This window comes from Thunnus albacares, chromosome 19, assembly GCF_914725855.1.
Source record: "Thunnus albacares chromosome 19, fThuAlb1.1, whole genome shotgun sequence".
Lineage (NCBI taxonomy): Eukaryota > Metazoa > Chordata > Actinopteri > Scombriformes > Scombridae > Thunnus > Thunnus albacares.
In genome coordinates, this window is record NC_058124.1 from 13,897,930 (window position 1) to 14,019,825 (window position 121,896).

The window sequence follows — 121,896 nt, forward strand, 5'->3', positions numbered from 1 at the left end:
TGGAATGAAACTTTATTTATTTGAATAGATTTTTGTGTCTTGGAGTCGGTACGCAAGTCTTACTTTTTTAATTAATAATGCCGCTTTTTAAATAGCTTTGCACCAACTTGATATGCATATAATTACACCACTTCTATCAAGAAGAAAAACAAACAAAACATAGAGCCATTGTGAAATGTGAAAAAATTAACGGAAAAATATACATGATACAGCGGTAATTATCTTATCTTGCATATAATATGCAGATGAGAAAATTGACTGCTCACTAAACCATAACACATATGCAGTTAACAATGACAACAGTAGCAGATTACCATCAAAACTCAGTCATTTGTGAAACAATGGGTCTTTGAATTGTTACAGAAGCCAACCAAAGCAAGCTTCTCATTTCTAGCCAATAACCGTGGATTTTGTTGGCTGAAATGACCACTGCCTATCAATATAGTAAGTTAATGACATGCCCCTTGCCTTAGGAGATAACATACAGTTTTATCCATTCTTTACACTTATGCTTTTGGAAAGAAGACATCACCCTCCAAACTCTTTCGATAGAGTGTAATACTCTTATTAGAGCCCCATGCGCACCACTTGAGCCCTCGGAGAAATCCAAATCTTGACAGGCCTCCTGTGCTTAGTTATGCTTGCTAAACTGATTGCACAATTGTTGCTCAGGGGCCGGGTTTGGTAAACGGTCAATAGTTGAAACTTAACAGAGATTTATAGACCTGCTCAACTGCTACAATTCTTTTCAACATCAACATGTACTGTATTTGATATATACTACAATATTTGGTCATATCCAGTATTGTATAGGAAACCACAATGCCAATATAACTATGTAGGAAACAGATTAAAATTGTGGAAATCCATGATTTCTGTTTTGTAACAGGTACCAGCAAAGAAATTTTTATTTTATTTTACTGTACTACAAGCTCACAATCAAACAATCTGTACTTTCTGTTTTGATACTTGTTTGCTTTGTTTGGAAATCTGTATCCTCAAGGTCTCTTTTCTGCAGCAGAATCCTGAAGGATACTCAAAGACAGAACAATATAAGAACTTAAGCAAGCACCCACCTGTGCTGTTTTTCTCATGTGTGGGATTTCTCCATGTAAGTCTACATAGAGAAATCACGTTTACATGCAAAAATTTCATCACAACCCAATACAACCATAGCCATCTGGTAAGAATCAATACTTAATTGGAGCAAAATCTGAATAATTGCACCAAGTAGGAGTATGAAATGTTGATATGAAGGAGAACAGCCAGAAAATTACATCAGGCTGTGTAAAGTGTTGTAATATTGTTGTATTATAGCCCTGTATTTTCTTAAAGCGGCACGTTGCCTTTTTCCTCTGGTTTGCTTGTGTAGGTCTGGAGCCACACATACACACAGTAACATACGCAGTCCTGATGATATTGCATTGGGCTTATGGGCACTCCTATTCGTCATTTCTGTTTCCCCTGCTGCACCAGTGCTGTAGACACTTTCTGTCACCAATTATCTACCTGCACTGGGCTACACGCCATCCCCCCAATCCCTCCCCGCTCCTGCCTGCCACACTCAAAAGGCATCACTGTCCTTCTGTACAGCAACGACAATGCCGTGTCTCAGAGGAACATTAGCCCTTGTAAGGCGGCCTAGAGTGCCTGCTGAGAGGCTTCCCTGAGTGCGCCTTTCATTGAAGTCATCACTGATTTCCTGTCAAGAGGACAAGAGAAAAGTGAGAGTGTCCCTCCCACCACCCACACCACTTACTGTACATTCCCTTAGATGTGTGTTTCATGGTTCTTCCTTGCTCATTTGTCATTGGGTTCACCTATAAATGGCGTCTGATTAAGACTGAGGGAACATGAGTTTTTATCTCAAGCTATTGTTCTGCGAAGCATAACGAGACAGGTAGGTTGTATTAGCTAAAATTAGCCACATGTGATTGAGCACTCGAGAGAAGGAGGGGGAAAGGTATGTGATTTGTGTGTCACACAAATTGGCCGTTAAAGTGAAGCTACGAGAGGAGTAAACATCTAAAAGTATCACAGTTTGTCTGAATGAAAAGAAACATCAGAAGAAAAAATAATCTATATTATTTGTCATTCGTTTGTTCCTATGCCATATATACTCCAAATATACTGTGTGTGGATGCTCAAATTCTGTGGCAACTTTACCAAAACCTGATCTTGTCATAAATGAGAAAAGCTATTTCAAGACGTTGCATTAAATGCCTTCCTGCCAACTGTAACTGCAACAGAGTGGTGCAGGGTGAAAAAATAGACAATGTAGTGCTGTAGGATGATATGCTAGCTAATTGGTGGTCACCACGGATACATAATTCACACTACTCATAAGATGCAGTAAGCAGAAAAGAAAGGAGGGTAGACAACCCTTACTTAAGGCTAAGTAATCTACCAGAAATGTGCAATTGATGTGCAATGCATGATTGGCTAATGCAGCACCTTGCCTTATGACATCACATTGCGTTGCAGCAAACATTAAGTCCAGTTTGAGTTTTTTGCCAGATGACCCAGCATTGTTTTCCTAGAGCCATCTACGTTGGCATTCCTGCTGCCCCGATTCAAATAAATGAAAGGGCTGTGTCTTTTCACTCAGGTGTCTACTCATCTCTAATCAGTAAATCACAAGCGATACGGACTTCTTAATGATGCCTTGAAAAATGAAACTGTAAGGTTTTCAAGGAGCAAAGAAGTTGATAAATACCTGTAATTCCATTTACATCTTTTATCTATATATTTGCAATAAAATTGAGACAATACTGTAAAAAGCTACTGTACACTTGTATGGGGGAAAAAGACAACAAGCGAGTGTATGAATGTGTGAAGAGTAAAACTAACATACCTGTGGAATTAAGCATGTGTGTGTACGTTTGTGTCCATGGGGACTAGCCGTCCTGCTTATGCACCACATGCAGAGTGATGGGGTTATTTGGACAGACAGCCCACCGTCCAGTGCTCTCTTGGAGCCCTGGGAAAATTCGGCAAACATACTGACAGCGTGTCCGACAGTTCTCCATGCTTTGCTGTGTCTATCTGGCATGGCGGCCAAATAGTCAGTGACCACATGGTGCGGATCGCTGGCATCTGCCAGAATGCATAGTAGTGGAACTGGAGGGCTGATGCCAGACACATGGGAGATATTTAGGCCTTGTCCTTTGGATCATGTCAGGGGAGGAGAAGGGAGGTAAAATCTCAGGTGTCAACAGGGAGCATAGACATACCTGCAGAAAAAGGTTATTACTTATTATTTCTTACTTCTTAAATCAATAATTTCTAATTTGCCATTTGGGTGTCTTTATCTGTTTGGACAATTTTCCCTAATGTGTTCAGCAGGCAACAGCAATCATTACTTGACCACTTGCACTTCCATGTAAGAACACTATAGCTTTACCTCTCCTGAGGGCAGCTTGGTGCAGTCAATTATAACAGGTTTAATAATGGTATTTAAAAAGAGAGTGTCAACAGTGGTCCCCTGATGGCCATCTGACATGACAAAAGCACTCCAGCAGAGATGATGGTACAGCTCAACAACCAGCCTGGACTACTGCTGATGTGCCATGAATAAGCCACCCTATTACGATTTTAAATTACCATGTGTGGCCTATTCCTGCTCTCAGAAGACACAGCCCCATGCTATCTTTGAAGACTTAATTTTCCTCTCTGATGTCTTTTTTCCCCTTGTCTCTGTTTTCCACCTTTGCTGTTAAACAGTGGTTCACTGAAATTGCCTGATAGCCATTCTTTTCAAAAAAGAAGGAAAAATGGTAGAAATTGAGGGGTTGGAAGGAGGCGGCGGTAGAAAGAAGACCGAAGTGTCCCTGACATCTGCGTTACATATTTTTGAATTGATGAGATGGAAGAGGATATGGAGAGGAAGTGAGGAAGAAAACACTAAATAGCAAGGAGAAAAAGGGGGGAAAAAAAGAGTTTTCCAGCATCATTGGTAGAGGAGGTGACAAAAGGAGAAGTGGCTTGTCATGTTATGTCTGTCTCTCATTTGTTGAAGCTGCTGGGTTTTACACGATGGCTGACAGCTAAGGGCAGGGGTTAAAGTTGCCGTAATGATCCAGAATGGTGTTCCAGCGCCTTCAATTAATAAGTAAATAAATCTGATTGGGAGTTTAGTACATAATAATGTCAAGTGAGTTCATCTTTCGCGAAAAAGTTGCAAAGACAAAGGTCCGGCTTGCCCTCGGGTGTAATATTCCCTCCAACCACAATGTGGGTTGCAATGGCAATCGCATTTCTGCTCGTTGACTCCACGGTAAGCGAAGACTGCAGAAGCAGCAATTCAAAGACTAACTGTGCTGAAAACTTTAGCCAAAATATGAGATATTCGTGTTTTGTTATGTTTGTGGTGAATGAAAGTCACAAGACTTTTCTTTGTTTGAACTGATATTCATCTGCTGGCCTTCACCAAGTTTGTTCCTGACATTTATTCAACTGTTTCTCTGCTGTGGAACTGGATGAACAGTAAGAGACAATGTTATTTTGTCTCTGAATTTGTCATATTTATAACGTAACATTATTGATAATCTCTCCACACGATAACATTGGTAATATTAATTGGTAATAACAACAACAAATGAACATACTACTGTCTCCTGACTGACAGTGAACCACTGTAGCATTATTGTCTCTGATGTAGTCAGACAGATAAACTGATTCAGGTAAACAAAGCCACGTTAGGCTTTGTCTGATAAACAGCAAACATGGGTGTGCATGATGTAACTCAGTAATATTTGAAGTGTGAGTTATATAAATGACTTGTGTGGGAATTCTGCACCTTTTTGTCTGAGCTGTCACAAACTGATCTGGAATCTTTCCAGACTGATACTGACACAAGACAGAAGAGTTAGTTTGTTTTTCATCTTTTGGAATACACTTGCACGCTCAGATTTCACTAAGTTATTGATCTTTTACACTGAAATGTGTTATTTTCATTTCATTTCTCTCATGCTTACTCTCTACCCCCTAATCTTGTCTGTCTTTTGTGTTCTGATAACAGGCTGCAGGTTCAGTAAATCCAGATTTCTTTAGTTCTGCCTTTCTCTGTCTGAAATCAGTGCAGTTCAGGTCCATTCAGCTGCTGAAGAACTATGAGGCAGCATGTGGAGCAGCAGGACTGATTGATATGTTTGTGACTAATGTATTTTATATCTGTGATTATATGTTTTCTTGGTAAAAGCAGAATCACAGACAGCAGGCTGAAGTAGCTGCAGCTGGAGTAACAGAAACAGCAGATACCTGCTCAGCCTTCTCATCATCACCTCTGACCCTTAGCAGTGGCCTTCATTAGGACCTCTAATCCTCCAGGTCTGATTGGCTCTAGGATCCAGGAGCACACTGGATGAGTACATAGTTTCAGTTCAGCATCATGCTTTTTCCACAGCTGATATATACTGATGAGTACCAGTAATCTCACTGGGTTTTGCATATTTTCTTTACAGTCACCAGAAACCCAGCCTGATCTGAACTGAAAGGTTCTCTGTGATCACAGCGAATGGATACGCCTATAACTGTGACATCATCAGGAGATCTAGATAAATGGACTTGATGCTGCCTGTCAAGTAAATATGTACTTGTGTTTTTTTCATAGTGCAATGTTATTTTGTGTAAGTTGTTTTTAATTAAGTAATGTTTATTATGCTTGTCTGTGTTTTGTCTTGTTTGTTAGCAGTGCTGAATGTGAAAGATGATTCTCTGAAATGAACAATATAATAACGTAACAATGGACACAACTACAAATCAACAAGGTCTCAGCACTGATGTTCACTTCTTTGGTTGGGCCTCCTTTGGACCAGTGGGATCCAGAAAAATATGAAAATGGGTCCTTAAAAGAAGGTCAGCTGATCACATAGCCTGTCCACAAAGAAAAAAAAGTCCACTGGAGCTCACAGCGCAAATCAATTTGGGAGTTATTTTGAGGTGAGTCATTTTTCCCTGCTGCACCGCTACACCGGATCTTAGGGTTCTCCCACCTGCCAAATCCCACTTTAACCCCTGGTTAAGGGATATCTGCAGGCTAAATCATCCTTTTCTTTTGTCTCAATATGAAAACACATGCAACTATTGTGCTGCTCTATGAGACCCCAGCCCTTATAGCCTGGAAATATCAACAAGACAGAGAAATTTCTCAACATGCTATCACATCCCTGAGAAAGATTTTCTTTTAGAGAAATAAAAAGGAAAGAACTCAGGAAAGAGGCCATCTGGCTCGAAAATGACAAAAAGTGAGTCTTGTTAACGCCAGGAAATATTAAACCTAGGATAATCTGTGCGTTTTTGGGCAATTTTGCAAGCAACACAAGAACAATATAGAAAGAAGCCAGTCATCTCATCCAGACAAGTATTTTGTTTCCATCTATCTGGTGAAAAAACAACTTCAAGACTTCCAAAACCCTCTCATGAGGGTTACTTGTATGCAGGGATACCACATCTAAGATAGCTAGTAAGGCATCAGAATCCTCTTGATTAATGTTCACCTTGGACAACTGATCAAAGAAATCACCAGTGTCTTTCAAATAAAATTTCAAATTGGATACAAAAGGCCACAATATATGATTATGAAATGGGCTCAGTCAGCCATTATTGGGTAGTGTCACCTCTTCTTGGGTTAGGACCATACACAACACAACACAACACAACACAACACAACACAACACAACACAACACAACACAACACAACACAACACAACACAACACAACACATCTTGGTTTTCCCCTTGTTTATTCAACCTCATTCCTGAACTTGTGCTCCAGCTTCCTCTATATGTTCTATTCTTCTTGTTTTGCAGTGGCTTTGATGACTGTCTCGTCACTGATAAAATTATGTTCTCACTCTCCAGATTTGACAAATCTTAATCACAGTTGATTAGGTAATCTACACTGACCTGGATATGGTCGAATCTCTATGACCCTACAGATCTCAGAGCAAAAAAATGTGTATTATAAACAATTAGCAGCATTGTGTTCCATGGTATTTGCTATTTTCTTACACATAAGCAGGTTTAATTGAAGCACATTTATTTCTAAAGCCTGTTTCACACACATTTTGAAAGTCAGATTGTGTTACTTTCTGTTTTCCATACAGTAAACAAACTAAATTATCTTCGTCTTATGTTTTCTTACTGCGCCTCGGCCTGCAAAACCCATTACCTCATATATGAAACTCTCCACCAGACTTTCAGATATACCAGCCAGAAAAAGCACCACAAGCAGAGGCCCCGAGTTGTCAGAAGAGAAAAAGAGTAAGATGTTTTTGTTCATCATGGAATACATATACGAATATAAATGCTAAGTAGTCTGATATTATATAGTATGTTGTTTTAATGTGCAGTGCATGGTGTAATTTGGGATGCCTTTACGTCAACAGTTACTGGAAGCCAGGAGAACAATGCTGAGGAGCCGAAGAAGAAGCCAAGAAACACTTTGCTCAAAATTTTTCCTCCCATTATTTGACGTATAAATAATGACAATCTTGATATGTGTGTGTCGTGACATAGTCCATTTCTTAATGAAGACGGTAGCTCATGTAGTAGTAAATATGCATGAAATAATATGGAAATACTATGTTAAAATATGACATTTGATTCTGTCTCAAATAAATGTGCATCAAGTGTAATAATAATAATAGTAATAACAGAACCAAATACAAATTTAATACATTAACCCTTTCACGCATGAATTATTAAATCACAGAGTAAAACATTTGTTTATTGTTTATTTTTACTCTTAAACAAGTGAAAAATCATGTCAGTAACTTTTTTTTTTAATATATTGAATTTTGAAATGCATCAACGGAGTAAAAAGTGATTTATGGAAATCAATATAGGCAAAATTTAAATTTATTATTCAATATCACAAAATCACAGAGAGAGTAAAAAATGACATCCAGATGGAATTGTAGACAACACTTTGGGGGTTCACCACCAGGTAGTTGGGACATGGTACTACAACTTAAATGGTTCAAGATGGCTTCCAAATATCTGTCTACTGTAGTGGACACCATGCATGAAAGGGTTAAATTAAATGTATTTTTTTTAATGAACAATAAAGGCATACATATGCAAATAGAGAAATTACTAAGATTTAGGGCCCACAATGTGTGGTTGGTTTTCTGGAAGGGAGGGGTTTCCCCTCAAGCTGTATCCAATCAACTAGGGAAAAGATCCAATTTAAGAAAAATCAGCACATCTATCTGCCAGTCAAGAGTGACAGTGCACCTTCTGCACACAAACCCATTTCTTGGACTTTCTGGGACAGATGATTTATAGAGTCATGCAGGATACTGTATACGTTTTTCATGACAGTGTTCCAAGATGTCCTGAATGTTTTATAATTTTCATCTTCTGGAGTGTGTCACTTTCTTCATCGCATCTTCTTCAGCTGTAATTGTTGCCATCTCTATTAGGGAACTAATTTTCTCTACTTTGTTCACCCATTTCAATCCTTGTACGGGCTCCTGGTGAGGGTATTCATTGATCAAGACCATTAGATCAAGGGAAACTTTATAAAACATCTAACACAATTTGGTTCAAAAATCTTACTTGGAGCTAGGGGGCGCCTTTTGTGTCTAATGAGACTACTACTAAGGCTATGAGGAAAAAAGAACTTCCCTTTGATTTGCGTCGGTCATAGCTGCTCACAATTATCCAGCTTCGCCAATGGTGACCTTTTGGTTTTGTTCCACAAAAGAAAAACAATGACAAAAAGACACATGATGAGCTGTGATCTTCAAGCAACCACAGCTGGCATGCTAAAGGGGACCAAACTTATGATTGATACCAACCATATTGCCTTAGTTAGGCCTTTGAGATGTAAGAAGAAACAAAATACCGCAGGATTAGATTGGCATTAAACTTTGACAAAACAGCTTCTGACATGACATCAAAGGGGCAGTTTTTTAAGCATGGAATTCACTTTCCATCAGTGATGTTGCCTCAGATGCTACTTGGTTGTATCTGAGTGTACTACTTGTACTGTACACTAGTTCTAATTCAGTGAATCTGGTTTAAAAGGTATACTATTATTATTATTTAGGTATATTATTTTGCTTGTATTCGGGAGGCTTCTGGGCGTCAACGTTTGGGCAGTTGGTGTGTAGCCCCCAGCCAATAACAGCACATAGGGTGTGAGGTCAAGACTCACACCCTAAGACTAGTGTAGTGACCAGGTTACATCACTGTCTCCGTCTCTCCCCTCTGCTCCACTCTGCTCTCTGTCTCTGTGTCATGGACGCATAAAGAGCTGTACGTCTGTGTGTCTGCTTGACCGAGGGCGGGGCTGAGCTACACACACGCAGAGCAGAGAGGCCACAGCGGACAGGATGAAGCTCTGCATTAGCACAAAATCCAGCAATGTGGCAGCTTTCCCCAGGGTTGTGCAGAGGTATGGGTGTGTTTATTTGTGCTTTACAATAAAACCGCCATGAAACAATCAGAAAATAACATTTTATTTAACTGATTCATGGCTTTGTTCTCACCAGCGTTGCTCACTCTCTTCATTCACTCTCTAGCTCTCTCTCTCTCAATGAATACCCCTCCCACTCCCCTTACAAGCATGTAGGAGAACCTACAGCCACAAAAGCCACGAAAGGCCCCCTCTAGAGCCAGTGTTTGGTTTGTCTGTTCTGAGCTACTGTAGAAACTTGTCAGTGCAACATGGTGGGCTCTGTGGTAGAGGACCGGCTCCCTATGTAGATGTAAAGGGCTCATTCTAAGGTAACCAAAACAGAACGATTCTTATTTTCAGGTGATTATACAATAATTAAAAACATACTTATTAATATTATACAATAATTAAAACATACTTAGTAATATTATATTCCATTTATGCCAAGTCCATTCTGTTAGATGCCGCTAAATTGTACACACTGCACCTTTAAGTGTGACATTAGCTTGTTTCTATATGAGAACAATAAAAATGATTTGTGTTGTGGTAAAATTGCCCACAAAAGATAGAGTTATGAGTTTTGTTAAAAGAAACAAACAAGTCAAGGTCCAATCCCAGCTGTCAAAAAGTGTCATGAACTAATTTTTTTTTTTTGTCACTTAATACAGTGATTATGTTTTTGATGTATCTTTAAATCACTTAAGTCTACAAAATGCAAAATTAATGGCAAAGTTGCTTGAGCCCTGAGGGTTTATGTTATGCTATGACATAAACAAGCTTTTTTTTAAATAACCAGCCAATGTCAAACTATCTCACAACAGCAAGTATTGTTGCTTGATTTAACACTTACCAAAATTACAGTTGAACACTTTTCTGTTGATCACAAATTGATTAACCATAGGATAAATGGAGACTCACCAATCTGTTTTCGGTACTGATCAACTGGTAATTTGGTCGCGCTGGCATCCTTCTTCCCCATTCTCCTTACTCAGCCTGACAAGAAACGAGTAGAAAAACAACCTTGTGAATGAACGAATTTCACAGCTGGGTCTCAATGTTACACCTGATCATTTAGTTTAATCAAATACGGATATAGCTCCATTCCTGTTACTGTAGCCTGAGATAACTTGTGAAATCTGCAGGAAGGATTCAAGTTAATACACAATCATATATAGAGAAGAGTAGTCAGTTTTGATCAGGCAGATGGTTTATCTCTCACATACATCTGCTAGACATAATTAAATTAATTCACACCACCTTCCATGTGTGTTACGTTCACAGTATGTGCATTTCCTATCCATCTCATTTAGTCTAACACCATTTCCCTTCACACCATGAGCTCTCCTTGATTACCCTGACAGCTCACAGGGAAGATATAAAGAGAAAGAGCTAGAAATAATAAAAAAACAGTATCTGTAGGCTCCACATGTAACTATGCTTGTGTAAAAGAATATATGTCAGTCTGTGGGTGCATTTATGTCAACACAAGTGCATGTGCAGCACAGTCAACAGAAATAATTACACCTATATAATACTTTTCTTTACAAAGTGCAAAAAAAATCAGTGTGTGTTTCTTGCATCCACCCAACATACTTGTTTCTCAGTGAGCTCTCTGCTCTAAATTCCAGACAGGCTCCCTCACAACACACTGCATCAATCAATATTGTAGCCTTTTGTTTAAAATAGTGGAAAAAGCAAATATGAGACGACGGGCAGGCCAGTGCTGTCTGATGATACTGGAATCCCTTTGACCTGTTCTCTGTCTGAAAGATTTGCGCATGATTAGATAAATAATACTCGATATCCACCAAGTCCTGCTCAGCTAATGATAATTGATTATCATGAAAAGAGACCATGTTTAACTGTGACAGAAAGATAAATGTGTAAGCAGGTGTGCACAAGGGAGAACAGAAAAATATGAAAAGAAAAAAAAGTATCTATGTGCATCCAAGAAGAACAAGAGTGGTGGAGACTCTAGAGGTGCGGCCGGGGAATAGAGGAAAGAGACTGAATTAGCATGCTCAAGGAGCGTGGCTGGCTGCCTGTGCTGACTGATACCTTCTCATGGGAGACCGCTGCCTTGGGAGACCTGGATTTTACCTTGCACTAAAAACACTGTTTTCAGCTACATTTCAAACACTGTTAGTGCCAGCAGAGAAGGAGGATGTATACACAGCTATTGTTCTCCAGCGGTTGGAAACCAGAGTCAGCAAATTAAAGGATGTGAGAGGAGGACAAAAGGAAGAGAGGAAATTGTCCAAATGTAATGTTTACAGTTGGACACAGTAGGCTCTCGGATTTGTTGGCTGTGTTGTACTGTGCGGCGATATCTAAATTGCAAAAGAAACACATTTGTAGCCTCGGTCATCATCCATGGTCATTCCAATCTGAAGTTGCCAGAGATGTGTTAAGCATATTTTGCGTTTGCAACAGAGGGGTATAAAGACACATAATTTTACACCTTAGATGCAAAGGTGATAAGGTTGGTATAATATTTTGGTCATTAACAGTACTTAGCATAATCTCAACCTAATTGATAATATAATTATACCTAGTAAGTCAGTCTTGCATTTTATTTCATGATGACTTTTAACTTAAATGCCTGGGTTCCATCCCTAGTACAGTAAAACCTGCCAAGGTAACCTTGTACAAGGTGTACTGTGCCATCCCCGTTAATCTAAGGGTGAATGTCTCCCCTTGAGTAACGTGTATCGACTCACAAATGAGTTTGCACATGGCTGCACAACTAAATTTTATTCCAGGAAATACTGTAGGTATTATGTCACCCTCTAGAAAACTGCATTGAAGAACAGGAACAAAGTATGTGATATACAGTTTTAAAGGTATACAGACTTGAATCCAGAGGGTAAGCAGATAAAACAAAGACATCTTACTAGTTTAATACAACAGCCCTGAAATGAAGATAATAATTTTTGAAAATTTTGTTGAAACAGTTTAGAGAGTTGTTAATTCAACTTTGTGGTCATTTTGGAGGCTGTAGTTTGTGGTGCTGCTGAATTACACTGTATTATAATGAGATATGTGTCCAATATTTACTGAATTATATTAGTGGACCAAATATTAGAAGAGTACAACACCTCTCACAGCCCTCTAAAAGATTTTTAATGAACATTATAACCTTAATGAAGGTTACTGCAGGTCTGTTGTATTAGACTGCATCAGTTTTAGCCAAGTGTACTTAAAAAAGTGTGTAGGTACATGCAAGGTATAGGCTATAATACAGCTTGGTGTCTGGGAGCATTGTGATGTCTGGATTATGGAAGTACAGCTCTCTATCTGTCATCATTGTGGAAACACACCTACTATGCTCTGTCGTTTAAGTATGAAACCAGCTACTGTACGTGTGTATTTACAGACTAATGTTGCTTGATATCAACTAGGCTATGCATGTATTTGCAAGTCTTTGCTTTTTGCAATAGAAACATGGCGACAGTTTTATCGCGTGCAGAAATCGTATTGTAGTTTACAGTTATCGTATTGTCATTTTTAACGCCATTGGTAATACTTCAGAGTAGATGGATATATGTTTATACAATAAACATCCCAGTAGAGCTGTAAGTACGTTAACTTCAGGCTTCATTCATTGCATTCACGGAGACACTTACTCTGCTCTTGTTTCTCCAGAGAATAATTCGCTTAGCGCTGCTGTATCTGCATTACGAAACGCCTGGCGACAGGATGACAGAACTGTTTTATTGTACTTTGCTCTAAATTTCTTCAAAATGCCAACACACCGCTTCTTCCACTGATAGTTCCTGGTTTCCACGTCAACGTTGGTATCAGGAAGACTTTTCCTCCAATCAGACACGAGTATTTGTCGAGTTGACCAATAGCACGAGTGAGGGGCGGGGCGAGGCGGGGCGGGGCGGGACGCTCAGACAAAAAACATTGAAAAGCGCGTGATGTGTTGACACTCCCATTCATCCCAAAATACTTGAAGCTCCCTGCGTCTCCTGACTGTGGGGTATATTGACTTCGTAACCAAGGTAACTACATTGGTTGTTCCTAACATTGCAAACCAAGTCATTATTAAATAATTAGACCAAACAATTATGTAATTTGGTATATTCAGCCTAACCAAAGCACAAAATTAAAGACAGAGCACCACAATAGGAAGACCTTGTGCACACCTGGGTGTTACCTGCGAAGATGCACCCTGGCATCTTCCTAAAATTTAAATGTGTTCTAGTGACAAATACATAATGTTCTATTAATTAAAATGTCATATTAGTTTGACACGTTGGCCTTAAGTCATTGCTTGTCAGATTACAAAAAAAAATGTCATAGTTATCCTTGCTGGAAACAGTAGCATTGTGCTGTGACAATTAAAGAAAGCAACAGCCGACCTCATCAAAGACGAGGCAATCTCACTCCGCAGTGTTCATTTCGCTTTCATCAGTCTTTTTACATTTTTTCTTTGTTTACTGTGTAGAATTTTATTTCCCCCTAATTGCATCCAGCCTCATTGCTGCCTGGGGCTTTGTGCAGATTATGGGTAGACTTGCCACCGCTTGTAACTTATTGAAGTTTAAAATTATTTTCTGCTCTCCCATGGGCACGCCATTTGCATGCAGCACAGCAGTAACTATGTAATCTGCCTAAAATGTGCCTGTATTATGCTTTACTTTGTAAGAAGCTGCCATTGATAGTGAGCACTTTAACACTGCCCCTTAATGGAACAACAAGTATTTGAATGACGTTTGTCAATGATGAATTTTTATTCAGAGAAACATTGCCCGGGAGACATGAAATTCTGCTGCATATTCACTTAGAAGGCTTTCATAAGAGAGGCACTGAAATTAAAGAAAAGTACACTTAAGATCTGTACTGTAACCTTAACATACTATAATTTCATACTATATAAACACATACAATTTACATACATGTATGTGCTAGCCCAAAATCTGCTAAAGCTGTCATGAAAGCTAAGTTATAACAGTTAACAAATAGCTTCAATAAGAAGCCTGAAAATGTTGTCTTAATATGGCCATCAAAAGCAGCATGAGTGTAGTTAATGCAGAGCTCAAATGTTCTCTTGTTATACTAAATGTGTGTGATTAATTTCTCCCATTGAGTGAAACAAACCAACGTGCTGTGCCTGTCACATTGATAGATATGGAAAGCATTAGTATCAACAGCTAATGTGAATGAAAACTAAGCAGGATGGATTTGCCTGATGAACAGTTGTAGTGTGTGGACTGTACACGTCACTGAAATGTATAGATAACACTTTAGAGAAGATGAGAGGATTTCTCCCAGGGCCTATTAGCGTGAATTTAAAAAATCACCAACGATTGAGTACCCCGTGTTAAATTAAATAGGATCTCAGCCAAACAAATGGCTGCAGTTTTAAGTGACCACACCAAAGATACGGTATTAAACAGAGTTAAGCCCTGGCAGTTTTCCCTAACATGATTATCTAGTTTTTGAGATCTATTTGTGTGCGTGTCTGTCTGTCTGTGTTTCTCTTATTTCTTTTCTGTCTCTCCCTCCCCTCTTTTTCTTTGAACCTCACTCTTTTACACTCAGACACTCTCCCTCTCTCTACTGCTATGTCTCTCACCATCTCTCCTTCTCTCAGGCAGTTAGACAGCCTTTAATTGCCAGACATTAAAAAGAATGCTAGAGAAGAAGAATCCCCTGGGGCCATTGGCAGGCTAAATGGCAGTTCTGCTACCATCGCCTCCTCCTACATGCAGCAATGAAGACGTGTCAACATAATCTTGGGCAATTTGCAGTCATCATCAGGGGGATTGATTAATTTTCTGACTGAGTGTCAGTTGTAAACAGCAAGATTGTCTTTCTACATTTTTGTGTCTTACTTAAGATTTTTCTAAAGAAAGGTACTGATCAACAGTCGCATTCATGTGAATATGGACATCAATCCACCTGTTTAAGATGCTAAACAATAGACCTGTTTTTCAAATGGATTTAACACACTGTGTGACAATACCAATCTTACATGTTCACTGTATATCATATGGTGCAAGAAGGGTCTAATAAAATTTTGGTGGCAATCTCTGTCAAACTGGACAATATCAGTTTTGAGGTATTTCAGATTGATGTCCAAAGACTTCACCAAGTTTTTCTCACGTTTATCAACTTCTGTCCCAGAATTGCATATGTACTGGGGGCTTTAGGCTACTTTAAGTGTGACATGGTGGAACATGTCATAAGCCTCTGATGTGGTGCCTGAATTCTAGTTTTATTTCATCCAGATGTATACTATCAAAGGATAATGCATAAATGAAATGAAGTAGCATCCTGTAAAACAGGTTTACAATTCCATAATAATTTTTGTTGACATATCTGTCACTGTTCTACCACGCACATATGCACACACACAAATACACAGGAACATACTCTGCCATCTAAATTCTATCATATGAATTCTTAGAGACTGAAGTTGCATGTTACCTTTTCATTTCCATCCTCAGTCATATTATTGGTTTGGAGGAGAAGACACAATTCTTTCTCCTGTTTAATATTCTTATCTTGGTTTTCCCGCTATGCCTGCAGTGTGAATTCTCTCCTCCTCTCTATCTCCCAACCCCAGAGTTCCCTCTCATTGACGGGGAAACTGTATCAGCACAGATACAGAGTGAAATGAATTTGGGGTTTATGAAACGCAAAGCCTTATATAAGAAAAAAAAAGTCCAACAGACCTGGTGAGATAAGTTATCATACAATGGATTTAGTCCCGTTTCACTCCAGTCATTATCCTGTATCAGAGTATAGCTACTCTGACGGCTATCCTCTGGTGTGTGGGAAGGGTTTGGCTATCATCCCTTTGTCATCTGCAGTCGTTGGCAAAGACTTAAGGAGAGAAGTTCCAGGTACAGAGTTGAGCATAAAATACAAAGCCAAAAAATGAAGAAAATGTTTACTTTACCCAGCTGGTTTTGCCAAATGTCTTTGTGAAGAAGTAAAACAAAAAGGATATCAGGTGAAAGTAAATGGGACACGTAGCTTTAGCTTCGGTCTTTTAGCACAATGTCATATAATGTATGTAGCCATCAATTGCATATTTATGTACCTTTTACAGGGTTCCTATGGCAAAACAAGTTAGTCTGAAACATAAAAAAGTCAGCTTGATATTGAATTTTCAACTAACTTATTGAGCTAACATTAGCTTAATTAGCTAGCTAGCTATAGCTGATAAAATCTACCACCATTATCATTATGTGCCATGTGAGAACGGAACAATAAGGGGGATGGAGTTTGGTGAACGGTTAATTCCTGATCTCAACAGTCGGAAAAATCAAGACATATAGAGGAAGTTATCTATTGTGGGTGTAACATCAAGTGAAAAATGTGATTAGTTTTTCCCATTGACTTCCCATTGACTTTTATTCAGTCATTTAGTCATTTTGGCATATTTTGGCCATTAGAGGAATTATATTATTTCTCTTCCGCACTGCCTTTAACACACATATTTATTCTTTAATTCTTTATTTGGATCCCCATTAGCTTCCACAATGTGGTTGCTGGTCTTAATGGGGTATTGTGATGGATGCTACCAACACCAAGGATGATTTGCTGCTTTGCTATTTCTGTCTCCTTGATCCACAGTTAGTTAAACAACAATGCCTGCCCTTTTGGATACAGATGGTGCATCAGCTCTCAACAACAAACTGCAATCGAAGAGCAGTGTCTACTTCAATTTCCCCAACACAGTGTCTGCTTGTCTGTCCCCAGCTGTGTGTGGTGGCTGCCCACACTGAGTTTTAGTGTTTATGCAGGTGCTGCAGCTGGATCTCTGCTAGGTCCCCCCATGGACACACTGCAGACTGGCTGGCTAGGTCAGAGTATTTCTTTTTTCATTGTTTACTTTGGCAAGGCAAGTCAAGTCGAGGCCCTGCTGAGAGCTATTCTTGAGGTGCTTAATTTTTGTCACTTTGACTCATGCAGTGATCCACACCAGGACCGACACATACACATTCATTCTTTCTGTATTTGTCCCAAACACACACACACACATGCACATACACATGGTAACTGACTCACTCACTCACTAAAATAACCATAATAATCCACATCTCTTTCTCACATACTTACACACACAACCATCCACATTATCCTAAGCTACCCTGCCAACAAAATGTGGTATAGCCCACCGTTACCTCACCTAGTTGTCATGAAGCAGCTGCAAAGTTCTGACATGTTAATTTCAGCCCTGAGTTGACCCCAAGCTAATTATCCTTCAACTCTGTAAACACTAGTAGCACCAGTTAACACCAATTAATGGCCACTAATCATTGCCAAATGCTGCACCTTGAGCAATTTGCCCCACTTCCTACACTTGCACTTACAATTTCACACATTCATGTTCTATCTCTATGGTGTGTTGAACCCTTGCACAGACTATTAACCAAGGAGGTTTGCACACCACTGATTTCCTGCATTCATACAGTTTCACACACACACACACACACAGAATAACACAAAGAATAGTTAAGCATTATGAAAGACACATTTTGCTAGATTCCAAAACAAAATAATTTCTGAGCACCAAGTAATCAAAAGCTTTATTCTCTCCCTCATTTCTGTCTGCTCCAACATTATTCTTGATTTGCTGCTTCATTGTTTGTATTGATTAGTCGAGTGCGTACTGCTTGCTGTCTTGCCTGCCAACTGTACTGTTGCCAAGGGAAAGCGTGAACAAACCTCTGCCAGCACCAGCCTCCTCCGGCAACAGCTGTGCCACATATGCTGCCGTTCAATATAAACAAACATGGCCTCCCTGCACAAGGGATAAGGATTGACAGGTATGATTCATCTTCTGTGCCACTGGTGGGAGGTGCAAGTAATAATAAGCAGAGATAGATCTTTTCCCATTGAGGTACGACCACTGAGGTTAGTAGGGGTAGGTCGGAGGGATCATTCGCCCCCCAAGGTAACTGGCAGGGTTCCCCCACATAACCCCTCACAGTTTTGCTGAGGATTAGAGCAGCATGAATCCACCAGGGCTGTAATTTGTGGCATTTCATACACAGAGCACACAGCGAAGATGAATGGGGAATGGGCATGGATCATTGGTGCTGTGCCAGTCGCACTGCAACTGAGCATATTCAACACAGACAGTAGGGAAGATCACAGTATCCAAGTGATTCATGGCACTGTTTTTAAATAGTACTTTGTAAACTATACCATCTCAGCATATGATCATCTCATCAAGTGAATGGTGTTTGATGCATCTCACTCCCGAAATAATGATGAAATTTCTATGCAAGCACCCATTTAAGGATTTTGGATCATTGCACTGAGGTCCTTTGTGGCTACATTACAGGAGTTCAGCAGCTTGCACATCACGTATGCTATTGTCTCAGGGGCACAGCTGAAGACACGGGCCATGGAGGACAATAGCTGCATAGAGTGGGTATGACGTCCCCTTGATGAAGAGTAATGGCTTGAAACAATATTTCCCCAAGGAGTAGAATTGAAATCTGAACACTGTGATATGGTTTCATCGCCATGCAATTTGGAGACGTCAGATCAGTTTTGCTGGGGCCAGCGCTGCATGAGGGTGAAAAGCGCAACCACTGGAGGAAAAGATAGTATACAGATAGCAATGCTATTTTCATGGGCTGCACCAAACTTGGGAGTGCTCATGATGAACTGTGAGTAAACAGTTTCTGAGAGTAAACAAAAAAAGTGATGTGTGAATGTTCCTAATGCTTAATGGACTCTCACAGGATATGTGGTATGATCCCTGTTTGATCAAAATAGTAGTGACTTTCTTGATAACAGCAAGTTATCACTTCATATTTTTTCTTAAACTGAAATAAAACTCCTGGGAGGTTACAATATGTGGTTCTCTCACCTGGCCATAATGCAAAATCATTGTGATTATTTTTTGTAGTAGACTTAAAAAAAGAGAAAAAAGAGAAAAGAGATTTAACTGATTTCTTTGTACACCAAAAATATGCCTTATTTGAGCAAACAATAGCTCCCTTCCTTTTATTACTTTATTCAGTAGTTCAGTAGCTTATTTTTAATGAGCAAAGTGAAAATAATGCAGTTTTAATGTCTCCATTAAAGTTCCACAAATCAAAATCAAATTTTTACAATTTCTGCAAAAACAGCACTGCAACCAACAGAGACACACACATCTTAAATATGAATGTTCAAAAATCTCTGACATCCCTGTGTTTTGATGTCCTTTGCCCTACATGATGTTGCTCTTTTTGGCCCGACTGTTTAACAGTAATGAGCTGAACTTGAATTAAAATCCAGGCAAAAAAAAGAAGATATTCCCAAAAACAAGACATTTCAAAACACTATGTCTCCCTGAGGTAAGATTATTGGAGTAATTAATAACAGGATGTCTTCAATCAGTGCTACTGATACGGAGCTACTTAATAATCAGGCTTGATATTTAGATAAGGGTTGATTGGTGCGTTCAAATCAGGCCCATTGTGTGGCGCAGTCATTAACAAGACCATGACTCTGTTGGAAACCTCCATGAGGGTGTCAAACTACTTACTTTACTACTGACAGTTTCCTTTGGTGACCTACACACTGACGTCACTGCTGGTTATGACTGCAGGGAATGAAGTCATGAGAAGTTGAGGCACATGACGGTTTTATTAGTAAGTTAACTGATGGTATGAACACTTATCTTAATTTGCAAAAAGAACAAAAAAAACCTTTAGTGCTGATTCCAAAACATGCTTCAAAATCAAATACTACACATCTGCAGTCAAGGCCATGTCAATAGTCTTTTTCTTGTTTATTCTTTGACCACAGCTGCACAGCTGTGGAGATAATTTATTTGTTTACTTTATTTACCAGTCAATTACATTTTAATGTGACTTGCCTAATGTCCGCATTCTGTCTTCAGATGTGGCCCATGTAATGGCTGTGATAGATAAAAGACAGTTTAATTACACAAAACCCTAATTGTCTGCATGCAAAGCCTCCATTACAGCCGCCTTCAATCTATACCATCATCGTGAGGTAATGAGGATAATTTGAAGTCTTTGTCTGATGGTAGATATTATAGCTTCCTAAAAATGTGAGGTAAATGTTGCCTGTGGGGCCGCAAACAATGACAACACAAAAGATTTGCAGAAAGCTCATGGAGAAAAATTGAAAGGATGGAACTAGGCCCTGCACCCCAAAACACAACAGCCAAGACAAAAGATGATGAAGATGTAATGTACGTTTTATGGCAACAACAGCTGCACTCCTTTCTGTTTCCCAGTGACATACACAGCAAACGCCCACACAGTTATCATTCTGTCCTGCACATAATCACCGTGCGAGAAGTTGTTAAGAGAAAATAGAATATTCTGGTCATTCCTCGCAGTTGCTGTGGTGTATTTTAGTCCCAGTGTGATGCCATTCATTACTGCCTTGTCAAAGCTCTCATGACTCGGGGCTCAACAACTAATTGAGATGACATTTCCAAATACACACACACTGGTCATGCTGCTATGAGCTATGAGCAGTCATAGTCACTCACACACACACACACACACACACACACACACACACACACACACACACACACACACACACTATAAAGCTCTATGAATTCGAACAATGACATAAAACCTTTATCAGAGGTTATGTCAACAGAGTGGAGTCCTGGCACAGCAGCATCTGTATTCTTCTCCACTCTTTTCCTCTGCACTTGAACATGAATGCACTCCTTATTTTTCAAACTTTTGGAATTTCACTTTATTTCTGATGTCCTTTTGGTGAGACAGAAATCCCAGCTGTTGTGGGAGTTTCGACATCAAGATATGGAATAAGAAACGGAAGTGAGACACAGACAGAAGATCAATTTGTTTTCCCAAAGAATTGCACCATTAATACAGTTGCCATTGTTTTCTTTAGGAGACAGCAATCGTGGTGCCAAGTTCAGGCAGTGCTGCCTTTACCTCAATAAAATGTAGGCATGGGGTCATCCCATCAATCTGTTGTTTAATGAGCAAAGTTTTGAAAGTTGAAATAAATTCCCTGTGAATTTGAACATGATTGTGTCTTTATATGTGTCACTTTGACCTCTCCAGGATGTACATTGCCATTAAACCAATAGGATAATGCTCCTTTCTCCTATGCACAGGATAGAAAATGGATTGATAGGTATGCAATTCACCTAACCTGCATGTTAGACAATTCCACACACATTACTTTTTTCTATATGTCTATTATATCACATAGATGTATTCAATACATTGTTAATTAGAGATGAAAGTAAATTCTCCCACTGCATCAATATTTACTATATTAACAAATGTTATACTCACATCTTTTATATTTTTTTAAAGAGAGTTAATGAAACTTTTGAATTGATTGCAGATCCATTAATGAGACATGAACTTGCCTGGCTGACTGATGACTAGAACGGGAAACAAGTGTAGGTGTGTGGATATTTTGCTGATAATTGGGGGATATTGGGCTTTTAGGAGTGAAACACTTGCTATCATGCACACTTGATGAAATAGTCACAGTCTTCTTCCATGCTATTTTGCAATAAGCACAACCTAGAGGAGTCATACACTGAAAAATACATAATAAATAAAGAAATAAGTAATTTTGGTTTAAGTGTTTATCTCAAATAGAAAAATAGAAATGCAGTAAATTTCAGAAATCTGTCATATTAAACCACTGACTGACTTGGGGTACAAAAGAGCTTATGGATCTCACAAACAAGATGTATGTTTGGTGAAAAACAAACATCACAAAAACATTTTCATTCAATTCAGTACTAAAATCTTGCAGAGACCTTTTTGGGGTCATTTATGACAGGAAATATTTTGGCCTCTAGCTTCCTATTGTTATTGCACTGAAGCAGCCTGCCATATTCTGCACACATGCTTTAACTATGTGTCAGCCATCAGCTCCCAGAAACTGTCACTGAAAAGGGTGGGCTATCCATTGCAAAGGCCAATTTTACACTCGTTCTCAACTGGTTGACATCGAGAGGCTTACAACCGCTTAAACAAACAGTGTAGCTGTCAGTTGTCCCATTCATTTTAATTTCTTCACGTCTAACTTCTCAGGTATTTTCTTTATTGCCCAACATAATGCCCTCTAGCTGGCCCCTCACAGTGAAGCAGTGATCACTGTTTCTCTGTTTCCATTCAATGAACTTCAATCATTGCGGAGCAGTTTAAGTGTTCCAAAGTGAAGCCCAGCTTGACTGAAGCAGACTGAAATGCAGTCTGTGTTGTCAAATATAACTTCCAAGTCTTGCAGAGCATTTTGAAGCAGTGTTTTTGGACTGGATCAGTAGCATACCTGCTGGATGCATAGATAAATCTTGGAATGTAACCTTGAGCAGTCCATGTAGGTAAAACAGCTTCTCAAAATAATGTTATAGTAAACAACAAGAAATTGAAGTTGCAGAATGCAAATCTGGTGGAGAGAACCAGAAATTTCTGGCTCCAGGTGTAAATGTAATCATGTCCTCGTTTACTGTACAGTTCTTGAATATCTCTTGCAATGAAAAGACAGGCCAGAGAAGAAGACTGTGCACACACCTACGCACAGCACACACAGAAACCAAATTAAAAATACACACACTGAAATGTATCATTTGCTCTATTGCTTAGTGAAGTCAAGACCCGATGGTCTTCCCATCTGTGCTGTTGTCTGATGTCTTTGTCTGTTCTAAGCAATCCCAAAAGACATCCAAACCATGTCTTTCCCTCTGACTCAACCGGCAATTACATCACACTGTACTAGAACTGGGACCTCACCACTAAGGAGATTAACCCAAACTAATATTAAGACACATTACAACACATGCAGATGTTTTATTATACATACTTAAAGTATTAACAAAAATACAGTTAATTATTAACTATATTTTGCTGCAATATATTAACTCTATCACGCAGCAGGCGATGTTGTTTTACCATTTACATACATTTTTACACTAAAAACTCATTGTTGTCTTAATTGTTGAAGCTCCTAAAAGATTAGAGGTGACTGTGAGTAGGAAAAGATTAGAACTGTCTGTGTTCATTTTAGCCAAAATATTCACAGATGGTAAGTGTATAACAGAAACAATAACATACATTAGCTGTCTAAATAATTATCTATAAATTACCATATGTCTGTAGTTATTTTGTATTAGTATTATACTGTGTTGTTTGTCTTCAGATCACTTAATAGGAACAACCTGGAGTCCGATCTTTTAGTATGTTGTTTCATTCTTCTAGTCGGCTGGTAGCAATGGGAAAACATTTTTATTTGTTATTGACTGAGGGTGCTGAATAATGCTTTGATTAGAGCAAAGACATGTGCACTCACATTCATGTACACACACACACACACGCGCGCGCGCACACACACACACACACACACGCAGACTGTGTCCTCAAAACCTGGGAGAAATCGCACATGAAAGGTGCTCGACATCAGAGGGAGTCAAATTGGCCTTGGCTGGGAGGATTGGTCCAATCAACCTCCAACCGTATAATTAGTAATTAGATTGGGATTAGAGTCAACTCTGAGTGGAGGAGCGTGGCCAATTCAAATCAGCATATGAAATGTGATTAAATTAATAAGAGAAAAATTGAAATATTAATGTCCTTTTTTCCACTGGGTCTCAGTTTGATTTGTTTGAACTTCGGTTAATTATGGGCTCACATAGAGTAAAAGAGTGGTGGCTATTTTTTTTTTTAACAATGTTTATTTTATTGTACATTGCAGCAGACCATTTTATACAAAATAACACAACATAAAACCCATTAGAATAATGGTAATTACATGACAGGTCATCTTCTTGACCTTTACAAAGTTAATGATTAATATGATACTGTTCTACATTATTCCCACAATGTAGTATAATGTAATATAATCTAATGTTAAAATAGTTTTATTAATAGTCTTAAAGTGTCCTTTGTAAGGGTTTATTTAGCAGCTTCCATCATATATTTCTTTATATTTATTCTCATAACAGTCTCAAAACTGCTCCTGTTTTTAATATACACATACACATCTTTGTAAAAGACCATTTATGTTGAAGGTTCAGTCTACATGGCCTTAACAGCAAAAAAATAACGTGATTTTAAAGATTTCAGTGACATTTTATTGACTCTTTTCTTTTTTCCTGTCTTCTCTGTGTCAGCTGGTTTGTATTGGTTTATATAACATATTTGTGCTGCCAGTTTTTTCTGGACTCCCCCCTAAAAAAGAGATTTCAATCTCATCTTTTATAAATAAAGGTCAAATAACATACAAAATAACAATAAATGAATAAATATATACCAAATTCACTTATCTGAAAAGAATATACACCGGGATGACCTGTTCGACAATCCATCTCCGTCTCAAAATAATCCCTTACTGGCTGATTATTTGGAGGAGGCAGCAGGGTAACGGTGCTGCCTCCAGCCCCCGAGAGTCTGTCCTTCCTTGAGATTGTCTAACTTCTCTGACATGTTGCAGAAAAACTCCTGCTCACCTTGAATGTTCACCCTTTATTTTCCTGAAGTTTTTTTTTTTTTTTTTTTACAGAATGGAGGAGGTCATGAACATGGAAACAGGAGTTGGTGCTTGCTGCACAAATATGGTATATTTAGACATGATTGAGCTCCTTTTGATTGAAGCCATAGGAACTTCAGATAATTTACAATCAGCCTCCCTTTCAGTTTTCCATTGTGTCAAAAGAGTGACCATTTATGTCAAAAGTCTCCTGCATGATTAGTGCTTAGGCATTAAAAGGATTAATTCTTAACAATATACCTGTCATTGTGATCTGGATTTTTTAAAAAGATTTAATTAGCGTAGTGATCAAAGGGGACCTTATGTGAAGCTGACAACCATTCATTTAGAGAAGGCAGGTATTTCTCCTTACCTATCAAGACCTAATTTAAAATTTGTCCACATTCCATTATTTAAGCTTACACTGTTCAGTTTAGTCTTGCAAAGAAAATGTAAATGTACATTGGAGACTGCTCCTTTTGAGATCCTCAGTTGAGGATGCATCTTAACTTTTCTGGCATTAAAGGGTTTAATAATTTATCACATGACATAGGGTTCTGCTATATTTGCATGTCAACCTGTGTGAGACATTGCTGTGTAGGCTTTTGAGCACATATGAAAAATTCAGCTCCAACAAGCCTTGTATGAAGAGCAGAAGTTAAATATTGAAACGATAGCAAAGCTCTGTTGTAATGAGTGCTGTTGGTGTGTTGTGTTGGGTTTGAACAACAGGGAATATATATTTTTTTTTACCAGCAGCCAGGTGTGTTTTACAGAAAACAACAACCATGAGTACTGCCTGTGATGGTGGCATTGGCAAATAGGAAGAGAGAAAGAGAGGAATGATGGAGAGGAAAGAAAGAGAGAGGAGATAATTCATGTGCAAACCTGCAAATAAGTATTTGCCCTCTTTGAGTCCCCTGGCTATGCCTGTAGCCAACTGCCTAGCCCACAGATAGCTTCTGGTCCAGCCAATAATTTGATATTGATTCTTTGCTGAACCACACGTGTAGGGCTCAAAAATCCAAACAAGTTCAAGTGGAAATAGAAGCAGTTATGAATAATTTACAAAATGATGGGTAGCTTTTATAATTGCTTACAGTTTGATGAGAATGTAATTCTGTAGTTGACATCAGTGGTCTGTAGGCTACATTTTTAGTTTGTGTATTTGAGCTAAAATCAATATTTTTGCAATAACAATGGATCAAATGTTTATGTGTAATGTGAAAAAGGGTATCAGTCGACAAAGGTGGAAATAAAGTTTTAAATTAATGCTAATGGTGCTCTGTATGTACTGGATGTGTAAATAAGCCAGTGTTTGCCAAAAGTTTATCATTTATGTTTATCGCAGCTGACCATTTTGAATATGATTTTTTAAAATCATTTTACATAAACTCTAATTCAGTGGGCGATTTTTTCTGAGAAAGTATTCTTAACATCAGTTACTGAAGTGAAACAAAAAAAAAAAAATATGTGCCCTGTGATTTTTGATAATCCAAATAACACAACATTTCAGCATGGAATTTAAATGTTTTTGATGGTTTGATCACAACACCAGAAGATGAATGTCATCTTCATTTAAATAGATAAGAGCCTTTCTGCCACCCTATTGTGCACTATAGTTATTGAAGGGGAGCGATTCTTGGCAGAGGCATACATTATGTTTTATTAATGAAGATGCTTGTACTACAGAGGGAGGGGTAGAAAAACTCACACACACCGCTTGCGGGACACGATCACTCAGTGCATTAAAATGTATGATACAAGGGAGTTAGTGAGACGGTTATCTACGTGGTGAAAAAAAGGATGAATAAATATTGAAACATCTTTATGAAATATTAACGCCAACACAAACAATGAAAGTAACTAAGGGATTTAGGAGTGGCCAAAAAGCCCGCAGGGGATAAATTTTCAAAGGCAGCAAAGCTGTATACAGTCTTTTAGACATTTTTCACTGAGGGGGAATAGGAGCAATTTTCTGAAGCATCTGAGATGAACTGCTTCACAGCATGAGAAAATAAATATTTCTTTGAGATCACAGGTTTCCCCTCAGAGAATCCTGTGTTTTTAATGCATCACTGGGAGACAGAGGGGTGGAAAAAAGAGCTGTGTATTAAATATGATGACTCCTGAGATGTTTGATTTATAGTGGGTGTATCTTTTGATGCAATATTTACCTAAGAGATGTCTTGTGAGAAGAGAGGATTTTTCTCTGATGGGCAGGTTTGTCGTGTTGCTCTGTTATCGATGTATTCATTGTTCAAATGGTAAAGTTCCCATCTGTTCCTTTGATTAACATGTCATCCTATCCTTGTCTTAAGGATGAGCATCTCATCCCTAGCTTTTATGTTAATTCTCTCTGCAAAATAATGACAAAGAAGATTTGACGTGCAAATCTGCAGAGGTTCATATTCAAAAGGTTTGTGCTGATTATGTTTGTGCGATGAGTTTGAGCAAACTACAAGAAAACTTCTGTTCAGGATCTTGTTTATGTAGTTTTCATTGCCAAAATGCTCGAACATTCAGCCCTCCAGTCTGTCATTCTGTCTGAAAAAAATAAAATACTGTTGCATTGATCATGTTGGCAAAAATATATGGAGTACTGAGAACCTCCTGGGATTAGAAAGGGCAAGACAAGTATAACCTTCACAGACACCCTCTCACTGCAGGATCAAGAGAGAGAGACAATGCCAGAATGCTGATTGATAAACTTTTGATCTCTGTACAATGTTCTGGGAGCAGAGCTATCAACTGTGGTGAGATTGTATAGAGAAACTTTCTCTTTGGGAGAAAGACATTTGAAAGATACAACAAGCCATCCATTTAAAACAAAACCAATATGATACACAGTGCATGTCTGCACAAGTTTCAAAGTGTGACTCTGTACATTTATATCAACACATGGTTATACAGTTAGATTTGGTAGAAAAGTCTCTTTCCTGTGAGGGAGCTTTTTAAGAATCAAGCAACGAGAGGTTGGGGTTGTGAAGGGAGCTGCAGCAGCAAACAACATTGGCATGACTATATCAAAAATATAGTGGGAAGTGTACTAAGTGTTCCTGTGTTAATGTGACTGGACATAACTTGTCAGCGGATTAATGAGCCTGTGATTTTGAAGCATGAATGAACTAGCTGATGTTGATTGGCTAATCAGCTAATGCATACGCAACTCTGGTTCTCTGCCTGAAGTTCCACTCCTTTAAAACTGTTTTCTTTTCAGTCAGGATTATTGTAAGGTGTACGTCTATAGTACCTGCTAGGTCCAGATAAGACCGATTTAAGTCAGTCTTGTTGCCGTTCCTACCCAGTATCTCTTGGTTTGGTTGTCTTTTTACAGTTTAACATCCACAAACATCTCTCACTCATGCCTTTGCAATATCACATTATTACTTAAGACAGACAGATAGATGAGTAACAGTTCTCGTCTTCACTCAGATATCAACATGCGCCATTCCTAAACCTGATTGGACAAACACATCACCTCATCTTCACTCTTGATGTCAAAAATGGCTATAGTTACAAAGCAAATGATATACGATTTCTGCTTAAATAAGGCCAACAATACAGTATGCCACGCAGTTGCAGAATCATGTTTTACTTTATATTTGTAACATGTGAACTGCATTTTCCATCATTCCTGCGTTCAAACTCACTGCTCTTTCTCTCCAAACCTTCTCTGTGCTTTGTGCCTTTATTCCTTCTTTTCCACACCCTTCCTCCATTGTTTTTCCATTCAGGCCTTTTGGTAATTGTCCACTGGTTGATCACTACTGATCACTTCATTGCCCACCGATCCACACAAATACAAAGGACAGTGACAGAATTCCTCCTGTGTGGCACAGCGGCCAGAGTACAAGTATATCCATGTTGTCCATCCAGTGATAGTAGTAAGCATGATGTGGAAGCCCTTTAGCTATTGTAGCAGTTATGATGAGAGGAGGAAAGGAGGAAATCAGGTGACATTATTATGTAGCGACAAATCTGTGGAGGGAGGAGGTTGGGGTGGATGAATGGGTCAACAAAATTTTAACACAGGAGATTGCTGATCATTTCCAGCTGTGGGTCAACATGATTTTCTTTTTAAACCATGACCAGGATCATCCCAGAATCTATGTTTTTTATTGCAGTCTGCCCCCTAACTTTAAAGAAGTAGAAAATTTAACACAAACTATGATCTTTTCCTAAACCCAACCAAGTGTATTTTGTGCTTAAACTTAACCACACCTCAACCATAGCGTTGTCACACCACATGACGTGTTTTGTCATATTTGGAGGAGGACTTGTTGGAAATGGAAAAGCCTGATGTGATGACAAATGACAGCAAGGTAAAGAATTATAACTTTCTTCCCTTTAGTGCAAGTCTTCTTGGCTTTGAATCTAACTGAAGTTGTGACAGCATCCATCATTTTAATTGGATCAAGTGTAAGGTAAATAAGACCACGCTGTCTTATTAAGGAATAAGATGCTGGTTTGGTGGCAGGGTATCTACCTTCCATGTGCTCCTTTACTCAAACATGCCCATACATTAAGAATAATCATGCAGTTAGGCATTAGGGAAACATTGCAGACAAAATATAGAGTATACATTCTTGTATTACTCAATAAGAAAGACAATAGAACGCCAGACAACGACTCATTTTCTACTTCACTCAGGTCACACCTCCTCCTCCTTTCTTCTCCTTCCTGTCGCCACCGTAGGATATCAGGAATCTCTCCCAATCCATCCTATCCACCTCCACCCCTCTGCCATTTAAGTACCAAGCCCTCAGGTGGGAGCCTGAGGGATGGGAAGAAATGTGTGTGTCTCGTGCGTAGGAGTCCACAGCTGCATGGCGCGTCTGCTTCCCCTGCCTTCAGACATGCTGCCATTCATCGCCTCATTTGCATAAAGGAGAGGTAGCAGAGGATGGGTGAAGGTAAGATGCACAGACTGCAATCAGCTCCCTGTTGCTGTTTTTTTTTTATCACATTCCAGTTTCTGCTTGCTAGCCTCATAGCCTCCGATACCAAAAGTTACCACAGGCTCATAAGTAAAACTAAGAAACACTCTCACCTTGATAGTGGTGTTAGTGCTGAACTTAAATCGACAGGTCAGTGACTTACTATTGATTTTATGCTGATAATCTGATATCCTCAATGCTAGAGTGCTGTTATAATACCATCTGTATGGTACTGTCATGTTATGCATACATGATCATTGACATTTCATATCATATATAGGCTAATTTATTATGATTCATTGCTTTCCTTTCTCTAATGACACTGTCAGCCTTATAGTGAGTAGTGATTTTTTGGTGTTACTTGCACAATCTTTAATGACCTAAAGGTAGATTGTCATTGCCGCCAGCAGACTTGCAACACACTGTCTGCAAAACAACTCTTCTGTAATCTTTATTGGACTTAAGTATTTAACTAGGTAGGTCTTTTGGGATACTGCATATGCATGCATTGGTGAACAGGAAATGGTGTATAAGAACTAAATTAAATGCAGGAATCAAAATAACCATGCATATCTCAATTATGAGTTGTCAAAACAAGACATACACAAGATGGGAAATTGTTCTGTTTATCAATGGCAGGATGTTGTTTAATTACACTGCCTTAGATTGAGGATTGAAAGCATACTCTCTAAGCAAATAATATAACAAGATGGATTTTCATATAGTGGCGTCTCTGTGTTTCAGTGCTATTTAAAGTTTGGCCATAAATTAAGCAGTAATGCATTATTCATGAAACCACTTCTACACTCTCCCGGGGGTTTTATGCAAAGTGGGGATCTCTCTATCTCTCTCTCTCTTTCTCTATCGATCTCTCTCTCTCTCTCTCTCTGTGGCAACTGTCTACTGTACATTATCTCGCTAATGGTCCCAGTCAATAAGTCACTTGTGCATTCACACATGTCAAAGCCACATCGTACAGGTTGTTGAGACAAAGTTAGCAACATATTCATTGTCTCTCCAGAATACAGAATAATGCAAGGAAATTCCAACAAGCTGAATGTTATTGCACTCAAAAAACTGATTTGATTTGATTTAAATGCTAGACATCTTTCAATGTTTGTTTTCCTTTATTACATTAACGTTGGTTACACTGCTGCCCACAGTAAAGTGGCACTTTTCATTCAGCAAGCATAGCAGCAGTACAGACAGTAACAAAGAAGTCATATTTCATATTCACAGGGCACTTCTTTCTAATTTCCCTGCAAACTAAAGCAAGCTGTAAAACCAATTTGCTCCTGGACTCCTAGTTTTGTGCAGCTAAGTCCAACCAAGTGTGAGCCATAAACACAGAAATGAAAGACAGCAAGGTATATAAAGAAAGTCACAATATAAAGAAAACAACAACCATTTTCTCCATGCGCGTTGAAGAGCTGAAGGTAGTAAATGTGGAGTGGCGAATGTAGCATGGTGTTCCTCTCAGTGGGGGAGGGGTGGATAGTGGACAGAGCGAGGCTGCTTACCAGAGCCTACCAACACTGAAAGGAGGGGAAAAGTGTTGACAGCAATTTCACCGCAGGGTAGAAGCGCACACAGAGCGCCCCAGGTACCTCGGCCCATACACAGTGTCTGATTGCAGTAAATTGTGGTGCTGTTTTTAGTACACAAACAATCCTTACTGTGTGTCTGGCTGCTCCGTTCAGTGAGCAGGTTTGTTGAGGACAGAGGAAAGGTAGAAGAATGGTATGCAATGTATAAACTGTTTATAATGTCTTCTCTGTGTGTTTTGCCTTTTGTTAAAGCAATAAACAGCATCAGTAATGTGTGATATTGTTGTCCAGTGCAATTATTATTATGTTATTTGGTGCTGTGGGTATTTTGGAACTCTCTGAATCTAAATTAAGGTAAGAGAAAATCTGAAAAATGTATTATTCATTCAGATATAATTACTACAACATTCAAATACGGTGATATGAAATTTTGTAGTGAAAGGAAGTGCTCTGGTTTGTTCATGAACAACCTATTATGAAACAAAATGCACTCTCCTAACTTGCATTTTACAATTACACATCCTGCCTTTTTTTTTTTTTTTTTTTTATCAGTCAGAGCTTTTTATCAAAAGCTCCGAACACTTAAAAGTTATTACAGCAGTACGTTGTATGAAAAAATGATGAAACATGGGCATTCTAATAGGCTGCGACATCTCATCTGAGATTCCCACTCTGTCTAACAGTGCACTTATTTTCCAGAGAGCAAAGTATTTTCCTCCTATCTCATCCATCTCGCTTATGCAAATGAGTGTCTTAATTTGGTTAGGGGCAGCGTCATGTGGGAGATAGGAAAAAGTACAATCTTGTTTACTTTAATGGGGAATGTTTTCAGCCCTGTTAACCAATACGGAGGCTCATTTAGACATGCTAGAAGCAGAAATAAGGAGGCTAATAGAAGATGAATTTGACCACAGTGTAAGAAAATGTCTTGTGTATGTATATATTTTTTATCTGTAATGTGTGTATATTCAAATATAGAAATAAGCTATTCAAAACTGAACAAATGAAACTGAACTATGCTGCACAATCAACAAAAATACAGTTGCAATAACACGACGTATAACATATTCCATAAAGTCACTGTCCCTGCAGCTCATTTATGTGTCACTACTCCTACATGCAACATAACATGTAAAGTGCACCCACTGTGGCTGTGCAGATAACCATGGAGATGTGAACAGTTCCTCCGCAGAATAGTGATCTAAAATGGTACTGAGAACAAAGGGCTGAGGTATAATAATTACAGCTGCCACTGACCCTTCTGTGATAGCCAAGCACAGCGAGAGGGCACAGGAAAGTAATTATAGTCAGCTGAATCCGAAGCATTTCACTGTGAATGTCCACTCACTGTGTGGTATGTAGAGCTCCTTTCTCATTCTTTCTTTCCCCTGTGTGCTTTCAGTAAAAACATATGATGAATGTCTTTTTTTTTCTCCTCTGGCTCTGCTATCTCCTCTGCTCCAGGAAAGTTGTCAGTGATTTCACAAGCTGGTGCGGTAACACATATACACATGCATGCACTTGTCACAAATTAACACGTAAACGCACATAAATACAAACATACACCCTGCTCCTACATTCACACAAACACATACACACACTCTGGCAAGCAGGTCCAACATTGTCAGTCATTTATGATGCAGTGTATGCGTCCTTTGCACTGATAAAGTGTCTATATGATCACCCCTGTGTGTGCTTGCATGTCAGTAAAGAGAATCATGGGTCATTTGATTAAAACCAATTAGAATTAAATTGGTTTAAACAATAAAAATCTGGAAGCCACAGACAAACTAAAGAATGAAATAATTTAATTTTTATTTTTGGAGTACTGAGTGGATATTGGTGAGGAGGTTTGTCTTATGACAAAATATATTCTGTTAACCCAACATAACACACTTGTTTTCTTGAGATTACAATATCATTATTTCATGATCATGAGAAAACAGTTTGCATTGATATTTTTGTGGTCTGGAGGACTTGTGCTCACAGGATAACGTAATGTCTGAATCTTTTCTTCATAATCTAAACAAAGCAAAGGATTCATGTTGAGATTATGAACATTTTACGTCATGATTGTCAGAAAATAAAACATGAGAAATAATTACTGGCCTTGTGGTATTTAGCTAATTCTGATAAACAAAATCATAAAAAGTTGTGTTTTTTTCACATAAATACTGCAGTCCTCCTGTGTTGTAGGTATCACTTTGGACAGTATACTGTAATATATGTATTTACAATAGTTACAAAATACTGAAACTTCATATTCCTCAGTTTACAAAACAAGCAGGCTGAAACTGAGCTCCAAAATTAAAGTATGTCAAACTAAATACAAATGCCAATGGGCAATTATTATCCTGCCAGTGCTTATGTATGTGCAACCCCTAACCTTTAACACCACCGCCACCCACCATCTCCCTCTCTCTTTCTCTCCCATCACGATGCAGCAGTTTCCTCCGTCAGTAGAGCCTGAGAGCAGAGTCGCACCAGCACGCTCCACTGGGCCCTGTGAAAGGATGCCAGGTTAGTGTGAAAGGCAGCCCGAGGGACTGCGTGTGCATTTGTGTGTTTGTGTGTGTGTGTGTGTGTCTGGGCAGGTAAGTGGACATCCAGGTTATCGCCTTGTAGCAATGCCAGCTACAGTGCATCATTACCTGTGCACTTTGATGGGTGTGACATTCACCTCACACTCTGCTGTGGTCATTCACCCCCTCACAACACACACACACACACAAACACACACACACACACACATAAAGTGCAATGTTCAGTGAACCATAAGAGGGGAAACTGTCACCTTATTTGATTTCTGTTTCTCTCACAAACACAGACACTCGCAAAAAACAGCTACATACAAATGCTGGATTTTGAACTCTGTTGTGTGAATTTTCCTCTCTTATAAATCTTGCATTGAACTGAGTAGAACTAAAGGGTCAACTGTAAATTTACATTAGAAACAATATATTTAATAGTATCTTCACTGTTACTTAACAAACAAACATGGGGCACTCAATAATACAATGGAGTAATAAATAATTCAACTTACTGAAAATTCACATTTTCCATGATCATTTTGAGCGTCAGCAGCCGCCATTACAGAATTACCAGGTGGGAGGAGCTATTTCAGGCGCCCCTGATTCCATAAGTATTACATGACTCACTATTAAAGCACTTTTACAGCTTGTAAGGAAAATTTGCCCAGTTGAATCATCAGTACAGTAGAGGAACAACTGTGTTAGAAAATATCTGGTTCTTTGATAAAAAAAAAAAAAAAGTGAAGGTACAAGCCTGTGTACATAAAAATGTAAGATGATAAGATATAAAAATTGACAGGAGTGGAATGAGTGAATTCAGAGTGGGGAAGATGCTTCTCAAACAAGCAGAGCCACTTATTTTGCAGACTTCAGCCAGAATCAAGTTCAAGAATATTCAGAGATCTTTGTTATGAGCAGTAGCCAAACACCGTACTATAGTCGTGGAATTGATTAAAAACTGATCCAGAATCCAAAAGTGACATTAATCTACTCAAATTTGTTGAATAGCATGAATTTTTTTTTGATACTACCACTAAGAGTCACCAAAGTAAGAAATTTTCAAATTTTAGTGGCTTAAGGAAATATCTTGGGATTCATATTTGACTTCTATCCTAAAGTTATTACACTATATATATATATATCACCTTCTCTTTGAAAAAAAGAAAAAAGATTGTGGTCCAACACACACACACACACACACACACACTATTCCATCCCACTGAACTACTCAGTAAGTCATATTCTGACGCCGTGCTGGGTGTCATTTCAGTGGCCCAAAGGCAAAGCAGAACTCTTCTTCTTTGATATGCAAAGAAAATACTTGAAGCATCACTTGACAGAATAAGCAGCAGTTTGGGACCAAGGTGTTGTCAACTTATATTCCCTACATACATGAATTCTTGCTATATCCAATATGATCTACCGCTAACTTTCACCCTCACAACACTTTTCTGCTTAGTGTCTGTAAGCCCCCCGATGAATATATGAGCTGGGATCCCTTAAACTTTCACAGAAGACTTGTGTTTTTTATTCTGTTCTATTTCTGATAAACCAGCCATTTTTTTTGCTGTATTAAATAAGTGAATAAAAAAAAATTATAGAGGAAATAAGCTGATGAGATAATAAACCAGAAACGGTTAATACGTTTGCTTATTTGCTTTCCTTCAGAAATTGCGTAAGCATAACGGAGCCCTTTGACCAAGCTATTTCAACACATTACCGGCTATTTGAGATCCCATTAGTCCGTTTTACATTAATTCACACTATTTGGGTTTTGGATTCTCCGCATATCTTTGTGTTGTACCAGCCCACGCAGTTCTTCATAGCCTCACAGTGTCTCTGTGTGAGCATTGGAGCCATCTGTTGGGGTAAACGTGTTGTCAGAAACAGTGAAAGTGAGATGGCAGCGAAGAGATGCTCGCCCCGAGGCACTTCCTCTGTCATCACTCCTAGAATCCCGCTGTGCAGACCATGAACATTAACTTCCCAAAGCACTCTGGGTAATCACTTGCCGCCTCACACTAGCCAAAACAAAGATTGCAGGGGATTTTCTGATGCACACAGTTGGCATGTGGAGCTGGAATTGACAGTGAATTAACACTTCATTCAAGAATGTTTTATATAAACAGCAAGCGTTGAAAATCAGGGAGATGTGAAACAGAAAAAGTGACCTATTTGGGGGGAGATCAGCGTGGCAGATCTTTTGTTGATATTCATGCTAATGAATGCTTATCATGAAACCATACCAGTCCCCTGGTGCAGTGTTTGGCATCAAACGCCAATCTGTGGCACAATGCTAAGGTGAATGTACGGCCGCTCTAATCCACTTGAACAGTTTCTCCTCTGCTGCACTTTTTGATATAAAGACCCGCAGCATTGAAACATCTGCCACAATACAAAAACAGACAGGCTGATATATGAGGAAGCAGACAGGCAGCTGTTGAGGAGATAAACAGGTAGACAGACAGGTAGAAAGACAGACAGGCAAGCAAACAGTCAGACGCACACACACACACTAACTCTACACACATACAAAAGTGCATCCAACCCATGCAGCATCACGGGCCAATTTATTTTCTTCTAACTCCATCTGGACATGAGACAAATAGAGTCATCTGCTGGCCAGCGAGGTGACTATAATTTGTTTGCCTGCATGGCTATAATATTCAGTTTCTCTCCAGGTTAAAACACAATTACTTCCTAGCAAACACGACTGGACTAAATCGGCCACAGCACCCAGTCCGGCCATCTGTTGCTTGCTTGCAGCAGGATGTGAGCATGGCTGAAAAAATGGCTCCCAATTAGATGCTTCACAGAGACTTTTCTACGCCCTCATCGGATACATGTGTATACATTGGATGTCAGCAAACATATATAAGCATACAATACTCACAAACATGTTTACACAATGTATTTACACAAAAAAGACACACAGGCACGCATACACACACATGAACACAGATGAAAAGATGGGCCTCAGCAAGGATTTGATGTCTGATGTCTGCAATCTGGCGGAAAAAGGAGCAGCTTAGAGTTGCTCTCCACTATAAGACCCAATACATATGGAATGTGTTTTCACCCGAACTCAGCTGGATGCCCAATCACCTGAAAGTGCCTTCGCTTGATTCTGCAAAACTGTCAACTTCAGCGGGAGCGCCAACTTTTAGGGACCGATTTTCCATATCCATGAGAAAATGTTTCATCTTCCGATCCTGTACCTATCACTATTTTGAATTCATGCACTTGCAAAGAGTCCTGTAATATATTTTCTCTAAAATATTTCAGAGATGAGAAAAAAAAAAGTGGCATTCTTGGAATTAGTCTAGAAAACAGTAATAGGAGAACTGTAAATATAATCTGTTCATTAGATTTAAAATATTGTCTTTATGCCAAGAATCAAGTGCGGAACACCAGAGGGATGTTGTTAGGTTTTGTTTTACATTTGGCACAGAATGAAAGAGTCCTCGTAGTAACAGCAATCAGCCCCAGCACTTCCAGTCCTTTGTGTGTACAAACCATGGCAAGAAATGGCCCCTTTCTCATCCCAAATTACACCTTCTTTTGGTGCTGCCCCTGAAGAAATTAAATAAATACAATATGCAAAACCATGCCTAAGCTAATTAGCAGCAGGCTGCCTCACAATGAATGAAGAATACAATTAATCATTGTGTGTGCGTGTGTTAAGTGTGTGTGTGAGTGTGTGTGTGTGTGTGTGTTTCGGGGGTTGCCGACGAACACATATGCTCGGTTTTTATTGACGCTCCCTTTGTTTTGCTCCTGCTAATCTTCAGCCTTGTGTTTTTATTCGACAACATTGTTCTATGAAATCAGTTATTTGCATGCTTACGGTTTTGCATATGCATAAACGCAGGCAATGTGGGTTTATTTTAAATGCTATTCTTACAAGCGATAATGCATTAGGAAAAGTCTGTTATTTTTAATCACATTTCCATCCCCCGGTAGGTAACGTACCACTACTGTACGAGATAAGGCTATTTGCTTTCACAGAGAATTCCAGCTCAGTTCAATAGCAGTGTCCATGGTTGGACTCTTTCCAGATGCAAATCGCAATGTAATGATGTGGAGCTATTAATAGATTAGATACAGTCTTGTCTGCCGCAATTTATTAAATGTGATTAAACATCTTGGCAGCAGTTCCAGCTCTGCTAACCAACCCCCGGAATGAAACACCCTAACTTCTCACAGTTAGAATCAATAAAGTCATCAGTTTGATTGTGTTTTTGTTTTTTATTCTTTAATTAAAAGTCTTTGTTCATTTATAGCAGGTTCCCAGAATAGCTGGGGATGTTCTCATCACTGTGTCATCACCACAAAATGCAGCAACATCTTTCCTCATTACATGGTGTCACTTAGGAGAATTTCTTCATCATTACTGAAGAATATTTCTGATCAAGCAATCATTAGGGATAATTATTACTATCAGGGTAAAATTTGTTAAGTTCACTGCTCATGTATGGAGTTAAAGAGAAAAGTCTGTATCTTAATATCTAAATCACACACCACTTAATTTTCACTCCTCATTTAAAACCCCGTAATATGAAAATAATTCAGATTTCGAAGCATGATAAAACTGCCTAAGTGAGATGTTAGCTGGGGTCCATGGAAACTGTGTGACAGTGGATGTGGACTGCATCAAAGTCTTCTGCAGTGACAAAGTGCTACCCATAACAAAGAAAGCCTTATGGCCGGGCCCGACGGTCTAACATGTACCACAACCCCCCACGACCCTCGTCGGCCATCAGCACATCAGAGCGGAGACAGACAGCGGAGGAAAGGCTGGATCTCATCTCACCTCTCAAAGAGCTCCATGACCCCATTGCTCCCAGCTGCATTCACGCCGCCTGACACCAAGTTCAAAGTAATTTCTTCTTAGTGTGTGTGTGTGTGTGTGTGTGTGTGTGTGTGTGTGGGGTGGAAGAGAGAGTAAATTAGGGGGTTTGTTCAGGGTGTAGTGTGTGCGTGTGTGTTTTTGTGTGTGCATGTGTTTGTGTTCTTACATGTCCAAACAGTATCTGTTTGCATGCTTTCAAAAAACCTACCTACACGTACAGTATGTCTATATACAGTATGTGTGTCTGTGAGTGTGCTGTAATAAGTGTGTGTTATTACAGCCCCTGTTTAGCTGAGCTGAACATCTGTCACAACAGCCTGCTCTCAGGTCGATCTGTCTCTGGTGGAAAGAAAATAAAAACATTCCCTTTTCAGCGGCTTTATGGCAGTGGAAGGATATTTTACTACATATAGTACACAGATACAGAAACTTGTCTAAATGTTTAATGTCAGAGATGTTTTTTCTTTCTTTTTTTTTCTTTTGTCATAAACTCAGAGCCTCAGATCATTTTAAGAAGAAGAAAGCGGCCATGGCAACTGTATCTTATAAAAGAAACTATAAATAGAATCATTTGCATAGTGTGATAAGAACATAATTTCTCTTTGATTTGGCTGTTGTGGTTTTGTATTGTCTTTTTGACAAAAAAAAAAAAAAAGCCTTCACATGTGGTGCACCCTGTTTTCACGAGATGATATGAGGAGTGAGAGAAAGAGAAAGGGGATGAACAGATGTAGGTTGATGCACCTCAAAGGAGTCGTCTTAACCCCATTCTCTCCCCTCCATTTATTTCAGCACAAAAGCATTCTCTTCTGTCTACAAGACCCATTTAACACATGAGTGGCAGCAAGCTCGCGAGAGGGTTGAAGGTTCATAAAATTGATGTACCTCGACATCAGCTGACCTCTGTCAGATAGTTCTGTCTGCTGAGGCTTTCTCTGACACACATAGCATGTAGCAAGCTTCGTGCTAACTGACTGAACTCAGTTATTTTTTTTTAAAATTTGTATGGAGGTGTTTTTAAAGTGTTTGGATTTAGCAATACAGACAAAGAGTTGGGCTCAAAGAAACTACTCTATAAAAGCTCTGAGAAGTATTTCCAACAGAATGGTGGGGTTAAATAATACTTATCAGTATTCACCAAGGGTAGACATTGAAGATATATCATCAAGTCTATCCTGACAAAGCTGAACCAGATGGAATATGGTACTATTTTAAGGAAACTGCTGATCTCCACGGTGCTTATGAGCCGCTTACCAAAGACATATTTTTGGCAACTTCTATCAAAATTACTCTCCTGTGAACTGGATTTGCATGTGAATCTGCAAAACTGGGGCTAACACACACGTCACATTTCATATATAGAGCATCATTGTGTAAAACATTTTATCACTCCTTCTCAACAGCAATTATTCCTGAAGGATTCTGGGTTTTTATATATATATATATATATATATATATATATATATATATATATATGATTGCCTTTATTTAAAATACATAGATGTCACAGATTATTTTTGTTTGACTGTAAACTTAGAAGAGAAGAGAAGAGAAGAGAAGAGAAGAGAAGAGAAGAGAAGAGAAGAGAAGAGAAGAGAAGAGAAGAGAAGAGAAGAGAAGAGAAGAGAACTACTGTATAACTACAGTATTGTCCACCAAGATACAAAATTGTCTTCAGCTCACCAAACATAAGGAACAACAACAGTCAGACAGACAAGCAGTTAGTAAAACAAACACATAGACAAGGTCACATTATACATTGTAAACAGTTCATGTCAGTGTTTGTGGCTGAAATCTTGTTAGTCACTTTGTAAACAAGATGCATTGCAAACAGAAACCTTGAATTGTATCATTTTACTTTTGACTGTCTTTCATTAAGGATGTGTTCCACCTAAAGAGCGAGCTCATGCAAAAACCCCTGACTAGAGTTAGAACTCAATAGATGTTTTAATGCATTGAAAGCAAATTGAGCCAGTGAAGCAAGGACGAGCTGTGAAGACTTGACTTCCCTGGCATTCTTTCAAAGACCACAATAAAGCTTGAGACCTTCCGTGTCATTGCCATGAAACTAAAGCTTTAATGTGTCATTGTGTGCGGTGCCAGCAAAACATGCCAGCAAAGGAAATAAATAAGTCACAAATGAGTTCCTCTAAAAAGAGCCACAGCGTATAGAAGTGAGCAGAAGTAATTCACAAAACGTTCTTTAATAGGCTTTTCATCGGGGCTGACTGAAATGGCGGCTGAATTTTTGTTACCACGTCAATTAGTAAAACTTTTCTTTCTCTCGCCCCCTTTCAGCTCTGAATAGACACTATGAAATTGCCACCGCCCGGCACAAAAAGAAAAGCCTTTTATTACGCTTGCCTTTCAAACAGGCTGTCGACAAAACAAGTTTTCTGCCTGCAGTATCGAGCTATTTAGGACCTGAGAGGGAGGAAGACGAGGCAGTCACAGCATCTCTCTCCAGGAGGATTGAATTGGGTGTGACGGCATTTGCATGATGGGCTTTTTCTCCATTGTGGTGCTCTGGAGATAACCTATGGACTGACTTTTCAGACTGATGAGTTTGCTAAATCAATTAGGTGATGACATCAATTTAAATTAATGGCGGAAAAAATGTGTAAACTTCAATTTTGGTTTTGAATGGTTTAAATCCCTGTTGGCGTTTTTTCATATTGTAGCAGAATTTTATCTGTTAAGTAATTATGAGCTCAGGTCAGTCACTTTCATTCAGAGGTGAAACCAAGTTGGATGGAAAGGAGGCAAGACAAATAAATCATTTAAGCCTAATGAAAGTTAGGTTTGACAGAAGTGGAAGTTTGGTACAAATGTACCCATCTGCTCTTTCTTGCTTTGACTTTCCTTCCTGAATAAGGCTGCAGGATCATCTATGCACTGCTCCAGTTAATACTAAAAACAGGTGCCACCATGCATGTGCATGCATGTGTGCGCATGTCCACATGTGTCACACAGACCTTGCACCCCTGTGTCTCCATACGGCCGGCAGCTCAAAGCGGGCAGAGAGCGCTGATGGCATTAGGCTGCACGGGGGCCAGAGAACCAGCTGGCCACCAGCTCTCAGCAGCCCTCCCAGCCCCAGGACAGGCATGAAAGAGCCCCTCAGACCTCTGGGGAGTGCTTAGTGTCTTGTCGGCCATTGTGGCCCTAATGGTCCCCCGCAGTCGCACTCAGCATTCATAGCCGACCATTATACTGGAGCGAAACCAATCGCTTTGCCACGCCTGTAGGAGTCAAGAGGGGACGTAGCCTCCTGTTGAAACTATGACAGCAGGTAGAGCTCGCTCGAGTCCCGACATGGGGCTCTCTTGGTTTCTTTCTCTCTACATCTTTAGCTTCTCTTCTAGTTTCTTTCTATTTTCTGATCTCTTTTGTCTCCCCTGCAATCCTCCTGCCCTCTCTCTCTCTCTCTCTCTGTCTTTCTCTCTGGTCAGCTGCTGGACTGTATGGGGTTGACAGCACCCTCCAGGCCCACCAGTAGTAGCCACCTGTCCACCTTCCAGAGGATGAAGGGTCACACAAAGACACAGCAGACATCCATAAGTCTGGAAGGCAAAATAAGATCCTTAGAGGCTGCTTTGTGCTCTGAGCTAAATTGATTTTTCACACTTTTTTTCAAGTTAGGGCTCATTCTCTTTGATTAAAGTCTATACACAAATCATTTTTATATATATTTACAAACTGGGGGTATTTTAATTAAAACAGACAGAAGTTTTAATCACATGATAGAATAGGACACACAGTGAAACAAGAGGTAGAAGCAGAATGTAGCTATGTAAATAATGTATTCTGCCTTTATTGTAAACTTTCACTGAGGCTGATTAAAGGCTCACAATGGGGTGCCTGGTAATAGCATTTGTTACATTACTAGAGAGTGCAGAGAAAATGACATGCAAGTGGAACGGCAAAATAACTAATTCCTCCCCAAGATCACAGAAACAAGCAAGGAGCTCACAGCTAACGTGCAGCAGTTCTTTAGTGTACAAACTGCAAATCTGCAGTCTCAAAGTCACCCCATCAAAGCTGTTATCAACTGGGCGGTGAAACACTTTGATGTCCCAACTGTCTCTCAGGTGCACGTGGGCCAATTAGTGCGAGTTCTCTTTGTGTGGAAGGTGTACACAAGTGACCTGATGCTTGATGTCACAGTGAGTTCAAAGGGCTGACAGTGTCAAAGAAAGTCCCCGTGGGGCCTACATGAGTGAGAGTACAGCCTCTGCTATGCAAACACAAACCGCCCCCACCTCCACCCCCCGAAGCCTCAGCGCTCCAGGCAGGGGAACAATATCATGTTGAGCCTGTGAATTTCTAATGCAGAGAGGAGGAAAAAAACGTGCACATATGCACACACACCTTCTCAAACAGCAGAACACAGTTCTCCAAAACGTGAAAAATGCACACATACGCACACATAAAGACACACACACACACACACACACACACATAGAAAGAGATGACGAGAAGGCTTTGGAGATTAATTCAGGTTTGTGAGCAGGGAGGCAGGTAAAGTGTGGATTGAAAGCAGGAGACTGGAGAGAGATTGTGTCTACAGGGAGGAATGATGGGAGAGTCAGAAACACAGTTTGAAAAGTTGGGTAACTCATATTGATTGAACACATGGCTTCAATTCAGCAGTGCAGAAAGGGAAAACTTTTTATTATCTTACTGTAGTGTGCCTCGTAGAATTGTGCAGCAGTAAACGTCATTTAAACCGAGATACGTCCTAAATATCCTGATAGAATTTCATAAAACTGTAGTGCTTGTACTTTAACGATTTGGGACTTAAGATAGAAAATTTTGATCTATGACCCAGACTAATGAAAAGAATTTGTCTCATGAAATACCAGTAGTCCGGCTACATGGGGAGTAAACGAAAAAAAAAAACATTTTGGGTTAGGACCCTTGCTTCCAAGAAGCACTGCAGTGATACAAACTCCAAAAGACATTTTTTTGCAGCCTGCTTGTTGATTTCCTTTTTCCAAGATGCCTCAGCTGAGCATATCTTTTCTTGAGATCGTTGCAGGCAATATAACCTCAAAAGTGTGTTTGGATTTCTTTGGACAATTGCAGTCTGAGGTTGTATTCAAAACTGGGGGAATGATGAAAACTATCTTGTAGCAGATTGTTTGCTGCAGCTGCACCCATATGGTACATGCAGACAGTTTGGTGACTTAAAGATAGAGCAGAAAGATTAGATACCAATCACCGTTTGATGGATTAGGAAGTATTAAATGTTATGAACCTCAGGTGTCAGAATCATTAGTTTCATAATATGGATTATGGATGTGAATATTAATGTAAATGTACTATGAAAATAACAACTAAAATATTTTAGAGAAGTCTCTGGTTTGTCATTAAAGGGGATTTCCTCTAATTTCACACATGATTAGTTTACCTGTACACAAAGATTACTACTCAGCCTGTGAATACAATTGTACCATATCCCCTTTGTCTCTGTAGTGAGCTTTCTGAAGTCTGAGAGAATAACCCTGTTGATGTAATAAGCATTGTCTCAATTTGAGACACTGAATTTACAGTGCGAGAGACAAACTGGGTGTGAGGAGATTGAATGATGGGGGTGTTCACCAGGCAAGAACACTCTTATAAAGGACACTATCAAATTGCATTATGGATATTGTATAATGGAATTTTGGATCTTGATTCTTATTAGGGACTAAAAGTCAGGATATCTCGATCTCTGCTGCATCTTTTGTGAGTCCAGCAACTTTATGGATGTGCAATTAAACTGTTGGAGTTCCCCTTTAAGGAACTAATTGTAGATTCACAGTAAAAACTCACAAAAATTGTAACTAATGGAAAGGAAATCATGAATAAATAAAGCGTTCCTACTAACTATTCAGTATGATGCGCAGCTTGACTTGGAGGGGGAGCACAAAAGTAGTGATGTTGTTAGTTTTCCATGTGCAGAGTTAAAGATGAATGATTCATTAAGCAAGTGGTCAATATGTGGATTGACAGCTGACTAACATTATTCATTATATGCTGTTTTTCATTAATATAGTATCTCAAAGTCAATTCTGCAGCCTACCGTGTTATCATCTTCTATATCATTCTTGATTCTTAAGTTTTCAGCTTTCAGTTTCTTGGCAATTAATTTAGAATTTGCTCCGTTTGTTTACATCCTTCACAGACCAAAACAAGTGTACTATGTATGTACTGTATGTGTGAGCGCACATGTGTGTGTGTGTGTGTGTGTGTGTGTGTGTGTGTGTGTGTGTGTGTGTGTGTGTGTGTCCTGGAGGGCTGCAGCAGACTCATTACTGAAAATAGTGAAACCTGAGCGCAGACAACATGGCCTGAGACAAGAACACACTGACTAGCACCAGCTTGACGCACACACACACACATACACACACACACACACACACACACATACTTCATGTTCCCTCTCAGCAGTGCGGATAGGATGTTGGCCCCCTGCAGCATTACCTGCAGCCAAGTCAGAGGGCACCATTAAAATTCAACATGCTTTTGCCAGCCCCCCCATGACCCAGGAAGTGTTTAGCATTCTGCTCACACACCAAACACCAACAACTAGAGCTCACACAGTCTATCCACATCTTCTAGCCGACTCTCTGTGCAGAAAAATAAATGGTGAATTCTTGCCTGTGTGCATTTGTTTAGTATAAAAAGAGATATTTTGCTGTTAGCCAAAGGCATTTGTATTGTGAAAAGTACGTATCTGTCTGTTTACGTCTGCCTCTGTCTCACTCTCCTCTTTTCTTTTGAGGTTCAAGGACGCTGCACTCTGTGACAGCACAGAGAGAAACTGCTGCGCCATCCTTCAACATTTTTTCTCCCATTATTAAGTGTCCTATTCTATAAAACATTCCTCTACCTTCTACAATGAAGTGAAGAAAATAAATAACAAGGCAGGAAAAAGCCTGCAGGGGAAGTGACACAAAGGTTCACGCCAGCTCTTGTCATTCCCTGGAGACTGAAGGAAGAAAAAGAAGAAAGAATTGAAGATAGATGAGGAGTGAGGGAGCAGGGGAGAGGGGGGTTAGTGGAGGTAGATGGGGGTATAGAGCATGCAGGGGCTCGATAGTTAATGATGCAGATGGGGTTGTTTGTTGTTGGGGGTCTGAAAGAATACAGAGAATGAAATCAAAATGGGGGGGGGGCATAAAGGATCATTCTGATTGGTCACAATTTAGGTCTTAATTTTGTTTTGGTCATCATTTCTAGCAGTTATGAAACAATTGAACTCACAAAAGTAGTTGCTGAGAAGGGGGTATACAGTGATGTCTTCACAAGAGTCGCAGATGATCAGATAGAAGTGTATATTAGTAACAATGGCTCATTGAACAGCAAACTGTCTGCACACAAATTTCAGTAACTGTGAGTCAAAATTGAACCAGGACGTTGTCCTATTAATGTTCACAACAGACAGTTTAGGTAATAATTTTACGCTTTACTTATGGTCACCTGGAGATTTGCTTCAAATCGTTAAAGTTGGCTTTTGTTTCTCGCCCTGTCAGACTTCTTTTGAGCGATATGGTAGCCAAAACCACAGAAATTAGACCCAGAACTATTCTTTAAATGTTGAAACAGTAAGAGAGATTTGGATAAGGAGAATAAAGGATAGTACTAAGAGGTGAAGTATCTTAAGACCGCTGAAACACGTGTTCTTAAAAGTTTCAGAGATACAATTACTTGCACTCCTGTATACAGAGTAACAGTTTATCACATAAACCCCTCAGAGGCATGTTCATCTGTTATCTGTGCACCAGCCTGTATTTTTTCCTCTATTTTTTTTTTTACCATCTTTTCCATGAATTTAACTTTTTTCATGTCTGCTACAAGAGTTGATATTGACTTTTTTCATACATGCTGTTTTATGTACTGAATGTCTGCACAGTGTAACAACAGTATGAAACGTTATACTATGCGATATTTATTGTGTATGCACGTGTGGCTTTGAGTACATTTATTTCTGTTATAGCTGGAAATGCATTTGATTCTTTGGGAGCATGTTCTCGTATTTCTGTGCAGTTATTTATCCGGGCTGCAGAGCCGACGCAGCCTTGCAAAGAATCCATTCTGTCTAGCAGGGAGAAAGGAGGGAGAGGAGGCACTCATGAAGATTTCAGCAGACCTCAGTACCTTTGAAATAGTTCTTTTCAAAAGCACCATGGCGTGTATCCATACATATTTCATCTCTATTGCTCTGTGCATGCTCAGAGAGGCAATGGGAATTATTTATGTGGTCCAAGAAGGGAGATAAAGGAAAAGAGAGATAAAGATGAGAGAGAGAGACAGAGACAAAGAGAGAGACAGGTCTGGCGCCATTCACACTAAACTTCATCACAGATTACGCGGGGCAGAAGCCAGAGAGATACGTGCTCAACTAATTAAACGTCTAAATTAAGTCATTAAGTCTGTGGCCTTTTTTATCCAACCGCCTCTGGTTAAAAATAATTAAATCTCCCCTAAGTTTCACTCTTACGCTCTCTCTCCCCCTCTCCCTCTCTCCTTCTTTCCTCTTCATACCTTTTCGCAGCTTTGTGTCATAATACAACTAAAAAGATGTTGGCTACCGGCCTCAAAACACTTCTGCATGCGAGCCTCTTGTCTCACACTGAGGGCGATTTGCGTGTTATGCTGGCATTTGCTCAAACAGTCATGTGGTTTGATTCTGCGTGGTCTTTGCTCAGCTCAAAGCAGCCTCCAACAGAGTGAATAGGCCGCACGCACAAACATGTCATTAAAACTGCAGCTGCAAAAGATGAGTTCTGGGCAAACTGGGAGTAGAAAAATGATATAGGTGTATAATGTGTGTTTGGATGTGTCTGATATAGGGGGGGTTCTGGATAAGGACAGATCAATGTGTGTGTGTCTGTGCACGTAGATGTACTGTATGTCCCTGCGCATTCCTCCATTGGTGTGGGAACACTGTGATGTAGACATCTGCTCAGCTTACCACAGTTCTGCCTGGTGTCAAGTCTCAGGGGTGGCTTGTTTTGCCAACTTGACACGTTCCCAGCATGTTCTTTACTTCCATCTCTTAGCTCAGCACAAAAGAGCAGTGAAACACACTCTTTCTTGCTCTTTCTCACTCTGTGTCTGCATCGCTTCTTTCCCTCTTCCTCACTTTCCATCAGGCCTCAGTGGAAGCTATATCTCAATATCACCTAAATTCTACATTTGATCACGTTCTCCACAGAGGTCCGTCTGAAGGCTCATAACTAATCTTCATGTATATTTTGTTTGCGCCCAAAAATACTTTGAAGCAGGAATCAACAAATAGAGAGATGCTAAATTTGTTAGTGCTCTCACACAGAAGAGCTAAATCACTGTGCATCATGCGGGCGTGACGTTAATTTATTGAGTGGTAGGGAAGGAGACAAAAGGATAAAGATGTGTGTGTATGTGAAGAGAAAGGGGGGGGGCATATTTGTCAATTAGTATGCAAATTCATGCGGGTGCCTCCCTCAGATATCCAATCAGGCTGTCACCTCAGCAGGGGGTGTGATTATGAAGTCCCTATGAAGTGTGGCTCTCAGGCTGCTATGCAGAACGAGGGAGGGGGCAAGCCAGGGACAGGACGACACACTGTTTGGATGACCGCTTATTGTTTGATGTTTCAGATCAGAGCTGTACACGCACGTGTAATCCTCATATGACGACTGATACCACCTCTGTATATGTGCTTTGAACTTAACCAGTTTAAAGATTTGTCTGGGCTTTGATGTCTCCTAACAGGAGAGAATGAATAAAAAGCATTACTGTTTACCTCAAGTGTCGTAGCTTGAACGCTTCCTGTCATTTCACTGCTTTTTTTCACTTGCTTGTGCTCACCATAACAGTGTAACATCGCATTTCAAGACAGAAAATGGACAGGAATATGTGGTAAGGACATTTCTAGGTAGGGGGTCATTTTAAAGTGTTCGATAAAGTATCTTTTTTTTATGAAACCACAAGAAAAAAAAAGTAGCCATGATTTCTGCAGTGCAGCATCTCTCTATGCCACCTTCTCTTTATCGCTTCCTCCTCCTCTCTATTTCTTTGTCACTGTGTGTCACTTTGCCTTGAGTTAGTAGTGGATATACCTGCATCAGATGTACACACCTGTGTGTGCGTGTGTGCATGTGTGTGTGTGTGTGTGTGTGTGTGTGTGTGCGTGTCATGGCCGTCACTGCTCACTCTGCCTGTCAGAAGGGGAAATGGCTCGTGAGAGATTAAAGCTTTGTCTTGTCATAATGAAAGGTTAGAGTGATGGAGAGATCTGAGTCCAATGAAACAAGAGGGACAAGACAGACAGAGAGAAAGGGGGGTAGGTGGGAGAGAGGGAGAAAAGGAAAAATAACAGGAGTGGTGGAAAATGAAGATCAGAGGCACTCAAGCATCGCCCCGGTGGAGCCTCGGCGTTTTTCTCCATGAAGTCAATCAGGCGAACGACAGACTGCCACTGACAAATGTTACCTCTGAATTCTCTTTCTCTATCTGTTTCCCTCTCCTATTGTTAAGCCCATGGATCAAGGGGTAAACACTGGTCTATCTCCACTGGATGGATGTACAGAAATAGCAATTACAGAAAACAAAACAAAGCCCATTTTCACACAGCAACGCAGCAGCAAGCCCTCACATGCATTTTTATTGTGTCCTTCAGTACAGCATCCTTATTTCAAAGGATAAATGTAAGATATTTTATCCTGAAGATCTCTTGCTGTTATGTTATGTTATGTTATGTTATGTTATGTTATGTTATGTTATGTTATGTTATGTTATGTTATGTTATGTTATGTTATGTTATGTGACTGATGTGATGTTGCAAGATTCTTTGGCATTTCTTTGGCATTCATTACACTGTCAAAATGCCTTATGTGAGCCCTCTAATGGTATACCACAGCTCCCCCTAGTGGAAGGGAGAAATCAAATCAACCATGAGGATATTGGCTCTTTGCTTCCATTCACCCAAAACCTTAATGTTGCTGACAGTTGGTTATTGAGTAACAGAGAAAGATTTTTCATCAAGTTTGAATCTGCACCGCACTCACTTGTCAATATGTAGTTTTTATTCCAAAACAGAAACGCCTGCAAAAGTTGCGACAGCTATTGTTGATGTAGCAGTAAAACTTAATATGGATCATGAGAGTCTATGGTTACAAAATAATACATTTTATGAGCATAATAATTCATGCTATGAAAATATAGAGCAATAAATCTGCCTTTTTATGTGGTTGCCATTCTATCTTTGTACCAGTGTTGTTTTATGACAATAACAGAAGGACTCTATCATCAGATATCAGCTTTGACTGTGACTGCATGGCACCATTCACGCACAAAGTGGCTGTGCAAGAGGCAGGGTGGAAAATGCAGCAGGTACCACTCTATGCACAGGGTTAAGCCGAGGATCATTTTTGCTCTGGTGACACCAGAGTGGCACTTGAACTAATCACTGCAACATTGGGGAAAACCAGAAGGGCACTTGGGCTGATCAGAGGGACACTTGGGCTGCTCTGGTGCCCCTTTGGTGTGACAATGGGGTAAAAATTAAGAATGGAAGTGTCCCAATAGGGCACAGACATATCCAGGTTAAATAATATTTCAGAAATAGGGCACTTCAGCATTCACAGCAAAAGTAGCGACCTGTGATTCCCTTTCCTCCCCATATGCACACCACTGCACTTGTATATGATGTTTGTGGTGGCTATCTTCAAAGCCTATTCAGAGTAACCTAAATATAACACAATAGTTAGCACAGCTTAAAGGACAGGTTCACAATTTTTCAAACCTGTCATAAAATAATAGTCAGGTGCCCATTTGAACATGGAAACAGGTTTTGCTTGCTGTAATTAATTAATTTAATTAATTAATTAATTTAAAAGTTTATCTATTTATTGGTTCAATTATGAACCTATCCTTTAAGATAATTGATGTTTGCACCATCAGGGAGAAAAATGATGGATTTTCTGTAGGGTTTCTTCAGAATATACATTATAACAGCTTCAGTGTCACAGCTAGAGACTATTCTTTTTAGTCATGCTACTTTAGGTACAGTAGTGATTTGTTTTGGTGCCCACAGTATAGCTTGAGTTTGACTATCTACATGCTGGTGGTCAAGGAAAAGGGTGGAATTGTGTTTGAAAGTCAATCAATGCTTATGCTGTCATGTATGTAAAGGAATTTAAGGTCGTTACATTGAAGCTTTTGACCTTGCATTGAATATGTTATTCAGCATCTCTGAATGACGACTTTTCTTTCCATCACACATTGATAGAGGAGTAATTTACTATTCAAGAACAGTTGAAGGGCAAAACATCATTCATCATCTTTCCTCAGCAGCCCAAGGATGATATTTCCCACAGTGCCTGAGACTAAAACATATACCACACAAACACACTTGAATTTGCATACATGCAAGCACAAACACACATTACCACAACTCCTTAGGAGATTAGGAGAAGAAGGAGGAGGAGAAGGCTGTGTGCCGGAACAGCCAGAGAGATACCTCATGTCCCGAAATGCTTCAGGCTCTGTACCAGGAAGTGAGCACTTCCAGACCTCCAGCTGGATTCAGAATCCTGCCGTGCCTCTGGGCACATGGCACCCACAACAATGCTCTTAAAAACACAAAGCCACAAACAAATGAAATAAATTACACGCTAATCTCAATAAAAATGTCTCTTTCTCTAAACAATTTCATCTGGCTGAAATCAAAGTCCATCATGCAGTTTCTGTAAGTATTTTTACGTACCATTCAAAGGATGTCAACCACTATGACAATATGTTTACCTTGGCTGTGCATGCAACTCACAGCAGAGTCAGTTTAGAGCACTATTTAAATCTTCTCTCCCCCCCAAGTAAACTGTTTGTTTTGGGCGGAGAAAGATGCATTTGACATCTTCTGCTGCTTCCATTACCTCTTCCAGTGTTTTTTTGTTTTTTTTCATTTCCTTTCATAGTGCAAATTGGCCTTCCCAGTATCAGCTTAGCAACATGGGAACCCAAACAAGCCTGTATAATGCATTGGCCACCACTGGCACCATAGCTAGCTTGAGTGGCTAAAAAGAGAAAAGGCTGGCTGTTGTCTCTTCTATTCTGCTCCGCACTGGCATTACTATTTTACAAGCAAGCAGGCTCATTACAGAACCATATGTTTGGTAACGATGAAAGCTGTGGGTGCATCCCTTGTATGAGCTGGGACGCTTAAATTATTAAATACACCACCGAGGCTTGATTCAGATGTGGCAGGCAGCCCAGTTCTCACACACAAACACACACACATACACACACAAATACACACTCATACAGAAATGAATAAAGGCGTGGGGAAAAACTTCAAACACCTTTCCTGTGCATTTAGTGTAATGAACAATGCCTTAATTGAGATTGGCTAATTACCCAATTTCAAGATAATTAATATGATCCTAATTAGCATATGTAAATGGGACGTTGCATAATTGAGAATCCCTGTTTTGAATTAGATGGCTCTAAAGTGAACCCGCACGTGAAAAGGTACAAAGCAGCTATTAAGAGTTTGATGCCGCATTAAAACAGGCCATCATTCAAAGTGCGCTGATGAAACGTTCAGCATCACGCAGATGTGCAGAAACATTATGGAATGTTGTTGATTATTGTTGATATGTTTTGGGGACATCACTAATTAGAAGTCATTACCTACTTATCACTTTTGTGCCACTACTTAAGCAGGAACGAAAACAATCTTGGTGCTGGAATTGCCACGCATGTACAAAAGGCAAGAGATGGTGATGTGCACATTCAGCATTCAGCTCATCTGTGTCCTTGGAGCTTTGTCAGCAAAAGTGTTCCTGGAGCCAAGACATTCTCAAAAAGATGGTTATAGTTATTATTATGGAAAGATGCATATTTGGCTGTGTGGCTTGCTAATCAATTAATGCAAATGCTGCAGTTAATAGTAAACTTGTCAGTATCTGCACCTGTGTGAAGCATTGATTGGTTGCACATATTGTGCCAACTAAAAGAACTATTGCATACGAAATGGAAAGAAAATCAAAAAATTCTCTCTCTGTCAAAGGTTGAAAGCCAGTGAAGTAATACACAACTCACTTACTTTTAAACATAAAACATGCATTCATAACATAACAGTTTGTCTTAAAACAATTATCATGTGCCCAAATGAACACTGAAACAGGGTTTTCTTGCTGTCATCATTCTTCTATTCATACTGACCATTACATCATATGGAACTAATATGAAGCAAGTAGATATCTTTCAAAGTTACAGTCTTTTTAGTGCCAAATTCCCTCTTTTTGTTATTATCCTTCCACTGCAGCTGAGCAGGAAAACACTGTCCATAGAGACACAAAAGGAGAATTTAATACTAAACAGACTGTCCTTATGGCAGATATCCATTTTATTTGACTAACTCAGATTGCTTAAACCTCATATTAGCTTCAGATAAACTTTATTTTTAAGGATCTTTTAATGGCCAGTATGAGTGGGAGGAATGATTACAGCAAGCAAAACCTCTTTCAATGTTCATATGAGCACCTGACAATTGTTTTAAGAAAGACTTGAAAAATTGTGAAACTACCCTTTAAAGTTCTCATACTTGAGACTGAAATGTCTTTTATTTCATGCATCAAAGCCCTTTTTTGCTAAATATATCAGTATAAATGCACATGAGTCTCATGTGCAGCAAAGAAATACTGAACATTCAGACACAACATTGTCTCCCAACCCAGTTTGTACTTGATGCTGCCTAACAATGGGTTGTCTGACCCCTCAGTGGTGGAATGACATGTTGTCCTCAGTGTGAGCTAATATTGATCTGGTAGCAAGTGGCAGTTGACTGAGCGGGCCTGGAGGGCAGCAGTAATGGGAGGGCCAGGGGGCATGAGGGGGCAACCGAGCACCTGGCTTACCCAGCTGGTAGAGAGGCTCCTCAGGCACACAGAGGACCCTGGCTGGCTGGCTGACACCCACGCTGGGCCACACGCACATACGCCGACATACACAAATAATACACACACCGCAGACAAAAATGCACATACACTTTTCCTCCGTCTCTCTCTCTGGCTCTCACTCACTCATGCACTCCAGGCCCTGTCCAGACTTGTGGCATCAGTGCTGTCAGGACACAGGCCTCCATGTTGGATTCAATCAGCAGCGTTGTCAGTCAATGGCACACACACTAACACACACACACAGGTCGCCACTGCTTTCCGCCTTGGCAGAAGGGGAGCGTGTTGTCCTTCCAGTGTGATTTCCTCTTCCCTCCCGCCTGCCATCTCTGTTCCCTCGGCCCTGTCAGCTTTGCCCCCTCTCCTTGTCAGCAGCCATATGGCTACCCCCCGCCCCCCCTATGCCATCCCCTAGACTCCTTCCCCTTGCCTCATCCCCTTGTTGGATCTTCACTGACAGCTCTAAATGCACCACTCAGCCTCAGGATCATTGGACATACTTTACAACTACTACAGTTACTCCTGAAAACATCCCAGGTTTAGAGATGATCACTGGGAATTTTTTTCTTCAATCTGCTACTTGCTAAACAGATGGAACTTTGTGTTACTGTTGGGCAAATGATGCCTTCCATCTTTGCCAAATATCCTCACCATACAGTAGCAACATATTGCTAGATAAACCAAGGCTACCATTTGCAGTAAACGTCTGCAATAAATTATTTCAAACAAATTTGACAGGTGCTTGCTTAGATGGAATAGTTAATGTAGTTGGATCGAATCTAATGCCCCAAGTTAAAAATGTATTCCTCTACCTTAAGAAATAAAGTCTATACTTTGTTTAAATCTACTTTTTTATGAATGTTATTTGAAAATAAGCAACTAATTTCACCCAAACATGCAAAAACTTCCATTTAAATTTTCATATGATTAATATTATTCTGCAAGTGTTTTCAAAATAGACATAACAACTTAAATAGCCAGGAACTACTCTCTTTGCAACCAAGCAGGTAGTTCCAGGTCTGAAAAGTGAGGCCAATGCAGAAGTGCCTTAAACCTGCATTCTCTCTCATGGGCAGCAGGGGGTGAATCCACTGGCTCCAAAAAGAAGTCAGTTTGTATGGACGTCTATGAGAAAATTACTCTACTTCTCACTTGATTTAATACTTCAGTAAACATTTTCCCAATGAGTTTACAATCTCAATCGCTAGTCTCAAGTCTTCTTCAATACAGCATGATGTTCATTTTGTAAATTATAGTCCCATTAAATTTAGGTTTGACGTCGGTTAGGTAACGTAACCATAGTGTAACTCCAGAGTATGGGCGCAGCCGTAGCTGTTGCTATTTTAGTGTGTTTTCAGTTCATGAAAGTTAATTGTAACATTTTGCTCACCTAAAAAGTCTTGTTTAGTGTTTGGTTACAATAAAAGACCCTCTAAAGAGTCAGGGATTTCCAGTAAATGTTTTCTTGCCGTCATCCCATTTTTCGCTGACAAAAATTAGCATTAGCATTATCACAGTTAACCATAGACTGTAATTGCACCATGCTAACCCAGCTGGTAGCTAGCATTAGGATCAGTCCTACCCTCTCATCCAAATATGGTCACTTTTGGCTCCAAAAATGTAAGATGGCGACAGTCAAAATGCCAAAATTGAGGCTTCAAAACAGGAGTCCACAAACCAATGGGTGACGTAACGGTGGCTACGCCCATAATTTTTTTACAGTTTATGTTTGTAACAAGTTTTTATTCAAAATCTGCAGTCTTTTATATTAAACAATGGTAACGGCTTAGATTACGGCCATCAACATACAGTGTAAGTTTTGATTGATTCTCGCTAGATTGTTGTTCAGTAAGTCATACTGTACCCCTTAATATTAGAAAAAGTACCAGTTAGTTAAAAGATACCTACAGTATCACATCTTTCCCAGAAGTTTCTAGATTGTTACCCCCTTATTCCTTAACGTCACATCTTGTTCCCATGCACTGATCTGGTGCACTGTAAGTACAATAAATTACATTGTAAATTGAGAATAATATACAGTATTAATAATACACTACTATTTTTACTGTTTTTCTTTTTCTTGTTAAAGTATTTTGGTTATTTACTTATTTCGAGCCAACTCAAAGCAGGAGCAATCAAAGAGAGCTTTCTATGGCTCTTCCTTTAACTCAGCACTGAAATACAAGGACATTACACAAAGAAATTTGAGAAGAATTTGAGTTGTATTTACAACAACTACTGGAGTCATTTTACTATATCCAAGGTTAATGGAGGAGGCATGCTAGAGATGTAAAATGTAGGACAGACCAGTGTTGTCAGGGAAGAATTTTCTAATATTGTAACATTCATAATGCTAGATAACAGGCTGGTTTAATTTAAAGTTTAAGGAAACTGATCAAATGTAAAGGTTGCACTCTGTGTAGCTTTCCAGCTTTTATCTTTAAAAACAGTTTTTATCTTTAAAAAATATAGAATTTACAGCACATAATCGTAGTATACAGACTCTCTCTCTCTCTCTCTCTACTTCTCTCTCTCTCTGTGTCTTCCTCTTTCTTTCTCTCTCTCTCTCTCTCTCTCTCTCTCTCTCTCTCTCTCTCTCTCCCTTTCTCTTTCTCTCAAATGCAAACTCAAACAAGCTTTATTGGCAGAAATCTATATTGCCAAAGCAGTACAGAAAATGATTAACATTGACAGATGATTAGCAATAAATATACAATAATATACAAATATCAAAAATCATATCAAATACAATATAATAAAAGACATTAAAAAACAATTACATTCAATTCAACTCATAACCATACAGGACAGAAAAGTTGTCCATGATGTATGGAAGGAATGAGTCCAGTAGATAGACTAACATGGGCAGCTGTAATGCTTGTACAGATGTAATCACTCAGAAACATTTACTACAGAACAATCAACATATTTTGCTGCTAATCCTGCACACTGACTTTTCTCCCCACATAGATAGGGCAGTTTCTGAAGATCGGGGAGATGGATAAACTCGGGATACATATTATTTATTTTTTCAAAGAAAACCTCTCTCAAATTCTTATCCTTTTCTCAAAGCATAGTAGGAGTGAACACAGCCTGGCCTCCCTGGGTAGCCTGTTCTGCCTGTGACGGCCTGTCTCTATGGCTGTGTCCACTGAGTCTGTACGTTGTCATCATTTTCCTTCGTTTTCTATCAGTCATGGTGGTCAGGTACTTTGCCACTATGTACTCTCCGTTTAGGGTCAAATAGAATTATAATTTACTTTGTGATTTGGTGGTTTTGTTCCAATATTTGATATAATTTTCTTTTTGTTTTGAAATGATTTGGTTGGACCAGACTGTTTGGTGTCTGTCCTGAAGCTCTGGTGTGTATGGGCAGAGCTTCAGGACCAGCTGGCAGAGAGGACTCTTATCTTTGTTAAACTCTTGGCACTGAAGGGCTTTGTAATGATAGGAGTAGGGGATCACTAGATTGTGTTTATAAAATTTGATGGCTTGCTTTTGAATTTTAATTATTAAAGGATATTGAGCAAGTTCTGCACTGCATGCATTATTGGCTGTGTGTCTGTGAATGTATGTTTTTGCACAATTCTGCATGCAGGGCTTCCAGTGGATGTTTTTCCCATTTTGGGAGGTCTTGGCTGGTTAATGGACCCCACACTTCACTACCATATAACATTATTGGGTCTATTACTGAATTTAGAATTTTTAGCCAGGTCCTAATTGGGGTGTCAATTGTAATTTTTCGTTTGATGGTGTAAAAAGCCCTTCTTAACTTCTCTTTCAGCTCATTCACAGCCATGGCAAAATGTCCAGTGGAATTGATATTCAAGCCTAGATATGTATAATGTTTTGTATGCTCAATATATTTCCTAATGTGAATTTATTTTTCAGAGATTTGGATGGTTGTTGAAAGGTCAATATTTTGGTCTTTTCCATATTTACAGTAAGTGCCCATGTTTGACTGAACTTGTGGAAGATGTCCAGGCTCTGTAAGCCCTCTCTGGAGGGAGACAGGAGAACCAGGTTATCAGCAAACATCAGACATTTGACCTCTGTGTCCTGCAAAGTCACACCAGGGACTGCAGATTTTTGCAGTTGTTCTGAAAATGTATTTATGATATGTTGAAGACAGTTGGGCTCATATTGCGGGCCTGTTTCACTCCACAGTAGTAATTGGTAGTAGTAAGTGGTTCTTTTGTTTCCACAGATGTTTGCACATCTGTTATTCAAATACATTGTTTTAATTAAATCATAGGTTTTACCCCCATGCCACTCTCTAATAATCGATAAAAGAGTCCTTCATGCCAAATACTGTCAAAGGCCTTTTTGAAATCTACAAGACATGAATACATTTTATTTTTATTTCTGTGCACATGTGTGTTAATGAGAGTGGTTAGGGTAAAGATATGGTCAGATGTGTGATGGTTAGGCATGAATCCCCATTGTGGTCATTGAGGAATTCAACTATATGGGAAATGATAATGCTGCAGAGCACTTTGCCCATACAGCTGGTGACATATTCCTCTGTAATTCTGAGGGTCAAATTTGTCACTAATTTTAAATATAGGTGGAATAATACCAATATTCCAACTTTCAGGAAAATATCTCACACTCAGAATTAGAATAATTTTAGAATAGCCAATTCGAATTTTTCTGCACTGTATTTCAGTATTTTGTTTAGTATTCCATGCTTTTTTGCTTCTTAGGGTCTTCAATTTTGTTTTCAAATCATTCATGGTAGTGGGGAGTCAGTTCCTGGTGGCGTTGGCCCAAATAAGGTCTGAAAATATTCAGTCCTTATGTCCTTAGTTATTCTATACTCTCAAGTAGGCATAATTGTTTTCGAGTATGGTTTATCTTTTTGGTTCTAATTGTATTTTTATGTCTTAAGTGTTTGACAATATTGAAGGCGTAGATGATTTTACAGTCTTTGTGTTTCAGGTTAGATAACTGTCTTGTTTTTTTCAGGTTTTGAAAGTCTTTGTCAAATCAGTGGTTCTTTTTTGTTGTTTTTCTTTTGCTTGTATGTAGTTTAGCTTTACTTGCTGTTCTCTTGAAGATATAATTTGTACAGCCTGTGTGGGGCAGAGCAAGTGATCCAGTATCAAGTACAGACACTCAAGGTGAGGAAACAGGGATATAATAGCAAAAGGTATTTATTTAGAAGGCTGGGGGAAAGGAATGCAGACTTGGGAAAGCTTGGGCTGGAAGCTGGGAACCTGAGGCTGAGGCTTGGGCTGGAAACTAGGAAGAGTGGGAATCCAGGGCAGGGAGGCAGGGCTGATGATACGAGGGGCTGGAAGCACAGCAGACAGGACTGTGGGGAAACAGAAGACAGGGTTAGGCCAAGGAAAAAAACAGGCAACAACAGGAAAACTGGTAATGCATGAAAAATGGCTCGAAGGATAGACTGACTGATGCAGAGGCTACAATCTGGCAGAGTGGAAGTGGCAGGGCTGAGTATTTGTAGAAGTCTTGATTATTGAGATGAGGTGCAGCTGGCGTGGCTCTGCTCTGACTCCAGCACACCTGACTCCACTCACACAATCAGACACACACACTGCACACAAGGAGAGAGAGGGAAAGAGCCACTGGGAGAGTGGCAGTAGGTTAGGGAGACACAGGCTCATGACAGGGTTAGGGATATTCTATAAACTCTTCTAGTAATAATTTAATCTCTTCACTATTGCTTGCCTCTTGGCATTGTTCAGTGTTGTCTGGGGCACATCTATATGTCCTGGGTGTGTTGAACAGCCTGCTGGATTTTGTGTGTGTGATATTGTTCTGTTTGAGGATGAGGGTGATTTGGTTGTGGTCTGATAAAGGGGTTTGGGGCTTGACTGTGAATGCATTGAAAGAGAAGGGGTTCATGTCTGTGATCACATAATCTACAGTGCTGTTGCCAAGAGCTGAACAATAAGCGAACCTTCCCAAAGAGGTCCCCTCTTACCCAACTGTTGTTGTCAATGTACAGACTGAGGCTTCTGCACAGTTGTAATAGCGCCCTCCCATTACTGTTGATCACAGTGTCAAAGTTGTTTCTAGGAGGCAGATGTAGGTGATTAGTATGAGCTTTCTAGGTGATAAAACTGTCTCCTTGACTTCTGGTGACTTCAGGATGTGTACCAGGCATTAAAATCACCACAGATTAATATATTTCCCTGCCCCTGGTAATGACATAGCTGACTTGAGGCAGGGAAATATGCAGCACATAGATATATATCCCTCTGTGTAAGGATAAGATTTTATTTTCAGCCAAATATATAAGAATCTGTACTGAATTGTGTACATTTGACTTGTACCATATAATGAGTCCTCCTGAGTCTACAGTAGATCATTTCTGGAAAGGGGCAATAACCTCTCTGTAGTTTGGAGGGCAGTGGGTGGGTACATCAGCTCTAGGGTGACGAGAGCTGGGCTGTGATGGTGTGTTTCTTGGGTCCCTGAAGGTCCTATAGTGGCCTGCTGTGGTGATGGAGTTGGGGCTTTTTCTAAGGGCATTATCCTTGAGAGTCTTCAGCAAACACTCCATCTCTGTCAAGGTGTAGCCCGTCATACAAGTTCCAGGTGGACATTGAAGAGGGTGGAGTAGTTCCAGGTGATCTCCATGTTAATGTCACATATGACATGAAGTGGGGTGTTTGTACGGGGCAGGAGGGTAGAGATCACAACCCACGACTCTGGACACACCCTACAGGCTCTCTCTGCCACCTTAGTGACTGCCTAGGCTGTGTATCAGCACAGGGAGCGTTTGTGCCTGCGTGGACAATGATGGTCTGGGGACAGCCAAGGGAGTCTCATTGTAGAGGAAGAGGTGTCTGGGCTCCACATACTTCCCATTGGAGTCCATCAGTTGCACCACCTGTGGCTCTGTCTTGACTAGTACAGTGGGTGAAGGTGTAGAGGAGGGGTCAGCCTGGCCAGCAGGGAGGGGGTCTGTGTTTGGTACCCCTTTTCGACCAAGACAGTTCAAGGGCCAGTTCGAGGGCCAGTTCGAGGGCCAGTTCGGAGCCGGCGCTTAATCTCAAAACAGTTCTTTCAACAGCTGAAGAACCCGCTCTTAGCCAGGAAAACTGATTCCAGAGTGACACCAACACTTTGCTGGTCTAGAAGAAAGAACCACTTATGTCAGGGGGCGTGATTATCGTGACCAACCAAAATTAAAATGGATTGCTTCTCTTCAGAATGTGCATTGTGCACAATGACGGAGATTTTGAGCCAGGCTAAAAGCTGTTAATACTTTATTAAGGTTTAATGTTTTTTCAGACAAGAAAGTAACTAACCCTAACCCAATATGTGGCCACTTTATCCAAATAACACCTGTTTGGAGATTTGCTGCAACGTTTCTGGAGATGTGAAGGGGCCATTGGCCGAGTGAGACAGCCATCATGTGATACATTCTGTCTTGCTTGAGTATATTTCAGTGTGATCAGTCTGCTGGTAATGGCATACTTAATCGTTCATTTAGTGGGCAGTATGCAGTACATACCAGAGAAAGTAAAGCTGTGATGTAGTCCGCCATTGTTGTTGTGCTTTAAGTTCTTCTTCTCCTTTTTCTTTCCATTTTATGGCGAGTGGCAACCAGCGTTACGGTGCATTACCGCCACTCACTATGTTAGAGTGTGAAGTGTTTGAAGTTGGTGTTAGCGTTGCTAGGAAACCAGAGGCATGTACAGTTACGTGACAACTAGGCTCTCTAGCCCATGGAAAAGCAAGCTGGTTCTTCTTAGAAGGTTCACTAGTTGGACCAACTGCAAACCTGCACCAGCTCAGCACCAGCACTAGGTTCCAGTTGGTGGAAAGGGAGTATGGGAGAGTTGCTGTGGGAAAGGGTGTTGGGTCATCTTTTGCCAAGGCTGAGGGGTCAGGGGCGAGGGTGGGGTTGAGAGGCTGTGTCTGTGGGCTAGGGGTGGGGGTAGAGAGATGTGTCTGTCAGCCAGTGGTAGGGCTGAGGAATGGCAGGGTGGAGCGCAGGGGCTCTTGTCTTGTACCTGGCTGTTCATGTGTTCCAGCTGTCTCCTGAGGCTCCTCTCTCTGCTTTGTGTCCTCCTTCATCTGAGCCATCTGGGCCCGCAGACTGGTGTTCTCCTCTTGGAGGGCATAGGTCTGTCTGAGGTCATTGATGCTCTTTTGATGGTCTTCTTTCATCTGCTGGAGCTCTTCTCTCACTTGCTGAATGTTGTTGAGTTTTGTGAGCCTGGTCAGTATCAACTCTCTGAACTCGGTGAAGTCCAACTCCAGTGAAGACAGGCTTTCTGTCAGTTTCTCAGTCAGGGTTGGAGGGTGAGTGCAGTCAAGGTCTTTCTTCTCTGGTGGTTCTCGCTCCTCTTCTTGTTCTTACGCCACTGTGTCTACTGGATCAGTGGTATCTTTTGGGTCTGTTCCTGTCCTTCTCTGTTTTCAGCTGGTGAAATATCTCTAACAAGTTGGGACTGGTCTGGTTTCCATGGAGCAGCACGTTCCTTTGGTTTTATAATAAGTTAGGGTCAACATAGGGTTCTCAGTGTCTACACTCTCATCCTGACAAATGGTCACTCATGGCCGATTCCCTCTTTGAAGGTTTGCTGGTAGTTACTAAAGGTAGCATTTCTCCACAACTCTGATGTTGAAAATCAGGTTGTTTTTAATTCTCTTGCCAGTGAGGAGGATGTAATCCGCATACTGGCACTCAGGGTTTCCTTGTAGGGTCTTTGTGTTTCTTCTTGGCCTGCACGCTCTTACTCTTAGCATGATATTCCATTCCTCTGCACTTTGCTCTGTGTGTGTGTGTGTGTGTGTGTGTGTGTGTGTGTGTGTGTATGTGTATGTGTATGTGTATGTGTATGTGTGTGTGTGTGTGTGTGAGTGGTGGTCTCCATGGCAACTGATGCTACCAACTGTTTCTGCTAACAACTGTTACTTTACCTCTTAACTTAAGTAATATGTTTCAAGATGTATTATTTTAGATAGGCATGAAAAGTAACATCCTTCTTTCCACAGAAAATTCACTGTTTTCCAAAACAGGAATGGAAGGTGTACCAGTCCTTTGTTTTTCAGACTTATTCCAGTTGTTAAGAGAGGTCCACTGAGGCAGAGCCAAGCTCTCAGTTGGTCAGCTAGTTTTAGCTCGTAGTTTTCCTTCTGACTTTTCCCTTCAAGATCCTGAGGTTTAGAGATGTCCTTTTGCCAGTATCCTCTATGTACCTTTAGGCACGTATTTATCAAATTATTTCTGTTTTGTTTCAGTTCCTTCATCAAAAGTTTAAGTATTATTAGGAGCTCATTTTTTGATGCAGCTGCTCTCAGCTGCTCTCTCTGTCTTTTTCTCTTTATGGCACTGTACTCTGGAACCACCATCAGTCTGGGGCCCAGTGGGGACAAGTGTGAATGTCGGTGGCTCTGTGTGTGTATGTGTGTGTGTGTGTGTGTGTGTGTGTGTGTGTGTGTGTGTGTGTGTGTGTGCATGTGCATGTGCATGTGCATGTGCGTGTCTTTGTTTGATGGGAAGCAGAAAGTGATGGAACACTATGGCCCATACTGTAATAAAGAATGTGTGATGGGGGCCCCAGATCTCCCCAGTCACAAAGACATTAGGAGAGAGAGAGAGAGACAGACAGGCGGAGAGCAAAAGAGACTGTCGATGCCACTGTTGCCGGCCGACAAATCTGCCGTCAAAACCAGGGGTTGTAAAAATGTGATGGCTAAAAGCTAATGTCAGAAGTTATGTGGAGCTGTCATCTGCTATTAGAGAGGATTATTGCCACCGTCTTGACTCAGAGAAGGACAGGAGAGAAAGGAAAGGAGAGCAGAGCAGTGGTGAGATAGACGCATGAGAGAGCGACAGAGAGCATACAAAAAAGGAATGGTCTTGTTGACAGGAGACTAGTCAAAACAGTAAAAAGTGGAAAGCAAAGGACATTTTGAATGTGTGGATGTCCTTCAATCATTCAAAATGTCCAAACGATAAGGGAGTTGCATGTAGGCCAAGTGGTGACAAGCTGAAGACTGCAGCACATAAACTTTAAACTGCACTGATCAACGCTCATGGCTAAAGGCACCATGCTCTTAATAACTGTCATAGTGCATCAGACCAAGAGTGAGCGATCGCTGGTAATGAAATCCTGAAGTCCTAACGGCCTAACAACTAGTCCCAGAATTCAATAGTGCGTTTTAATGCCCTAGAGCACAGGAATAATCAGGTTAGAAAAGGTTTTATATATTTATTTAAACATTTGAGGAGTAACAAGGGTGATAATACAAAATGTGTCCTTTCCTACTGTAGATATTTATGTTTTTGCTTGGCCACTTATGTGTTCACGTATTTATTTTGTATTCCAATTGTTCAGCTTCAGTTTCCGAAATTTAATGTACAAATAATCCCTAATAATTGCTTTCATTTTTCTGCCCTTTTAATATCCATAACAGCATGAATTTCCACCTTCAGACAGTTTTATGTTGCTGTGTGTCAGTGTTCTCTGAGAGATATTTTGTGATGAAGCATTTGCAAACTTTTTTTTTCATGTACTTTGCCTTTTCAGCCTGTCTCATCCACTTTTATTTCAGATAGCAATTTCCTTTATTTCCCAGAATGCTTTTTGACAACACTCAGACAAATGGCAGAATATACTGGAGAATTTCAAAAGGAGAATTCACCACCAGACAACAAAGTGGATATACAAATCCAGACAGACAATCTAAAATTATTTATTTCATTTTTTTGATATCATTTTTTATTTTATTAAAATAGGTTTATTCTCTTTTTTGTAGAGAGAGTGTTAGATAAGAAGATGGATACCATGTCTGTATGATAAATATGCAAGAAGGTCCAACTGCAGACCTCACATTTGGGGATCCCAGGTCTGTGAGCCAATGAGAAGAGAGTAGCATCTTTACTTTTTTAATCAAATTTGAAAACTTTCACAGAGTTATTATGTTCAAGACACAGCGATAATTAAAAATTAATTTTTTTGAAGGTAAAGAACTAACTAAATATTATTTCTTGTCATGTGCCATAAAAAAAACATGTCTTGGGTGTGAATATTTCACTCAGTGTAAACATCATACAGATAGGCCTTTATGTAACACTGTCAGATAGTATGGAATAAGGTCATTTTCTCCAGCCTCAGAGGTTGGAGAGCAGCAGTGGTCAGAGGAGAAACAGTGATGTAACCTGGCCGCTACACTACAAGTCCTGACCTCACACCCTTCAAGCTGCTATTGGCTGGGGGCTACGCACCCCCTGCCCAAAGGTTGATGGCCACAAGTGTCCCTAAATTATACGAAAATAAGAAAATACAGGCAGGAAGCAGAATCTCTGCAGATGCATACACACACTTCTAGTGGGTCATAAGTGATGATTGAGAGGGATTACTTTTGTATGAGTCTATACATTGTTTTTTAGGAAAATCCTGCATAGTATACCTTTACAGCTTTTTTCTGTAGAAATAAGGAGTGAAAGCTGTATGTTAAGGGGTTAATAGTGCTAACTGATTTACATATATTAGATAGATTACGTGGATCTTCCTTTCAATTTCATCAAGGATGCAAAATTGCACAAGTGAAGCCAATTACACTACCTAATTCAAGGAATCCATCATCCTTGAAATAGTCTTTAATGTAGCCATATAGCTCCATCCATTGTGGCGAAACCCTACAAAGACCAAGTTTTAATTGAATCCCGTTTACTGTTCTGTTGATTCCATTAAAGCTGCCAACAAAGCACTTTTCTCCCTGCGTGGCCAGCTGCCTGTCCGTCATTATCGCACACCACATTCCAGTACCAGCTAATACATAAAAATGACAGTAAATCTACTAAAGGTCTGGAGCGCAGGAGTCATAAAGTAAATCGCCTGCTTTATGCTTACTGTGCTTAGGGGGGCCGGGACCAGGGGGAGTTTGGGGCACTAAATCTGAGAGGGTGCTGAAGGGGAGTGAGGTAGGGGCCATCAATCACATCAGTGTACACATACAGTATGTAAATGTACACACATACATGCACACACCCATGAGGGGGGGAAATGGGAAGCCTGATACATGGATTGTAAAATTAACGGTTATTGATAATGGCAGCTGCCCATTAGGACAGTAGAGCAAATAGAGTACACACAACACGCACGCTTGCACATACGATACAAGTAGCACCCTGTCATCTGTCAAATCATGTTTGATTATTACTCCCCCCCTCCTTCACGCACACACATGGTCATGATGTTGACATCTGCAGCTTGGTGTGCATGGACAAAGATGAGCTCGGAGGCATCAGTGAGTGTGCTGCGATGTCTCCCACCATGACTGTTTCTGATACTTATGTTTATGGATCACATATGGGCGTGACAATTGAACTTTTGCAGTGACACAAACAACTGATAAGGTGAGTTGTTCACAAATGATAACACAGATGTGGGGTGTCATCACAGGTGATAGCATGTCTGTCATTGTTGGTATTCCAGTTTGTTTGATATCATTTAGGAGGTTATAATTGTCACCTGCGCCTACTGGGAGTGAATGTTTAATAGCTTGTTCAAAACAGTGGAATATTAATGTTAAGACTATAAACCATTATAGATGTGTGATGATAAATGTGTCATTTACTACAGTTAAATTCCTCTTTTTCCCAACAATGTTGCTGATGAGTAGAGCAAGGCATTCCTTGTATACCTGGTACCTCCATTTTCTGCATAAGCTCATAAATGTCACTGATAAAATATGAAATAGGTCCTGTTAACAACTTAGCAGATGTAATGTCCACCCTGAGAGGTTTCAATATTTTACAACACCAAGGTGTGCACAAGCAGAGTTGGAAATGTAATGCCACGACCTGCTGTAGGAGACACATCTGAATAATGCTCCCAATATAGTGAGCTTTAAAAATCGGTGGTTACATCCTAACTGTGCATTTGCATGATTTATACATTATTACTCTTCTAATGCTTCCTGCCGGCCACTGCTTATAGCTGGCCACATATTGTGGATTGCTGCATTACCCTGTGCACACATTGGTATGGGAAAGTGCATACTACAATATTATCTGTTAATCTTAAACAGAAATAACATATAATATGTTATAGAGTATATAGAGTTATCATTAATGTGCCTTTGGTGCTATTTCTGTATACTAAACATAGCGTAATCATTAATGACTAATGAATTGAACACAACTTTGCTAAGTCTACACTTCGAGACATTTGTATACAGCAAGCTATGTATTGTAGCATTCTATTTCCTAGCCTTGCTTTCTTCAGAGTAGCCATGACTTCCCTCAAGCTCATTAACTGGAACAATAGCCATGCTGGCAAATACAACAAATGACTTAACAATAAAAAAATGACTATAGGCTTTGCTGTGCACAATTACATATTTTCAAGCAACATGCCCTTTGTAAAGTGAAACAGAGACCCTCTCCTGTATCTCTCTTGAACTTGAAAGGGCGCACAATATCAAAGTCTTCAATAGGATCTGATGATGTGCATGCAGAGAAATCAACGACAGCTGGATTGGGGTAAGCATTGATATTTGAAGTGTACTTGAAGCAACATGTCTGAACTAGTTTGGTTTTCCTATAAGGTGATTAAGGTTGCCATATGCCTTCACTGCTTTGGGGGAGGAAATGGATTTTTTTTTTTTTACCTAGTCATCAGAATATGCCTTTCTATTCAGCCAAAGTTGAATCTACAGAGCTCCATCAAAGGCAGCACTTGGAGCAAGGCCTAAGGCTTTTCTTTGGGTTTCACAATGCCCAGCACTTTTTACACCCAACAAAGCACCTCCAAGATATAAGTCCATTTGTTGTATCACATCTCAACGAGGTTTGAATAATTCATCACTTTCCCGATGGCCAAAAGGTTCTATTCTGTCTTTGAGACTCATATCATTAAACAATAGCTCAGAGATAAAATAAAGGAAGTTCAATGAGAAATAAAGAGGCAGACTGCAGAGAGAACGTCTCCACCGGCTTTTGTCCTTAGTGTGACTGTGTTTGTCCTTTTGTCGTTCTCTGGGTATGAGGGAGTGATGTTCCCTGTAGACAGCTGATACTGACCTTGTACATGGAAATCAGACCTGGAGAGAAAGAGTACAGAATGTGCAGGTGAGAGCAAGAGAGACAGTGACAGAGGGAGGGAATAAATGTGTGTATTTGTGTGCGTGTGTGTGTCTGCAGATGTGTACAGTACATGTCTCTGCCTGTTTGCCTGTCGTGCCTGTGACAAGTGTCTGGTGCTACTGCACCTCTGTGTGTACGTGTGCATGTGTGTGGATAAGTGTGATGGGCGCTTGATACATTTGTGTGTGTGCCCCTCTGTACATGCAAGTGGATGTGTGTGAGTGTGTGTGTGTATGAGTGAGGCAGAAATGAAAGGCAGGAGTCCCATCTGTTGTGGTGTAATGACTGTGCTATTTGGAGGCAGGAAAGGTTTGGTGCGGGAGCAGCTGGTACCTCGCCCGGTGACCTTTTAGCATTCCTCCTCTCACCATCTGACAGATGTGTCAACTCGATTATTTCAAAAGGCCCTGAATAAATAAGCGATTGTGAGAGAGCGCCGCCCGCTAACCCAAAGAGTCGACGGAACGCAGGCTCCACACACACATACACAGGTGAAAGTGGATGCAATGAGAAATACGCTTGCAAGCACGCAAACACTCTCTTAATACTTCCAAAGACGAACACCGACACAAACACATGCACAGTGAACGGCACAATCAAATTCGCCTCCACTGAACAAAGTAAATGATCTCAGAGGTGAGCGGACGCATCACCCCTGTTGTTGCATCGCTCATTTCCTACTTTCCCCAACCCTCACTCTCCTCCGCTCCCTCTTTCTTTTCCCATCATCTGCTAAATAGCTGTTGAAGTCGCTGGTATGAGGCTTGGTAAAAGGGGTACAATGGCGTGAATTGAATGCCATTGTGGTTCGGGTGCCCTTGGAGCACCGCTATTAGCTGACTGTGGAGGGGGGGGGCTGGGCCTGGGTGGTGGGGGGCCTCAGGTGTTGCTGGGAGGCCGCCGATGGACTCTCATTCCCTGGCGGAACCCACAGCGGACGGAGGGGAATGGGAGTCTGTTGTGCATGTGTGTGCATACTGTATGTGTGTGTGTGTGTGAGTGTGTATGTGGGGGGTGGGGGTGGGGGGATGGAGGGGCAGGAGGCTAATTGACTCACTGAGTGATTGGGGGACTGTGAAGAGGCGACCGCAATCAGACCTGCCCTGATAGAGTTTGATGCCTCCCTAAATAGTTTTCAAATGGAGGAGCAGGTGCTGTTTTTCCGAAGCAATCCCCACTGCCCGAGTGAATAAGAGAGGAACGTGTGCGTGTTCCTCTGTGTGTGTGTGTGTGTGTGTGTGTGTGTGTGTGTCAATACATGTGCACTCGTAAGACTGTATCCAGGTGATTGTGTGTCTTTTGTGTCATTGTATGATTCTTTTTTATTAGCATAATCAGAGAGAGAGAGTAATCAGATCTGGTATATGCATTATTTTTTCCATGATTCCTTTTATTTGTTTTTATTGTGGTAAAGTCACACATACTGTTAAATTTAATCCCTCATCTAAAAAATATCAAAACAAAGAATTCTCATTAAGTCATAGCTGCAAACTGCTGGAAAAGGAAAAAGATAGCAAAGAAGCTGAATTAATATTAAAGAGTGGTGAGGGAATACAGATGAGGGATAGAGCCTCTGTTACCTCAGAATTCAATTTTGGTAGCTAAAATTGGAGAAAAGCCCTTCATTTTTGTCTACTCCTCTGTGTTAAGAATGACTTCTGCTGAAAATCCTCTGATGCTCTTGTCCAAAACCCCAGGGATTTTAACAGGCCTTGGACTGTCCATCTCTCTCAGCAAGTGTGAAATGGGCTTCATCAAATCATGTCCAGTCCTCTTGATTTTACCCAGTGGATCCAAACTGGTTTGGTTTGCTTATTGGGATGTCATGGTTTGAAATGTGTAGAGGGAGACGAGGCACAGTCCATTCTCTGCCTATTTTATTGCCTTGTTTCACATCAACTCCATATGACATGCTTTGAATAACCTACCAACTGCTTAGGAAAATGGATTATTCAGAGAGAATTTATAACACTTCTGGCACAGAAGTAAAGACATGTGGGTGAGTGTTCCAAACATATGCAACACTCAGACAACTGACTAAAATTGATTTGAATTTTCAAAAGCCAGTCTGTAGCTTCCTTGACAGTCCAAGCTTATATCAACCCAATCCCAGCACGGACACAAAATTAACATTAGGGCTTTTGCCCGCTGGGTCAGGACCATGCACCATAACTGTGGTCGTTCCTGGACTCCTGTCTCAGTTCTTCTGTCAGCACAGCAAGCACTCCCCATCTATCATTTCCATTGATCTACACTAATGACAGATGGTCGTTATGGGTGGGGGAGACAGATTGCCTTCAGCACAGCATGGCTTCACAGGCATGTTCAGGCAGCACAGACTTTGTGTGCGTGTTCTCTAGGTTCACTGGAACATCTTATTTCCTCCCATAAACAAAGGCCCAAGTCTATTTTGACTCTTAATACAGAAAGTGACTAGGAAAGAGCCACGCTACTTAAGGATTTTGAGCATTTAGGCAGAAGCCATGGGCACAGGATAAATGTTTCATTACAGTGTTGTGCAACTTGAAGAAAACACCATCAAACCTTAGCATCATCTAAAAAAATCCATGCTAATGCATCTGTACAGTTATTTTTTATGTGTGTTTATATGTGTCTTTCATATCAATGTCTTACTGGTTTCATTTTAATGTAATTATCAAATAGGAACATCTGTCAGAGTTGAAAAAAGCAATTCTATTTTTTTAGACACCTAAAATCCCATTAGAGAATCTGGGTCACTAACCCATTCACTCATGTAATGCGCCCAGACACTATCCAGATGCGTAGCATGTGGAACGAAGCAAGGATGCTCACTTTCCACGATAACATTTTGCTGAATTGTCACATATTATGCATTTTGTATGGGGTGCTTCACAGACAGAGAGTGTATTTAAAGATACACAAGCCATGTGTGCATCTCAACTGCTACTTCACACATGATGGGAGTGTTACGTAGAAATTAGCAGTGTTTGTACTTTAGCTTCGCCCCGAAGCATTGGCATCAATCGTTTGGATCTTCATGATTAAGATGGGATATCAAAATCAAACTCAAAATAAAAATAGAGCGGCAACGAATGGTTACTTTCATAATCAGTTAATTGTTTGGTCTATAAAATGTCAGAAAATGGTGGAGAATGTCTATTACAATTTCCCTGAGTCCAAGGTTACATCTTGGTTATGTCTTGTTTTGTCCAATTAACAGTCTAAAATCCAAAGATATTCAGCATTCTTTCATAAAAGGCTGAGAAAACAAGAACATATTTACATTTGAGAGGCTGAAAGCAATTTCTTTTGAGCATTTTTGCTTCAAAAAATGACTTAAATGGTGAATCAGTTATCAAAATAGATTCATTTTCTGTCAAGTGACTTCAGAGGAGTTTTTATCCACATGATGTCACAGCCCTCAGAGGCAATTAAAACAGTATTGTGTTTCAGGTCACACAATAGCAGGGCTCCTTCTTTTGTTTATTAACTGAACCTTGAAAGACTAGCTCTAACTAGCTCAGCATTATTTATTCATAAGACTATGGATCTGCATGAAGCCATGTCAATGCAGCAGTCCTGCTTGAAGAAGTCAATATGTGGTCGATACACATTGTGCATACGTGGGAATTATTCATCATTCCTTTGACTGTTCAGTCACCATCATGTCAGTGGACATCAATATTAAACTTGAGTTACCGGTCTTATTAGAGTAAGGAGAGTCGGTAAGTTGTCATTATTTTGGTCAGTTATTTGATACATTAGCAGGTTTTTCTGGCCATGAGGTCAGCTTAAACAATAATTGTATCCTATAGGACCCTAGAATATAAACAGACAGGTACATATATGAATACAAATATGATTTGAGATGTCATTGAGTGCAACACATTTAAGGATCAACACAAGTTACAGCTCATTATTTAAATAAAACAGAAGCCTGATCAGTGGTAATTACATTTTTTCTATTTTGGTGCGACTGGACTCCTCTTTTTCATGAAGAAATTGATTGGTTTTGAAATACATTTTGCATTAATATTGATTAAAATAATTTGGGTTAATGATTGATGGTTTGAGTTTACAGTGATCCGGTTTAGTGTTTTATGTATTTAAAGTTCTGCTTGCAAAAATCAGAAATGGGGTAAAGATGTACAGAAAGGGAATTATCAAAAGGAGATAGTGCCAAGCAAAAAAGAAGGTTGAAGAGATGAATTAGCAGATGGGTCAATGGTATGAGTGGTCAATTATTGTCACCTAGTTGTGAGAAGAATGAGAATAAATTCATATTTCCTTTGGCAAAAATAGAGCTTGACAGGACCACAGTTTTCACAGATGTAAGAAGTTATCTTTCTCTCTACAGCGTGCAGTGATGGAACCAAAAGCATGCACGCCACCCACATCTAAATCCACAGGGGCAGAAAGTTCATGTTGGATACAACCATGCTTCCAACAGCTGCATTTGTGCTGCATAAAAATGAGACCTGTATGTGTAAATCTTGCTCTTGTGTGAGCAGCAGTTAGAATAGTGTCTATAATTCAAAATTGTTGTTGGGGTCAAAGAGGGGCTAAAATCACAGCGCTGTCCCAAACCAAACCATCCAAACTTAGATCTTAAAAGCTTGTGCCCTCCTTGGGTCCCAAAGGTCCCCAGCACCCAGCGGGGCCCCTTGGCCCCGGCACCAGCTCCATGATTTAGATGAGGCCATAAAAGTCTAAATGGAGATGAGAGGCTAGTTGCTTAATTGACCTTTATTGGGCTTTCTGCTTCATTTGAAGACTGGATATTAAATTAACATGATAATTCAGGCCCAGCGTGTTAATGCCACTATTGCCCCCCCTCACCCCCCCACATTTTAATATCACCCTGTAACTTTTATGGCTCCCATTGATTTAGCACTGCTTTTTATTAACTGCCTTTAATTTTCCATATTGGGACACACTTACACAAAGAAGGTTTTATTCCAATTGAGCGATGCTCTGTTACAGGATCGGGGGTTTATGAGGCCGTTTCTATTAAAAAACCTCCCCTATTCTCACTGCGACATATACAGGCTGTAACATGGAGATTAGATCTAATATGTACAGGGGAGCCCTGGGGTTGGTTACTGGAACAGTGGATATGGTACGCATGTCATAGATGTTACTGATGTGTTGTACATAAACACTGCAAGAAAGGGTTTCACATAATAAAATAATGAGGATAATTAGGAAAAAAATTTTAGTTGTATGACTATGAGGAGTCACATTTATGGCTCTGACTAATACCTCCAAATACCTCAAAAAGCTCACACACAAATACAGACACTCACTGCTGTATTCAAAACCTATCTATGCTGTAATGAACTTATTTTCCCCTTAATCTTTACGAGTATAAGGATTTACATACTAGCAATGCTCAAGTTATGTAGCTGTCTGAGGTGAAATGGAAGAGTTTTGTGGTCTGGCCTCAACAGTTGAGAGAGCGCTAATGTCCTCTTGTGGAAGCAATGGGACCAACATTTGATGACAGTGAAGATAGCAGTCATAAATAAAGTAAAATTAACGTGTGACATTTTTCCCAGCTGTTGGTCATAAGTGGTGATAGTGGTGATGGTGGTAAAAGTGTCTGACTTAACAGATTTAAATGGTGCACAGCTTTGTGCCTCATTTCAACAGATTTCATTCATCAGATTGTCATTGCTGCATATGTGTAAATGTATACACTTCAAAGTGCACGCACACTGGTGCCATCCCTGCATAAAGACAGAAATGTCTTAAATTGCAGATCAACACATTCCACTGTGTTTGATGTATGAGTTAGCAGTGACCTGTACCTCAAAACCTCAAAGCTAGAGTGTAAGTGTGTGTGTGTGAGAGAGAGAGAGAGAGAGAGAGCACTTAACGTGGAGATGGGACAACTCCACAGAAAGACACACTAGACACAAACAGGGACACACACTGCCAGACTGACAAAAAGCCAATAACCCACCAACACATTAGAGGTGAATTGCTTCCTGAATGCAGCCCCTTTCCCCCTCTCCTAAGTGGATGCATTATCATTTTGTCTGTCACAAAAAAGAGGAGCCAAAGAATATGAATATGCGTTTACATCTGTCTTTCATTAATATGCATGCCTGAATCCACATCTCAACACAAAGCCAATTTTCTGGCCATCTGGGGGATGGCTGGTAGAGGTAATGAATATTCTTTATGAATATGTTTTATTTTGCGAGGTGGCGATACATCATGAGCATGCCGCTATCTTTCGCTTCTCTCGCTCACTCTCTGTTTCTCTGAGCTGCTGGAAACCTTCACTGCACAAGTTGATGAGTTTAATTAGACTGTAAAGAGGAGGGATGGATGGACGGACAGATGGAGGGAAGGTAGGATGGAATGAATGGAATATATATTTTACCATACAGACTCTCTCTCTTTCTCTCTCTGTCTCTCTCTGTCTCTCTCTCTCTCTCTCTCTCTCTCTCTCTCCATAATAGGAGCCTTAATAAACTATGCACCTGCTCTGAATGGTAATGCTGGAGAAAGAAATACAGCTGAAGCTAATAGCTATCATGATTTCTGCAGTAACTAGTCTGCAGTTCTGATGTTCATTTAATTACCAAAGTAACTCATGTGGTACACCTCATAGGATACTCACTGGTTTTACAATATTTTCTGTTTGGTTGTGCACACAAGCAAATTCTTCTCACAAGGCAGGTAGGAAAAACTGAAACATCTGCTAGTTTTACCTTTAAGTTTCTTGGATTGCAGAGTCATAAAAACACAAATAAAAGCTTATTCTGAGAAGACTTAACATATGCAGTCATAAACTATGTAGTGTTATGACTACACGTAGAATTTAAAATTTTGCACTTGTTAATAATTGGGGCAGCACCTTTAATTGAAGGAAAATAAATCAGAAGTTGTGATTCTTGATGCAGGGACCTCTGTCGTCTGCTTTAAAGAACACACTGGCCAATAAATGAGGACATTTATTTATAGCTAAATGTCCATCAATAACTGAGTAAATGAGGCATTAGTAAGGAGTACATAACAGAAGAAAAGAATCAAACAGATGAATAAAAAGATCTTTTAAATGATAAGATAAACTGATCACTTAGGTTGGTGATAGTGAAATGAAGTATGTGATTCAGAGTTACTGGAGAATGTTGGAGCACTACCCAGTCTCTGTTGATTTCTGGTCCGCTGTGGCTAAAGTCAAACAGAACTCTGACTACACTCACTCTTATTAAACTTGTTGAATAGTCTTGGGAGTAATTCCATTGGCTGGATGACAAAACTCCCAAAATATTATCAAATGCAAGATTTACGGTGGCACATAAATGCTAAAAAGTTTGGTTCATTCAGTTGATACTAAGGTGCAAACTGAGGCTTGTTTTAGATAAAGGTTAAAATGCGTGCATATTTTAGGAGAGGAGAAAAGATGAATATATAAGACATCTAGAAAAAGGCAAAAACTAAGATAAACTGGATCAAGGTCTTGGTGAACTCCTGGAGGGATATTTTGAGGACCAGCCTGACTGACAAAGACAATCAGTTCTTTTATCACCTTGCAGATACAGGTGGGGACTCTAGGTGTGGAGAAGACACTTCGCACCCAAATTGTAATCCACCTCTAATGAATATTCATTTCTTTGTTTCAAGGAATCTAGAACTTTCCCTGCTCTAGTGAGATTAATTTTAATTGAGGTTTTATACGCAAAAGTCACATACTTCAGCTCATCACTATGATCAATCAACAGTGATTATAGACATAAAATTGTATGTAATAGTGTATTATATAAAAATATTCAGAAAACATATGGTTGAACAGCAATCCTATTTCAGCATGAAATTCATGACTAATTAACCGTCAAGATGCTTTCCAATACTGCTAATAGATGCACAGAAGTTAAACAACACTAATTTGATCACAACATAATAAAATACAGTCTTACACAAGCAGTAACTGTATATTTAGTATTACAACACGGCCACATGGCAGACAATGCATTAAATCTGGATTTGGATAATTCATTCAATTTATATCGTACAGCTATGGGAGTTGAACCACATGAAAACATTTGCTGAGTAATATTAGCTGGATTACTGAGTAGTTGGACAGTTAATTCACATTAATTTAGACTTGGGCTTAAACAAAGAGAAAATACAGTGTGAAGTCACCTCAGGAATGTGTCCACAATTTATGGCAGGGGTCTGGCAGATATCTTATCTCATGCAATATCATGGTGTGTGCGAGAGAGACAGGGTATGCGTGTGTGTGTGTGTGTGTGTGTGTGTGTGTGTGTGTGTGCGTGTGCGTTTTTGTGTGTGTCAGACAGGGAGGAAGAGAATAACACTGAAAGTTATTTCTTGTTTAATCCTGGTGATTTTTTTCTGATGTGTATTTCAGATGTATTTCAGTCTCTCCAAAGAAACTCCAGTCTCGTGTTCCATGTGGGGGTGGAATCCTCTTGACTTGTGTTCTTTCATGTGCTCCACAGCTAAAATGACCCAAGGGGTCATTAAAGGGGAACTATTGTGCTCATTTCCAGCTCTATATTTTTATTTTTGGACTCAACTAGAGTAGCTTTGCATGATTAACAGTTCAAAAAACTCATTACACACAACACACTTATTTATCTTATACTGGCCCTTTATGCAGCCCCTCAGTTCATCTTCTATCTCTAACAGGCAGTCTTAGCTCCTGTCTCTTTAAGGCCCCCCTCCTGATGAGCCCACTCTGTTCTGATTGGCCAGCTTTCTGGAAGACTGCCAGGGAGCAGACACATCAGTCATGTTAAGTTACTGCTGATGAAAACCCAACATTTCCTGCTTTTCTGCTTCAAATTAAAAGATTTTAAATGACTAAATAACAGGAATTTACAGGAAATTAAACGTGTTCCTCACTGGATTAGCAGAGCTTCGTTAGTGGTGCTAAAAAGCGGTCGACAGAACAACATTTGGAGATATTTGGAACTCTTAGCTCAGTGGATCAGTTTGAAATGATGCAGGGAGGAATAGTACAAGCAGACGCAGACACAGTGATGATGATGTTTGATGAAGAGCTGCAGACGACCAGCACACCTCCAACAGGTAAACAACTTATTTTACTTTGCCCTGCTGTTTAATGGAAAAAGTCTTGCGGTACATGCATGCTGTGCGTGGAGCAGATGACCATATAAAGAAATTTGTCACAAACCAACGTCGGCTCGGGCTGAAAGTAGAAAAAACTATTGGAAACCAAGTGTTCAGAGCCACGTGAAACCAGTGCTTTTTGATCACAGGGATTACTTTTATATACGTTATCGTCATTATTTGACACGCTGACCATGATTAACATGAACGCCCAACATTGTAACATTATTTATATGACTGAATATAAGGAAAAGAATAATAGGTCCCATTTTAGTATTTTCACCTCCTGTTATTAATTTCTATTTTTTTTGTGGAAGCATGGTCTCTCATGGGTTGAGAGCACCAGTGCTCTGTCTGGCCAGTGTTAACTCTGACACTTTCTATTCTTACTCTCTTACTATTGAGAGGTTTTGCAGATCCTGGGAGTCTCTGAAAAGGTCTATTCAACCCACTATTATCTCTTTGGTGTAATTCAAAAGAGAGGAGATTGTCCTCACTACAATTATTAAGATTTTATAAAATATCACAACAATTTCACTTTTTTTCACTCCAGTAAAATATTATGCAATAACCTAAATAATTTCAGGCACAAATTCAAAAACTGCATCTCTGCCATATTGTGAAGTTAAGGTACATGTTACCTAATTAAAGGGCACATACATTTTTATGACACCTAGTTAAGAAATGAGGATAGAGAGGCGGAGAGTAGGATATGTCAGCCTGTAGGCACCTTTGTATGTCACATCGATGATTTAGACGTCAGTGACAGAATTACTGTTGCTTGCACGTCTCTGGGGCCTTGGCACAGTCCATTGGCTAGTGGTGTCCTTTAATGATTTATGATTGAAATTAGCCTGTGAAGTCCCCAGAGGATCCCTCAGAGCGAGCGGCACAGGGAGTGACCAGTTTTATGGCAGGACTGGGAATCAATTATGCTAACGGTGGCTAATGAATGCACTTGAGGGAACTGCTCCCGCACTCAAGGGCCATTTTTTTCCATTTGCATATTGATGGCAGAAGGACAGTGGCCACTTTCATCCGGCTGTGATGGAGTACAAAATGGACTTCTGTGTGTTCCTTTCACTCTTGCTGCAGATCTCTCAGGTTCTTGTTCTTTCTTTTTTTCTCTCTCTTTCGGTTTGCTTTTTTTTACATAAATGGTTCAAGCCTATAATATCATGTTCATTTACCAAAATTCAGTAGGAAAACTGAACCTTACAAACACCCTGCTATATAAAACATACATGAACATACACACCCACACACATATTATTCTGCCATCAACCACATTTAACTCTACAAGCCTGTCCCTCTTTTTCAGAAGTCTGAGGTAATTTTCAATTAGTGGCCTTCTGCGGTTGGTAGGTGAGCAGCCCTGGAATTGTTCCAGTTTCCTCCCAATGGACTCTGATAGACACTGTATGGTTTAAGAGGAATAATGGTGAGGGCTTTTATCGCCACCAAGGTTAACATGCATTAAAGTCATCTGTTTGCAAAGCTGGACGTCTGGCAACGCTTCCCCTCACTCTACTAAAATGCATTAAGGTAAATAACACCAGACTGAGAGAGAAATCACTTCTGTATGTCTGATGCATCTCAGTGAAGTAAAGAAGGCTATGAATATGAAATGTGCTATGAATAAGTTATGTGGTGGTGGTGACACTGCAAAAGGAAGTGGGTGTGAGATCAAGGCTTTCTCAGAGGTGTTGCCTTCTTCATTCAATGAAATAATGAAAGTGATATTTAAATTATTTAACATGTTTAAAGGAGTAATACAGTATAACATTTTGGGTAACGTGTCTATTTGCTTTCTTGCAGAGAGTTAGATGAAAAGATTGATAGCGTTCTCATATCTATCTGGTAAATAAGAATGGTTAGCTATAGCTTAGTATAAAGACTTAAAGCAGGGGGAAACAGCTAACCTGATTCTGTTCAAAGGTTTAAAAAAAACCCTAATAGCACAGTTGTAGTACAGATGAAACAAAGGATACATTACATGTTAATTAAGTTTTTTTTGTTTGTTTGTTTTTTTACTTTTGGACAAGGCCAATTTAGGTGTTTCACTATTTTTTCAGTCTCTATGCTAAGCTAAGCTAAGTGTATCCTGGCTATACCAAAATATGCGAAAGTGGTATCAGTCTTCTTATCTAACTCTTGGCAAGAAACTGAAAAAGTTGTTTTCCAAAATATTGAACCAAAAAAAAGGAAGAAGCAACAAGCATGTATATGTGCCTTTTAAAATATAGGGAAAATAAATCCCAATTATCCAGTGCTGAAAAATATGGTGACAAAAAAGAAACTATATTACCAGAATCATAGAGTATCATACCTGGGGAATATAAAGTTTGTACACAAACATGCAGAAAGTTCCATGACTGACGCTATCACTCGGTGGAATAGACAGACAGAGGCAGACAGGCAGTGTTGGAGGCTCCCGCTAATTTGATCTGGTGACATTTTCTTCTCCAACTCCTCAGGGGAAAAGAGCAGTGGTGAGAGAGTAAGGGAGTTAAGAGAAGGAGGTGTTGGAGGGAGTAAGAGAGATAGAGAGGGAGAGAGAGAAAGGGAGATGGTGAAGGAGACACTAATGAACGCAGACAACAAAGACCCTAACCTGAGCTCCAAGCCCCTGGAGACACAGAGAGGTTTTTCATTGGGTCAATAAAAGCACTGGACCGTGTCTGCGTTGGCTTGCCCTTCAAGCACCCACTTAACTGCAGAGGGAGGACTTTTGTTCAAGGTTGTTGGAGTTAAAGGGGAATATCACTGAATTTCATATTTGAAATATGTGACTCAGAAACAATGTATTATGGCAGTCTGAGCACAGGGAGGAAAGATCTGTGATGTATTTGTGTGATGACAGTGTATATGGAAAATGTTACAATAACAGCAGAAAAAGTGGATGACAGTTCTGCTGTAATAGTAACTAATACTTTACTTGGATGTAAAACTGGAACTAAAACAGACTGACATCTTAATTTTCTGTATGATAGATTTGGGACTTTTGCTTTTCCGTTTAGATACTCTCCAGAGGAGCATTTAATTGCATCTGAGAAATCAATTCTTAATTTAGGGGCTGATTAAAAGTTATAGCACTAAGAACTGAGTTTGAGGCACAGAGGATGGATATATTTCCCATTGGATATTTCAGGGTTAATTTCTGCAAGAGAGCAGTGCTGTGTCCCTCTGCCAAATCAGAGGAATGTAGCAGTTAGAGGAAGGAGAGCGAGGTTAGCCAAAATCAGCATGTAGAGATATTGACTCTTGGCTTGTAATTTCATTTTATGCACCAAGTGGCAAACAAGATATCACGCTGTTCATAATCCTCAGCGTCCCTGAACACATACACACACACACACACACACCTCCCACAGACTCCCACTTGTTATTAATGGGGAATCTAAAGCTGCGTGTGAGCCTCTGTGTGGGAGGAGAGCCTCAAGTCTGGGGTCTTCACACCAGGACTCACACCTGAAGGGGGGAAATGTGAAGGGGCAGAGTCAATACACACACACACACACACACACACACACACATACAAGCACGCTGGGGGACACATACTCGGTTGCCCCACTAAGTCCCCCCACGTCTGACATATGTCACTCCCAATCTGTTCAGCAGGCCACCACATCTCTTCGGTGTCATATGAGGGCTGCACAGGGAGAAAGTCAGGCAGAGAGTGAAACACAGAGCTGAAGATGGAACAAGAGGGCAAAGAGGGACAAAAACAGAAAAAGAGAGACTGAGAGCATAAAAGAGGCAGAAAGAGCTGCTTGCTGCTAGCTGCTAGTGGTTGCTACCCTCTCCTTGCTAATTGGTAGTTTGGAAACAACACCATCTGTTCTTTAAGAAAGTCAGATGCACAGTGTAAAAAGATGCCACCACTTCTGAATACATTTACTAGCAGCCAAGGCAAATAACTCAACAGCCCCGGGCTTCTTTCAACACAAAAATCCTGTAGGACACTAGCGAGACAGGCATCTGTTATATTTGTTGTAATGTTTAGGGATTTTGAATCTACTGCCAAGGAGTCCTGAATAATGTAAACATTTGATGATGAAGACATGTGAGGAGAGATGTGAGTCAGTAAAATGTTTTTGAGTGTTAAGACTCATTGACAAGCAGCTCAGAGTCCACCTGTGAAAATGTCCATTTGCGACCTAGTCAAAGTGATGAATGGATGTAGATCGCCATCATGTGGTTCAGCAAAGCAATTACACTGGTGAAACAGAAACTGCTTTGTCTGTAGGCTCTTTTACTGTAATTAGCGGGTTACAAATTATATATTGTATATTGAAATTCACAAAATTATACAAAAAGTCATGAAATTTGTGCTATGAGACATAATGTGACCCTTTCTAGGAATATAAACTACATACTACAAAATTTGCCAGACATTGTTTAGACAAGGTCAAAAAATGCCTCATTTCCCCCTTTTAGAATGTATAATAACACTCTATAATCAGCATAAAACTGAGGGTGGTTACTTTCTTGTACATAAAAACATGCAGGATACAATGATGCTTCACAGTTATAGATTTCTGATCAAAAATTAGTTGGTATTTTCATTAAAGTATTAAAACGTCCAGGTGTAGTGACCCGTCAGTCCTAGCAGACGAAGGTTATATCAGAGGCATTAAAAAAAAGAATCTACCAGCATCAGCTGTACCAGAGAGTATAAACCAGATCCTCTTGGGATTCCAGGCACACAGCTCAATGCAATGACCGTGTTTTACATCGCCAATCTGTTACAGTGGGATCTCCCCTGCTTCAATCCCATGGATGATTAAGCGTGATAATTAAGGTTTTTGGACATTTTCCACAGAGGAGCAGACGTGGCAGCTGGTGACATTCATGCATTCCCAAACACAGAGGAGGGAATTACAATGAGGCCTCCATTCATTTCAGTGATCACAAAGTCTGCTTTTGGCACCAATTCAAAAACAGTCAAGCTGTTGTTGAAAAGGACTATTTGGCCCTCTTTGTTTTAATGTCGGCAGTGTACCTTGATCTATTTGGGGAATTATACAAGCCATAGAAAGCAGACAAATATTTGGGATGTTCATATGCTATTGCTCAGAGAAGAAGTCATGAAGATTATCAAATAGCTTGTTTAATTTTCTGGTTAATATCTCTAATAAGCAACATTACTGATACAGTATGATCAATCAAATATTTATGAGTGAAATCAGAGAGCCCAATTTATTTTAATTATGATGGTGCATATGAGAGCAGCCATCTTAATGAGACATTTAGCTCATAACACTTTCTTGTACCTAACCTGCCTATGTTGGTGTAGCAGGAAATGAAGATATGGATTAACTGGTCAAACATACACAATGTAAATGTAACAGATTTTCCCAAATAGACCTAAGAATGATGATTATATAAGGTGCAAAAACAAACATGTCAGAAATAAAATTGTTGGACACTTTAAAACATGTTGGTGTCGAATGAATGACGCTTTCATTCATAACAATGAAAACATCATTACTTATGTAATAAGAGGTTATGGTCTCAGTTAGGCTATACATTTTGCATGTTTGCAGGCTCTACACTTTCAAACTAGAGACAGAGCAATGTATTTTGCAATGTAGAAAAGACTTTACAGTAGAAATTGATGAAAGAAGTATTAAGATCCTCTGCTTAAAAAAAAAGTAGCCAGTTGGTCAAGGCAGATACAATTTTAACTGCTTTATACTGCTGAGTAGTTTGACCCATAACAATTCATCATATTTTATAAGTTACCCATATGTTTTATATAAAATCTTAATAATCTAGATTACTAGTGACTATCTAATAATTATTGTATTTTACTTTTTAGTAGCCTACAATGTTTACCTCTGGAATGTAAAAGTAGCATAACATAGGAAAAACAAGTACCACAGATACCTCAAAATTGTACTCACATATGAAATAATATCCTAATACAGAAATAAGATTTTTAAAAGAATGCGATTCCTTTCCTACGTTTTCTTAATCATAAATTATAAATACATAAATAAAATGAAAAACAATAGGTTATTTTATAATTATATTATATAATTATATAATAGAGAATAAAGTTTTAGAGATTGGAAAATGACAGTAGTAACCTCGAATCAGCAAACGACTCCTATTCCCAGAATGCATTGCTCAAGCGGAAACGCTATGTGACTCCATGGAAACGGCAGAATGGCGTGCTAGCCTGAGAGGAGAAGCACAGCTAGCATAGCCGACGTTAATTCTGGGAACCAATAAATCTGTCTGTACACTGAATACATTTCATTTACCGCCTTCCTGCAAAGATGAGTCGCACGCCCGATGCAAGAGCAAGGTAAGAGATATTCAACGCGTTAAAACAAGTCCTCTGTAAGTTGCAGAGGAAAGTGCTCGGTAAGTTATCGTTAGCGTTGACAAAAATCAAGCAGCGTTAGGTTAGTTAGCTGTTGTTACATAACGCTAACTTTCACGCTTTACACTAATTACACAGATAACTGGGACTGAGTTATTCATCAATAGGTGTAAAAACAAGACGCCTTTAATGGACCATGATAATCATTGGTAACCCCCAAACTGATTTTTCTTCATCAGCCACAAGTCGCTAAAATGGACTGGAAAAGTTCATAATCCTCAAAATAAAGCGCACATGCTAACGTTTACCTAAGTTACAGGAAAATATATTTTTCTCAAAGGGTAAGTAGCACTAGCTTGTTTGTGTTTGTGTATTAGATTTTATGAAAGAATCTTGAAAACAAAAACGCCGTAAGCTACATGACACCCCCCAGATGTTTTGGTTCTGAAGCCCTGCTACACATAGATTTAGTAAGGAAACTCCTACTCAAATGACTTATTATACAAGATAAAAATGCTATAATTTCTTCCTTGCACAAATATGAGGAACAAATTGTGTGTCACTCATTTAAACTACCAATTGATTACTACTGTTATGTTGTCCTTCACCCTCCCCAGGGACAACCAGACAAGAAAGATCCAGGAAAACATCACCAGTGTCGAGAAACATTTTGGAGAGATGTGCCAAATGTTTGCTGCCTACGCTCGGAAAACAGCCAGGCTACGAGACAAGGCAGACATCCTGGTTCAGGAAATCGGATTGTATGCTGACATGGAAACGCCAAACCTGAAGAGAGGTATGAAGCAGTTTGCTGACCACCTGGCCAAGATTCAAGACTACCGCCAAGCTGAGGTAAAACTAATTTATGTCCCACCGTTTTTATTTTGATCATAACTTCATATTCACAGCCACAGTCTAAATTTGTCAAGTGAATGTGAGGAAACAAGGAACAGTCTTTAAGACAGGGCTTAACTAGAAAGTTATTTGCTTTACAGGTGGAAAGACTTGAAGCCAAAGTCATAGAGCCCTTGAAAAGCTATGGAGCTGTAGTGAAACGTAAAAGGGTAAGTGGAATAAGACACAAGCAATGTCAGAGTACATCCATAGGCCTGAAACTGTCCCCTGCCCCTGTAGTTGCATGTATTTTGAGACTAAAATGTGTGCTGACCTACAAGAATGCAGCAATTTTGTCACTTCAAAATGAGAAAGCAGTTTGGGTTACAGATAAATTTACTGTCAGTGTCATCACTACATGGCCACATGAGGGCAGTATAGATTGAATGATAACATCCCACTGCCACACCAGACCTCTTGATGTCATTGCCAGCATCTTCCCAGCTCTGCATCTTATTTAGACCTGGATTCAAAGATATTTTCTAGTTGAAAATATCAAGTCCAAATTTTTGCAGTCTTTCTGCAGAATTTACTTGATGACTTGATCAGGAAAAAGTGAGAGAAACCAACTTATGCTCTTAAGTATTTGAAACAAACTGACTTTCTAAATAACTGACTAGCATTGTTAATTCTCATAATCACTACTTTGTCCTTTTCTGCTTCTCCATCCATGTAGGAAGATCTGAAGACGACTCAAAGTGCCAGAGACAGAGAAGCCAAACAGATGGCTCAGCTTGAGAGGACCAGACAGAGAAACCCCTCAGACAGGCAAATCATTGTATCCTTGCCTTGTTTCTCTTATATTCTCAAATTCTTCAATATCAAATAGACACAATTACTTTTAATGTTACAAAGAAAAAACATCTGCATATGTGTAGGTAATATCTTGGGGTTCATTTCTTGTCAACAAGCTAATATTTTTATGGTGCTTCCTTGACCAAGCCTTCAGTCTCAGGTGTGTTCAGTGTAATCTGTTCATCTCATCACTGGTGATGTATTACCACAAATATGTAAAATATTTCAGAATTGCATTGAAATGAAATTCCAACACAGTGAAATTCTGTCTATGTTTTACAGCAAAACATCCAATACGTCATAAACATAGTTTTGACTACATTCAATGAATGCTTGGTTTTCAAAGTCAGTGACAAGTACTGATTTTGTTCCACTCTTCTGTCTCAGATGTGAGGCACCTTTATTTAACCTGCTTATCACTCAATCACAAGCTCACATATTTTTGTCACACAAACTGACCTACTGATCACCCCTATTGATTCTCCACAAGGAATTATTGTCACACAAGTTCCTCACATGCCAACCTGTGCCACCAGTAGGAAAAGAAAATAAGGAGCAGCACCTTTTTTTTTATTATTATAGCTCCTGTTTTCTGTATGTTTGTGCGTGTAGTTGAGCTGCAGGAATGAAGGAGACACAGGTGAAATTGCAGATGCTACTCCTTTCCTTTCCTGTAAAAGGAGCACAGTAGCGTTTCTATATCTGGAGGGCTTTTGCCGATAGATGGTGCAGGTTGGACTAGAACTGCAGGTCTGAAATTTGGAGTTTCCAGTGTTTCACATCAATGATACTGAGCTTTCAATATTACCAAAACAAGCTAACTCGGGTTTTAAAGTATTTATTTTCTAATTCATTAGATCAACAAGCACTGAAGGATGCTGTTGAATGTCTATGTTTGTACGCCGATGCTTTTCTTTAAAACTTCAGCCATAACCTTTATTGTTAGACTGATATGTTTTGTAGGATGTTGTATATTCTTTTTGTTTTCCCATCAGGCTGAGAGTGAACTCCAGAGAGCCACCATGGATGCAACGCGCACCACGAGGCAGCTGGAGGAGACCATAGACGAGTTTGAGAAGCAAAAGATCCGGGACATTAAGGTCTGCTGCAACCCATATTTTAAGAGCTACAGTTTCAGTTGAAATATACGTCTGGTGAAACAGTGGGTGCCCATGAAGTGAAACCAGACAGTGATGATTTCTTTTTTGTCGTCCACCCACACATCTCAATCTTCCTTTAGTTGTTAAAATTATAATGGTTTGTCATCAAGTGGTCACCAGACAGTTGTGACAAAGCCTATTAATCACTGACACATTCCCTTTGCTTTTGCTCCCACAGAGGATCTTTGGTGAGTTTGTAACAGTGGAGATGTCTTTCCATGCCAAGGCCTTAGAGGTGTACACTTTGGCGTACCAGAGCATTCAAAGTGTGGACGAGGAGGAGGACCTGGAGGTAGGCTGAGGCTCTGCTGAAGGTTAATCATGACACAGTCATCATAAACTCATTGCTCATACATACTAAATATAGTTCACACCCTTTAACTGATGTGGTTACTTTGAAGTAATCTGCGGTCACTACTGCACAATGAAGATTCATGCTTGCTACTTTGCTTCTGTTTACAATTTGGTGAGAGGTTAGCCTAACTACTTTTCAGAGACAGTGCCTGTAGTGAGAAAATGAAGGATCAATGATTTTCATTGAACGAGGTTCCTCCTGCTGATGCCCTTGCTCTATTTTCCTCCACGCCTTGCCATCTCATCTGTGTGTTTTTGCACTGAATCATCTGCCTTCCATTCATATTGAAGTGAAACTCCTCACCCAGACAAGGCTGTTTTTCAATGACTCATAGTACAGAGCATGGGAGATTGAATCATCTGAAAAAGGCATAATGACAGGCATGAAGATAATCCTGATCGAGAGGTCGCATGGAATTTATTTTCTACGCAGTGAAAACCGTTGGTGTGGTTTTAATGGGAGTTTGTTATGCTATCAGAGGCATACCTTCTAAGATGCTTTGTTTATGTGTGACCAAGGCACATTGCCAGCCCAGTTGTTGATTAGCTGGATATTCCAGATCATGGAGTATTTCTTCTTCGTGTGTGTGTGTGTGTGTGTGTGTGTGTGTGTGTGTGTGTGTGTGTGTTTTTCCCCCTGAGACTCCGGGTTTTATGTAACTGTAATATAAAATACCCATAATATTTGTTAACATGCCTAACTTCATGCTTTCATTATTTTTTAAATTCATAAAGTGTAGCACCTCCTACTGTCTTTGACAGGTTTTCAGGAGTTCACTGCACCCCCCTGACTACCAGTCACGCTTAGACATAGTGCGAGCTAATTCCAAAACCTCCCTTGATCGGACCGGGTCCTTCCTGAGTACATCAGGGACCTTACAGGTAAGATGCAGAAAGTGCCTAGATCCTTAATAGCAACTGTCATTCTCTGATGCCAAAAGTTTCCCCAGAAGATCCCTCTTTGAAGAAGTTTCTGTAATGTTAAATGCTTTTTATCTTCCACTTTGACAGTTTGATAAGTTTCATCGCGATGATGAAATGAAAAAATTCCCTGCTTCCTTTTTTTTTTTTTAAAAACCTTCCTCATACCAGTAAAGGTCTTATCAGTTGTGCCAATGCTTACGCACAACATCACCCCAACCATCTCCCAGCCTGAAATTTCTACACATGCCATTGCATGCCAGTAACATCATGCATTTCCTCCTAAGTTCACAGTTTACCCTCAACATCTTTATCATCGATACTGCACTGTAACTTGTGAATTTATGGTATTGGGTTATAAAATGTCTAGACGGGTGTTCCTCACTTTCTCACCATATAAGCAGTATCATTATATATATTAGATGAACTGTCTAGAGTATGTCTCATAGGGCAGGTTCAAATTTAGTGTCTTGTATCTAGAAATGTCCAAATAGTGGCTAGCAGAGGCAGATTGCAGTTCATACCTGTCACCAGAATGCAGTTTGCATCACAACTTGAGATCAAACTTTGCTTCAATGATTATGTTTGTTTCTATGTGTGAGAAACAGCAGTCACTTCTAAACAAAACAAAAACATGCACACACTTGCACTCATGTAGGTAGAAAAGAGGATGGCAGACCCTTTTGCGTACAGGATGAGACTACAGAGAAAATCTGATATTGAAAGTTAAACATGACAGTGTCTATGGCGAGAGTCTATCTTTTGTAGATTATTCAAATACCATAACATACTATCTAGATTTCATACATACCAAAGGACACATTCATGTTTACAGACTGCAAATACTGAAGAATGTGACCTCAGGAGTTTAATCTCAGTGTGTCCTCGATGCATCTTTGGGTGTGTTCGCACCTGTACCTGTGTTGACTCTTTTCTTAACTCCCTAACTCCCTGGAGGGAGAGAGAAGTGGTGAAGAGAAAGCAGATTCCAATGAATCACCAGTTGTGCTTAATGACTACCTGTTAAGTGTCTTAGCTGCATAGTGACTGTTTATTTGTTGTCACAGCAACAAAGAGCCTCCATTCGGCAGACAAGAAGAGAAGAGGAGGAAGAGGACCAAGATGAGTCTGAGGAGGAGGAGGACGATGACGATGAAGAGGACGAAGAGGAAGACTCAGATGATGAAAATTAAGTGTTCTTTATGTAGGGAAAAAAAGGATATCAGTTATAAACTAACTAACGGTTATAACTAACTGTTTTATAAAAGAAAAGCGGTGTCATTGCCATATTCACCTCACACAGGTGTTCTGAGCAGTATTGTAGTAATAATGTGCTGTAGTTGTGTGATGCTTTGTGAGAGAACATGTTGTTCTTTACTGCTATTTCTCTTTGAAATTCCAGCCAATTATTGTCGTAGCTATTTTTTTATATTACACACAATGCCAAACATTGTGCATTTTATTGACCTGTGGTCATTTGTCTTTATGAATAAAACAACTCAATCTGTATGTTTTGCAGCATTCCAATGAATTGCTTTTCTATAATAAGTACATGGTGTACCCTCAGTCACTTTGCATAAAAATGCCAGCAGAGAGGTTGATTGTTATTTTAGAAATTGTTCCCTATGAATCAGCCTAAGTGACAGTAGTTATGTGACGACGGCAGTTGAAAGTGACTCATCTTTTCCACAGACATGCAAAAGTGTTACAAATGAAGCAGGGAACATTTTGCACCACAATGTCTGTACTTACCTGGATATATACATATATATATATATATATATATATATATATATATATAAAATACAGTATATGTGTGTGTATAACGTGCTTCTGTGCATGTGGAACTTTATGGGGACAATTGTATGTGTGTTACAGTTTGTGTTGTCTGTCACAGTGGATGCTGCTGCCAGCGTGTCTGCTGATGGCTCCGATGTCTGTCTTGCATGAGTCACTCAACACATTTATCATTCCTTAGCTGCTGGTGTCATAGTTAATGCTTTTCTGCCCCTGGTCTTGTACACTTAAACACACACACACACACATTACAGATTTGTATCATTATCTCTCCAACAAAGTAACAATATATTCATTTTTACACATATGCACATGCACACATTGTATTCATGGCACTAATGAACAGCCATGCAAGCAACAACACTTTTATTTTAATGTAACAAATATTAGGGCAGGAAAAACCACCCTTACAGCAAAGTCTTATTATCACGGGGAGATAAAAGCTTTGTAGGTGGTGTGTCATCAGCCCTCTGTGCAATGGCACTTTAATGCATATAAAGGTTAATGTGTATGCAAACACAGTCACACTAACACGCACCAGTTTTGTCTTTGTTGTACTGTGGATCTGAATGGCCTGTGTTGCAATGAGTCATCACCTATGAAGTGTGTGTGTTTGTGTGAGCAAGTGAGTCAGAGAGCTTTTTACAAATGCAGATAAACCTAAAGGCTCCACTCCCTGATCACAGAATAGAAGCACGGACAGTGGTCTGTGAGAGAAAAGGGTGTGAGAGAAAGAAAAACAAGGAATCGTGAGAGAAGTAGTGAAGGAAAGGCCAATTTTAATGAAAGTTAAGACTCAATCGTACATAACAAGGCATGAAGTGGTTGTGAGTCATTGACTGTAAAAAAAAGACAAAGGATAAAAAAAAAAAAAAAAGAACAGGGATACCCATGCAAAGAACCAGATGTGAAGAGAAAAGAGGAGGAGTATGGGGAGAAAGAAGGACAGTTCAAAGAGGTCATTCATAACCCCAGGTCCTTATCGTTGACTCTGACTCATTGCCCCTCAGCCTCACGCCACTCCTATCAAACCTAACACCCACGGCACACGTCAACCGCTGCACAGCCTCATGCAGCTGCTTTTATGTGAAGTACCTTTCCCTTGAGCCTTATGCCACTGATCTTACTTTGACAGAAGCCTTCCTGTGTGTCACAGGTTTTTTTTTCTTTGATCGTCAAACTGCAGGTTTTTCAAATACAGTTCTGCAAACTGCAAACCTCAATATCCACAAATAAATGTTACAATTGGGGCCCAGAACCCCTACAATAAAATAACAACTTAAAAAAAACAATAAGGCTTTTAGAAAGGTTTGAGAACACCTTTCCTGATAAGTACTGTGCCACAGTTCCTGGTTGTTTTCCTCTACTGAGCCGCCACCAGAGGGTGTTGTTTAAAAGTTTTCTCACCTGGACTGTTAAATTGGGGAAACTGATATGGAGACATTGTGTTCTTTTCAACCTGTGGGTAGCATGTGTGTGAGTGTACATGTGTGTTTCGTCTGTTATCAGTAAACTCACAATCGAAACAGACTGATTGTATTTTGAAAGCCTCATAACTGAGCTTCGAACTGTGATACAAAAACATCCGGATATGCAATGTGTTTATAACATTTTAATTGTGACACACAATTAATTTGGCCTCCACCCCCATGACAGTGCAGTTTTTGGCAAACAACAACAATCATAAACTGACCACAGCTTGGTTGGGAAGAACAGTGCGTTAGCATTCACGGTGTGCAAAGACTGTTTGATCCATAACAAGGCTACCTGGAGCCAATGTTTTGTATGTGCTTTGCCAGGTTAGCACCGTGAAACAGGTGGGGATTCAATATTATAACTAGGAGGCGGACACAGATTTAAAACTGTGTTTAGACGTGGCATTTTACGTACACACCTCTCCACTTTTTCCTCCCCCTTGAAGCTACGTACATTCTCTTGTTGGAATGTATAGGGGAGTGATTCATAGGTCAGATCTAATGGAGTCAGTATCAGTGATGCAGAAGCTTATGATTGGCTCTCCTATAGATATGGCTCTCAAAGAGGTTAGGATTCCCTCGTCTCCCCTTCTGACTCGTCTGCAGTCATCCCCAATGACAAGTGTGTATCTGTGTGTGTGTTTGAATGGAAGAGAAAAGGCAAAGTGAATGTGTTGTTTGTATATGTGTCAACAGAACTCCTCTGTCTTATTTGTGCAGGTATGTTTAGCCACACAAAATTGTGTGTGTGTGAGTATACATATGTGAATATATGTGCATGTGTGCCACAGAGAGTCCCACAGTACAGTTGTTTGGAATATTAAATACAGTGCCTTGCTGGCGGCTGTTATAAAATCAAGAGGCAGCATAGCCGAAGTGTGACTCACACACTGACTCACTGAAAGAGCTGCCATGGCGTGTGTATGTTTCGGTGTATGTGTGTAAGTGTGTGTGTGTGTCTCACACTCTGTGGTGCCTCTGGCAGACCCGCTGTGTGTTGCTGGTGTTCTAAGAACTCTGAACCCTGCCACATTCCCTAGATTTCCCACCAGCAAACAAGGTTACATATGTGTGTGTGTGTATGAGTGCGTGTGTGTCTCTTCTGTCCTATAATGGTATATGTATAGTGGATGTGCAATGTCCATGTGTGTGTTTAAGCAAGATAGCATGTTTTCACGTGTAACTACAGAAGTACTGTATGTGTTTCCAGTCATGTGTTTACTATTTCGGAGAGGAGACCTCGAGCTGCTCCTGAGTATATAGCCAACATGTATATAATATAGCAACCGCTCATCCTCCCATATCCCTGATTTATGCACCAACATGAAAGGCAGTGTACCTGTTGTCAAGGGCAGTAAGTCATAACAGTTATTGTACAGTATCTGTCCTGCATTCCAGGACCACAGGTACAAACGTAAATCAGGGATGTTTTCACTTTAAACAAGCGTACAGTATTGTAAATCTGTACATGCAATGGTATGTGTCAACGTTGTGAGCTGTGCTCCGCCACAGTATATCATCTGATGGTGATAAAGCAGAAAGTGACTTCTTATTTACTTTCCAATGTCTTATAGTGGCGTCTCTTGGATATCCCCACTCAGCATAAATCACTGTTAGCAAAAGGCTTAGAGGGAAGTGAGAAACCTGGTGTGGGTGTGTGTTCTCTACAAAGTGATTTTGATGCATGGTCTAATATCCTCACAAAAGTTAAAGACCTGGAAAAGGCCACCCATGCATTCAAAAAGGGCTTATTTATCCAGTTAGAGTTTGTCTTACAGCGTGATTAGAAGGTTTAAGGTCACATTCATAGTTAATTACATGCAAGGTTATAAATACATTTCTAATATGAGACATAATGTTCTGTCACATACTATAGCACAAGGATATGTGTGAAGGCATGCGTGTGTCTCAAATACAAGTGCATTACCCCTGTGTTCAGTAATGTACTGTATGTGCTTCAGAATTTTGTGTGTGTGTGTGTGTGTGTGCATTATTTATTGGACCTGATATCTAGGTTTGGCCTCATACTCTGCCTCAATAAAAAAAAGGTCATGCCTGCACACTTACTCCAAGCCACAAAATTTAATCTGGACAACGTTTCAATCCTTAGTCAGGTCAGAATGTATCATACTCTGCCTGCCAATCTATCCCACCCCGTGGCTGTTAATGATTTCGAAATCATCTGCTTTCAAATGAATGGAAAGGAGAGTGAGAAAGAGTGCGTGCACTTGCATCTATGTATTGCGCAAGATACTTATCAGACAGAGCTGTGTTGTGATCAGTGAGGGAGGCCTTGGCTCGGGCCTGTACAGGAGCTCACAGTCGCTTCAGCCTTGGCGTATACTGTAACTCTGTGTGTGTGAGTGCGTGTGTGTATGTGCGTGTCTGAGGCTCACCGATCCTACCCTGTCTGCCTTGTTTTTCAGTCCGCCTGTCCCGTGCCTCTCATCAGCCGGCTGCCTGGTATCAGTGGGTCATTATGAGTCTGTTTGTGTATTGGCCAACCTGACTCTCCTGCCAGGTGAACAGTGAGTGTATTTACAGTTGACTAACCACTTCCTAGTATAACACTGCTCTCATATCAGCCATAACCTGCAACCCATCAGTCTTATCTATGCTACAGTTCATTACAAAATCAAACTATTTTTGTAAACTTTAACTCCATAAACAATTCCTGAAACTTGACCACAGATTAATTTAACATTGACTGCTATGTTATGTGAGCTATTGCATTTGTTATTGCTATTTAGTGTTACTGAAAATCTGAAAGGACAGCAGTAGAAGAAAAGAGCAGCTTAAAGCCACCTGCTCTGTCCTGTGCATTCGACTTAAAACTGCATTTATTTAAAGTAGTTTTGATTGCAGCCACCTGGTGCTTGTTGCCCACTCAGTAACAGATCTTCATCTGAGTCAGGAGCAGAAGACATGAGGCAGAAAGACAAACAGACAGGCAGAACACATGGTGTCTCCTCTGTTTTATTGTTTACCTTACATTCATACTGGCAGCCAAGACTGAAGCAAGGAAGAAGTACAATGAATAGACAGACAGATATATTCAAAACTGAAAGCATATACTGCAGCTCTTATTCAAAGAAAAGTTTCATTCTTATATCCCATGTTACATAGAGGCTGCTGCAGTCTTCATGTCTCAGGTAAGCTATAGTTCACAAGAAAATGTGAAATGGCTGAATGAGCACACCAGGTCATGAGGAGTTGAAAAAAATATTTGTCTTCCCTCTTGCACAACAAAGACAACATTATCCTTCCACATTTTGAAAAATCAGAACAGAGTGCTTTCCGTGAATGTCGTAAACCCCCCACCCTCCTCTCCTCTCGTTCTCCCCAGGCTGAAAAATAAAGTGAAACCAAAGACAGAATGTGACATGAGAAGCTGTCAGGCCCAGCTCGGGTCAACAGCAGGGGGTCAAAGCTATGTCTGGAACCACCGAGTCACTGAGTGATGTGTTAAGTGTCTCTCAGGGACACTTTAGTACATGACAGCATGGTGAAAAGAGTGTGCACAAGTGAGTGTGTGTGCGCATTTACAGTTTCTCCAAGGTTGGGAAGAGTCCATCAGACAAGCTGGTCTCTTGGGTACATCTCATCCACTTGTAGACTTTACTGACCTCCACTTGCTCCCTTACTGAGTCTCACACAGCATGTCAAAACACAGGCGAGAAGCCAGCTACGGTGTCAGTCTAACCTGCCTTTTAAACAACACAAAAACACTGGGAGCATCTCACAACTGACTTCAAAATACAAAGTGAGGAGAAAACGCACAGAGACTTTCACCAACAGCCACAAGAGGACATGGCCACAAAAAATGTGTGAACATATAATCAAATGCTTTCACCTTCTCACACACAAACACACACACTGTAGTAGTGGCTGTGAGACAGCCTGGGAACAGCTAGTCCACTAATGAGGTCTATCCCATGAGGATTTAGTACTGCACAGAGGAATGCAGGCTCTCCGCTCTCATGACTGACCTGCCCTGACACAATCACACAGAGCTACGTTACTGTCCGAGAGCTGCCCTCTTACACATGAATGAGAATTGATAGAAGGCATCCAAGAATAGGACACTTGTAATTTGCTAGGTACTGCATTAGAAACAAACATAACAAGCACACTGGGGAATTTGACACTAATTTGAGACGAGAGCGAGTGGAGGCAGGAAGAAGGGGGGACGGGCTGAGAAAACAGAATGAAAAGGAGGAATAAATAAACAAGGGTACTGAGGGGTCAGAGAGGGAAAGTGACGGAAAGAGAGGGAAACAGAGTTATGAGGATTATGAATCCCAGAGTTTTATTTGCACTTCACATTTGTTCTTGGGTTTTGGCTCATGATCTGGGTGTGAGAGCCAACTTGAGTGAGTTTACTAGAACAGATCTGGTGTCTGAAGCAGACAGACCCCGTTGCCGGTGGCCTGTTGACGGGGCCTGCTGCTAGCTGATAGACAGACAGCATGGGAGTCCTTCTCTGTCACGACTCCCTCAGAGCACACTCGAGTGAGTTCTGCGCTGTTCAGTGAAAGTTTTGAGATGAATAACTTTATAAGTGTGCTTCAAAACATTTTTGAAATGTACCAGCAGTTGCATAGCCAACCCAAACCATTTGGAGTGTGAATACATCACTTGAAAGTACACATAATCCACTGTGTTCAACTATTAATATAAACAATTCTAAAAAATTTAGTGCTTAGATGAAAAAAATTAAAAACATTATTTATTTTAGAAACCACAATGGACTTTTATGGTTTTACAGTTTGAAAGTAAAATTCCAGATGCTTCTATAATCATCCCGTGACATGTTTGGACTATTCCATAGAGCTCAGACAGTGTATAAAAAGATATGTGAACCACTGGTAGAATAAGACTTAAGAGTCTACAGTCATGCAGCTGTGCTTGTAGCTTAATGCTACTGTCAGCAAGCTAATGTGCTCACAATTTCAATGCTAATACATGCTAATATTTTGCAAGTATATCGTTTACCATGGTCACCATCTTAGTTTAGCATGTTAGCATTCTAACCAAGCAGCAACTATCACAGCTTGAGGCTGAAGCCAATGTGGAAGTACCCTTAAGTGAAATGCCACCAACAGCCACTAGATGCTAGCTCCCAAAAAATCCCCAGGTCCAAGTGTCTCCCATTCACAAAGTGTCAACTTCTCTCTAGAAATACTAAGTCAATAAGTTTTTTCAACAATTAACTATGGTCTCAATCGCTAAATTCAGGCCGTCTAATAAATGTGCTGGTGGTCATTTTGGTAATTATTGCTCCATTAATAAGATTGACAGCTGTGATTGACAGTTCACTCACCTGCTGCTCTATGGCGCCGACCATAAGCAGCAACTCCGGGCTTCAAATCAGTCACATCTTGCTGCATCCATCTTTATATTTATATCGTATTTATTGGATAAGTGAACATTCTGATGACATGCTAGAGGATGTTAAGGGATCATTGTAGACTTACAAATCATCCTGAGGGGAGCATGAATGTCAGTACCAAATGTCATGACAACCCATGTAATAGAGACATTTCATTTATAACAACAATGTTGTCCTGATTGTGGCAATAGAGGTAAGTCATTAGGATTCATCCTCTGGGCACCATGGATATCTGTACTAAATTTTATTGCAATCCATCCAGTAACTGTTGAGAGGAAAAAACTGGGGATTTCCAAGGTCAGTAGGCTTCATCCTCTGCAGAGCATGAATTTCATGGTAATGAATCCAGTAGTTGTTAAGATATTTCAATCTGAAACAAAGTGGTGGACCAACAGATCCCAGTGGGGTAAAAAAAAATGTTTATACTAGACTTTAAGGCCTCTGTTCAGTACAATGGTCTGGTTATTATTAATCATGACATGTTTCATTTGTGGTATGCAGCATACTGATGACTGCCCTAAAAATGACAGTATGCAACCACTGTGCACCCATCCCTAGAAATAAACACTGGGCTGCCGCTAATCGTCCCTGTGTCAGCCATGCGTAACACCATGTCAGAGCCGCCACGCATGCTGAATGCCTTGCCGGCCTTTGTTTTGGAAAATGTGGCAGGGGTTGCCATGGTGCTTGTGTTTGATCTACTATTGTAATTAAGTGAGCCCATTGATTGCACAACGCTTCCCCCTGGCTCATCTCCATCAGCGGACAGCCCTGACTGGACGTCTCATCAAACACCACGTTAACCACTGTATGCGGTCGCCTCCCCACAATGCTTTGTCCTTACATGGCCTAACACGGATGAAAAGGAGCACAGGAAGTGGAGGGGAGGCCAGGGCAATAAGGATCATTTCAGGATTTACCAAAGCTGAGGTTTACAGTTTGAAATGGTTTTGATTCTGAGCTCAAGAGTACTGATAAGTGTTAACTGATTATGGCGTGTGTGTGTGTGTGTGTGTGTGTGTGTGTGTGAGACATACTTACCTTTCACCAAACATATACAAATCAAATGATTAAAGCTTAAAGCAATAGTTTGACATTTTTGGGAAATACATTCAATAAGATGAGAAAATCAGCTTTAATAGTTGTATGCTAAATATTAATACAGCCAGCTGACGATTAGCTTAGCATAAAGACCTGAAGCAGGGCAAAACAGCTAGCTTAGCTCTGCCTAGTGGTAAAAAAAAAAAAAAATCCACCTCACAGCACCTTTAAAACTAATAGTCTGGCACATAACTCCATGTAAAACAACTGGTCAGTTTCACATGGTTTTTGAACAGATAACATTAGTGAGCTATAGGAGCTGGTAGATTTTTTTTACCTTTGGACAGAGTCATGTTTGCCGTTTCTCTCTGCTCCCAGTTTATGCTAAGTTAACAACCTCCTGACTGTAGCTTCATATATAACAGGCAGACATGAGAGTGATATTGATCTCTAACTCGTGGCAAGAATGCAAATAATAAGCGTACTTCCTTAAAATCCCAAAAGTCAAATAATTCCTTTAAATGCTTCAGATGAATATTAAGGGAAATTCCTTGTGATTAAACCATATATTTTTTATCCTTTTATAGCCACATTGTGTGATGACTCTAATTCATCTGAAATCCTGTCAGCTCAGACTGAGGAAGTTCATCAAGATGACGGCATTACTTTGTAAAGTTGTCCTTTGTTTCAATAGTCCAGTCACTGTGTCCTGATGCGTGTCATGCAGCCTGGTTTAAAGTCAATTAGCCCTGCCTTCCAACCCCAGGGGTGACAATCTGGGGCTCACATGTCCCATCAGGGCTGACCTTCACATGAGGGACTGAGCCAACACTCACATATGGCCGAGCCCTGGGGTGGGAAACTGCCTTCTCTGGACAAGGACAGGGCCGCGTGAAGGGTGGAGAGATGGAGCTATAATTTCTCGAGATGGTATTTTCCAGGATTCTGTTTTTGTTGTGGGGGTTTTTTTTTAACTACAAAACTAGGAGTATGAACTATGCTACTATGAACTATGAGGACTATGAGTATATTAAATTAAAAGAGGAGGGAAAGATACATGTAAATTCTCAGGAAAAAGCATTGTGGGTATTGCGGAATATGGTTTTTACTTAATTTATCTGATGCATGTGACTCAGCGAGAGCCCTTTTGCTTTTCTGAACAGAAAGTACTATGAACTTAATCTGAGGCCCTAGAATTCTCTGCAGGGGATTTCCAGGGTAATGAATTTCCACTTTACAGGCTTGTTCTTTGAACCTGCTTGTACAGTTGTGCAATAACTCTACAACTAAATTTAATTCGTAACCACAATTAGAGAAATTATATGGGATTTAGATGACATAGACGTAGTAGGTCCCATGACTTTCTGGACTTTCCTTGAGAATGAAAGTAACCCCCACAGTGAAAGCAACCTTCATTTCTTGCTTAGTAATCCATGGTGGATCAGGTGGAGTATATTTCCTGAAGCAGCAACTAAGATCATCTCCATGCATCAGAAGGCTGGGCATGAAATATAAAACAGCAGACCACCCATCTTTAAACTACTGGATATACCCAAAGTAATTCATTTGTACCAGATTTAATATTTTAAAGTAGCGCTGTCAGAGAATAGGACACAAACAAAGTTAAGATAGGAAGTTAAGACAATTTCACAAGCTTTTAGGGTCAGTAAGAAGGGGCTTCTTATGATACTGAGGTCTCCTTGTGTTGCAGTTCAATAAAAGCATGGAAATAGGTGTGTGAAAGGATCCACTGGAGTTAATCGAGGTGTTTCTAATTTGAGGGTCTATTAAATCGAACTAAATGGAAAAACAGTCCTGTAATGCAGCAAATTGCCTCGGCTAGCCTTTCCAAACAATGTTTACTGCAGTGGATGTGTGTGTGTGTGTGTGTGTGTGTGTGTGTGTGTGTGTGTGTGTGTGTGTGTGTGTGTGTGTGTGTGTTAGCGTGTGTGTGTGTGACGTTTTCAAGCGCTGGTGGCTGCACTGTTGTGCAATTGTGGCCCATTTGCCCAAAGCCAATAGCAACATTCTAAGAAAGAGGAAAGGGGGGTTGTGCTTTGAGAAGGTTTTTTCGCATGTTTTCCCCTTCTATTTTCCACCAGTGTCATTTGCGTTTAATCTGTGGGGCTTGCACAATTTTCTGTTTCATTTGATGTTGAGCAACATGTTGATAAAGGTCACAAACAGTTGTGGCACTCCTTTTAAAAACATCTCACTGGAATACACCGGGGCATGGATATGAATCATGAGCAGAACCTTTTTAATAGTGTTTTAATCATAGTCTACAATGACAAGGTATTGGTGGGATATTTTAAAAGGTCATCTGGTTTGCACAAACGTCTTGCTAAATAGGTGTTGGCTCAACTTGTAAGAGCCTGTAAGTCTGCTTGCATTCCTGCAAAACCATAACCTCTGGGAGCTACAGGTTGCCAGGTGAAAGCCTCAAGCTTTAGTCTGCTCATACCTTGGAAAGCCAAAAATGTAAACTATGGAAAACTGGCATCTGACAAAAATGTACACTGTGTTCAAAATGTTGACCTGCAGAAGATGCAAATGCATTAAAATGACCAAAATTATTGTGTTTAACTAAACTAAAACACTGTAATTCAAAAAAAAAAATCTTTCCTTGCTCATCATTCATAAGCATGAAAGGACAACATCTACAAAAAAGTAATAAAGCTGGATGATATACTGTAAGTGAATTAGATTTATTTTAACCTGCAATAAAAATTGACTCAACCACAGCAAACAGGAAAGCGGAACACTTGTGTTGAAAGATAAATATGAAGGATGATGAAACAGATGTCTCTGTAACAAGTTAACACCGTCAGCACAGAAGTCAACAATGAGCTATGTACAAGTGTATGTGTATTTATGTGTGTTTGTGTGCACTCAAGAAGGGGTTATATCCTCTCTGCCTTACTGGTAAATCTGTGTTTACTGACAGTGCCACAGCCAGAGGGATTTTTGGCAAACAGGAGTAGGTATATGTGTGGGTGTGTTGGGGAACACCAACCAGATTCTGATTTCAGATCACTTTTTCAATTTCCATTACTGTTGTGAAAACGTGGTGAGGCCAAGCTGACTTTAGATCTGTGTCAAGCCGTGACCACGGCAACTGTTATTACCTTTGCCAATGGGAATCCTGTGTTTACTGACCACACAAACACCAGCCAGTCCCTGGTACAAAGATTGCTTACAGTCACTGAGCATACATATGTCAGCCTGTTAGTCAGTGCACTTCCCCATGCAGTGACATACGGATGTCTGCTCCTCCCATAATCAGGATGTAAGTCAGTCATCTGTTCAGTGGTTCTCCTCTGCCCGGTCTAATGCTGTTGGAAAGTCATCCTGTTTAATCGTCACATGTCCATAATTACTGTCCTGTGCCGACAAACGCGGATGGCTTCAAAAGCGAATAACTGCAGCAATGAGCAATGGTGGTTTTTGTGATATAATTATGGAATCTGGCTTTGAAACCAGCACTAAACTTCCACTGCTGTTTGTTCTGCATGTTTTGCACGACATTAAATCTGTTGTTTATAGTGAGGAAAGCTGCAATTTTCAGTTGGTTTATGTGTTTTATCTACAGAGTTGTAGAACTTTTTAAATGAATTTGTCTTCATTTGTACACATCACTGACTCTCTAAGTCATTTTTAGTATTGTGCAAAAAGAGCTAAAACCTTCATATATGAAGAGGTGGGTGTGTTTGTGTGTATACAGTATGTGTTTGTTTATGATTGTTTACATTAAGCCCTTTTCCTGAACTTTCATAAACTGCCTTCACTTTCCTGGTATGCTAATTGTTTGCAAGTAGCTCATCTCAACTCAGGGTCACACACCACATTTTCAATTATTCAACATATGATGCAAAATGTTTCTCCTATGTAACCCGTTCCAACACAAAAACCCAAGGTCACATTTTAATTGGCTGTAGTGTAGCTCTGATACTCTCATATTCCCAGTAATGATGGGTTTCAGAGCTGAGTAAATTCCTAACCACCCGTTTGTCACTTGAGTCATCTCGCCCTGTGCAATCCTTTGTCTGCCAGCCCAATACAAGGCATAACCCACAGACAGTGGCGCTTTTGAAATGCAGCAAATTTGAAATGTAAAAATGTTCCCTTTTTTTCTTTGATTAATGCCCCAGACCACACACTGTGTGGGGGAGCAGTGGAATTTTTCTCCTTAATAAGCATGTTTCAGGTCGAAACAGGCTGTTTTCCTTTCATTCATATTCATGTTGCTTTGTCTGCGAAAACAGGCATGTCTGAATCATCATAGCACATCACAAGGCAACAGTGTATGGATGGTTACTTCAAAGTGAATGTCGTTTATTCCACATCAAAATCACTGAAAATTATATTCATTGTAAGGAAGCATTTGGTTTTCCGAGGCTTCATTACACTGCTGGGTAAAATTATGCCTTTGGCTTGTAGTTACAGTTCAAATAAATCTGCAGCTCAAAACTTTTCTGAGTTACACTAAAACAAAGACGCATAATTTTCCAAATAAAATGAACTTTTTCCCATAAATAAAACAAGGTTTTGGTCCTAAATACATCCCCTTGAACAATGAAAACATATGCTGTGCAGCATACTGATAAGATCTTTTTATTTTCCTTTTCTTGTCAGGCTCTCTCAAACACAAACATGTCTGCCTATGACTCTTGGACAATAACTGGACAGTCTGTGGAAAGAAATATTAACTCTGGAAAGTATGCTCATCCCTTGAATTACACATTCCACCTTCACTTTCAGATATCTTATCTTGACAAATGTGTCATTACAAACATTTTTTCTGACAACTCAGGCCTATATTAGGCATGGAATGCTGTCCTGTATACAACATGGGGAGATGGACAGAGGCACCAATCTTAAAGAGCTGTGGAGAGCAACATCAAACAATAGATAGTTTCAGAGTCACTGCAGCAAGATTCCTGTGGGAGCCCACACTGGCATCAGAAAGGTTTCCTTTACAGTAATATCTGTCTGCATCTTCCTTACCGTAATCCTTGCTGTATTTAAATACTCTGTGCGTCACTATACTAATAACAGATGTAGAGTAAATTTAGATCGTCCCCTCTTGTGATGGGAATTTTGGAAGGCCAATGACATCATGTTTACTGAGGAAGTGGAATGCATTTAAGTTTATGCATTTACACACACCTTCAGGGAAGAAACTGACTTCCTGGTTTGTTTCTGGACCATATTTATATTCCATTACTTACCACATGCAAAAAAGAAAATAAACAGATGTAACTTTTTCAATATAGGTATTGATTTATTTTGCCCATTTTTGCAAATAAAGTCAGAAGCTATTTTTCTCAGGAGCCTTGCTCAGGTACACTTTAATACAAAGACAGAATGTGCTTAAGTTCAAACCACCAAGCTTGTCATTAGTGGGTGACCTGCTCTACCACCTGAGCCACAGCTACCCACCATGTTAGACTCAAACATAGTCTCACAGGCAAGTGTGCCCCTTGAAACACCAAGACAGCACAGGTAGGAGAGCAGATCTCCCCTGTAGGTAAATGTGTCTGTCCAGTGGAATGACAAACATTTGCCTTAAAATGTGTCAGTGCTCCAACAAAATATATCAGAAAATAAGTGAGAACTGAAATGGGGACCATGTGTTGCCCGTCAGACATTCCAACCACTACACAATTGCAACATCAGACTCTTTTTGTTTTTAACAGTTTTTTTTTTCAGGTTGGGAAAGCTGTGTGGAATGTGAGAATGGTGAAACACCAAAGGTGATACATTTACAGTGACTGCATACCCTTTCTACACTCTACTGTTGAGAAATGCTGATGTTTTTCTGATTGCACCTGTTCATTTGACACCAGAAACAATTTTACAAAAGAGACACTAAAGATGTTCCATTATCATTACTGCTGAATATGTAGAAACTTCAATATTATAGAAATAAGATGTGTTTCCTTTAAACATTAAATTCCCCACACGAATACAAATGAAGCAGATGCATTTTGGTTTTAAAATGGATGAAAATGTTTTTTTCACTCATCAGTTTCTCTATAACATACACAATGCATTTGTGCCTCAAATTGACAAAAATTCCAGTGCAGATAGAAAGTTAATAAATCAAAATATTCTACACTTCACATCTACAACACAATTGATTGATATATATGGTTCTGTGCTTATGCATTTCTTGAGGCATTTTTCTAATTAGCATTTAACAACAGAGTGGCACAGCTACAGATATAGAGTAGATCAGTCTAAAGGGATTGCAAACTAAATAAAATTTATTTCTATCTGTTTGAATTTCATTTTGGACTATAGTACGAACTATGACCTGAATCAGAATCAATGTGAAGTGACTGTTAAGAAAATTGGTGGAATAAATCATCTGGGTCTCCAAATGAAAATACAGAAAAGTTTAATTGCATTATTATAATATTAAATTCTCCAAGAAATGTAATAAAAGACTGAGGTGAAATAAAAGGCAGCGCAATCACAGGTTTCATTTTGTTCCTCATCCCAGTGTTAGACCAGATATTATCTCTCTTTTAAAGAATAATGTGGCATTTTGTCTTCAGTGGAAACATCCAGAATGGATTAAAGTCATGAGTATTTGAAGCTCTTTTCCATGGAAATGCTTCTCCCAAGTTACATGATTTGTTATTGTGCTATTGTGTTACATCTTAATATACAGTACCACAAATACTGCACTATACTGTATCTCGCCGTACACTTTTAAATAAAATAATTTAATCTGAGCATCTTACATTGGATGATGATTCGTTTTTGGGGGGCTGCGAGTCTTGTGAAACGTTCAGACCTAAAGTTTCCACTGTACAGCCAGTTAAACAATTTCCATTAAAGATTTCTGAATATTTTGCAGGTGATGCCTCACATGTGCAGCACTTTACCTCGGATGAGTTCAGCCATTACTTCATTCTTGCCTGTATTGTCTCCTTAATAATGAAACAGTATATTTTGCTCCTGACTCTGAAGGGAGATGTGTGCGTTTGATCTATGGCTGCTTGGAACATGTTCTGTCTACTCAAGGTTAGATTGTTTCATTACATCCCATCAATCATTCAGTGATGTAAACATCCCCTGAGCATAACGTTTTGCCAAATGCCCTTTACGGAGTGAGCTAACGGAAGAGGGAGAGACAGAGAGACAAAGAGAGAAGACAGATGATAGCGGATAGAGAGAACAGGAGACTGTGGAAGAGGGAGACACTGAGTCAGAATGAAATATTCTGACTGAGAAGTGTACAGAGATTTGCCGTGTATCCTGGTCTCCCAGTGAGAGAGGATTTGTTTGGGCTGGACAGGATACAGGGGGGTACATCTGGACATATTCAGCCCAAGTACAGATCCTTCTTCCTGTGCTCTGTGGGGACAAAGTGTCCTTTCCACCAGGGATGGTCGTCTCTACAACAGGAATGTCACCTAGAGACTAACATCAACACATATGCTTCTGCATCTATTTATCAATGCAGAAATTTAAAGTGTAATTCTAGTTTATTACAACTTACAACTCTATTGGTACAATAACATTGTACTCACCAAGCTGATTGCTGAAATCTGGGAACGCTGCAACATCACTAAAAAGAAGTTCAACAGACAATCAAACAGACAATCAAACCTTGTCTTCTAGAAATGAAGTTCATGCACTATTAAATTATTTTGCCAAATATGTCTTGAAGGGAGCATAACTGCTGCCTAGATTATGTTTACTAGCAATGTTTTTTCCAGTCAAGAAAGTTCAGGGTGGATGGTCAAGTCAAGTCAATTTATTTATAGAGCACATTTAAAAACAACAAAAACAGACATGGTTCTAAGTATAAAGGGGGAAATTATTAAAACTGTAGAATAAAATAAATATGCGATGGGATTAAATCCTAAAAACACAACAGCATTGCACAGAGAACAAATAAATAATAGGGAGAGAGAGAGAGAGAAAAAAAAGACAGACTGTGACCATTCATGTCTTCATGCTGACTGAAAGGCTGAGGAAAAGAGACGGGTCTTAAGATGGGTTTTAAAGTTGAGATGAAATGAAAAATGTCTTTTTAACCCTTTTAGATCACATCCCCAGTCATATTGTGCACCTATTTAACAATATACACCAAAAAAATACAAAACAATCAATTTCTTTATATTCTTATATCAAAATCCAATCATGTTTTCTTAATGTAAAACAAAATATGATGTGTGCTTACGTAGGCTTGAACCAACCGATTTCAACCAATAATATGACATGACATCCACCTATCAATCAATCTTGAACTTTTAGCAGCACAGAACTAAGATTCATTATGACACGCCCACTTTTCAACGTTCAAATCAAATTCCTCCCAATGTTATGTCACACCTGTCTATCCTGTTTCTCTCAGAAATACGTCACAATACAGATGTTAGATACTCTTAAAATGCCGTTTCATCTAGACTTAAAAAATATCAGTTGAGGGTGGAGGATCTATTAATGAGAGGCAAACTGTTCCACAGTGTAGGGCCGACCATGGAAAATGCCCAGTCACCTCTGGATTTTGTCTGGGAGCGTGGAATGGTAAGCAGTGATTGGTCAGCAGATCTGAGGGGTCTGGTGGTAGAATAGCAGATGAGGAGTTCAGAGAGATAAGCTGGTGTCCATGCAGTGCTTTAAAAACAAATAAAAGAAGATGGTGGGTGAACAAAACACTTTGATACCAGACACTGGGATTCGCATCCTGTTCCACATGTGGTTAGGTTTACTGTAGGTAACAGAAGCACATAAGTTAAAGTCAACCTCCACTCAAAAATGTGTTTTTCTTATTATTAGTTCAGTTGGATGTTTGAGCTTCACTGTGCAGAATGATGTATGTGCAGAGTTTGATACCAGAAGGCTGTTTTTACATTCATCTGCCAAAGGTGGAAAGTTTCTCTAAGAAAGTCTAAGGCATGTATCTACGAGAATGATTTGTGACATCACAACCACTTTGGAGCCAACCGTGGTCCAGTGCACAAGTTACACAAGTGTCAGGTGGAAACTTGAAGTCTCCAGTGCACATAGGGGAGAGTGGGGTAAGATGAGTCCATTGTTACGCATGTTGTCCTCTAGGTAAGGAAAAATGAGACAGAAGTAGAATGAAAACATCTGCCTTTATTTCAGGATGTCACTTATCAAATGAAATTGTAAGAATACATCTATGACAAATGGGCCTGAAAATATGACTTCTCAAAAAAAAAAGCATCCCTGTGGCTCAACTTGCCCCAGGTTAGGGGTAAGTTGATCTGAGTGAGTGGGTAAGTTGAGCCCCCTGGGGATAAATTGACCATCTGATTCATCATTTTCCTTGAATGCAACAGGAGAGACGGTGGTGTGCCATAAAATTCTTGAACCAATCTCGACCTAAGAAAGTAGGTTATAATCCATTCTAACATGGTGCTGTATTAAACTACACAAGGTAAATTAGTCAATGCAAGGGTTCTGCTAATCGATTCCACTTTGTATCAATTCCCAGTTTTGATTCCAATATGATAAAAAAAAAGGTCAAATGTTTAGATAAAAATATCTTTATTCTTTTAAGCTTTTACTTTGACTTTTATTGTTTCATTAAAATAAGTAAATTCAAAGTCTTTTTAACTGAACATTGTGCTTTTGTTCTGAGTACTTTCTGTCTCATCTTTTCCTCAATGACATAGTGTGCTTTCACTGTAAAGGCCAATTCATGGACTCGCACGCAGATGTGCACGCGGTTCCATTCATACTTTTTTTGGAAGTGCGCAGACACAGACATGTCACATGTGCACTAGTAAACAGGGTTGCAGCATGATAACTTTCCAGAGTTATAAAATCCAGTCTGTGAATATTACGAACCGCGCAGTGTTTCTCTGATCAGCCTTTAAATGCAAGAATCTGTTACTCCAACCGGACTGCTGGATCGTATTTCATTTAGTCTCACTTGCACTTTAAACAACACACTCACACCAAACAGGCCCTTGTATTGTTTTACACAGGACTGTTTTCAGTCTGAATGCAGCTGAGGAGCTCCTGTATGTTGCTGAACAACAAGAATAAGTTTAAAAAGAAAATCGACAGCAGAAAACAGAAAACAGTAACTTACATTAATACAGAGTGTGTCCCAGCTTGGTATCGCTGGCTCTACTGGAGGTGCTATCGACGTGCTAACGCTAGCTGGAGACCAACGTCGTGCTGCCTTAAATGTTTGGTCAGATTTAATGTGCAGCCTGACTTACAGCTAATTAGCTTCCAACATGCATTGCACTTTGTCTTGACGTTTTCTTTAATAAAATGAAGCTACACTTTACAGTGTTTATTGCAGTCCATCTTTCACTCAGTAGTGTTGTGATGTTAGCCATACATGCTCACATGTAAACAAACCGACACGCTGTTGCGTTGATGCATGACGTAGACATATCCTGGCAGATAGCCATGTCCTTGCAGATATGTAGCGCATTTAGAAACTTATAAGCAGAATCGAAATTAAAATGTCTTAATGATTCCTTTGGAATCTGAATTTTGGAACCGGTTCTAATTTGGAACCAGTTCTCGATGCCCAACCTTAGTCAATTCTGACCTGCTAAGTCATATAATTTCCTGCACACCCTACCTGCTACACCCTTCTCTTTCCAGTTGTTGTGGACAAGAATGTGGTTTCTTTCTGCCAATTCCATTGCCAGCTCACATAATTTCTTTGGAGTGAGTCCATGGAACTGGTCAGCCAGCTTCTTGTTATGGTCTGCAAGCTCCTTCTCTACCTCCTCTGTGAGGACCCTTTTTGCTTCTGCTGTTCCACTGTTTTTTACTTCCTATACCTCCGTTTCATGATCTATCAATAATTCTGTCTTTTGCCACTGATCTGATGGATTTTCCATTCTTGACATCATTGGCTGCTCTCTCCATCTCTTCAAGGGGTGTTGAGCCCCAAATAGTTTTTCACTTGTAGGTTCTTGGCATGATAGCTTTCGTACAATGTTTAAGTTGAACCATTGGCTCAATTTATCCCAAAGCCTTTGCCCCATAGCAACCATTTTGGGAAAAAAATGCCTAGCTTAGCAATTCAAGCTACTCTTTTATAAGTGATTCACATGGTTTTATACATTAGCAAATCACCAATATGTATAATACATATTTTTGACTTCGACAAATTTGCTTTGATATAACAGTCATTATACCTCTAATGTGCTTCTCTCCATCACAGCGAGATAGACATGATGGGTGCTTCCTGAATTTAAGGTCACATGACAAAACATGTGCACAGTTGTCCAAATACAGCGGGTGGGTCAACTTACCCACTGGCTCATCTTATCCACTATCCCCTACACTGAGAATGGACTTAACAGTGAAGTAGGAGACATCTTGTATCCAGCTGTTAAATTTTTTAAATTGCAAATATTTGCATATTCATAGATTCTGGATTTTTTTCAAATGATGAAGAATGAGTAGATGTCATTTTTATAATTTTAAGTTAACAGAACTTTTTTTAAAAAAAAGAAAACATGTCTGGGAGAGAACTTCAAGGTTAGGAAAAGATTGTTATTTCAGTTAAATGTTTATAAAGTAAAAATATACTTTACGTCACTTTTGACATTTTCAATATTTTACCAAGACCGCAATCTTTGCCTAACCTTAACCAAATGCTTTGAGTGCCTAAACTTGACCGCAAAAACATGAGTTGTGCTACAAGCAGATGTTGTATTGCAAGAGCAGATACTGAGGATAAAAGAAATGGAATATGTTGTCATTACACATTTTGCAAACATCCATCACAGTTTACAGACTGACCTTCAGGTTCAACTTTAACCTACAATACTTTCCGGAGTTGAGTTTTTCTGCGATGAGAGATTGTTTGCACATTCATCAGGTGCGCTCATTTTCAGTTTAACCTCCAAATGAAGTGGCTGAACCATGCAGTCTATGGGTTGATGGCTCATATCTTTCTTTCAGACTATGTTGTAGTAATATCGCCATGTTCCCAAATCTCAGCAGTTACTTTGGTGAGTACAATGTTATCGTAACTGATAGCAATAAAGGCCAAAACTACGACAATGAGACCTATGTTGTAATGAGCCAAAATAATTCTCTGCTGAATTCACTTTATTTGGATGTAAAAATTTAATGTGTGAATTAAATACTTACAACCATACTGTTGTTAAAAGGACTTCAACATAGAAATTAAGTTTAAGGCTGATTCATTTGCACAGGACTGGACGAGCCAAAATGCTTGTAAAACTTGGGAAAATACATGAGTAAAGCCTTTGGAAGTGAGACAAGCAATCGTGGTGGTCTACTTTTACTATCATTCTTTTATCATGAGTATTGACCAGGTGAGAAAGTATTACATTCCTTTTTTTTGTCTTCTTACATACTAAGTGCCTGGATATCACCAGGAGAATGTCCTTTCCTTCTCTGTGTTCCTCTCCTTCTCTTCAATCCGGCTGTTTCCTGTTACCTTTCAACCGGTGAAAATATTTACTCCTGAAAATGAAGAGGATAACTTTCCATCTCCGACATAGTTCCAGGAGACATCTGGCTTGTGTTAGAGGAGCTTCAGTGTGTGTGTGTGCCTGTGTGTGCCTGTGTGTGTGTGTGTGTGTGTGTGTGTGTGTGTGTATGTGTGTGTGTGTGTGTGCGTGTGTGTGTGTGTGTGTGTGTGTGTGTGGTGGAGAAAAATAATCATAAGAGAAGGGTATTGTTTCACTGTCTGTGTTCTCCCACAGGGGAAGTCAGCTGCAGCGGATTGCACACGCACACAAGCCACAAAGTATCCCAACAAATAGCAGAGACAAACACGCGCACACAAACATACAGTGGACCTCCCCATTGTGTGAGTACTGTATGTGTGGGAGGAGATTCTGGTTATACTTCCTCCTTTCTTATGAATGCACATACATGCTGACATGCAGAGAGGATCAACCAATGGAAAACATCCCGTTCCTACATGCAGCGTGTACGCCACTAACCTTCGGTCAAACATGATGTGTATGCAGTCTTCTTCTTACTTGCACTGGGTAATTGACTCTGATCCTTCCCTTGTCACTTCAGTGAGCCTCTTGCATACTGAACCCAACCTTCGGACCATGAAACAGCTTACAAATAAACCACATGGTTGAGTAAGTCATCGTGTTGACAGCTTTCAAATAAACAGAAACTGCTAATGATCTGATCATCTTCTCCAAGGATTCACATGATGGGTTTATAATTGTCTTCTGTGGTACAGATGTGATCTGTTCACTGGTGTCTAATTATAAAGAAATAAACATTCAAATTAGCAATGATTGTAAACATTACATTTTTCAGTCAAAATTGGTGGGGGGGGAGGGGCGATTTAGGAAAATTGATTTCATTTGCTGCTCATGGCAAGGCTCCATAGAGACTGAGTTGAGAAAGATGATAAATATCAAGAGTGAGTCAGGGATTTTTAAGGCTATTTAAAGGTTTTACAGGCCATCATGCCTTGCAACCACATGCCAGTAGTAGAGTCCTGAGCTGGTTTTGAGCTGCCAGTTTGGCACAGCATGTACAGATATCAAAGTCAGAAAAATACTTTCTTTCTGTGAAGTAATAAAATTAGTTTGTGGGGAGGTCTCACTGACCTCACAGGCACAAACCCTTTAAATTACTCAAAGGAGTAGTTCAACAACTACTAAATACTGAACAAAGAATAGTAGTAGGTTGTCACAACTTTTTCTCATTCTTTACTTGAAATGTCAACTTCTCATATCCATACATATTCAAGCCAAAATCCAATCCAAAAGATGAGGGCGGACAACATGAACAACACACGGAAAAACCTTAGCAACAACCTTAGCAACCAAGGCTGCAGAACGGATGGCCGCTTATCTGCACACACGACAATCTGTTTTGGAACTTTGACCATGTTTAGCATAGATATCTGACATCATAACAGCATATAAATAACAGAAAATCACAAAAAGGGTAATAAAGAAATCCACCAACCAGCACCTATAAAGCTCAGTAATTAAAAATTAATTTAATTAACATAAACTAAGCTAAGCTAAGTCAACCATATTCTGGCTCCAGCTTCATAGACAACAGATTGGTATCAATCTTCTCATTTCATCCTCTGCAAGGAAGTGAATAATCATATTTTGCAAAATGTCGAAATATTTCTCAGAATACAGTACAATAAATATTCAAAGCTTTTGAAGAACAAGATTAGCTTAACTTTTCATAAGAATCTAACCTTAATGTTTGTGGTAGCACCAGCCTGGAGCCTGCTAACACAGCCACTGGCAGCTAGGCATCATTATCTAAAAGCACAAAATGGTTTGGATCTAGTGAAATGATGGTAATTAAGTTTGTTTTGTTTTTTTTACTTATAGACAACATGATATGTCAGCACACCAACCTTTCTTTGTCTGCAGCTGCTCCACACTTTCAATAGTGATAACAGGTAAAGATTACAGTCGCTATCTCTGGTCCATGCAAAGTGTAATTAGCATTAATAGATAAGCATCACAACTGGAAATTTTGGTGTCTGGTTTAGAGATAGAGCTGCTTATTTTCTCAAACATAGATTGGACTTTCCTGACATACAGAAATTATTCAATTTGGTGGTAGTCTTCTTCAAAACCTATGCAGCTACTGGTGAAGTGAAAAAAAAAAACAAAGAGAGCTGTTCCCTCCTCCTTCTCTCCACACTGTGAATACTTCACCGATCTTTTCCAGGCAAGGCTCCACGCAGGTTTTAGCTGTTCTCTCAGATGCACAGCCAGGCGCGGTAAAGAATAATAACATGTCAAAAGAGCTCACAACAGCACCGACCACAGAAAATGGAACACGCCTCAGGGTGGAAAAACACTTCAAGATTTCTCGCAGTGCTCTTGAATTTATTAACTGCCAAGACCCCTGGGCCTACTGTTCAGGAACGGGGGACAAAAAGTGAAAAAAAACAAAAAACACACACACACACACACACACAGAGGCACGACTTTCATGATGACCTTGCTGTGCTACCTTGCAAAGTTAACTGTGGCAGAACAAGTTTTACTCTCACAAAGTTTTACTCTCACAACATCACATTGCTAGATTTTGGTAAAAAATTATATATATATACTTTAATTCTGTTACAGACAAACAAAAAATAAGATATGCATTGCATTTATATATTTTTCTCTGTGGAATCTGTCTTTCTTCTCACAGATGAACAGTAGAAAGACAAGTCTGGTAAGTTGTTGTGACAAGGAAAATTACAGATGATGTATTTGCTGCAGGTAATTTTTACATCGTTGATATTCATTGTCAGATCAAACTTTGACAGTTACAGTAGCAAAACAAATAACACGACATTCATTTATTGTATACTGTATGGTTGACAATGTCACTGCAAAACCAAATGCAGATATCATAGAAATGAGCAGAACCTTTATTATCTGCAAAAAAATATATAGATTTACCTTTTAAAAGCTTTTGTCTTTATTTGAAGTTAGTACAGTCGGTATGGTGTTTCTGAAAAGCACTTTTGCTTTAAAGAGTGCTTCTTACTTTTGTTTGCACCTTTTTTTTCTGTGGATTTTGTTTTGGTTTATGATCTGTGAAAACAAGTTTCCCTAAGCCTTCACAAGTCTGTTGCTCCATTTGTTATACCACAGCTTGGTCTGGTTTTAAAAGGACCGGATCAACCTAACCCCTTCAGAATTTACCCTTAGGGAAAGTGACATAACACTAAACACTGAGGGAAAATCAACACTAAATATTGAGTCACAGTATCCTGCCTAACACCTGGCCCTGTCTCAACACTGTAGCACAAACAAGCATGGCTCCTCTTCAGCCCACTGAGCCATGAATAGAAAATTTCTGTCCTCGTTTGTGTGATGGCCATGTCACGACTACGCTCACTGAGTGTCCCTTGCAGCTTGTTTTTGTTGCTGTTTGAATAGCAAAAATGACCTCATGAAACAAAGGCAAGATGACATGAGAAATGGGACGCATATTGTTCAGAGCACTCATGCTAAATTAGGTCATACATGTATTTGTTCTTTCGTTCTTCCTGAAACACAGAGTGAAACACATTTTTAGCCTCCACAACACAAATACGGTCACAGACACATGCATAAAAAAAAAAACACACATACACAACACATAGTTTTGTCAAAGTGCACAAAAATACACAACAAACACACACAGACACACACACCCCAGGGCTGTTAAAGTGGCCGGGCATGACAGATCACGTAGCCTCTCCATTATTACGTTGTGTTACGATTAATAATGCATGTTTCCTGACACCTTAATAACCTCCGCCCACACCCTATACACACACAAATACACACATACAAACTGTCAGTCAGCACCAGCTCTATCACATCAACACACACACTCTCTCCCTGTGGAGAGTACACATCAACAGCACCCATAACACTGGATGAGGTACTTGAAGTAACTGCAGCTGTCTGTCCCTGAACACACACTGCAGGACATGCTGTTCACTCGGCTGTCACGCACCCGTAGAGATCCTGTCAGTGAAGACAAAACCTGCTTCCTGCAGGTCTCACTGACCGGGTTAAATTTGGTGCAATGAATCATCATTCAACAAAATTGTGCAAGACTGTAATCTGAACGTAGACTTTTGACCTGGAGGCAGAGATCTGCAGTAGAAGTCTATATTCTGATGAGGTGTACTGTATAATAGTCACACACTAGTTTCAGTTCAACACTCTTCATCAATTTATCGGGAACATTTACTTCTGCAAATCCAGCAACCACAAGGCATCACATCATTACAGCAAATAGTCAAAGATTCAAGGCTGACTCACATTATTCCCGTACAGTAGGGTGCGATAGCTATGAACCTTGTCCACCTTATCTGACGTTTAAGTGATAGTGTCGCCAAGTAAAAACAGGAAATGCAGAATGATGGGAACTGACTACTTTTGTTCAAGGTTCAATTCCATTTTTCTCACTAAGCACTAGTAGTATTAACCCCCAATAAAATAGAGATAAATAGAATTTTGCTAGTGGTGCTCAAATAATCCAAAATACATTTAAAAAGCTCAACAGTGGGCTATTGTGGTGGCCAAGCAGGTTAAGATGCATACCACACTGAGAATGCAGCCTCCTTTGTTTGAGATCTTTGTTGCACACCTTTCCCTCTCTTCCTAACAGCTTTATGACTACATCTCTACTGTTGCCTATCTAATAAATGCAATGAGAAAAATAGATAAATATATAAACTCAACAGCAACATATCTTTCCAACACTGTCCCAGTTACTCTAGGGCTCCGCTTCAGGAAATTTGCAACATGCAAGCTGCATGCGAGAGCCCTGTAAGACTTGCATTTTGCAAGTGACAGTCTTTTGAGAAACATGATGCTGCCACCAATTACAATGCTCGCAACTTGCTTTTGTGAAGAAGGCCCCGGGGATAACCCACAGCTCTCACGGTTGACAGTTTTCATTCAAAAAAAAACAAAAAAAAACTAAAAACTGTTCACAGTCTAGTCTGTGGATTTTCACTGATTTCTCCATTTACATCCATTGTATTGGGCGTGGAGGCATAGGTCTCAAATCATCTGCAAATAAAACAAAAACAATCTGCAGTGCTATATATCATTAGACATAGGAAATTATTTTTTTCTCATTTGAGTGAACTGACCTTTTAAGTTCCAGAGAGACAATGGGCTCCAAAGAGTTTTCAAACCAGTCAACGGGAATAGTGTCTTGTAACGTCTCCAAATATTTGAACAAGTTCAGGATCATCAGTTTCAATCTTTTCAACAGTTCAGGATGTTTTTGAGAATTCATTTGCAACACTCTGGTCTACTGTCTTCCCTTAATTAGGAAGTTGTGCCATCACGATTCACCAGGGACAAATGTCTATGAATGAATTCCTTTGAAAGATTTTAGTGCCTGTTTCAATAACATCATGTGTACGCCTTTATGATGACATTCCGCCGTTAAAACTCAAACGCAAACTTCATGAATGTTAACCCACATTTTCAACATCTTCCAAAACTGATGAAACGCCAAGAAACGTGGGGCCTAATTTTCAGCAGCCACGGAGTCTGCAGTTAATAGAGCAACGCTCAGCTTTCATCTTTCTCCCGTGAGTTGTAGTGCAATCATATCATTAAAAGCTCTGCGTTAGGTAATTTGTGAAGAGTGACAGGTTGTTGTGGCTGGCTGAATAGTATGTGTGTGTCTGTACACATAAACACTTTCCTGTCTTTTCCTCCTGCTCTCCGCTTCCTCTTACTCCCGCTAGCCTAGCCCTGGTTCAGGCAGTGTGTGCCAATGCTTGGGAAATAATTGGCCATCCCTTTCATCACGGGATTATGAGAATAAATCTACTTTTGGAGCGGAGCAGCGCTAACAGTCATTGAAATCCTGTTACATGGGGTATTATCCTGCAATTAATTGCTTTCTCCAAACGCTAAGCTCTGCTCTCCCTCTCGTGTTCGCACACTTTGATAAATTCAGTACTGGTTGAGTCACTCTGGAAAGAGGTTGGGGGTTATGGGACTTGTAGAAGGGATTGGTAACAAATAAAACTTCTCTCTCTGCTGTCTCACTCTTGCACTACAGTGGAAGTGTCATTAATGTTGATCCAAGCTGTTATGTTTTGGCTTGAGGGTGTACTTTGTGTCCTCGGTCACTGAAATGAAGAGGGACTGAGGATCCGCTCACTTCTGAATATAATTTAGTGTAGGTATGTTAAAAGCAGACACCCCTTTTGAACAGCAGTGGCGGCTTATCTTTCATCAAGCAGCACAGAGGAGATTAATGTTGGATGACACTTTCATGTGATATCCTCTAAGGCACTGTAAGTAAAAGAACATTTCTAACGCAGCCGATAAAATAAATCAAAGCAAGTGACACCAGTGGGAAATTGTATGATAGAGAACATTAACAAGAGAACGGACAATTGGAAAAAAAAAACAAGCAAGAAAAACTGTTTATGCATTTTTTTTTCATGCCGTCAGCATGGCTCTTTGGATGGCAATGTTGGCTCTGTCTGTCTTCCACTTTGATCCAGACTGAAATATCTCAGCAATATTTGATTTATTGCCATGATTTTGACATTTGTGCTCCCTGGAGGATAAATTCAACTAACTTTGGTGATCCAGCTCCACCAGCAAACAACTATTGGATGGATTGACATGAAATTTGTTATCATACATGTATGTCCCCTGAGGATGAATTCATATCACTTTGATGATCCCTTAAAAATTAATCTAGTATCATCATCCAGTGAAATTTTTAATTTGTCCAATACTTCAGTTAGCTACTAACCAAATGCCTGCAAAACTGATGACATTTCCATTAGCTTCAGGTGTAATGTACTTTGTGTTTATAGTGTTAATTAGCAAATGTTCACACACTAAATTATACTGGTGAACATGGTAAACATTTAATCTGCTGTGCATTAACATGTTAGTATTGTCACTGTGATATGTTAGCACGCTAATGTTGCAGTGCAGCCTCAAACAGTGAATGTAGCTAGCACTAGCATAGACTCCTCTGGAGCAGCTGGACTTGTGACTCTTGAGGTTTTTCCACTTTCTCCTTACTTTCACTCATCTAAAAAGAATTGTTGCCAAAAATAATAACAAAATCTCCCAATCTTTTCCCCTCAGCAGAGCAACAAGTGACAATCACTTCTTGTTTCTTTTTCTCAATCAGCTTTTTCTCATTCCTCTGAGGGTGACATCATGGGCTTGGCCTTTGCTGAGAGGAGACAGCTTGTGTAACCTCAGTGATGTGCTGGTGACAATATGGTGGTGACGTGTGTGTGTTGTGGCCATAGCACACACACAATTGCCATCCACTTCCCATTAGCAACAGGAAACCCCTTGAGTCATCCTGGAGTGGAACACTGAGAGTAAAGCGAACTATTTCAGTGAAATCATGTGTTGAACACTGCCTGATAAAGATGGTATTATGCAATAATGGTCTTAGGACATGATGGGAAGTGAGCTGATCTTTTCAAGTGAAATTCTGCTGATGAAGGTCTAAGAGGATACCTGGTATATGCATGACCCTTCTAGGGAAATGGTGTAATTGCATACAGAGAACTCTGTTTCATTATGAGTTTGAGGGGTAAAAACACATTTCCTTATTCTGCCTCAGCACAACCAGAATACTCTTACTACACACTTACTACATCAGAAAGTATCTAAAATGGCCTTGATGGTTTCTCAGTAATCTGTGGCCTCTATATAATGAAGAGAGCTTGGGACATATAAACTTAGCCAATTCACTTTGCTATGTAAGTGTGTTTGTCTGTTGATGTTGTCTATTGGTTGGAGAATAGCGATGGTAACAATGCACAAGGGATCCCTCAGTGGTTTGATTAATCTGAAAATGATGTAAATCATATGCTTTAGTCTTCGCAGTCACCAGATCTCAACCCGGTTGAACATGTGGGAGATTTTAAAGCAAGTATTTGACAGCGCTCACTACCACCATCATCAAAAGCCCCAATGAAAGAATATCTTTTAGGACAAATTGTGTTTAATCCTTCCACTAGAGCTCCAGAGACTTGGAGAATATATGCCAAGGAGCAATAAAGCTGTTCTGGAGGCTTGTGGAGGCCTCACACCTCACTAAGACATCTTACTAAGACACTTTACGTTAGGGGTTGGCCACCACAAAATATGGTTTTGATATGATACCAAGTAATATCAGCCAGAACCATGAATACTGATGTTGCATGCACTAAAATGAGTGGTCATGTGCCAGAACAGGAACTAACTCTAACCCTGACCCCAACCATTGTATCAATCCTGTAAATAAAATCTTGTTTTAAAAAGTAGATTAAAAAAAGCATTTAAAGCATCAATATTTAACTTTCTGCATGTTCAAATTAGATCAAAGATGACAGAGCATTTTGCATTGCAGTGGACAAGTTTAACCTTGTTGTCAATAGGAAGTAAAAAAGGTCATGAACTGTTCATCTGTATTAATGTGATAATGAACATATTATGCACAGAAAAGATTAAGTTTGACAGCACTGGAATTCTGACCTAGCAAATGTGTTTAACATTTCTCACCAGAGGAACAAAAACTAACTTCACTGTAAATGCATTGCAAGCATTACTGATTACAACATTTTAGGTTTCAGCTTTAAGTAGTATTTACTTTGTTGGGTCAATGGCTTTAAGAAATTGCTACGTCCTCTTTGGATGTTCACGTCACGTGAACAAGCTGTCGACAGTAGATTAATTTTCAGCTAAAGCTTTAGAACTTCTCAGAAGACCTTTGGGGAAGTCTTTGTGCTGAGTGTGTGCAAGCATGACACCTCCCCTGTGTGAGAACGAATGTTTTAAATCAATGGGGAACAACGTGTAGGTGTGTTTTTCAATGTAAAAATGGTTAGTGGTTATGTGCTACAAAATCTGAGCGGAACATATTGAGAAAATTGTAGAATTATGTATTAAAGCTAGACTGGGTTTTGAATTGCACAAATCATCTGTGTTGCCAAGAATCCAGTCAGTCCAATCTAACCAACCCTGACTCAACCTAACAGATCAAAGAAATAGTGATGGACAGATTGGGATAACTAGCAAAGGAAGGCAGAAATGTTTGGCCAGACTACAGATTGGAGTCCATCCACGTGAAACAATCCCCATCTCGGCTCCTGGCTTGATTGATTGTCCTTGAGGTCAACTGAGGCTGTGAAAATATAGAACGTATTCAGTAAGGATGGTTATAGCGGGCTGATGACTAATTTTGGATGAGATCTCAACACTTGAGTTCATACAGTTCACAACGTCTAGGAGCTTATGTCAAGATATACTATAGTTCAGTTCAGGCTTATAAGACAATGCTTTGTTTAAAATGCTGAATTTACACGCTGTGAGAAAAGAAACTAAATCATTTTTATTGCAAGCATACAGTTGAATATCCACAGGCCCACTTCTATCTCCCACACTCTAATTCAAAGCAAACTGTCAGCTATCCAAAGACACAATGGTAATGGCAGACAACCAGACATTTGGAGAAAACAAGTTCTACTTAATATAAGGAAAAGTGAGAGCAGTCTGTATAATACCAATAGAGGAAGATGACGGACTTGTAAAAAAGCTACTATTGCCTACAGTATCCTTACTTCCTCCTGTCCTCAAGTGACCTCTTCAGAGGCTCAGAAATTAGGTCAAAGTTCAGCTGTAATTACAATAGACACCATAGTTGCCATAGTTTTGCACACCTCTTACTTTGTCACAGAAATACTAATCTTATGTATTTTGCTATTGCACAGATGGAAATGTTTGAGGTGCAATGTTTATACCTTTTTGCAAATATATATCTGTTAACACACATCTTCAGGGCACCCATTAATCAGTACGGTTCAATAACAATGACTGATCAAATGTACTTTGCATGCAATAGCTATTAAAGAACATTTAGGTAAAATTAACTTAGTATAGTGTAGTAAGCTTTGGTCCCTCTACGGATGTGATACATAATAGGATTTGCTCACAAAGGATGTTTTGACATGTCACAGTTGCAAAAACACAGGTGTAAATAAAAAAATGAATGATGACTGATTTCCATTTAACTGCTTCACTTACTGTCAGACTGTCTTGTCTGTAGCCACATTCACGTCATGGTGTTCAGACCACAATTATGAGCAGCTGAATCAGAAAAATTGTTTACGTCAGTTTCCAAGCAGAAATACAGAGTTAAAGATTTCAGGAACTTCTAAAAACTACCACTTCTCACAGTTGGTGAAAACAAAACTACAGACATGTCAATAAATAAAAGAAGCTAAAAAGTCTCCATCACAGACAGTTACATCTGAATAAAAGTCCATATTAAAACTACTATAATCAATTCAGCTAATTAAAAAGGAGCTTTACACTGTTTCTTGTTATCTGGCTTTGATTGTTAACAAACCACTACAAATATGTAACACAACAAAAGTAGGTAATTCAGGCTTTTAATCTAGTGTGACATATCTGGCTAGCAGTGGAGATCTTGGAGTAATTGCCTCCCAAGTCGGAATAACAGGAAGTTTTCTTGACCCTCCCTTTCTGCCCTCATTACATGAATGCAGCATTACTGAGTCACTTGAATAAAACAGAGCTTCCGTTATTAGTAACACCTGCGCTTTTCCCACTGTGACAAGTCTAAATGTCTGCTGTGAAAAAGGCCAATTAATCACACTAGGTGAACTTAACAGCTGTACTAGTCCTGCCTGGATAACAATGCATGCTGTCAAATTTTAATCACTGTTGCTGATTTAAATAAAGTCCAGAAGTAAAACACTATTTATAGGCTATATAAAAGCAACCATAATCATCGTCAATGTATTAGAAAAACAACAAACAGCTCTGTCGGTAACAAAAAGCAGAAGTGAGTATATGAAAAACGATTGCTCACTGCTTTCTCCTGATGAAAGCTGGGAAACTGGGCAGTTCATTGTTGTGGATACATTTACAGCAGAGCTTGTTATTATGTGTTTGGTTCATCTTGTCATCAGGCATCTACCTATTGTCCACAAAAATGTGGGCAAAGCAATAAACTAATCCAAGCCTGTGGTGAGGATACACTAGAAATACATTTTTTGGTTTTACTAGATCAACATTTTAAGGCAGATAGATAAGTCACAAGTCCATCTTGAGTTCTAGTCTCTAGTCTACAGCTCTGTTCATTTCTTTGGCGGTTATGTGTGTTTGTGTGTGTATGTGCGTTGTGACAGAGCAGCTCAAATGACGAATAATTCATAACGATAGCTGGCTGTCAGCCAGATCAGATTGAACTATTCTCAGAGCAGATCAATTCCCAGCCTCTCTTTAGCACTGTTGGTGACTCAGCTAATTATAACAAGGAAGCGCATGCCCTGAATACTGTTTTCTCTCTTGCTCACTAGCAGGGGGGGATGCAGCCACACTCCCACACAAGCACTGTATACCCACACACATAACACACACCCACATACAACATAAAGTATACACTGGTTGACCAGCTATATCATGCTACAACATAAACTATCTTGCATAAATGTAATATACAACCCACACATGGAGTAAACTGTAAACTTGTGTAATGAGTCCAACATAAATTTTCAATCACAGGCAAATTGTTATGTCACACACACATGCAAACACTTTGTGCTAATCCCAGCTAACACAAATAAGTCAGTTTTTCCAGTGTACACCTCAACACTGTGTCATACACAAACAAGCTAGAAACCCGCATCATCACTTTGATGCACTGACACACCAGATCCGGACTATTGTCACATAACAATGAACCTTTTGCTCTTCCGTACCTCTGCCGCCCATTTCCACAGTGACTGCTTATCCTGCTTTTTGAACTTCTTAAAAAAAAGAGAGAGAGAGAGAGAGAGAGAAAGAAACAGCAGCGAGAGAGGAAACCTGTTCCTGTGCCTGCTCGATGGCATGACAAACACACTCGCTCACAGAGACGCACACATCAATCAGTTGGTGAGTCACCTTATTCGTAGGACGACCACTGCACAAAGAAAGAATGCACGGCCTAAAAATAACAGCCATCATTCCTATGGAATCTGCAGCTCACCCATGTTTGGACAGCCTGCAGAGACAGGTTCACATGACCTTTTTGAGTCAAGCTGAGCCGAGCTGCTGTGACCTGGTTAAGTGTGTGACCTCTTGTGGAAGGAACTGTGTTGGAAATGTGAAAAGAAATGGTTTGGAACGGCAGGCTACTGTTTGGCAGGAGGGCTTTTGCAAAAAAGGGGTGATAGTGCGTACACACATGGGCCAGCTGGTGCTCTGTGTTTTAGTGAATGCTCAGTGAGCCTCTAGTGCAGCCACTATGCTTGTTCAACATAAAGCAGTGGAAAAAAAGAACTCTTGCGCAACACGCACGTTGTCACGCGGGTGTACACACCCCAACAAACACTCACAAACATTCACATTTATAATTAACTCACACCGTCAGCTCATCTTAACACTCAT

At 39.8% G+C, this 121,896-nt stretch overlaps 2 protein-coding genes and 4 long non-coding RNA genes across 9 annotated transcripts in view; 2 read left to right on the plus strand and 4 right to left on the minus strand.

Annotated features, from left to right (window-relative positions):
• The window catches only part of triqk (triple QxxK/R motif containing), a 25,454-nt gene extending 12,238 nt beyond the window's left edge, over positions 1-13,216 (minus strand). For 2 of the 3 annotated variants that reach the window (XM_044336511.1, XM_044336510.1), the window contains exons 1-2: positions 13,032-13,216; positions 10,324-10,398 (exon numbers count right to left, since the gene is read on the minus strand). In XM_044336511.1, coding sequence (XP_044192446.1) covers positions 10,324-10,384 — 61 coding nt within the window. In that variant the 5' untranslated portion in view covers positions 10,385-10,398; positions 13,032-13,216. The remainder of the gene's footprint in view (positions 1-10,323; positions 10,399-13,031) is intronic. The other variant, XM_044336512.1, reaches the window with a different exon arrangement.
• Positions 13,217-56,433: 43,217 nt separating this feature from the next.
• LOC122970518 lies at positions 56,434-60,893 on the plus strand. Its single transcript, XR_006399230.1, has 3 exons — positions 56,434-56,517; positions 56,751-56,752; positions 60,881-60,893. It is a non-coding gene; the product is annotated as an uncharacterized LOC122970518 (long non-coding RNA).
• Positions 58,809-59,182, minus strand: LOC122970517. The gene is made up of 2 exons (XR_006399229.1): positions 59,086-59,182; positions 58,809-58,987 (listed from the first exon to the last, which is right to left on the minus strand). It is a non-coding gene; the product is annotated as an uncharacterized LOC122970517 (long non-coding RNA).
• A 22,098-nt stretch (positions 60,894-82,991) lies between the features above and the next one.
• cibar1 (CBY1 interacting BAR domain containing 1) lies at positions 82,992-88,810 on the plus strand. Of its 2 annotated transcripts, XM_044336681.1 has the most exons (9): positions 82,992-83,159; positions 83,795-84,029; positions 84,173-84,241; positions 84,748-84,849; positions 85,021-85,026; positions 85,862-85,966; positions 86,205-86,318; positions 87,143-87,262; positions 88,369-88,810. In XM_044336681.1, exons 1-9 carry the CDS (start codon positions 83,131-83,133, stop codon positions 88,492-88,494), a joined length of 906 nt encoding a protein of 301 aa, XP_044192616.1. In that variant the 5' UTR covers positions 82,992-83,130; the 3' UTR covers positions 88,495-88,810. The 2 variants fall into 2 exon arrangements, with proteins under 2 accessions (XP_044192616.1, XP_044192617.1); XM_044336682.1 differs by lacking the exon at positions 82,992-83,159 and having other exon boundaries at positions 83,772-84,029.
• A 4,738-nt stretch (positions 88,811-93,548) lies between these two features.
• LOC122970413 lies at positions 93,549-108,380 on the minus strand. Its single transcript, XR_006399198.1, has 3 exons — positions 107,598-108,380; positions 104,551-104,588; positions 93,549-94,280 (listed from the first exon to the last, which is right to left on the minus strand). It is a non-coding gene; the product is annotated as an uncharacterized LOC122970413 (long non-coding RNA).
• Positions 108,381-113,591: 5,211 nt separating this feature from the next.
• On the minus strand, positions 113,592-121,555 carry LOC122970414. Its single transcript, XR_006399199.1, has 3 exons — positions 121,227-121,555; positions 119,524-119,586; positions 113,592-118,624 (listed from the first exon to the last, which is right to left on the minus strand). It is a non-coding gene; the product is annotated as an uncharacterized LOC122970414 (long non-coding RNA).
• Positions 121,556-121,896: the final 341 nt, after the last annotated feature.

Coding starts and splice junctions, on each gene's coding strand:
- cibar1 (XM_044336681.1), top strand. CDS start 83,131: ATGAGTCGCACGCCCGATGCAAGAGCAAG. Junction 84,030..84,172: donor AAGACTACCGCCAAGCTGAG/GTAAAACTAATT, acceptor TTTGCTTTACAG/GTGGAAAGACTTGAAGCCAA. Junction 85,967..86,204: donor AAAAGATCCGGGACATTAAG/GTCTGCTGCAAC, acceptor TTGCTCCCACAG/AGGATCTTTGGTGAGTTTGT.